Source organism: Lacerta agilis, chromosome 13, assembly GCF_009819535.1.
Source record: "Lacerta agilis isolate rLacAgi1 chromosome 13, rLacAgi1.pri, whole genome shotgun sequence".
NCBI lineage: Eukaryota > Metazoa > Chordata > Lepidosauria > Squamata > Lacertidae > Lacerta > Lacerta agilis.
The window spans coordinates 35,953,154-36,097,332 of record NC_046324.1 but is presented as its reverse complement, the minus strand read 5'-3'; the positions used below and the strand labels follow the sequence as shown (position 1 = coordinate 36,097,332).

Genomic DNA, 144,179 nt, shown 5'->3' with positions numbered 1-144,179 from the left:
GGTGGTGGTGGGGGGGAGCCCTGAGGTCACTGGTTCACAGGTGACAGGATCAAATGTTGCTGTGGCAAGGAGGCTGGGGCGGTGGGATCCTTTGCGGCCTCCCCGCACTTCTTTCTGTGTCCCAGGCTTCCAGCTTGACCCAGTTCGCCACTGGCCAGATTGCCTCCTGCTAATCATCACCCGACATAATTGAAAAGCTCCCGAGCCCTATCCAAGGGATGTCAACAATGGCAGCGAAGCAAAGGCTGCAGGTGTGTGTATGTGTGTGCGTGCGCACATGTGTGTGTGTGTATGGGGTGTGTGTGGAGAGACGAAGGAGGCAGCGGCACCCTTTCTGCTGTTCTTTTTTCCAGCCTGGCCTGATTGGGGGGGGGGCAGGGAGGCTTTTAACTGGCATAAGGTTACAGCCAGGCGGCCCAGCGATGCTAAGGATGCGAGGAATCTGCTCTCAACCTCAAAAGGATGCATTCTTTTTATCGTCTAATTAAAAAATGTAAAAATAAAAGGGGGTTGGGGGGAGGGCTTCGCCGGTGAATTGCTGCACACCTGCTCATCTGACAAGCTAGGCAGAGAGAGAAAGAGAGAGAGAGAGAGAGAGAGAGAGACAGGCTGGAAAGAAGCCAAAGAGGGAGGGTGACAAAGTGGAGGGGAAAGGGGTGAGGAAAGAAAAGTGAATGAGGGGTGAAGGTCAGAGAAGGCAGCCAGCGGCTTTTTTCTCATGACAGGGCACAAAGCACGTTTCAGAAACGAAAAGAAAGGTGGCAGAGAGGCGTCTCTGGATTTGGTTGCCCCGTCCATTAAGGCAGGCCGGTCTGATGGGTGGTTAGTGTTTTGGGGTGAAAGGCAGGGCTTGGGGGACCCTTTTCAGCCCCACATTCCTTTCTGGGGCAGCCTTCCAAGGGCTGCACACTAGTGATGGGCCAGAACCAGATCCGCTCACTGTGCCAGCCTGGAACTGGCGCAGGGAGCAGACCCAAATGCCATGCCCTTCAGACACTGTTGAAGTGAGTGGCCAGGCTGCACGTGCAGCAGCGGCTCCAAAGCTTTGCTGGTGGTGTTGTGGGGGACAGATTGCACCCTAAGAAGGGAGAGCAGGGATCTGGAAGTTGTCCATCAACAGTTAGTAGCACCAAGGCAGCAGAGTAGGCACACCTGGTCACAGCCTTCCCCAGAATGGAGAGATAAGAACAGAAGAAGAGCCCTGCTGGATCAGGCCAAAGGGGACCCATCTAGTCCAGCATCCTGTTCTCACAGTGGCCAAGCAGCTGTCCATACAAAACCCACAAGGAGAACCTTAGTATTTTCCCCTCCTATGGTTTCAAACAACTGGCTTTCAGAAGCATACAGTTCCAATAGTAGAGGTATTCTATGTCTCAGATTTATATTCAAATCAAAGCAATTATTTCTAAATTTGCATATATACAGACAAACAAGCACTTGCTAATGTCATGAAAAGCTGTGCTCTTCAATCTTAGTGTGTCTCCTTTCTTCATTTGAAGATGTTTGAGTGTTTGCATTAGCTATCGGTTGTGCAATCTGTTTCACTGTGTTGTGGCAACAGAATAGTGTTTTCTACGCCTCTTGCTATTATTATTGCAGTGTTGTTGTTTATTGTAGTTTGGACTGTGTGTTACTTCAAGAGCGTTTTTTTTTAATTGATTCTAACTTTTGGGGTTGTCTTTTGGCGGTGGAAAGCAGGCCTGAATTATTTCATACATAAACAGTTAAAAATATGTTGTGTTTGCATTGCATGCCCTGAGCATCCAAATCACTCCATACACATTCACTCATCAATCCTTACAACAACCGTGTAAGGTAGGACATAATTTTGATCTCCATATGTGCAGGGCCGGGTCTGAGCTGAGATTTGAACAAGGGTCTTCCCATATCTCACACTCCTTAACCACTATGGTACAAACAGTTGTTGTGACCACAGTGCCTAAACAGCCACCAAATGTTTCGATGCTTTGTCATTATAGCCTAACACAGCTGTTGTTCTGGATATGACCTTACAGTGGTTCTAAATGGGGACAGATGTACAGTGAACACACAACCAAAAACCTAGAGCTGCACATGTGTCAAAGCTTGGGAAAGCACCCAGTGTGCATTGAACGCATTATAGAGGCTCAACATATGTAACCCACAAGTGCCAGGGCTGTGGGACTACCGTATTTCCTTCAAAATAAGATACTGTCTTATATTTTTTTTCCCCTCAAGAAAACACACTATGGCTTATTTTCAGGGGATGTCTTATTTTAACCGCTCTGTGTTGGTACGCTGCATAGCCACTCCTATCCAGGCCATCTTAAGGGAGTCGCCGCATCACTATGTCTTATTTTTGGGATATGGCTTATATTGCTATGGCTTATTTTATGGGTATGTCTTATTTTCGGGGAAACACGGTAGCAATCGCTACACAGTGTGCATTTTCAAACACAAAAATTCAGAGCTTGGATAGTTTATTATTATGATTATGATTGTCGAAACAAAAATGTCTTCAATTCTTTCCAGAAAGTGCAGGTAGCAGGTTCCTGTTGTAGCTTGAAAAGAATGCCATCCCACAGAACAATGGCAGCCACACTGAAAGCCCTGCTGGGTGGGGCTGGTGGAAATTGTTGCTCAAAACACCTGGAGGGTGCCAGGTTGAGGAAAATGGTGCTATAGCAGTATGTAGGAAAGTTGGGGTGCCTGCGACACCATCGTCTCAGTGAGAGAAATCAGAGTGTAAGAGGATTTTTTTTTTAAAAAAAATTAAAATGTAGCATCAAGTTCTTTGGGAATTTCTTTGAGAGTTGGTTTTTGCCATGATGACTGAGAAATCTCCCCACATATGTGGTGTTGTTGCTAATGTTCTTTTATGGCTGATGTTCTTTTCTAACTCCAGCTAGTTTCATTGAGTGGATGAGGCCCAGTCACAGAAGGCAGCTCTCCAGGCCAGTTGATGTATGTAGTAGTGGATGTTTGGCAAAATAAATCAAACAAGATGCTAACATCTTAAAGGCTGTTGAGAAGCTACACTCAATACAGCACATTCTCTAGTATGATTATGAGGCTCCCGTTCAAGAGAGTATCTAAGGAACCTCAAGCATGCTGTGGTCTTGGACCAGAATCCACAAATGCTGCAATTGTTACTCAGACACAGTTGTGATGAAAATCCTTTCTCTGTTCTGAGCTGCCCCCACCTTACAAATGACTTCCTGCACACCTGTACCCACATCAACGGATAAACATACATTTAAGGAACTTGTTTGATGGTGCATCATACAGAATTGCCCAGAGAGATGCAGATTTGAAGCTCTGGTTCAAAATTATCTTTTGAAGGATATGCGTATCATTGGAGCCCCCATAGAAGTAGTTTTTATGGCAATGGTGGCTCTGTACCCCACAATAAGGAGATATTTTCTCATACCATGTAAACCAAGGCTCCATTGCTGGGGAAGAGGTATATACGAAGCAAAGGAGAGGAAACATTGATTTCTTTGTCTGTGGAGGTGCTTGAGTAGTACACATTGCCCCTCAAAAAGAGGGCAAGAGGGAACGCCAGTTTCTATAAAATTTGCAGGTGCCAATTGATATGTACAGGTGCAAATGTAGAAATGAGGACTACAGTTCAAATAGAAATGCAATGCATCTCACTACAGTGGAGATCAGAAGAGTGACCAGGTGACCTGTCTTTGCGTGTTCAGCTTGCTGCGCTGCTCACAGTGGATGGGCAACTCTGAGGCCCCTCCTGCTCTCTATTTCTGAAGGTTCTTTATCTTTAAACCAGGCTTCTAAATAGAAGATTGTCACCCATCAAGCGGGACATGTGACTAACCCAGAGTGGAGCTAGAGAAAAGGTCTCCTCCACCCACTTAAAGCACTAGTCGTGTGCTCAGTAAGTTGACCCCGCCACACACACCTGCCTAGGAGCTGGGACATAGTTAGCATTCTTGGCTGCTGGAACCCACTTCCTGCCTTCTCTCTCTCCCTCTCTCTCTCTCTCTCTCTCTCCCCCCCCCCCCCCCCGCTGGAAAGTGGTCCGTTGCTGCCCGGAGTTTGTTTTTTTAGAAGGTGGGCTGTGGGCTTGTGAAGCCGAACAATTTCCTGCCCTAAAAGAACATAGTCCCTTCCTCTCCTTTTTGGGGTGGGGGCAGTACTTTTCTCTGGGGGTACGCAGGGGTACGCATACTCCTAAACATTTTGTGAATCTAAGTTTGGCCTCATTGAGCAGCAGTATTTCAATATGAGTAGGAAAATGAGAATACCCCATAAACATTTTTTTAAAAGAAAAAATACACTGGGTGGGGGGTGCCTATCATTCACCCCCTTCAGCCCTGCTTACAATTTCACACTACATACCCCTTTTTCAGCACACAGCCTGTTTTTAGAGTAGCTGCCCAAGTTGGGGGTGGAGCTGTCAGATGGCAGGCTTTGCAGGGATGCTTAAAGGAAACATTTCTCTGGATCTGCTAAGTACACTGTCCAGTGTCCAGGGTCTCACTGTTGGTGGCCCCTCCTGGTCTCCCTTCTCAGGTTTTTTTTTTGGGGGGGGAATCTTTTTATCTTTAAATTGGACTTATCTTTATCTTTAAACTAGAAAGCCCTTCAACAGAGGACACCTTCAAATCGAGGACTATCCACTGACAGCTCTTCAAAGTGAGGACTTAAGCAGTGCGGGGATTCAGTGCTGGAGCTTCCCGTGCATGAGTTTAAGCCACCCACGCATGAGACACCAGTTGCCGGGGATAAGCGGCCAGCGTTCCGCGTGCGTATGGGCACGGGCGCCTGCCAAGCCTCAATATCTGAAGGTTCGTGAGTAAGACGGAAATGACTCCGAAGATGCGTGAGTAAGTGGATGCCTCGAAACTAAATGGATGCCTCGAAAATGAATGGATGCCTCGAATCTGAATGGATGCCTCGAAACTATACTTGGAACTACTTGTGACCTCCTGCACTATCACTTAAAGTAAAGGAAACTAAACCAAGGGCAAAGTTAAAGCATTAAATGAAAATCCCTATCGTTTTTTGACTAAAATTAAATCCAAACCTTTTCCCCAATAAAGACAGACACCGACGTTTCTTTTATGGCTTTGGCTGACCCGCATAGGCTTCCACACTTTGCTGTTCCTAGCCCTATGCTAAGTTTTCCCTAAACTCTCAGTCCCTACACCGCCAAATCTTCCGCAATGTTAAACTAAATAAAACTACACCGATAAATCTTCTGCGATCTAACCCTATACTAGATCTAAAGGCTATCTAACCTTTACCGATAAATCTTCCGCGAACTAAACCTAACTACCACCGGCACGCGCTTCCAACCCATCCAACCCAGCCAACCCTCAGCCCAAAGACCCTTAAACTAAACTTAACCCAACTGAAAGAACTAAAGAAGAACGTGCCTAAGCGGGGAGCCTCAGCCTTTTATTGAGAACCAGGTATGACATCACGATCAATATATTAACCAATAAAACCACTGTTGCTGCCCCTCAAAAAGGCGGGAAGCAGAATAAACGTCCATTGATAACTTTGAAAACCTCTGGAACTACAATTTTAGGCGGAGTAATCCCAGTGGCAAAATGCCTCCGCTCAAAAGTGAAAGTGAAAGCAAGAGTCAGTGGCAAAGTGCTCACTGACTCCAAAACGGAAGGATACGAAAAGTAGTGCATAATAACCATTAAAATAAACAAATAACCACGGATCTTTAACGGATCCACGAAGTGTATTCCCACAAAGCAGGACACATATCTACCGTAAATTTATATGTATGGATACAACTTACGAATAAGGCAAGGTGACTCAGTCTGTTGTCCAGCTCCTCACTGCTGATGGGCAACATCAAGGCCCCTCCATTAAGGCCATAAGAGACTAGATGGATTAGGCCAGCCAGCCAACCAACCAATGATTTACTATACAGTCACAGACTCCCTAAAAGGAAGCATACAAAGAATAAAAGCAGGAGCATTCAAATAAGTGGCTATTCTCTCTACAGCAGAACATATCGCCATGCTGCAGCAGAAGACACAAGAGGTAAAATCACAGCTTTCCTTGGCATAGGCCAGAATAATATTGTATCCAACTTGGATCATCACATTTCTGTAGGCCTTGAAATGCAAACATTAAATGGGGATGTTTCAGAGGAAAGTGACAGAAATGAGAAAGAGTTTGTATGGAAAGCATGAGGGAAGACAGGAGATGGAAAGAGCTATCCTTATTTAGCTTGGAGCAGAGATGGGCAGCTCCTATGCTCGGGGGAGGGGGGGATGTTCCCTGAATGTGGCGTCATTGCTGGGCTCAAAGTGCCAGGAAGGATGTAAGAGCTGGAAGTGCTTTGGTGGCAGACCAGCTCCTGTTGAGTTCAAGACAGGATGAATGCGTCCATAGCCAGCAGTGAGCACGAGCAGCAGTTGCTGGAAGTCTTTTCAAGTGTCAAGAAGTTCTACCTAACCTGTTCTGACAGGTTATTATATTAACTTAGAGGTATGCAAAGATTCCCCACCTCCACCCCATTTCAAAAGTTGATATGTTTCTCTTATTATGACCTCTTTGTTTACTTATTCACCCATTCATTTATTTTTTTGTTGAATGTATGTCCTGCCCTTTGTCAAATTCTTGATCTGACAATTGAGAAATGTGTTGCTGCACTCATGCAAATTGTTGAGAGGAGGATGGATGATGTTTGTCAGGGTTCCTTTGCATGGTAAGCCAACCCTTCACAAAGGTTGTGTGCGATTCATTCTGAGGTTCCTTCCCATTCTATAACCTGCCGTTGGAAATCATGAAGAAATGTGCCATGTGCAGAGGGGAAGGCGGTGGGCTGGAAATGCTGGCATTGCATTAGGTAGCCGATCTAAAAGCAGATCATTAATAGATGAGAAGGCAATGCTGAAGTACAAAATATGAGTCCAAACAAAGCTATCTGGGCTCCATTGCACATAACTAGGACTGTGCATTTTGCCTGTCGGCAATCATGTTTTATCTGATTCAGATATCAGTATGCTCGGCCACTTGACATTCTGCCAAAAACAAGCAATAAAGTTTCCAGTCCTCATGACTAACAAAGTTGTTGTCTGATGAAATCTAAGAACCTTGTGCAGGGCTTCCAGCTGTCAGTTTCTGGACATTGCTTAGACTTTCCAACCAGCTAGCAAAAGCAGACAAAATCATGTAAAAATAATAAGTAGATGTATGCAGATTTGATCTATCTGCATGTGCATTTCAAGCTGGTGCAGAATTTGGAACTTGTAGCTAAGAATATTACTTTCAACAAGGTGGTGGCCACCCCCTCACAATGCCTTGGACTACATCTTCCATCAGCCCCAGCCAACGATGGCTGTAAGAGTATCTATAGCCCTGGTCACCTTGTGCCCTGCACTTTGCTGACACATGCTTAGAGGCTATCACTTCTGACTTAAAACTTGGAAATGGCACTCCAGTCCTTCAAAGGAGCTAAACTGTTGACAGCTAGGAAGATGCCCCCCCCCACAAACAGTTGATTCCCTTCAGAGACCTGTTTGAAATCTGCGTTTCAGGGAACCTTGAGTGCACAGAGGAAAACCTTCTGAGGTGGGCCCCTCTCCCAGCCGCTCCAAATATTCTTCCCAACGCCCTTTTCCTTTCCCATAAGAAATCCTTAAAAATGACACGCCTATCAGGAAACCTCAAATCAGGGCCAATGTTTTTGAAAGACTTGGGGGGGGGGTTTGGAGAAAAAAGAAAAATACACATCTGCCAATATAATCTGACTTTTCCAAATAAATAAAACCGGCTCTCTCCAACTTTGATCCGGTGTTCTAGCCTTTTTTATTTACTTAATTGTCCCATCCAAGTTCTGAACGGGCTGGTTGCCCACAGCTGCTGAGCCTGCATTCCTCGGGGCTTATCACGGGCTGCCTCACCTGTTTATTATTACCCCAGCAGGCTCCGGCAACTGAGGTCTGTCTGAACATTGCACCCCTGCCTGAGCACTCACCACAGGGGTTCCACCTGCCTCGGCTTTTCACAGCACACTCCATATTTGTTACCTGCCGGCCTCGCTGCTGTGCAGAGGTGGCTGTTGCCTGTTGGAACTAGTGGGGCAGAAGGCAGGGAGGCCAGCATCAGATGGTGCCGGAGCCAATGATTGGCAGAGCCGGAGCCAATGACAAGCAGAGGCAAACAATTCTGGTTTTGTCCCTATCCTCCTCCCTGCTGAGTTCACGGAGACTAAGGAGAAGGAGAGTGACAGGTAATGACACCCCACCCACCCCATACTGGTTGCAAGCAGAAAGGGCAGAAAGTGGGGACTGGTTTGAGGTGATTGGGTAGAGCCCCCCTTGCCCCAATGGACCAGTCTCCACTGCTGCTCTGCCACAACCGATAGAAAGGGGTGTATTGCTGTAGGAGAATACAGACCCACCATGTATTGGGCACCTTGGCATCTCCAACTGGACAACAGCACATTGAGCACAAACTGGGCATAGGGCCAGGCAGGGGGAAGAAAGGTAAATTCTGAAAGAGAGGAAGCTGCCTTCCACCAGGTCAGTCCAGTCTTACCTACTATAACCAGCAGTACTTCTCTAGGATCTCAGGCAAAGAAGGTTCTCTCCCGTCACCTGCTATCCCAACCTTCACCAATGTGGAAGAAGAAGAAGAAGAGGAGGAGGAGGAGGAGGAGTTTGGATCTGATATCCCACTTTATCACTACCCTAAGGAGTCTCAAAGCGGCTAACATTCTCCTTTCCCTTCCTCTCACACAACAAACACTCTGTGAGGTGAGTGGGGCTGAGAGACTTCAGAGAAGTGTGGCTGCCCAGGGTCACCCAGCAGCTGCATGTGGAGGAGCGGGGAAGCGAACCCAGTTCACCAGATTACAAGTCCACCGCTCTTAACCAGTACACCACACTGGAAGTTTTGCCCATCAGCTCCAGCCACACATGGAAATGCACCAGAAAGTGTGGAATGAACCAAGGATGAATGGGAAGGCATAGAAAAAGCACAGCACTGCTACAGGTGCCATACAATGCTCATTCCGCATTTGTAAGAACTTGATTGATTCGTGTGGCAGCGTCTGCACTTTGGAACTCCCTGCCTATTGAGAAGAAGGGGGGTGCCTTCAATATACTCTTGGTACCAGTTTTCATAGAAAACTGGCATATAGGGAGAGACCTAGGCTTTTTCTTTTTTTCTGTTTGTAGGGTGTGTGTGTGTGTTTAATCCAAGGTATATTCATTTTGTATCCCACCATTCCACTCAAGGAGCTCAGGGCAGTATTTTAGCTTCATAACATAAGAACCTAAGAGCCTGCTGGATCAGGACAATGGCCAATGTCGTTCAGCATCCTGGGGAGTCCCCAGGCAGCACCTGAGTGCTCTCCCCACCTGTGACTCCCAGCATCGGGTAATTAGGGGTTCACTGCCTCCAACAGTTGAGGCAGAACATAGTCATTTTGTGGCTGGTAGTCAATGACATCTTTATCCTCCATGAATTTGTCTAATCCCCCTTTTAATCCATCCCCATTGGTGGCCATCACTACCTCTCGAGGAAGTGAATTCCATCATCTAGCTATGCATTGTGTGAATAAGTACTTTCTTTTGTCTGTCTTGAATCATCCCACATTCAGCTTCATTGGATGTCCAGCTTGACAAAATGGCTCCCGCCCTCCTCGAGGCACCTGACAATTTCAGGCCTACATCTGTATCAACTGACTTCAGAGAGATGAGGGGGGGGGAGGAGTTGCAGGGCTAATAATTCCTTTCCTGACAGAGTTTTCCTGGGCCTTGAAACCATAAAACAGCTGCTTTTCATTTCGGTTGGGATATTTTATATTCTTTTTAAACCGATTGCCTTCAGGATGAGGCGAGCTGCAGGGTTAAGTAAAGAAATAAAATAAAACAACAGGGAAACGGTCGACTGCTGCAGTTTTCCCCATCATGGAGCTGTCATGAGGAGAAAAATGGCACCTGTTGATCTCCTGGCTACTGCGCAGCCACAAAAAGGCGTAGAAGCTGATTTTGAGGCTGAGTTTTACTGCTCTTTGTCCAAGTAAATGCGTGACTTTACAGACAGGTTTCTCATTAAAGTCCCAAAAATATCAGAACTTTGCAGGAATGGTGGAGGAAGTCAATTTTGCTTGCATTTTAATGAGAAACTACCTAATTTTCACTTCTCAAACCAATATGTGAACCAAAACACACCTGTGTTTTGCACTGTGGTGGAGCTGTCCAACCAAACAATGTGTACAAATTCCTTGCAAAGATGTGTATCTTTGTCAAAGCGTCAAACAAAAATGAGTTCATTAGAAGAAATCTGCCCTAAAATGCCAGAAAATTTTCATGAATTTAAAACTGGAAAAACTAGAAACTTAGGAGAACTGCAATGGGCAGATTCTTTTAGCCTTAATCAGAGGTCCGCTCCATAGCAATTTGCAGCAGGGGTCTCACTGGGGCTACCCTGTTCTGTGGAACAACATCCCTGTTGAGCTATGGTAGGTGGCCACTGGTTGAACTTTCCAGAAACAACAGATGGCATTTTTGTTTTGACAAGCTTTCCGCAAACTTCACCTGGTGCAAAATTCAGTGGCCAGGTTGCTTACTGGGACTAGACAATCTGAACATATAACACCAATTCTGGTCCAACTGCACTGGCTGCCAATTAGTTTCCAGGACCAATTCAAAGGGCTGGTTTTGACCTATAAAGCCTTAAACAGCTCAGGACCACAATACCCCAAGGATGCCTCTCCCCACATGAACCGAGCCAGACCCTGCAATCACCATTTGATGCCCTTCTTCATGTGCCTCCTCCGTGAGAGGTCCAGAGGGCGGCAACATGAGAACAGGCCTTTTCTGTGGTGGCTCCTCGCTTGAGAAATGCTCTCCCCAGGGAAGCTCTCCTGGTGCCTTCGTTACATATATTTAGGTGCCAGGCGAGAACATTATTCTTCTCCCAGACCTTTGGCTAATAAAACAATCTATGGCCTTTTAAACTATACAAAGGATATTGTTTTTGTTTATTACTATGGTATGCACTTTTATATTGTAAACTGCCCTCTGCTCCTTGTATTGAAATTTAATAAATAAAATAATAATAAATCAAGTGTTCATTCTGTATCATTTAAAAATCTATCATTAGTTGTCTTTTTTGATACAGTGGTACCTTGGTTCTTGAACATCTCTGTTGACGAAAGCTTCGGTTTTCGAACACCTTAAACCTAGAAGCAAATGCTTCTGTTTCTGAACGTGCCTTGGAAGTCAAACGGCTTCCGCTGAGTGTATTTCTTATTTTTCTCAATTTTCTCTATTAAATTTTCAGGCGGCCCTTTGCAACTCGGTTTCCGAACGTTTTGGAACTCGAATGGTCTTCTGGAACAAACAGATTACGTTCGAAAACTGAGGTACCACTGTACTGTTTCCAAAGCTTTCTTTCAAGTTTTAAAGTGGCTGTAGGTCAGTAGTACACCGTCTGCTTTGCTTGCAAAAAGATTCCAGGTTCAATCCCTGGCATCTTCAGGTAGGGCTGGAAGAATGAGCCCCAGAGAGCTTCCGTCAGTCCATGTAGATAATACTGAGCTGGATAGACAGATCCCGGTCTGGCTTGGTATAAGGCAGCTTTCTACTTTCCTGTGTTCTAATTGTTTTTATGTAGTTCGCCTCGGGACTCACATGGAAGGCGATGCGTAAATGAATAAGTAATAAAATAATAAAGAGGCTGGCAGGTAACCGAAAAATTCTTTTGTTGTTGTTATATCAGCCTTAAAAAAAGAAATCCAGGACATTTTGCACATGTGTGTGTTTTATTGAAGAACATTGCTGGACGGTCCAGACAAGAATCAGGAGAGCTGGCACTGCTGAAAGGAAAGGAGGAAACAGCCAAGTCGAATTGGAGTTGCTGAGGGAGGCAAAGCATTTAGCAGGGCTGAAAGTCAGGTTCCCCGGGGATCCTGCTTTCTTGGAGGCTGCTGTTGTGTGCTTTGGATCTTCCTCATAAGAGATGGCTGCTCCTGCGGTTTTCCTGACTGGGATACAGCTGACGAAAGACACAGGTGAGGAAAATAAATGAATGGAACTAACCAAATAAATGGGAAGCAAATTGGCTGGGGCCTTACCTTTGGAAACAGCAACGGTGGCCACACCTAAAGACCCTTCCTCTCCTGTTTTCGAAGACTTGGGCATTGGATGTGCTGAGCTTAGAGGCACAGAAATCTGAAGAGTCGAAGGAACAGCCCGTGCTTATTATCCCCCCACCCCTCTTATAGGTAAAGCAGCAGTTCCTGTGACACACCACAGACAGTGTGATATTTCTCCCTCTTCAGGGTGACTCAGCAAATTGCCACTTACAATAATAGATGAATTGCTGATAAGATCTACACCAAAGTTTTGCAGTATTTTCCCACCTGCTAAGTGGAGTGGTCCAGTTCTGCAGAACGGTAGAGCTGACCCTGCAGAAGGTGGTGCAGTGAGTCAGTGCATCTGGCTGTTAACCAGAAGGTTGGTGGTTCAAGCCCACCCAGGGATGGCTGGGGGCAGGACTCCTGCATTGCAGGGGGTTAGGCTATTTGGCCCTTGGGATCCCTTCCAACTCTATGATTCTATGATTTCTATGACTTCTACTGTCTGACATTTCTGTTGGTCCTAATGAAGATATTAGTTTGACATTGCTTTTTTGTATCTCAAGCAAAGTCTTACAATGGGAGTGAAACTTCTGAACTGCTGGTAGAGCCCACCAGATCCTGGGAGCTTTAGGGCCACTTTGGACCATTTCTTTTATGGATGGATTCACAAATCTACTTGTGGAGCCCATTTATTACTCAAATTCAGTAGCACATATCTGCATGACACCACAATGGCAAATCTTTTAATTGCTGGAAGTGCAACAGCAGGGTTCATTCAGTTTGTAACTTAAGAGTTAATTCTATTAATGTTTAGTTAACTAGCCAAGAGGGGGATACGTGGAGGTGTGGCTTAGCAACAAGATAGAATGGCATAATGTTTGCTGAGGTAGCACATGCTCTGATTGGCTATATAGTTCCAAGGGAGCTTTTCCTCAGTATGTTTGGTTGACTATCTCCCTGCTATGTGAAAGGCCTGAAGTAAGAAAGACAAACTTCTCTGTTTACTTCTTTTCTAATTATATACTTTTTTTGTTCAATTTTCTGAGTAAAGTGTTATCAGGATTTCTTTTATCTCTGGACTCCATATGCATTATTGACTTTGCTAAGATTAATTGCTCTCTTATTGCATTCTTGCACAACTCCTTTTTATTTCAATAGAGCTTGCACCAGAGACTTCTGGATGAATTGTGCCTCTCTACCTGACTGCCTCACACTTCTTGCTCATTGCCTCACAAACACGAGGAGGTGATCCTTCTTTCTTAATGCAAAGCACATGTACCTATTTTTATCTGAGCAGCATTGGAGGCCATCCATTGGGTACAGATATTCATGTTTAGTTAATCCTTTCCTACTCTTGAAAATCTGAGCCTTCTTGCAGAGGAGGCAAAAAGAAATGCAATGGGTGAGGAAGGAGCATTTATTGCAGGATGATAAACAGATGCATCTCAGGGCATAACTACACATGATGTTAATTATGTGATTAGTGATCACACCATGTGTTTAAAAAAATTAAATACCAGGCATTGTTGGGAGATGTTATCAAGAAAGCAGCTTGCATGGAGGAAGAGTTTATGATGCCCCTCCCCAGTTGCAATGTCCATGAAATCTACTATTTCTGCAGTGCAGAAAACAGCATCGGGGGCAGCACTGGCACAAATGGGAGCTTTGTTTCAAAATGATAATTGTTGCCCATTGAGAGCCATGACTTTGATGGAGGTTATTGCTGGGGAAGGAAAGCTTCAAGAGCCCCTAACTACACAATACAATCTTGATTATAGTTCCCACCCACAACGCCTAGTATTTAATACACACTGAATTATTGCTGATCATGTCATCATTAATGGCACTTGAGGTTAGGGCCTCAGACATACATGTCTAATCTCTGGGCGTCCTGTTATTATTGTCCCCTTTTCATCTGCAACATATAGGCTGCATGCAGGTGTACAGGTATAAACATAGGGAAGCCTCCAGTACACATGCCCCAAAGGAAATCAGGAGCTCCACTCTCACTTTTCAACAGTTACTTGTTTAATCCAAACTGAGAGCTGAGGTTGGTGGTAATGATGGTTTAGGGAAACAAGCCAGCATCGTATACCATGGTTTGAAACTAAACCACAGTTAATGCTAACTACAGTTTGTCCAGGTTTGGATGTAATGAGAAACTGTGGTTAGTTGAAAGTCTTTTGATTTCCCTGCAGCTACACAGAAGAGCAGGGAAGATGGGGAGGCTAGAGCAGAGGCTCCCTCGCGTTTATTCCTATAACGCTAACCTCTGACCTTCTTGCAACAGTGCCAGTGGAGGGTAGCGGGAGGGCTAGTTCAGTGTTACGTACTGTCTAGGCTGCAGTTTCTCTTTTGTAGCTTCCTTCCTCCTTATCCACAATTACCCTCTGCAATCTATTTAACTGTCCCTTTGATGAACACTCCTATACTCACCTTTTTTAGTGGCTCATAATTTATCTGCACAGCACACTTATGTGTGAGGAGGGGTGGGTGGAGAGAGAGAGAGAGAGAGAGAGAGAGAGAGAGAACACCACACACTTCACTCACAGGCAGTTCTTGTGATGTTCCTGGGTGTGCCTATGCTAGATGATTGATGGGCACCATGTTGGGGGCAGATGGAGTGTGCCGGGGGTTCGCCAAGAGCGCTGAGCTGTCCAATATGCTGACGGATGAAGCGTGTCCAGACCATGAGGGATGACACCTCCAGCGGCCTAGCCTCCTTTTGCGTCTCTCCCGCCCCCCTCGGCTGCTGTCACGCTGGGGCGGTGAAGGTGATGGAGCGTGTCCGCTCTGCAAAGGACGTCATTGCCTGTGCTATGCAGGAGTTTTTGCTGATGGACCATCTTTCTTCCACTCCCAGCATCTTTTCCACTCTCTGGGCCAGATCCACAGTAAGATGTAAATCATCTTTGCACTCTCCGGTTGAAGGAAGTGAAGCTGCGCCAGTCTACAGGGACTTTGCAGTTTACCCCTGTGATTCTCTATTCCTGTCAAAATGTGATTCAGTGAAGCTGAGCTGCGCCATGATGTGTTATCTCAGAGATGCCAGCTGTGCTGGGAGAGTCACCCTGCAAGACAGGCAGCCTGATCTTGTTCATAAGCCTATGCTGAAGCGGGCCATTAAATGCTTTCTTTAGAGTGGGCATAAGGAAACTTGGGCCCCCCAGGTTTTGTTTGACTCCAACTCCCACCAGCCCCAGCCACTGTAGCCAGTGGCCAAGGATGATGGATGTTACAGTGTTCAATGTTCAGGGATGATGGGAAATACAGTCCAACAACATCTGGAGGACTGCGGGGTTGTAGGCAGTACTAGTCCTTTTCATGACTTAGGTCTAGTAATTTCAATGGGTACACTCTGAGTATAACTTTGCTGTTGTTGTTGTTTAGTCATTTAGTCGTGTCCGACTCTTTGTGACCCCATGGACCAGAGCATGCCAGTATAACTTAGTTAGATTCAACTCACAGATTTTGCACCTCTGCTGTAAACTCTGTTGAGGAGGGTTGAGGAATGAACAATCTTCCAGATGTTGCTGGACCTCAACTCCCATCATCCTTGATCATTGGTCATGTTGACTGGGGCTGATGGCAGCAACATCTGGAGGGTCACTGGTATAATGAATAATATAAGAGGACAGTCCTCTTCAAAGGCTTATAACCCTTTTTGAATGAATGAAATTACACACACACACCTCAACTTTGGAAGGAGCCAATCAAGTAGCCAAGACAGGTCAGGTAAAAAAAAAAAAAGGAATAAAAGTGGTGTGAATGGAATTCTACATTTTGACATGTTCACAAGCAGAAGGCCGTCTCCCAACATCTGGGCTGGGATATTGTGTGTTGCCTAAGAGCAACTCCAGATGTTCCAAAAGCCTTTTATTCATTGCCTTTTATTCATTACAATTTCTTCCTTTCCTCCTTTTCTCTGCCCGCCACTATTGGCTCACTAAATCAAGGGAGACAGGCTTTTTAAAGAAAAGCTGGCCAGGGGAAATAAATAAATAAATGGCCCAATGGCAAGATGAAATGAATTCTCTGGAACCAAATAAGCAGATGTGCCCTTTCCCCCCCGCCAAATGAGGTGAGAGAGGAATGGCGGGGTGCTTCTGAACCTTTGAGCAAGGTTGATTAGCCATGAGCTGAAAGGAACAAACCGCAATCCTGATACTCCCGAGAAGGGATGGAAAGGAAAGACTGGTGCTTGGGCAAGAGAGATGGAGAAAAAGATATTCGGAGAAGTGGCCAGCTGATGCCTGGCTGGCTTCAGTGCATATTCCCCACCTTGTCTGCTATTTCTTACCATCTCTAATTGGTTCAGAGGGGGGAATGTTAAAAAGAAGTAGGGGATTTTGCTTGTACATAGGACATTTCTAGGAAGGTGCGTGGGAGGCATTTCTTAAATTGATGCAAAAGGATTGTTGAGTTATCAGTTAAAAAGAATAATGCTGCCATGCTTTATTCCAGGGATCAGGAACCTCAGGCCCAGGGCTGAGTATGACCCTCCAGCCATGGTCGCTCATACTAGTGGTCCCTACACTCAGGCAGTGGCCAGAAAGGTGTCTCAGTAAGGTTCACAAGCAGAACGTGATGGTGAGTTTTAGTGCTCAGGAATGTTAAGGCTGAGCATCTCATAGTTGGAGACTGTGAGTACTCTGTGTTGGGGGGAAAAATAAAATGTTCCAAGTGGTTAACTGGAAATCCTGCTCAGCCCAATTCACAAGCTTCTGCAAATAGCAGGTCTAGAAATTTTAGTCACATCCGCACCATATATTTGAAACACATTTAATGCACATTTAGAACTCATGGCTTCCCCAAAGAATCTTGGGAACTGTCATTTGTTAAGGGTGCTTGGAACTGTGGCTCAGAGTGTCCTTAACGTACTTGAGGGTCAAGTTGTTTAGGGCTCTGTGCATCAACAAAAAGACCTTGAACCTCGCCTGGCAATTTGCGATTATTGGTGGTGCAGCAAATGCTCAGAAGCAGACCTTTTAAAATTATTATTATTATTATTATTATTATTATTATTATTATTATTATTATTTCCCAGCATATCCACAGCTGAGCCCTTGCATTGAAAAACCCAAGGCTCAGTCCTGGGGAACTATGGCACAAATGAAACACCAGATTTAATCCTGAGTCATCTACATCCAAAACCAACACATTATCATCCATGATCCCATGCTGACTGATGACACAAATCTTTCAGTTTGCTGTCATTGGGCAATTTGACAATCCTTGACATCCGAGTTCTTCAATGAGATCCAAGTCCTCTGCAAAAAATGCTGGACATGGAAAGACACAGGCCCACAAAGCAGGCAGGTGGAGGCTGGCTGAGAACAGACTCAAGTTGGTGGGGCAGAGCCCCATTTGCCCTAACAGATGAGTCCTTCACTGCAATTCTTGGGTATGGGGTTTTTCCGCTGTAAGCCTTTCCTGGCCAATTGCTTAGGGAACCTCTTTCTGGCCTCCTCTTAGCAATACACAGCAGTAAGGACAGCAGAAAGTAAAATTCACAACTATGTGACAACCTTTCGTAGAATTCTAGAAGACAAGATGTAATGTTAACATTAATTGCTTTGTCACAATTTAATATTAAATGCTTGTTACAGTGTTAAAAGGCAGACATTTTGATTAAATGAACATCTTTCTTAATTTGTACTGTTAATTTCAATTGTATTATTATGAAGTTGTACACAGGGTTCTCCTGTAAATTATATCTGTATCTATACACCCACTAAGTACTGCCACCCCTTGCTTGCTCTGTTTATCAACCCTGTCTACCCCTTTGTACTTCTCCCATACCTGACAGAAACTACCCCTTTTTAAACCTCACCCACCCTCGTACCCATCCCCACCACAGTTTGCCCCAACCCCTCCCCTTCAGCACCCCAGTGTGGGCAGGTCTATTAGGGTAAATAGGGCACAGCCTCACCAGTCTTGGTCCAATCCCAGCCAGCTCCCACCTGTCCTCTTACTTACACCCAGTCATTGGGCAGCACTGGCTTTCAGCTTCCTCCTCCTCCGTCTAAGTGTTGACCTTGTAGAACGTGATACTACAGAGGATGGAGACACAACTAGAATTAGGCCCCATCTGCAGTATAGATTTAAAGCAATATCATACGCTTTTAAGCAGCCATGGTTTCCCCACAAAGAATCCTAGGAACTGTGGTTTGTTAAGGGTGCTGGGAGTTGTTAGTTCCCCTCACAGAGCTACAATGCTCAGAATGGCTTGATGGTCCATCGCTCTTCCCAGGAAACTCTGTCAATGGTAGCTCTATGAGGGGAATAAGGGTGTCCTAAAAACTCTGAGCACCCTTAACAAACTACACTTCCCAGGATTTTTTTGCAAGAGGCTGTGAATTTTTAAAGTGATGTGATACTGCTTTAAATGTATAGTGCAGAGGGGGATTTATTTGGCTCTATGTCTGCCTATTTTTGATATTTCTGCATTTCCACTCTCAATGGGGACCAGATACAGCTGCTAAATAAATGTCATTCTGTCCAAGCAGCTAGAGCAAATCTTTGCTGATTTCAGAACCAGAGTAAAAAGCTGTTGTGACAAACAGTGGTGGAAAGAACCTGTTTCAAGACATAGTTTTCAATGGGCCATAAGCCATCCCTTGTTTGGCTCAGTCTAGCCCATCACTGTTTGCATTGGCCATTTGCAACATAGTCTGACTCAGCTCTGGGCAGAGCTTTCCAGAATCTTGTAGGTGTGGGCGGAAGGATGAACTTGTGGTCAAATCACATCATCATATTACTGGCATATCTGAAGAAAGTCTTTAAAGAAACAAGAAAAGGGCCGGATTTTCAACTGACTAGTTGTTGCAAAAGTGTTGTGCACGGCTATATTTTGGAAAAACCTGCCCCAGTTCTGTCTTTTGATCATTGGTTGTTTAAGGCTTGGGATATTGCATCACAAAGCTGAATTAAAGTACCTTCTCAAATCCGAGAGAATCCCAGGTTATTGGAACTGCAAACCTCCCCCCCCCCCCGGAATCAAGTTATCAGAAAATGAAGGCAAAATGTGTGCTATACCTGTATTAGTTTTCCAGAAGTGGCTTTTAGGTCATGTGAAAGCTCAAAATACAATTCAGACATGAAGAGTTAAGAAAATGTCCATGAAATGAAATAAACTGCCGAGTGAATGTAGCCCACAAGAATCCAAAACAAAAGTCAGAACAGCAGCATCAAACACCACCACAGAAGCAAAACTGATCAGAGGGAATTATTTCTGAATTGCAGGGGGTTGGACTAGATGGCCCCTGGGGTCTGTTCCAACTCTACAATTCTATGATTCTATGGAATAGACCACTAAGGTAAAGGTAAAGGGACCCCTGACCATTAGGTCCAGTCGTGTCTGACTGTGGGGTTGCGGCACTCATCTTGTGTTACTGGCCGAGGGAGCCAGCATACAGCTTCCGGGTCATGTGGCCAGCATGACTAAGCCGCTTCTGGTGAACCACTACCCTACATCTAAGAATCAATGGAAAAGCACCACCTTTTCCAAAAGACTAAAAACAAATAGGCAAAAAATAGAGACTGAGACCAGTGTTATCATCTGGACTGGCTGTAATTAAGGATGTTGCATGTAATTAACCTTGTTGGTGCCACAGGGGGCTGCTCAGTTGGTACAAGGCCTTTTTGGTGGTGGTTCTCCGGTTGTGGAATGCCTTCCCTAGTGAGGTGTGTCTCTCTCCATTGATCATGATTAACATTCGTGGGGAATTTGAAAACATGTCTGTTAACCCAGGCATTCGGTGGCTGAAAAGTACTACTACTGGCAACCTCTAGATCATTGGATTGAAGTGTGTTTTCAATTGTAATTGCTTTGAGGATGTCTTTTAACTGTAATTTTTAAAATTTTATTTCTATATCTGTTTTAAAATGTTTTTGCCCTGGGCTTCTTGGGAAATAAGAGCTGGGATATAAATTCAATATATACACATACATACATACATACATACATACATACAAACAAAGACAAGAAGGCAGGTGGGAGCAGACTGAGGCAGGTGGGGCAGTGCCCCATTTGCCTAATGGACCAGCTTCCAGGGTCTGATGTGCCAAGCAACTGACATTTTAATTTGTAACACTGCACAGGCTTCATCTTTCTCCTGATAAAAGCACCAGGAAGAGGAGTTTGGATTTGATATCCCGCTTTATCACTACCCAAAGGAGTCTCAAAGAGGCTAACATTCTCCTTTCCCTCCCTCCCCCACAACACTCTGTGAGGTGAGTAGGGCTGAGAACGACTTCAAAGAAGTGTGACTAGCCCAAGGTAACCCAGCAGCTGCATGTGAAGGAGCAGAGACACAAACCCGGTTCCCCAGATTACGAGCCTACCGCTCTTAACCACTACACCACACTGAGCAGGAAGCCTTCCCCGGACTGCTTCCTTTGGTTAAACAGAGCCCTGAATTTATCCCTATAATTCATAGAATCATAAAATTGTACAGTTGGAAAGGACCACGAGGATCATCTAGTCCAACTCCCTGCAATGCAGAAATCTTTTGCCGAATGTGTAGCTTGAACCCACAACCTTGAGATTAAGAGTCTTGTGCTCTACTGACTGAGCTATTGTGCCATCTCTTTGCTGCAATGGAGGGAGGTGCAGACCTAGGCACGGAAGACTGTGCCAAACTTTATTTACTTTTCCACTGGTCCTTTGCATCCTGCCTCCCCCAGAATTGATGGCTACATAAATCCCACCTCTTTGGAGACTGCTACATTCAGGTGTGTGTGTGTGTGTGTGTGTGTGTGTGTGTGTGTGTGTGTGTGTGTTTTCCTCTGGTTATATTTCAGAGAAAGAGCAGGATCTCGCCCACCCACCTCCTTTAAAAACAAAGATGACAAAGTATAAAAGGCATTTAGTGCACAGCTGGCTCAGTCTCCCTTCCCTGAGGTTCAAAATATATGATGCACAATCAGATCCTAATTTCAGGCTGCTCCTAAAATTCCAATTACATCACAGCCACCTATTTTAAATGCCGTTAAAACTGGCTCAGCTTCCCCCATGCATGTTCTGCATGTCGCCACATGCTTTTGAAAGCAATGGTCAATGTGCTTTATGGCACATTGGGATGTATCTCCCACCCCTCCCTGACCTGCTTTTCCAGATGGGAGTTTATGAGATCTCCTTGTCCAGAATATTAATAACGGGACTCGGAGGAAATGTACAGACAGAGTCACTGGGGTTTATAGCCAAAGAGGATGCCAGTGGAGATGTATGGGAAAAGGTGAGCACACCAGATGTTTATCTCTGGTAGCTGTTCTAAGCAAAAGGGAAGTCGAGGTCATGCAGGGCTGTAGCCCTAGGGCTGATGGGGTGACTTAAATGACTTGGGCGTCTCAGAAATGTAATGAATTCATTAATTTAGTTTAATTTACATCCTGTCCCTTCAGTTTTCAATAAAAATTTCAGGCTGCAGAATAAAATGGAATAACAGAAAATAAATGTGTTACCCTGTCTCACAACTGTTAGTTTTGTTGTTGTTTAAGTTTCTAGACCCTTTGCTTGTGAACATATAAGGCAGAAATGGACAGGAATATGCCACCCAATTGCTCCTTACAAAATAACCCATGGATATTGAACACAATCACTCCCTCCTTCTATTATTCTGGTCAATTATTGTCTGATTAATTGATTACATTTATATCTCATTCAAGGAACTCAAAGTGGGCATACAACCCCCAGTTTTATCCTGACAACCACCCTGTGAAATCCTATGATTGGCCCAACGCCACCCAGTGAACAACATGGCTGAGTGGGGATTTGAACCCTGGTCTCTCAGCTCCTGGTCTAACACTCTAACCACTACACCATGAATATCATCATCATCATCATCATCATGCCATTTATTTGTTGCTCACTATAGAACTTTTTCTCTCAAACAAACTTACAGATCCATAAAAGACACAGAAGCTTACAAACATTTAAACACACATACAAATGGATAAAGAAAATACAATAAAACATGGGTTGTGTGTGTGTGTGTGTGTGTGTGTGCATGTCTAAAACTGCTCACCCTACCATCCTATAAGAAGTACGAATCATACCCCACCATACTCAACGATGAGCAACATAAACAGGCTGGAAATCGTACTACAGAATGATCCCAAATCAACAATGAGGACAAGAGCATTATAATAACTGATAAGCAGTAGGTCCTTATTTTTATATCTTATAAAATTTAAATGTTATTAATATTGAATGCAATCAAATAATTTTATAGATATTAGTTATCTGTATTTCTGTTTTGCAATGATTTCTGCCTCCTTCCTTGGCAACTGGTCCTCCTTACTACAAAAAATTTGGCTACAGGCGTCTTGGCATATGCCTTCACTAAGACAATTTGTTTGTTTGAAGATGGCCTCCAAACACTTCAATAAGTAGACCGAGTAGGTGGCCAGTTACGCATTGCAAGGCGGGGGGCAGAGGATACATTTGTAAGTTCTAATTTATATGTACAGATGCAAATTGAGGAATAATTACTATAACATTTAATATGGCAGGAAGATGGCATAGTGGGGGTGAAGCTGTATCTGTCCTCCCGGAAGGAAAGTCTTTGCTTATTACTGAGAGAGGAAGGGGAGAGATAGCAGTGAGGTACAAATGCATCAGTGGAGCAACCCTCTTTGCTGTCTCTCCCATCTCTTCCCCTTGGAACTCTGCAGCAGCTCACTTGCCAGGAGGTCATAGAATCGTAGAGTTGGAAGGGACTTTGAGGACCATCTAGTCCAACCCCCGACAATTCAGGAATCTCAGCTAAAGCATCAATGACAGATGTTCATCCAACCTCGGCTTAAAAACCTCCAAGGAAGGAGAGTTCTCCACCTTCTGAGGGAGTCCCTTCCACTGTCAAATGGCTCTTCCTGTCACAAAGTTCTTCCTGATGTTTAGTAAAACAAACAACACCTCCTTTCTTGTAACTTGAAGTCTTTGGTTCAGGTCCTACCCTCTGGAGCAGGAGAAAACAAGCTTGTTCCATCTTCTATGTGACAGTCCTTTATATATTCGAGATGGCTACCATATTTCCTCTCAGTCTCTTCTTATCCATGCTAAACATAACCAGCTCCCTCAGCCATTCCTCATAAGGCTTGGTTTCTAAACTCTTGGTCATCTTGGTCACCCTCCTCTGCACATGCTCCAGCTTGTCAATATTCTTCTTAAATTGTGGTGCCCGGAACTGGACACTATACTTCTGTTGATGCAGCCTTGAATAGCATTAGCTTTTTTTTTTTTTTTTTTTTTTTTGCTGCTGCTGCTGCATCACACTGGACTCATGTTAAGACCGTGATCTACTCAGACACCTACAACCTTTTCACATGTACTACTAGCAAGTCAGGTGTCCCCCATCTTATATTTGTGCAGCTGATTCTTCCTGCCTAAGTGTAGAATCTCACATTTGTCCCTGTTGAAATTCATTTTGTTAGTTTTGTCCCAGTTCTCCAACCTGTTAAGGTCATCTTGAATCCCGATTCTGTGGTGTTAGCTACTCCTCCCAGTTGGGTGTTATCTGCAGATCTGAGGGGCATCCCCTCAGTGCCTTCATCCAAGTTGTTTATAAAGATGTTGAACAACAATGAGCCCTGTGGCACTCCACTTGTTGGGTAAGTGTCTCTGCTCCACCATGCCATCCCCTGCTAGTGACCTGTGCTAGTTGCTGATAACCAACTTCAAGGTCCTTGTTCTCCTTTCTTAGGGTTCTTTATCATTAAACTGGACAGGCTTCCATGCAAAACGGAAGTGGACTGAAAATAGATTGATCCTCTCATTTCTACACAAGAAGGCTACTGCTTTCAACCCTATTTATGGGCTTCCCAGAGTTAGCCAATGTTGGAACCAGGACGATGGCTTAGCGCAGAGGTGGGGAACCTTTGGGTCTCCAGGTGTTGCTGAACTGCAACTCCCATCAACCTCAGCTTGCATTATCAATGGCCAGGGATAGCGGGAGTTGTACCTCAGCGACCTATGGAGGGCAATATTTCCTTACTGCTAGATTAGATCTTTGGCTCTTCTTTCAATCTTCTTATGACTATCTTCCTCAAGATGTGATCTGCGGCACCCACTGAAGAACATGCAGCTTAGCGGACTGTGCTGTGACATTGAACAGAAAAGTCTTACTACAGTGGAGGTCCATGCCATTGTCTCAGGAAGAAATATTTGGCTGGGTTTGGCTCTGTTCTTTGGAAGAGTTTTCATTTTCAGTAATGAGATGAAATTGGCAACTGGGTTGTCTCTGAAAGCTGTGGCATTCAGGCATTCAAAATCATTAGCCATTTGGAGGGGGGAATTAGGTCATGGAATAAGAGTGGACAAGAAGGGCAAACACAATAATGAAGTGAATCCAATAAGCAAAGTGCTTCCATTTGTCTTGGACCCCACAATGCTTTATTACCATTAACTTTCCTCCCTACGTGCTGTGCATCTGGTAGGCCGAAGCCATTTATTTTGCACTGCGTGGGTTCTTAAAAGGGGTGGGGGAACAGGCTAGTGTTTATTTTGACAACAGAAAGCTCTGCTCCTTGGAGTTTCTGGATAATGTGATTTGTCCAAGATGAAGGAATAAATGGTTTATTTTAATCCCTTGTATACATGGGCTGTTGTATAAATACAGAATGTGCTCTTACAAAGGAATTGTGGTTTATTACACTATTAGAGGGGCCAGGTTTGCCAGTCCCAGTCAGGGGGTCTTCAAGGGAAGATGGAAAATTTCACACATTGAGAGGCGACTCACTGAATCCACCTTGTGGGACGATGTCAGGCTTGTCCCAAGCACCCGTAAATCCATGGTTTGTATCTTTCTCCAACTGCAGGAGAATCCAGGATTATACCTGAGATGCTGCTGAACTACAGCTCCCATTTCCCCTCACTATTTGCCCATGCTGGCTCAGGCTGATGTGAGTTAGGGGTCCAGAAACATTTTGAGGGGCACATTTTTAGGCCAGGGGTGGCTAAGCTTTCGACCTCCAAATGCTGCTGAACTACATCTCCCATAATCCTTGGCTATTGGCCATGCTGGCTCAGGCTGATGGGAAATACAGGTCCAGCAAAATCTGGTTAGGCCCCTTTGCCTCCGTTAGGCTGTCAGTGACACTTCAGTTTGGTGATGTGCAGACTCATGAGAGATCCGTCTCAAATCCAGATTTCTGTTGCTCCAGAGCACAAGAAGGGGAGAGAGGGGTAATGAAACCAGGGCCTGGAGCTGCAGGCCAGCTCTACCAATTAGAAGGGAAGGAGGAGCCCTGTTTTAATTGGACTGAAATTCACTGCACACAGAAATGCATTCTGTCACAGGGAACCAGCCCTGTAGGCTCTTGCTCCCACCTGTGTTGCCTCATCCACACCTTGTGAAATGTGGAACACTGTCAGCATCTCTTCTGTGTCCTCAAAAGCTCAACTGTCATATGTTCGCACAGATGCAGCTTCTTGTAAGCCTTGGTGCTCTTGAGGAAGTATGTAAGAGCAGGGAGAGGTCAACAGTGTGCAAGTTGAAGGACAGGGAAGCATAGCTGAGCCATGAGGTAGCGTCAACTGGGACAAGTTGAGGTCCTATAGCCTTGGTCCCTTTAACCTCATTCTCTCCATCTCCACAGCACTGGGAAAACACTCACAGAAGGAAGCCAGCAGGTTTTGCCAGATGGCTGACCGCGCTGACCCCAACCATTCCCCCACCTTTAACTCTTCCTTAAGAAAACAAGGAGCGGGCCAGCCAATCAGTTTATGGCTTCCTCTTGTTCAACCATGTTCTTTGGCTGTAAACTCCGTCTTGCTTGGCCAGCCTCCTCTATTTTGGCTGGACTGAGGGTAGAGTATTGCTTTTATAGGTGCCTATAAAACGGCCGGTAGAATTTGGATTATTCATGGAGATGGTGCAAAAAGAAAAATTATGAAAACAGGAAGAAGAAGAAGAAGAAGAAGAAGAAGAAGAAGAAGAAGAAGAAAAGAAAGAACCAAACTCTTTCCTTGACCCTACAGTTGTGGAGGTAAAGAAAATATGGTATGTGTGGAAACCTCAACAGGTGGCTGGTCCATGTAGAGCAACAGCCATAATCACCCTCAGTTTTGCCCATAATTAGTAAACAGAGAAACAGGAGAATATTCAGTAGTGCTGTCCTTCCTCAAAAGTTTTCTTCCCCCTACGAAAGAGGCCTCTGTTTTCTGCCTAAATGGCAGGGCACTTCAGAATTTCTTTCAAATTTTAGTAGGTTTGGGGTAAGAAATGGGCAACTCTCTCAATTTCTGTTTCTCTCAGTTCCTAATTTTTCCAGTCTTCAGTTCCATTCTCCATATTTCCACATCAGTTTGCATTTGTTTAAAAAAGCCCTAATGAAAATTCATCAGCATGTTAGTGCGATTTTTTTCCATTGCACACATTTTATATGCACTTTGTCCAACAAATGCATTTTTTGCAAAGCATTTTCCCCTAAAGCCACACCTTCCCTTAATGCCATGTTATTTCCACTAATATATACATCTTAATGCAATCTTTACCCTAGAATTTGTGTTTTTGTACACATTGCTTGGCTGGAGAATACTGTACACATTGCTGAATTCAGAGGAACTCAAATATTGAAGGATGGCTCTGTTTCAGTTTGCATATTGTTTCAGAAAGTGTGGATTAGGTTTGCCATTAAATGCAAACTAAAATACATGTTGCAAGCCTTGGATGTTTAATTATCTAAGTTACCAGTTAGTTGGAAGAAGGAAATTCAGTCAAGTCAAGTGAGGCTATTAACACCACAGAGCAGAATGTGGTTGGTTCACTGGTGCCTTCAGAGCAAGACCTTAGTATGGACACGCAAGGCCACAGTCAGCAGAATGACACTTAAGACTATAAAGTCTTACTGAGTTTCACTGGGGCCTGGTAATCAGGTCAGTCTACTATGTAGCTCCAAGGGCTACCCCATCCCCTTATGTTAGGGTATGTTCTCTCTCCCTCTCTCCATGTCTCAACTGGTTATTTTTTATTTAACAGGTATACATCATTGAGAAAAGGAGAAAACCCAAGGGGAAGAGAAAACACACTGCATGGACATGGTAAGTATATAGAAAAGGTGGCATGACTACAGATTTTACAATATTTTTGATATTGATGATCCATGGGATATTCTCTAATTAAACATGGGATATTTGATACAATTCTTAGTCCCCCTCAACACACCTTCTCTCTCTTACACATGCATACTCACACACATACACACTTTGCTGGAACAAATGTGTTATAGCGTACACTTACTAGGCTCTTATAAACTGATCACCTGGAAAAACCCATTATTATTATTACTTGCATTTCAGATTGAAACATGAAGGAGTTTTTATTTCAGTCATTTTAAAAAAACACCACATTTTTATTTATTTAATTCAAATAAACAAAGCAGGAGTTCTTTGCAAATGTACAATTACAAACCAGCACTCAACCTCATCTGTAAGCTAATAACATTAGCTTGCGCCCTGTTATTGGAAAGCACTGTTTTTCTCCATCTACTCATTTGCTGATGGTTCATTCAAATGATGAAATGGTTACTCCCACAGTAACTTGTCCCATAATTACTGTACTCTTGAAGTGTGTGACCTTGGATCTTGTGATAGAAGGATATATGTTTCCATGCAGAGAGAGGTGGCTTGCAAATGGTTGCATTAACAACCTTGGAAGGCATTCTCAAGAACACAGTGTCCTAGATGCTCTCAAACGCGGATTCCGTCTGCATGAACTGCTGGAGTAAACGCATCACTATAAATGTCCCAAGGCTGCTGCTCAAAATGTATTGTCTTTTCTGGAATGGATATTCAAGCACAAAAGTTCTGAAGGATGCATTCACGTTTCAAGTATGGCTCTTCTGTAGAACAGTGACTGTTTTAGTTGCAGTATAACCAGCAAAGGGTCTTGTAGCATCAGCTTTATTGTAGAATAAACTTTTCAGGGACTTAGATCCTACTTCATTGGATGCGTGAAGTGTTACCTGTGTGCATCAACTACACTTTTGAAAAAGCTTTAGGAGCAAAACAAGCTGTTACGATATGACCCATTACAAGGGTGGCCAACTCCCAAGAGACTGCAATCTACTCACAGAGTTAAAAATTGGCAGTGATCTACCCCCTTTTGGGGGGTTCAGGTCAGAGTTGTTGATTTTTTTTTAGGAAGGAAAGCCCTCTTTTGGGGGGTTCGGGTCAAATTTGTTAAGAGGAGGAAAGCCCTGTTTTGGGGGGGATGCAGGGCAACAATGTTGAGCTTTTTTAGGGGGGGCAAGGTTGTTGAACTTCTATGGGGGGAGGCAGTGATGTACCAGTGATCTACCACAGACGTCCAGTGATCTACCAGTAGATCCCGATCTACCTGTTGAACGTGCCTGCATTAGAACACCATGCACAAGCAGTGGCAGCTGGCGCCCATTGGGACTGGTGGGGCAGAATCCAGGCAGCCCGACACTAGGTGGAGCCAGAGCCAATGATAGGTGGGGCCAACTAATTCTAGATTTGCTCCCATCCTCCTTCCTGCTGAGTTCTTCAAGGACAACCATGTGACTAAGGAGGAGGAGGAAGCTGACAGGTACCACCGCCACCTGCTGGACTGGTTGTAAGAAGGCAGGCAGGTGGGGGCAGGCTGGGGGCAGATTGGCATTGGTGTAGCAGCGCCTCATGTGCCTTAATGGATCAGCCTAACAATATCATATATACTGAAAGCAAACATTCTGGCTGTGACATCTGGTATGCTGGAACCATAGGGTTTTGTAGATGATTTAGAGCCAACAAAGAAATAATCCTTGACAAAGAAGCTCCAATAATCTATTTCAAAAGATTTCAGTTTTGATGGCTGCCACCTCGTTGACTTGGAAAAATGTCCCTCTCAACAACCAACAAATCTGGAGGTATTTGAAGAGAGGGAAAACTTCTGGGCAGGGATGGAGGAATTTGTCTACTATTTTCAGTCCATGCCATTTCCACATGTGCCATTTCCACAAGGACTTTTGATCCTGTTATTTGCATTAATCTGCAATATATATAAGTAAATATACATAAGTAAATATTTACATTTTAAAATGCTTGTGGGACGGGAGCAGGATTTGAGCCAAGGACTGTGTGACAATATTTGGGGAAATGTAAAATCTGATGAGTACCTACATTCAAATCTTCACGTTTGATTGGGTGACTCCTTAGTTATCAGATTCCAAAAGCATCCATACTTCTGGATCTATAGGCTTAACACACTAAGGCTGTAATCCTATATACAATCTTACAAGAGTAAGATCCCTTGAACCCAATGGGACTTCCTTCTGAGTAGACAGGTTCAGGATTGCACTTTAACTTAATTTGAAAGCTGACATTTAATTATTTCCTTAAAGCAAAACAAAACAAAAAAAACACCTCTCATATAAGCCACTCTTCTTAGTAAGACTTTCACCATCCTCACTGTGTCCTTAAGACTGTCACCTTAGCATCCACTTCTCATTTGAAACCCTAGCTGGATTACCAAGGAAGGCTGAAACCAAAGCTTCGAAATAAATAACCTTACTATTTTATCTCTACTGGGCTACCCACTTCTTTGCCTTTAACAGTATGCTTCTTAGATCTACAGCCTATATGCAGCGCTGGATTTAGGGTGGTATGGGAGGTTGCCGAGCTGAGCGGATGCAAAGAAGAAATATTTAGGGGGCATGCCAAATTTTGTCCTAGCTCAGGGCACCATATTACCAAAGTCCACCCCTGCTGTATGCCACAGTCAATCTATTAGTCTTTGTGCCCTTTCTCATTGGCATGGTAAGAATACTCTTGCTGGATTCAACCACAATTTTAATCTTGTCTAGAGGTGGCTCTGCAGATATTTTGGACTACAACTCCCACCATTCCAGACCAGTGGCTAAGCTAGCTGGGGCTGATGGGAGTCCAGCATCATCCTAGACCTACTCCAACATTCTATTTACAACAGTGAGAAAGCCAATGTGTCTTGACATAAAGGAAATCCTCCTCCCTTAGTTGTTCATTCTGCTGAGTATTGAGTATTCATAGGTATATTGCTTCTGTACATTTAAAGTGAAGTAGGGTGAGCTATCCTTCTTGCTTTCATGCATTGGAAAGAGGAAATTGTGCCTGAAACACACATTATCATAAGCAAGTGAACATCAACAACATCTCATGAGGAGTAGCATTTATGGTTCCTCAAACAACGATGTTTTACGCATCATAAAAAAGTATCCAATCTGGCATTGGGGTGAGTAGCAGCAGCGTTTTTTTGGCTGTGTAGGGTGGGTGGGCTTTTAACCTCAGGAGGTTCTTTCAGAGCTGTGAAAGGAAATCCAAGCAGGGGAAGCTGGCTGGCTGAGCTACAAGTATGAGCAAGATGAAAATACGAAGGAGGATGTCATTGCAATTATTCCCACTAACCAGGGGACTTGGCAAAGGTGTGAGAAAGCTATGAACAATACCACCTTGGTGGAGAACCCATAGCTGTTCTGGTGTGGTGTCCGCCCATTGAACTTACCAGGGGACAGAAGGGGGGGGGGGATGCTCCACAGACAAGCTACAGCCATCTTAATTTCTCTAGAATGCCTCTGGACTGTATGTTGAGGCCCAGAGGCATTCTGGGAAAATTAAGCTGGTGGTATCTGCAGCTGCTTGGCTTGATGTTTCTTCAAAAATGTGTATGAGAGTGATTTTTTGAAAAATTCCCACAAACCGAAGGGAGGTGTTGGCATTTGGGCCCCTCTAAGATTTGGATGGTATCTCCCTGAACCTCCACTTGCCGCTGCAGCTGACAAAATGGTGGCCTCAGGTGCTTCAGTCAGTCCGTCCAGATGGGAAATGAGAACATATGCTCTTCAAGGAAACAGCATGGGCAGACCAGACATTTTTTTATGTTGCCTGGCTCCTATATGAAAGCATTCATGTACCCTGGCTGGACCTGCCTTGCAAGTCATGTGGGCAAAACAACAATGAAAGTGCTTAGACTATGCTGAAACGGCAGCCAGATGGCTTTTGAAACTGCTGCTAAAAAGAATTAACATTGGCACTGAGCCAAGGTGCTCATCATCTCATCATGCACTTGTTCAAGCTGATGAAATCATCATTCTTTGCACCAAACAGATGGCAGGATAACCTTGTGTACCTGTAAACCCTCTACAGTGATCTGTTGGTGACTTTAAATAGCAGCTGTTATTAAACCGAAGTACTAAAAACAATGATAAGGCTGGCTTTAAGAATTGAAAGGCATTGCTATACATGTGATACACTGTTCAGTTTAAGTGTCTCTGGGCTCCAGAGTTCATATGTCATTATTTTCCCCACTTTCCCTAAGCAGTTAAATGTTTGGTCCTAAGTGTGCAAACCCTCTGTGACATTGGAGCAACTGGGCCAATGGCAGCTGTGACACCCCAGGCAGTCCACTTTCTGTGATGTCAGAAAAGCTGGGCCAATGGCAACCAGTAGGCAGTCATGGCGACACTTCAGGAAAAACCTTCGGTGACATTAGAACCATTGAGCCAATGGAAGCCAGAAGGCAGATGTGACATTGTTCAAGCAAGCCAATGACAAGACATAATGCCTTAGACCTTCTTTGGGGCTCCTGATATCACAGACAGCTTGCAAGTATAGGACTGGCTGGCAATTTCTTAGTCACGGTAAGAAAAGCTTACTGTCTAATCAGAGCAGACGAGTTAAGCATCGAGTGAGATAGGAACAGAATTAAAAGATCCTTAGCTTGTTTGTGTGCATCTCTGTGTGTAGGTCTATCTTCTGTTCAGTATTTGGTGGGAATGAGCTGTGCAGCTTACATGTTTTTCAACCCATCCAAATTTATATGGCAGTCAGATACAAGATGTGGACATTCCTCAACAGCCAGAAGAGCTTAGAAAAAGAGGTTTTGTTGAGGCTGTCATGTTACCACCAATTGCAGGTGGGTAGCCATGCTGGTCTGCCATTGTCAAAACAAAATAGAAAATTCTTTCCAGTAGCACCTTAGAGACCAACTGAGTTTGTTCTTGGTATGAGCTTTCGTGTGCATGCACACTTCTTCAGATACACGTGTATCTGAAGAAGTGTGCATGCACACGAAAGCTCATACCAAGAACAAACTCAGTTGGTCTCTAAGGTGCTACTGGAAAGAATTTTCTATTTTATGTTACCACCAAGTGATTCCTCAACCAACAAGGCCAGCTCTACTATTAGGCAGAGCTTAGTCAAGTCATATTAGGTACTGAGTGCTGGGGGGAGGGGCAGGGAGTGGTGGCAAGGTGTTGAAGGACAAGCTGCCCTGTGTCCCCTAAGCCAGCCTACTCCCCTCAGGAAGACACTGTCCCACTGTCAGTGTCAAAATAAGGCTCAGCTGCTAGTTCAAACAGCTTCTGTATGTTAGAAAGGGGCCACCACCTTGTTGTTTGCTTCAGGTGGCAAATGTCTTGGGGTGGCGCTGACCACCAAGAAATGCAAACTTTGCAAGGGCAGGCAGCTCAGGTTCCCAGTAAAAGAACGTCATCTGGCAGTCCTGAAGGCCAGGAGGCAGCAAGGCGAGACTGGGAGATGAGCATCAGCCTACCTCACAATTTGCGTCTTAGGGTGGCCTCCAACTAAGTTCTACTCAGAGAGCCACTGAAATGAATGAGCCTAAGTTACCCGTGTCCACTGATTTCAATGGGTCTACTCTGATTAGGACTAGCAGTCAATGCAACCCTGAGCAAAAACCAGAGCACAAAAGCGGGAAGGAGTCTTGTTTCACTTTAAAGACTAGCAGACTTATTGTGGCTTTAAGTGTTTATGGACCAGAGACCAATACATCAGGTGGAAAATACAAGCACATACACAAGAGATACCCACACAGAGACACAGAGGTATAAGGGGTGGCAGTGGTGGTCAACAGTGAAGCCCAAAGTTGGTGGAAGGCAAAAGGTAGAGTCTCTGACACATTTGCCCCGTGTTTACAACCTATCTTCTCTGTTCTAACAGTAGATAGCAAAATTGGAGTAAGGTGCATTATGGGTATTGAGGGAAGGATCCAAAAAGGCACAAAATGCATATCTTCCCACAATGACTGTCACAGCTGCTCCCTGTGGGGATGTGGAGTGGGGTGAGCACTTGTACCCTTGCCCCTCCCAGCCTTCTCAAATTCAAACTGAAATTTCTCCATTGAGAACTCTGGGTTCGGCCTTAATCTTAGTCACCCAACAGCTTAAATCACCCTTCCATCAACCTACTGCTCTCTAGATTCTTCTTTGTTGTCTTCTTTACTTCTAGTCAACATAGTCACTGGTCTGGAATGATGAGAGCTGTAGTCCAGCCACATCTGCAGGCGACCAGGTAAGGCTGGGTTAGAGACATGAATCAACTGAAAATATGTTGCGCATCTGAAAAGGTGCCTATATCACTTGTAGAAACAAAGCTAAACCCTGCAGATAGAAAATGCTACCTTACATTTCTTCATGTGAGAACGAATGAGAAAGGACTGTTCTAATAAGGAAGCCCACTGTGACACATGGGCAACACCTGTATTCAATATTTCAGCTTCACTTTATTTTTAACTTTTAAGCCCCACCCACTTAGCCTCTGACCTCATCCATTTGGAGTCTTGGCCAGGTTTGAAGCCTGCCCTCAGGCTGAAAGAGGTTCCCCACCCCTGATCTATGAAGGAAGTTTATTTAGGACAATTGCTTTTCTCATCTGCAATTTTGTGCAGATTGAATTGATGGCTCAATTAAAACTTATCTGATTAATTAAGCAAGGGAACATTTATCAGTGTATGTGTGTCAGAGAGACAGAGAGAGCAATGAGGCAATACTTCTCAGCAGACCATCTTCATTTTTGCCTGTCCCTCCCAACAGAGGGCCATTCTTATTAAAATACTCTGTCGCTATTTCATGAGGGCCTCCACTCCCCCCACTGTCGCCCCAAACCAGAAAACCCTGGGACAATGAGACCATCCGGGGCATTATGTGGGGGTACCAGGATGCCATCACAGAAGTTCTGCTCTTGCTGCTTACAGAACAAAAGAAGGAACTGCCCCCAAAAAACTATTGGCGAATCCCGATCCCCCTGAGAATGTTTGAATAAACACCCCTTTTTCTGCCTCTGTGGAGCTTTTTTGAAAGCCATTCCAAACTGATGATAACACCTCAGGCACCTTTGAGTTCCTGCCACAATCCTAGCACAGATCTGTTTAAGGTGTCCCAAGGTGGGTTTTCTGTGGGGGTTGGGGGGGACATTAACACCATATCTTTAAAGCACTGTGATACAACTTTAAACCATTGTGTCTTCCCCCAAAGAATTATGGGAGCTGTAGTTTCTAAGGGTGCTGGGAGTTGTGAGGAGACCTCTAGTTCTCTCACAGAGCTACAATTCCAGAGTGGTTTAGCAGTCAATCCCTTTTCACAGGAAACTCGGGGAATTGCAGCTCTTGGCAGGGGAATAGAGGCCTCCTAATGATACTCAGCACCCGTAACAAACTACAGCTCCAAGATTTCTTGGGGGAAAGCCATGGCTGTTTAAAGTGGCATGGTGGTGCTTTAAATGCAAATTGTGAATGTGCCTGTGTATGCGTATGTGTGCATGTGTGTTAGAGAGAGAGAGAAAGAGATTACTGTTAACAGACTTAATATGACTACCTAGGAGTGATTAGTGGGAAGGTGCATCACTTTCCAGAAGTAGGAGGCATAACATGGCAGTAAGGTCAATGTTTTGTGCAGATGGGAACACCAGATTGGCTCTGTCGGTGTACATGTGCCGTCCTGACCTCCCCACCACCTCGCCCCTTCCCAGTAAGTGACAGCTCCTGTAGTTGCCCCTCTGGAATTTAGCAGAATCAGAGAAACACTGTCATTGTTTTGTTTTGTGTTTTTTTAAAAAAAAAGAAAAACAGGGTGGGAATTTTGCTTCTGCTCAGAGACATTCTGAGCTGTCTTCTTCCAAGTCTCTCCAGTTCACACCGGCCCCACCAGCCTTCTCCTTCACTTCGCTCCTTGTTAAAGGTTTGTCATTACTGTGTTACTCTTAATAAACTTTTTTTTTTTTTAAAAAAAGGACCCATGCACGCAACCCCCACCCCCAAGGAATCATTGCCAAAATATACACTATACACAGGCGAGTCCATCCATTCACATGATATGTATATGTACAAAGTCTCTAGGAACAGTCTGCTGGGTGCAGTGCACAGGGGATGAGAGAGAAGGGAGGCATGTATTAACAGACACAAGCCTAAACCAATCACGGTTTCAAGCACTTCCCCTTTTTCTCCCGCCTCTGCAGTTTCCTGAGCCGCCGAGTCCAGGCATCCCTCCACTGGATCACCAAGCTGTTCTTGTCAGCCATTAGTCCTGGCCGGTCAGTGGGGTTTTCGCTGATCCCCATGACCAAGTACTTCCTGCTGATTTGGATCTTGGGGCATTTGCACGCCAGGTCTTTCATGTGGATCCACAAGAAGTTGTCGCCCCTTTTCACCCGTTCGTCTCTGCACTTGTAGACCGAGAGGATGTTGACAGTGAACTTGGCCCAGTTGGCCACCGTCTCCATGTCTAAGACGTTGACTTGGACAACTGCAGGGCAAGAAAGGAGAGAAAGTGAGGCCACAGGTGGCAAGGAACTGATGCTGAATACGTGAAGCTATGTATTAGAATTAAACTTACAAAGAGTTGTTGAGCAATCATGAGATTTCATAGTCATGCCCCATGCATCAGTTTCTTATGCTGAAGTTGAAAGTCTTATTGTTGGTGCATAAATCCTTAATGGCCCAGGACCAGCTTGCCTGAAGGTTACCTGCATTGTCCCTTCTAATCTGGCCAGACGACTACAATAATTTGGAGAAGCCGTCCTGACTGTCTCACACTTATCTCTTTATTTGTTTAGTTTCTACACGAATCAAAGCTTTTAGCAGCATAGGGGTACAAGTAAAGATGCAACTCTGTTCCTACTGAAGTCAGACAGGTACACACAATCCAGATATCTCACTGCCCGCCAAAACCGCAATTGTTTTTAGAGAATTAGTTTGAATCAATTATTCTGGATTTTATGATTTTATAGTTTGTGGGTGGGACTCAGCTGGGTCCCATCAGCAGAAGATCTGAGTGAGAGGAAATGTCCACCTAGCCCACTTTCTTGTTCTCACAGTGACCAAGCAGATGCCCCAATGGGAAGCCCTACTGATGGCTCTTCAACTTTAAACAAGGTTTGCACTGACCAGCCCCTTAAAGCACTTCTTTAAACAGAGGTGGTCAACGATGCAATAGCATTAGCAACCTGCAATTTGCGGCAACTTGTTCTTACTCCATTCATAGTCATATCAGAGGCAAGCATTACAGGTTACTAAGATTTGCACTCTGAGTCAAGGAATGCAGCTTTGGGTGACCTTCTCAAGGTGGTAGATCATCTGTTATCATCTCCATGTCTCTACACCAAACCCTCCAAGTGTCCCTATTTTCCAGGGACAGTCACGGATTTACAGAAGCCACCCTGGAATGTCCCACTTTTCCTTAGGTCATCTCCATTTTCACTGGAGAAATGTTGGACGGTATGAAGTTATGCAACCCCTGAGCCAAGGAGATAAGGACTATACAACCTTTAGAAGACATCTGAAGGCAGTCCTGTATAGGGAAGTTTTTTAATGTTCAGTTTTTTATTCTGATCTTATACAGGTTGGAAGCTGCCCAGAGTGGCTGCAGCAACCCAGTCAGATGGGCGGGGTATAAATATGATTACTGTTGATATTATTATTACGGAATAGGATACCCCTATTTTCATTGGGAAAATGTTGGAGGGTATGCTACACTACTGTTGTTACTAGCTTTTCTGTGCCACAGCATTGGATTTTTTAAAAGTATGTTTGGTTTATATTGATGCCTTGTAGATCCTGATAGACCGAAATGTATTTAAATAAATGATCTCTGATCACAATTCTCTGCAGGGCTAACTGCCTTTGCAGAAGATATCGTTTAAAAGCCAAAACACTTCTCGGCTACCACCCTGTCTCACGTCCATCTTCCCGTTCCCTTCCACCTTGCCAAAAACATCTTTTCTGTCTGAGCCAAGGAGTTCCTGTGGGAGATCAATCACAAACCACAGCCTCTTTTAGGGATCCTCCCTCTGTTCCAAAGAGTGAATGTGCTTGTGTCGGGGTGATTTACAACCTGCCATCAGGATGTCCCGAGTCCAAACTTCACACACATCCCATCCCATTCAAACCCTCTCACCCCACACACCTTGCAAAACAAGGGGATTGAGAAGAAGAGAGGGTACTTTTTAACATATTTGGCAGACAGGGAGTGACTGTGGGTTTATGCAAGAAGGGGAGAGGGTCCAGCAAGTTTTCCTAGTTTGTTTTTGTGTGTGTGTGTGTGTGTGTGTGTGTGAGAGAGAGAGAGAGAGAGAGAGAGAGAGAGAGAGAATTTCAAAGTGGAGAAATAGGGTGAGATCGGCAGCCCCTGAAGCCAGGAGCGTATAACAAGCACAGGAAACATGGGGAAGCCATCCTGTACTAATTTTTTTTTTGTCATCTTTGACATGTCACACTCGTTTTGTCCATCCCTGTTTGGAATCTGATCACCTGGAATCAGCAAAGCAACTTCACTCATGTCATATTGCTTGTGTAACAAACAGCAGGGTAGGTTTGGATCCACTGAATTCAGTGCAGATCCCACTGGGAGGTGGCTAATTTCCAGGGCCCAATCCTCAGAGCCCTGGAGTTGCTGTAGCAACCATCCTTCCTCTGCCACGACTTTCCACCATAGTCAGCTTGAGCCAGTAGGGATATATGGGGAGGAGGGGAGAGAAATGGAAGAGCTGGGTGGCCTTTGATGTCAGCATTCTGAGCACCCAAAGGCCATATCTGAGCCTGAGATATAAGTCCGCATTTGCATGATACTTCCGAAACAGTCACATCACATTAAACAGTTATGGCTCCCCAAAAATAATTCTGAGAACTGTAGTTTGTTATGGGTGTTGTGAGCTGTGAGGATACCCCTAGTCCCCTCACGGAGGTACAGTTCCCAAAGTAGCTTAACAACCAATCTTCTCAGAGAATTTAGCTCTGTGTGGGGGAATAACACAACTCTCAGCACTCTTAACAAACTACAGTTTCCAGGGTTTTTGGGGGTGTGTGTGTGTCATGATTGCTTAAAGTGGTATAATACTGTTCTAAATGCAGATGGCGCCTAACACATCTAGTGAAAATGACCTCACAAAGCAAAACGTAGATTTGAGAGATCTGGTTATTAGTGCCCCCACCTCCATCACAGAGGTTTGATCAGCAGCTTGTTCAAAGACCTAAATCAGAAGCCAAATTAGTACTGTATATGATAATGTGGGCTCTTTCTGGCCTACTTAAGGCAGTAGAAGCCGGTCCATTATAGCCCAACCGCTATCTGCCTAAGCCACCCCCCACATGCCAGCCTGCCTTTCTGCTTAGAACCAGTCCATCAAATGGCACTGCCTATCATCTTCCTCCTCTTTAGTCTCACTGTTGCTGCTGTAGAACTCAGCAGGGAGGAGGATGGAGAGAAAACAAGAATTAGCTGGCTCTGCCTGCCTGCCATTGGCTCTGGCACCAACTACTGTCGACCTCCCTGCTTTCCATCCTCCCACTGCCAATGGACAAATTTTATTTAAAATTTTAATAGCAGCTGTAGGCCCACTGAATAGCATCAAGGACATGGAACCAGGCAATCTGTCTGTTTTGTCTGTGAGGTGTTGAGGGCAGGGGTTTGTTTGGGAAAACAGTGTTGTGCTGTGGCCCCAATCTGATCAATGGCCCTTTGCTGCTTCTATTATCTTTAGGTGAGAGAGATTGAGGTCCTGATCAGATTGAGGTCCTGATCTCATCTAAAGTGACCCTAACATGAATCAGGAGGACTTCTCAGAGGTGGAGCTAGCACCGCCCGTGGCGAGTGGTGAGCATCCGGGGGGGGGGGGCTGCCCGCAGTGAGCATCCGGGGGGCGGCACAGCGATGTCACCCCCCTCAGGGATGACACCTGGTGCGCGCCGCCCACACCACACCACACCTCCCTTCCTCCGCCACTGGGACTTCTGAGCCCAGAGGTCTTACAGTCTGCAGCTGGTGCTTCTTAAATACTTATTTGGAAACCACTGACCAGAAGGTAAGGCAAGTTCAGAAACAGGAAATTCCTGGTTTGACCTTTACATTCTGAGAAACCCTTTTGCATTAGAGAAAGGAGAGCTGCTCCTTACCGTAATCTTTCTTGCAGTACTTTTTCATGTTGATTTTGTAGTTGCCTTTGGCTGGTTTGCAGTAGGAGTCACAGTCTGCAGGAAAATACAAGGGGGGAATACAATTAGGATGACAACTAAGAAGTCAGCAGGGCGGCAGCAACATCATCATAGTGAGGGATGGACAAAATTATCAATTTCTGTTTCTCATTCTTTCTAGTCATTTCCACAGTTCTCTGTATTGCTGCATCAGTTGGCCTTAAAAAGAATGAAATCCTCATTAAATTTTGTCATCATCATTACCATCATTTTATTTGTATGCCGCCTTCCCATAGTTAAAAACAATGCTCAAGGCGGCCTACAACATGACAAGATTTACATAATTACAAACGTCATAAACAATAAATAAACTACACCCCAAAAATACATAACCAAATGGAAAACAATTTCCACATAAATCAAAATCTAAAACTAAGAATACAGCATTGATATCACAGTTTAAAATGACATAGGTAAAAAAAATAACAGCAATTTAAAACAAACAACCCCCCCCAAAAAAACATTGCCAACATTTTACTGCTAATTTTTCCTAACAGAAGCATTTTTTTCTATTTGCTCCCACTAGAGATAGTAATGGCTGTCAACTAGGTAAAGGTAAAGGGACCCCTGACCATTAGGTCCAGTCATGTCTGACTCTGGGGTTGCAGCGCTTATCTCGCGTTACTGGCTGAGGGAGCCAGCGTACAGCTCCCAGGTCATGTGGCCCAGCATGACAAAGCCGCTTCTGGCGAACCAGAGCAGCGCATGGAAACGCCGTTTACCTTCCCGCCAGAGTGGTATCTATTTATCTACTTGCACTTTGACGTGCTTTCGAACTGCTAGGTGGGCAGGAGCTGGGACCGAGCAATGGGAGCTCACCCCGTCGCGGGGATTCGAACTGCCGACCTTCTGATCAGCAAGCCCTAGGCCGCCAACTAGGATGGCTTTAAAACAGGATTAGACAAATTCATAGAGGATACAGCTTTCAATGGCTGTTACCTATGATGACTCACTGTGGGAGTCAATATGCTTCTGAATGCCAGTTGCTGGGAATCTCACATGGAGAGAACAGTGTTGCACTCAGGTTCTGCTTATGGGCTTCCCATAATGTCCATCTGGTTGGCCATTGTGAGAACAGGATGCTGGACTAGATGGGGCTTTGGCATGACCCAGCAAGGCTCTTCCTGTGTTCTTAGGTTTAAATGCCAATGTTCCTTGCCCACCAGCCCCCCACCCACTATTCATAGAATCATAGAATCATAGAGTTGGAAGAGACCACAAGGGCCATCCAGTCCAACCCCCTTCCAAGCAGGAAACACCATCAAAGCATTCCTGACAGATGGCTGTCAAGCCTCTGCTTAAAGACCTCCAAAGAAGTATTCCCCATTCCCTTAGCACCCATGGGGTTGGGAGTACAGTGGTACCTTGGTTTACAACCATAATCCATTCCGGAGGTCTGTTTGTAAACCAAAACAGGTTGTGTAACCCAAGGTGCGATTTCACCAATGGGGCGTCCAAAAAATTTTTTGTTCGTAAACTGTTGTGTCTTGGGTTCTGGGAGCAATAAGTCCAGCGACACTTCTTTGTGAACAGCTCTTTATTGTAAGGATAGGACAAGACTGGGGAATAGGGGGCAGGGGAAGCTCTATTTATAGACACACTGGTACGGAGAGGAAAGATACAATTAAGCGGGAACCAATAATATTCAAACTTTCCAGCGGGACCCAATCAGGCTGTGGATTGTGCTTGTACTCTTTAAATTGACCAATGACATTACTCCACCCGGCTGACAGAATATCTTAATTAATACACAACATAAACCAAAAAAGAAAGAAAAGAAAAGAAAAAAGGGTTGTAATCCAAAAAAAGGTTGCAAACCGGGACACACACTTCCGGGTTTGACATGTTTGTAATCCAAAACGTATGCAAACCAAGACGTATACAAACCAAGATACCACTGTAAAAGGAAATTTCTGCTTTGGACCCTACTCATGCTAGGTCAAATGCTCTTGCAGTTGAGACTACACAGTATTAACAAAACAAGCAAAAAAACAAACAAATGATATTTGAAAGAGACATTATTATTTAGAAGTTCAGCTTGTAAAACCCATTGAGCTTCAACAAAAGTTCTTCAGACCGCCGAAATGCAGCCTTTAGGGTGACGTTCAGCTAAGTTTTTCTTCAGAGTAGACCCAGTGAAACATGACTAAGTTTAGCTCCATTAATTTCAGTTGGTCTATTTATTTGAAAACCACCCTTAGTTTTTAGTTAGAAAAGCAAACAATCTTAAACTGCTGGCATGAAGTAAGAGCCAAAGAAAATGAAAGAAGTATCCAGCTTTTGCTTGATTTTTAATCATTCTCTTGACTTCCTGCACTAAACTTTCATTAAAAATAGTATAATTTGAAAGCCTCGCCATCAGCTCATTCCCTTGCCATAGCAAGGATAGTTCATCAGTTGCTCTGGTGTTTTGACAGACAACATCACCTCTGAATAAAGTTCCACAATGGCAGTCCATCACAATGCATATAGCTAAGTGCTTCTAAGCTGGAGCTCATCTGGGAAAACAAGCTTGTGGAACACTTTCCCGCCTCTCTGCCTTGACAACAGAAGAGCAAGGAAAATTTAGCATGCCGCTGCTTGCAGCAGCCTTCCTGATGTGGGCCCTGCTGCCTCACCCACAAGGAGGGAGTTAAGGAGGCGGTGGTTTCGGTCCCATCCTATGTTTGTCGCAACCAGTGCTGCTTCTGTTCTGCTGCAGTTCAGCTTCTGCTAAAACCTACATTACTCTATTCACTATCCACTATGGCCGAAATGAATTATGTCATTAACTTCAGTGCATTTCAGTGGAAGGAATGTATCAAAAGCAAAGTAGAAAATGATCTAATTATTTATGCAACATTTGCGGACTAAAAACTCCCACCACAACAGTGACTATTGCTTGTATTCACTTGCATGGTTTCTGTTTCTGTCCTTGGGTGAACATGTGAAATGTTGCATTCTCTGCTCCTGTTTCTGATGGAATTTAACAAAATCCCTACCCACAAACAGCACAGGCACCTGGCATTAAACAGCCTGTCCATGTCAGGATCCAAACTCTCCTCCTTTCTTGGCCAACCCCAAACCTCCCCTCCCTCCCTTCCCCCATAAACATTATTTTAGTAATAAAAAGCAGAGCGACAGAGACATTTCCTCCCCCTTATCCTCCCCCCACAATTCCCTGTCGCCTATCCTTTGAACGTCTCAATTTGCCTCTCTTCAAAGGTTCCGCTTTTTTGGCTGTGCTTCACCCCCCCCCAATCTTTTTTTCTAAACCCCATTTTTCTTCCTTCTTTTCTTCCTCTCTCCCGGGTTCCTTGGCCAGCTTGGCTGTGGCTGGCACCACCTCCTCTGGGACGGCTGGCACCACCTCCTCTGGGATGGGGCACACAGTCAATGAAGTTCCCTTTTGGGGTTTTCTTTCTTTTCTTTTTTTGGTGCTTGTGAATTGCCAGAGGCTTTAGAGAAAGAAAGTTTGCGGGGGAAGGCGGGGTGGGGGTGGAAAAAAAGAGAAAATACACTTATCTACATACCCACAACCTCTTGGGCATGCCAACTTTGTTGAGGAGAAAGGGCAAGGTCCCAGAAAGAAATGCGGACCCAGCTGGGCCTCAGCTGCTCTTGCCATTTCCACTTTGCTCCCTTTTTTCATCCCGGTTTTTATGCTGCCTGCTCCAAATTTGTCTTTGCTAAAAACCACTCAGCATGGAGCTAATTCTGCCCCAAAGCAGAGTGAGCAAAGCTATACAATCCAGACTGCCCCTTTCCCACCTCGGCCAAGCCTGCAATGGCCAGCCCTTTGTTTTTCACTCCCAGCTCCTGTTTTCATGGGGCAAAAGTGCCAAGCCAAATGCCAGTGAGCTGGATGATGGTAGCTGGATCAGTGCGCTGCCTTTTCTCCCTCCGTCGTTCTTTCATAGCAGTTTCCCCCTCTTGCCTCTTTTAAGGGCTGTAGCTGAGTGGCAGAGCAACTGCTTTGCATGCACAAGGTCCCAGGTTCAATTCCCAGCATCTCCTGGTAGGGCAGGGGAAAGACCCACATCAAAAATCCTGGAGAGCTGCTGCCATTCAGCATAGATGATGCTGAACTAGACGGTCCAAAAAGTTGACTGCCCCCTCCCCACGATCCACCCGTCACCAGCAAGATCTTTTGAAGTGGTGCTCAGAGATTTGGAAAGTCAGATTAAAAAATAGGGGGAGGGAGGTGGGGAGATAGAAAGATGAGGGGGAACAAAATGTTTTCTTTTAAAAGCTTTAATTGGGGCTGTCCAAAAGTCACAATCCTCCACTCACACACACTCATCCTCCCGTCACTCTCAAGACCGTTTGAAGAAGTGCTCAGAGATTTGGAAAATCTGATTGACAGAGAGATGGGGGAGTTGAGGCACAGAATCCTGTGAGGCTGACTATCTTTCAGCAGGACCACCTACAGTAGCTTCAAAGTGGTGCAAGCTTTCCAAGTTCTACAGAACTCTTTGTACAGCAAAGTGACAACTCAGGGCACAAGTTGTTGCCGTCTTTGAAACTCCTGGTTGGGACAATGAGCTATCAGCTCCTTGCTTCTGTTTCAGACTTTGGCTGTTTCCTTGAAAGAGTGGCTCAGTTCCAGTTCCTGTTGTCCTACTCCAAGAGATTCTCACAGTCCCTGAATAGACCTGATTACTGCTGCTTACTCAGCCACTATGCCAAACCCCTTGTTCCAGCCCAGCCACTGCATGTAGTGCTCCTTTGTTATGGTCAGTCTTAGCTGGAGTGAAAAAACGCTTTGCGATGACCCAACAAGGAGGGCCTCATGACCCACCTGTGGGTCCCAACTCACTGGTTGAAGACCTATGTTCTGGAGAAGCTCACAGGTCATTGTCAGGCCTGTTAAAACCAACAATAATATCATTTCCTCTTTTGATTTAAAAACTTAGTGCTGTTGCCTACATAGGGAGTCCCCCAAGAATCTAGAAACCACTTGGTCGTTTAAATGGCCTTGAAGCAGAGATTGCCTTTTGAATTAGAGGACTTCTTCATATAAGAGGACTGCCCTCCATAATGTAAGTGGGCCTGCCCACACTGCCCTACAACAAAATGTCCTTCTGACAGGGGGTAGGAGAAAGAGACGGTTTATGGAAGACAGTAAATGCAGCTTCAGAGTCATTTTGTCGGGAAGAAGTTAACCTCGCCACAGAAAGGATCCACGTTATCACAAATGAGAATACGCCTTTTCATATCCACCAAGTCATTGATAAATGAGTTGATACATTCGTGGCGCCCTTGAGCTGTGGGCTGCTACAGCATGATCAGGACAGGGGAACGTGTCTAGCATAAATAAAGCCTAAGTGAAGACCATAAGAAAGGAGCTGTAGGCACTGCAAAGGCGAGGTTATGTTTTGTTGAGTCTCCATTTGCTATGACTAAAATTTTTCTTCCGAACGGCTGACTATATTTGGAGTTACAAAGATAGTTGCTTAGTCTAGTTTTGCAGGGAGAGGGAGAGGTTCCGAGCCAAAGACGCCCAGATAGAGAAACCATTTTTCATCGTTTTTATTTTGCATGTCTCTGAAGCGGCAGAAGATGTGGGTGTCATCAACCAGATTTCAGAGCCCACAGCAGCAGTGGGGTGGGGGGGCACCTTTTGAAGCCTGAGGGCGCCCCTCCCTTCTGGGCAAACTCCAGGGGTGACACATGCCAGAGGCAGAAGTAGGCAGAGCAACAGGTTTACTCTCACAACCCTCTCTGTCCACACAAGCAAGAAGCATCACCAGAGTTCAAGGACACATTATGGCCCAGGAGAAACACACCAGTTGCTCTCCATAAAGAGATATCTCATAAACTAAAAAGTATCTATAAAGCACGGATTTTACTTCTTGCATGAATATTGAGGCACATGGTCAGTACCACCTGTATATGCAAAAATGGGACTCACTGAATACCTTATGGAAGTTTTATTCTCAATAAATATGGAATTCCCAGGTGAATAAGGTAAAGGTAAAAGACCCCTGGACGGTTATGTCCAGTCAAAGGCGACTATGGGGTTGCGGCACTCACCTTGCTTTCAGGCTGAGGGAGCCGGAGTTTGTCCACAGACAGCTTTCTGGGTCATATGACCAGCATGACTAAACCGCTTCTGGTGCAACGGAACACCGTGACGGAAGCCAGAGTGCATGGAAATGCCGTTTACCTTCCCACTGCAGTGGTACCTATTTATCTACTTGCACTGGTGTGCTTTCGAACTGCTAGGTTGGCAGGAGCTGGGACAGAGCAATGGGAGCTCACCCTGTTGTGGGAATTCAAACCACCGACCTTCTGATTGGCAAGCCCAAGAGGCTCAGTGGTTTAGACACAGTGCCACCTGAGTCCCTAGTGAATAATATTTATTTCTATAGATCTTTATTCTTTGTAAAGACAATATTTGTATGAGTTAATATTTTATTATACCTTTGAAGCTGCACTGTATCTCCGTACTTTTGTCTTTCCAGGCTGTGATGCTTTGTGGTTTATATTTCTGGATCTTTGTTTTATTTCTTTTTGTTACGTTTTCACTTTTTAAACACACACACACACAAATGAGTAAAGTATTAAATATATTAAAAAGACACAAGGAGGGTGCAAAGCAGGGCTGGTGTTTGGTGTTGGCTTGGGGCTTGGGGAGAGTCCCAAAAGCCAGACAAAAAGGACTGGAGGGCCACATCTAGCCTCCATACCTGAGGTTCTCCATCTCAGCTGTAGTAGAGTATTTGTCCAGATGGAGACAATAGCATACAGCAGCTTCCTAGGACCACAGTAAACTGTGACCTAAATCGCCCTCCTTTTGGATTTGCCAAAGCTGGAAAGTGTGCACAGGTACTGTCAGAACTCCCTGCTTGACGGAAGATGTGCAGAAGGTTAGAAAGAGGGAGCAGGAAAAAGACAGACCTGGCAGTTGAAATGGTTCTTTCAGAAACCAAAAGACCAAGCCAAACTGAGTTGCCAGCAATCCAAATTGAAGAGATGCTGCCAGAACTCTTTGCGACCATAAATCTTTGTCCCTGTTTTGTATAAATTTTTTTGAGTGCCACAAGATGTAAACTAATCTGCTTAGTTAGAAAAACATGTGTGTGTGTGTGTGTGTGTGTGTGTGTATGAATGATTGGGGCAATCTTTGGCAAAGGGTTTCAGTAGGGGGGGGGGAGTTCTTAAAAGGACTGGAAATTATTACGATGATTATTTATAAAAGCTATAAAAATCCCCCCGTGAGTTTAAAGTCTGCACCGCCCCCTCCTCTCCCCCAATCCAGAGCTCTGCATTGCCTTCCTATTCATACCCTCTCACCAGAAATGAGTAAGTCTTCCCAACAGACAGTAGGAACGTGGCAGCGAGGAACACAGATGGTCCTGACAAGAAGGATGATGACAATCGCAAGGACAGCTGAGGCAGTGGGGATCAGTATGGGTGAATTACTTTCACCTGCTACAAGAGAACCGGGGCTTCACTTGAGCCTACCAGCACCAAGGTAGGCTCTCCAAACCGGCTTTCAATATGAGGCCTTTGCCCCTGACCTTCTCGTGTCAGTTTTTCGCATAGTTCAGGAATAGCTCTCAAGTTATCTGTTGGACTCCAACTCCCATCAGCTCCAGTCTGCATGACAGATGGTCAGAGATGGTGGCACTTGTAGTCCAGCAACATTTGGAAGCACCATGTTGGCTGTCCCTGATGCATTTCTATCCAACTCTCCTGCAGAAGAAGACTGTACAACTGAATACAAAAGCAGAAGCAGGCAAGTCTCCCGTGCACCTGTCAGATGCCTTCTGTGCCACCATTCAATAAAGATAATGGTGGAACATAGAGCCCCTGTGGATGTTGTGGGACTACAGCACCTATCAGCTCTAGCCAGCAAGGCCAATGGTCAGGGATGGCAGGAGTTAAACTCCAGTGGTATCTGGAGGAGCACAGGTCCTGCATCCCAGCAATATACCAAGCTCCAGCGGCAAAGGTCACGACTGAGTGGGGTTTGTGATTCTACAACTGTACTGTGCAGCCACAGAATTTGGTAACTGGTGCTATATAGCATATAGTCAAAGGCCCATACATAAACTATCAAGCACTGCAATATACATTGAGAGTTCCTTGTGAAGAAGGATTGTCTCCCTAGGTACTAACTTTGGAAGGTCAACTTCAGGTATCTTGACAGACAAGAGACAAGCCACACCATCAAATTTCTTTTGTAGACTGCCTCTTTCTGTGACGCTTGCTCGTTTGATGCTTTGGGGTGACCTTTGGCTATGGGGTTGGGAAATTTCTGAAGTATTAAAAAGTTGTTACACACTTTTGTTCTGGGTCATCACTCTGTTGCAACAGAAAATAAAGACTAGCCTTGTATTCTTCAATTGGTTCCTGCCTCTACTCATTCTTCTCCGACTGATAATGAACTTTGGGGATACTGGGCTGTAAAGGCCAACTCCATTTCCCCCCCTCTTATATCAGTATCAATCCTTGGCTCTCAGGTTCTGTATTCTAAGAATGCAAGAGCCCTGCTGGGTGAGGCCAAAAGACTCATCTAGTCCAGCATCCTGTTCTCAGTGTTGTTCAGCAACTAGTATTCAATATCATACCTTTACTTCCTTCATTTAAGTGCTAAAAAGCAGCTCCGGGTGTGTATGTATGTTTGTGTGCAGTGGGGGGGGCAATAGAGACCAGGAAAATCACATGGGGGAGTAAGGGTTAACCCCCCTTCCCTAGTTGCAAAGTTCTAGATGGGTGGCGCCGGCGCCGGTTTCATTTACTATTAAAAACAATGACCCATGGATCTCTTAATGTCATCTCATGTGGGTTTAGTCCCAAGGCCCTCCTTTTTAGGAAGAGCTTTTTTTGAGCAGCTTACTAGAGCTGGCTACGTCTTATAATGATACTTCAAGCTGTTGTTTTATTTGTCTTTGGTGGCTGATCCATTTCTCTGTTTATAAAGTTTGTATGTATTTTATCTTAGTGGACTGTAACAAGCCTTTGGCTGGGAATCAGGATCTAAAAATGAACAGGATCTAAAAATGAATAATAAAATATAAATTAAAGATACGGGAGCCCTGCTCTCTCCCCATCTACCTCTCTCCCTCTGTGTGGGCCTATGTTGACATGTAGACTAACCATAGAAGACCATCTTCCAAACTGGGTTGCTTGCAAACTGACTTGATTTGTTTTAAGATAAAATGTGTGCCAAAATAATGTGAGCTTTGTGTGTATTTTTAAAAAAGGCATATTGCTGTGGAATTGGGATGGAAAGGACTCATGAATCAACAGAGATGGTATGTTTCTGAATACCAGTTGCTGGGGGTCACAAGTGGGGTAGATGCAGGGCTTTTTTTTCAGCTGCTGCTCAGTTTTGGCACCTCTCAGGTGAGTGCCATCACCAGTGCTTTTTTTCCTTAAAAAATGTTTAGGGCTACTCTCATTTTCCTACTCATATTGAAATACTGCCCCTCTAGTCTTATAATGAGTAGAGGCCAAACTTAGATTCACAAAATGTTTAGGGGTATGTGTACCCCTGCATGCCCCCAGAAAAAAGCATTGGCCATTACCATTCTAAGAGAACAAGAGAGGAGTTTATGGTGACGTTTTTTTTTCTTGAAAAACAGAACAGGGTAGAAGGTTGTTGCATTCAGGTTCTGCTTGCAGATTTCCCATTAGGGCATCTGGCTGGCCACTGTGAAAACATGATGCTGGACTCTCTCTCTTTTTGTGCTCCAGAGCTTTCCCTGTGAAAACCTGCTCTTTACCACTGAATCGGAGCAAATGGGAATCCGTGGAAACCACAAGCTGCCATTTGTTCCAACTAAGCAGTAAAGAGCGGGTTTTCATGGGGAAATCACCAGAGCAAAAAGAAAGAGTGCTTGGACACGGAGCTTCAAAGGTTGAAACTGAAGAAGAGTTTGGATTTGATATCCCGCTTTATCACTACCCAAAGGAGTCTCAAAGTGGCTAACATTCTCCTTTCCCTTCCTCCCCCACAACAAACACTCTGTGAGGTGAGTGGGGCTGAGAGACTTCAGAGAAGTGTGACTAGCCCAAGGTCACCCAGCAGCTGCATGTGGAGGAGCGGAGACACGAACACGGTTCACCAGATTACGAGTCTACCGCTCTTAACCACCACACCAAACTGTGCCTGGAAAGCATGGGGCAAAATGTAAGTGTGAATAACCCCTGCCTCTCGCATGCCTGGAAGGAGGGCGGAGATGTATGGTGTGTTCAGAAACCTCTGCTTTTTGCATGACTGGAATGCAACCCACTGTACAAAGGTGAAGGTTACAGCCATTGGCTCTGTGCATTCTTGATTCTGGCTCCACCCACCACTGGGATGCGGCCCCCAGAAATTTGTCCATGAGGAAATGTTCCCCACTTTTGTGTTGTAGAGATGAGAGCTAGGAAGGAAGGAGAAGGATGAGAGAGGGAGGGAGAAATGGTCTGGGATTTGGAAAGGAGGAAGAAAGAAAAGGGGGAATGGAAAAATGGAAAGAATGTGATCAAAGGGGAAGGAAAGAAGGAAGGAATTCAATCCAGGATTTGGAAAGGAAGGATGTTGAAAAGGAAGGAAAGAAGACTATGAGAGCAAAAGAAGGGGGGAGGAAAGAAAGAAAGAAAGGAACAGGCCTAATGATTTTCAAAACTAAGTTAATAAAAATATGCCTATGAAAGGCAGGAAATAGTTTGGGGAATTAGTAACGTAAGGAACTTTTTTTTTTTTAAGAAGGCTCAGTTTTGTGCAGCGTACCCTTCTCAGACTGTAAAATTAATTTCACTCCACATTTCTGTGAAGTGCAGAAAGAGAAAACGGAAAAAGAGCAAACAAAATTCATCTGATGTGGCCGGAGGTTGAGGGTAGTAATAGTTTTCCATGCAAGACAGTATGAGGCTGGTGTGTTCACATGTATTCCAAGTATTCCAAGTTCCAAGTATTATATGGAATCCCTTGATCCTTGGGTATTTGAAAATACTTGCTCAACCATGCATATGAAAAATGCTCCCTGAATTGTTTTGGGGATGAATCCAGGGTGGGATGGGTTAATTGCTCTGTTTCAGGGGCCACATTTCAAGGCAATGGGATCCCCACAGAATGCTGTGCTTTGCCAGGGAGATTCAGGATTTTAAGTTTTCTCTGGCTTTACACACTTTTATTCAGACTTCTATAATTTCTATTTTATTATATTATGAGATTTTATTTCATTTTAGTCACTCTAATATTTGTTAAGAGCCATAACCCCTCCCTCTTAAGGGGCAAGGTGTGATTTGCCCAGGAAACTCAGCTTTCTATGTTTGTTCATTTTGTAGTTTTTCTGGCGCCCTCCCTGTGGAACGCACTCCCATCAGATGTCATAGAGATATAAAGAACTATGCAACTTTTAGAAGACATCTGAAGGCTGCTCTGTATTGGGCAGTTTTTTTATCATGCTTTTAGACATGTTGGAAGCTGCTCAGATTGGCTGGGGCAACCGAGCCAGATGGGCGTGGTATAAATAATAAAATTATTATATTTATTTCTGCTACCTTGTCCCACTGTTATATTGTTAAACTCTGTGTTGCAGTGCTCTAAGGACTAGAAACAAAGGAATCTGAATGTCTCTCTTACAAGTCAATTCTGAAAGAAGGAGAAGGACCTGCCATTGTGTAAACCAGGGATGTGGAACCTCTGGCCCTCCAGATGTGGTTGGGCTTCCACTCCCATCAGCTTTAGCCAGCATGGCCAATAGTTAGCAAGTGGGCAGGGTCGGATTAACCATTAAGCAAAATAAGCATGTGCTTAAGGTATCAAGGGAAGGGGGGCACCACAGAATTTTTCAATTGCCGGATTTTTAACATTGGTGGTCATGAATTGCTCAGTTGAACATTCATTTTCTCAGCAGAATTATATAAAAAAAACCCAACAGAACAACTATGCAACAAGGTTGGCTGGATGCCTTATCTCTACTGAGTATAGAAGCAGATGGGTTATGTAAGCTTAGTTTTGAGGATCTGATCAAAGACGAATTCGTATGGTTTCATTTCAAAAAATAAAATTTTATTTTATGGTTTATTGTTGTTTATATTTTGAATTAGATATGATATGGGGGCACCATTTTTTTTAAGTGCTTAGGGCCTCTAAAGGTCTTAATCCAGCACAGGGGTAGCCAACATGGTGCCTTCTGGGAAGTTGTTCAGACTAGAGCTTCCATCATCCTTGATCATTGGCCATGCTGGCTGGGGCTCATGAGAGTTAACAATGTCCAATGACACCTGAAGGGCACAACATTGACGACTCTTCTCTTAACATATGCACACGCGGCTCTGTTTACAAGCTGCTTTGCTGCTTTCAGGTATGATTTACTGACTCACCTCTGTGTACCACTAGCTTACTGGGTTGCCAACCTAATCAAACAGCTTGCTAACTACAGAGAGGATTTGTTCCTTTCATTCCTCTGGCAATTTCACTTTGGCCATCTTGGAGGGCATCAAAGGTGCTGCTGCTGTAAGAACTATACCCGAAGCATTGCAGGAACACCAAGCCCAGGGAATGGAGATGGGGATGAGTTCTCCTGCTGCCTTGTCTAGGTGCAGCAGTAGACAGATGTCCGCCTCTGTGCTAAATGAGGCAGAAAGTTGTTGTTGTTTTTTTGCACCAGCATGGTAGGCCTAAGACTGCTTGAATGTGAAGGGAAAGGAGGAGAGCAAGAGTCTATAAATTAAAAGCAGAGTCCATAAATGAGCTAAAGGGGCAATGTGATGAGATTGCAAAGAGAAAGCTCAAATCAAACAGATTTCCAAATGCAGAAAGCTGAGTATCAGCTCACTCACGCTAGCGTATCTATCATGAGGTACAACCCTATAAAAGTGTCAAATGGAGTTGGACGGGCATCAGAGAAGCTGTTTCGTAAGCACCACGATCCCTTGCCAGCTGCTGGTCTGGCAAATTTCCCCTCCCTGCCCCCATCCACGATTCTTTCAAACTTTAAGAAAACCATGCCATTGCTTCAATTCTACAGATTCTATCCTGCCCATTTGCTGCAATTCCAATGCACTGGTTGCCCGACTGGAACATTAAGAAAACTGATTCATTCATTCAAGGTGATCTGATATTGGGCTCGTCCACACTTCCACTTGTCCTGATGCTTTCCCCCAGGGAAAACCCCCCTTTACCACGGAATTGGAGGAAATGTCAAGCTGGGTTTTTCATGGTTTGACATTTGCTCCAATTCAGCGGTAAAGAGTGGATTTTCCTGATGAAAGCAGCGTAGCAAACAGAAAACCACTCAGACTTGTGCCTAGAAAACACAAGACAAACAGAAAACCTCTTGGACCCATGCTTTCTAGGACAAGCAGAAGTGTGGACAAGCTCATTGTTGGCTAATTTAAAGTTGTCTTCTTGATTCCAAAGGATAACATAGCATTGTGGGCATCACCTTCATGTGTTATGGCCTGGCTATCTGAAGCATCAACAACTTCTGTAGGGTCCTTTTTGAAGACTCCGATCATTAACTGAGTCCCTGCTCAGATCCCGTGCCTTAGGAACATAGAAAGCTGCCTTATACTGAGTCAGACCCTTGGTCCATCTAGCTCAGTACTCCCCACACTGACCAGCAGTGACTCTCGGGGATGTCAACCATGGTTCACTCCCAGTCCTACCCAGAGATGCCAGGGATTGAACCTGGGACCTTCTGCATGCAAGGCAGATGTTTTAAAACTGAGCTATGTTTCTTCCCCAACCTTGCGAGACAAAGCAAGTGTTAACTAGGCTTTTGCGGAATGCCCTGCCAAGCAAGGTGGATTTCAGGCACTTGGTGAAGACATGACTCTTTAATAAGGGTGATTAAACAACATTTATGCTGCTGTAGGTTGTGTTTGCTTTAATGACTGCTCAATATGTTAATCTGTGTTTTATTGAGGTGCCTTTTCTGTATACAGCAACTAACAAATGTAATAAGTGTTAATCATGATGATGAATCTGTCAATTTTGCTTTCACAAGTTTCTCATTTTTCCTAATCTTAAATCCAGTTTGCCCTATTTCTGCTCGTGCATATATTTGCACTAGCTTTTAAAAAAAGTTTGCATAAAATTATTGTTTCTGCCTATTTACATGCATTTTTGCAAGCAATTTCCCCTTAACTGTATCCATTTTTAAATGTTATTTCTGTTAATACACACATTTTTTGCAAGCACTTTCCATCAATATACACATTTCTGTGCCCACTCTTTGGTGAGAGAACTGCATTGCAAATTTCAGAGAAGTGTGGGTTTCGAAAGAGAGCTGTGTTTTGGCCTGTGAATGGCTTTGCAAAGTAGCACTGGGGACAACATGCCGTCAGATTATATTCTGGGCTCCTATATAATTCTTCGTACGTTCAAGGTGCCCTGTTCATTTTTTCCTCTTCAGGGAGGGGGGGGGAACCCAGCACATACCAGAGAGGTTGTATTGGGGGGTGGGAGGCGGGGGGGAGCTCTTTAACATTTGCTAAGTCTGTGCTGCTCACCTGTATTGTAACATAAAAGCTTTATTGGAGCAGAAGGGGAAAATAAGATTAGAAACAGACGTCAATAAAACGGCTGCCCTCCCCCACCTCACCTCACCCCACCGCCCCAACTCTTTCCTCCGTGAACCTACTGCCAAAGCAAGCCTCTCCCAAATTGCTTTTTTCTCTCTTAAAAAACCATGCCCTCCACATCTGTGTCTCTCCCCCGCAACCTGCCTAGCACCTTTATTTCATAGCACCCAAACTCCTTTTTCCACTTAAGCAAGTCTCAGTGGCCCAGCTAGGCACCTTCACCGCCACCAGAAGAATGATATGAATGCAGCACTGCGCTTGGCGGGGGGGGGGGACCATTTTGTGGCACGCATCGAGGAGGGCACTGAAAGGAAATAGGTGCCATTTGGTGTCAGGGTGTATGAGCAAAGAAGAGACACCGGAAGAAGACTGGTGTGTGTGTGTGTGTGTGTACACTTTCTTTCTTTCTTTTTCATACATAAGGCCTGTGTGAGTGTGCAAGCCGGTGTTGAAGAAGAAGAAGAAGAAGAAGAAGAAGAAGAAGAGAAGAAGAAGAAGAGTTTGGATTTGATATCCTACTTTAATCACTACCCGAAGGAGTCTCAAGGCGTCTAACCTTCTCCTTTCCCTTCCTCCCCCACAACAAACACTCTGTGAGGTGAGTGGGGCTGAGAGACTTCAAAGAAGTGTGACTAGCCCAAGGTCACCCAGCAGCTGCATGTGGAGGAGCGGAGACGTGAACCCGGTTCCCCAGATTACGAGTCTACCACACTTAACCACTACACCACACTGGCTCTCAGAAGGACATGGTGTGCGAGATTGGGTGCAAGAGAGAGAAACTGTGTACAACCCTTTTTTTTTTAGGGGGGTGTCCTGCAGATTTTAAACGTGTCTTTATTGTGTGTTTGTGTGCAAGCCGCTCAACAAGGTAGAATGAGGTGGCAGACTGAGGTGGCAATTGCAGCCACAGCCTCTAGTAATTTCTGGAGCTTGGTTTGCAGGGGACTTTCTCAAGACTTTTGAAAAATTCAGATGCCTAAGCAAGCCTTCCTCTGTGGGAAAAGTGTGTACCAGCTCAACAATCGGCAATCTAGTAGCATGCCCAAGTGAGCGTACATGCAGGTGGGGCAGATTGAAAAGGTGAGAGGTGGAGAGGCCTAGCATGTGTATATCAGCGGCAGCTGAGTAAGTGTGGATGTGAAAGAGAAAGTGGAAGAGATCCATAGTTGGCATAACACGAGGGCTGCTGGGCTCCACTTCCATTAACTTTCATGAAATGTTTTTCACTCTTTGAACTTGGCACCGGCTCTCTATGTGTGTCTCTCCTCTGCTTGTATAATATGAAAGAAGAAAGTCCGAGTGAGTTTGCACATCTGGTTTATTTCTCCTGCCTTTTTTCTTTTAAAGGAATATTTTGTTTTAAAAAGAGATGTAACTTAATTAGGTGTTATGGCTACAAATCTTTTTACTGCTGAATTCCTTCTAGAGCCATACACGGTAGAATTGTGGGCATAACAAAGCATTGAGGAGTGTGTGTGTGTGTGTGTGTGTGTGATCCCCATCTGAAATCCTGGAGAGCTGCTGCCCTTCAGTGTAGACACTACTGAGCTAGACAGAGCCAATGATCTGACTCAGTAACTGGTAGAGCACGAGACACTTAATCTCAGAGCCGTGGGTTCAAGCCCCACATTGGGCAAAAGATTCCTACATTGCAGGGGGCTGAATCCAGATGATCCTTCCAACTCTACAATTCTATGATTCTAAGACAGCTTCCTATGTTTCTATAAAATGTGCCCCTGGTCATCCAATCTGGGCTGATGCAGATAGTTCATGCAAATTTTACTCCCTGTTTAACAACATCAACTTCTTCTTTCTGTTGTTGTTGTTGTTGTTGTTGTTGTTGTTGTTGCTGTTGCTGCTGCTGCTGCTGCTGCTGCTGCTGTTGTTACAATATTCAGTTTCTCAGTTGCCTTATAAGGGAAGTCTCTAAGTGACTTTATACCTACTTGCCCTTGTGAAATGGGAGTTCTTCTATTTGTGCTTTATATTAGACAGAAATGTCAGGAATCAATGAGAGAAAGAGACAAAGCTGGAGAATGCAATGGAGGATGGTCCATTAGGGTGAAAAGGGGCACTGCCCCACCAATCTCAGGTTGCCTTCTTGCTTTCAACCAGTCATGTCAGCTTCCTCTTCCTTGGTCTAAGTACTGCCCTTGCAGAACTCAGCAGGGAGAAGTATGGTGATAAAACTAAAATTAATTGTCTCCACCTGTCATTGGTTCCTGCGCCATTTACTGTTGGCTCCCTGCCCTCCACCCTACGAGTCCCAAAGGGCACCAGCTGCCAACGCTGGAGATTGGAGGTGGGGATATATTGTTGGACCCCAATTCCCAACAACCCCATCAACGTTTAGAGGTCCACAAATTCCCCAACCCAGATGTAGATGAATACAGGAGATGGGATAGGAGAGTGACAGATGGCGGTGGAAATGGATAAAATAAACTGCAGCAGCAATAAGGTAACAGCAATTAAGTGGGAGTGGGAGGAAAGGTCATCTACCTCTAGAAGATAAAACAGTTTTGAGTTGGCATGGGCAGAGCCATCTAAATCCCTGGCTGGCAGCAGCAGGCTTTAATGAAACAGCATAGCCACATCTGCATCCACAGTTCTGGCTAGAGTGGAAGTCAGGGGGCAGTTAGAAGCTGCAATTCCACTGTGCCAGTTCCCAACCGGACACAGTGAGGAGGCCTGGATGGGGCTGGTGGCTGTCATGTGAGGGCAGTGGGCTCAGATGAGAATCCAGGGGATCCCTTGCCGGCCCAGCTCTGCCCCTCCCCACTGTGAAAGACTCACCAGCAGTGGTTTGTGCACACTATATGGGCAGGCACACTGAGGCACCTTTTGGCAGCAGAGCTTGCTGTAGTGGCAGAGGTGGTGGATGCAGGCAGGGCTGGGTGGAGGGACCCTCCGGCCTCATCTGCATTCTTTCTAGCCTGCCAGACTAGAGGTTTGAGTTACAGCCTAAGAGACAAAAGGGCACTTTCCTTAACTAATCCCAGAATTGCAGAGCCACCACACAAAAGGTCATGTCCTGGCTCTCAACCTGCTTAACATCTGATGGGGGACACAGATGGTGACCAGACAGAAGAGGTTCCTATGCAAGACGATGGTTAGGCATGACCATCCCTCTGTTCACTGTGAAAGGTGCACAATCTTCTGTGTGCCCTATGTGCTAGAGTTTACAAAGGATTCCTCCTCTGTACACACTGCTCACTAGTGTTCAAAGTGACCCTGCCACTGCCTCCTACAAAGGCCTCAGAAGCATTATCTGGGGCAGGCAGCATAGACACCCCCAACTCCTCAGGGGAGCATTCTTCCACACCAGGGAGGAGACAGGGACTTCATAAGCTAGGAAGGACATAGCTCAGTGGCAGAGCATCAGCCTTGCCTGCAGAAAGTCCAAGGTTCAATCTCTAGCATCTCCAGCTACGGCTGGGAGAGACCCTTGCCTGAATCCTTGGAGGGCTGCTGCCAGTCAGTTTAGACCAGGGGTCCCCAAACTAAGGCCTGGGGGCCGGATGTGGCCCAATCGCCTTCTCAATCCGGCCCTCAGACGGTCCGGGAATCAGCGTGTTTTTACATGAGTAGAATGTGTCCTTTTATTTAAAATGAAACTCTGGGTTATTTGTGGGGCATAGGAATTCGTTCATTTTTTTTTTCAAAATATAGTCCAGCCCCCCACAAGGTCTGAGGGACAGTGGACCGGCCCCCTGCTGAAAAAATTTGCTGATCCCTGGTTTAGATAATACAGAGCTAGGTGGACCAATGACCCGACTTGTTATAAGGCACCTTCCTATGTTCCTAAGCCCCAGCATTGCTGGTGGGGAAATGATGCTCTTGTCATCATTTTCCACTGGGGAGAAGGCCCTCCATTTTCTCTAACTGAGGGACAGCCACCGTGGTGCCTCACTCTTAATGTCGGGGACTACAACTCCACCATCCATTGGCCATGCTGGCTGGGGCAGTCCAAAACATCTGGAGAGGGCACAGTTGCCAGCCTTGCCCTGTAACTTGACGTTTACAGAGCAGGAACTAGACGTGCAGCTTCCATTTTCAGCCATAAACATTTATAGTCAGATGGGGCCTGAGCCTGAATAGAAGCCAAGGTGGGTGGTGTTGGTGTTGGGAGCCCAAAATCATTCCTCTTCATCCGTGCAGCCCTTTCCCCTTATTAAAAACCAAAAAAAAAAAAAACCACAACTCAGTTATTTCATCTCTAAAGGCTTTCTAAACATACAGCAGGTGTGTCAGATTCTTTGAGGTGTCTGGTAACAGTGCTCTATTTGTTTCAGTCCCCTTGCCTTTCAGGTGTTCAACTCTCCCCCCTCCCACTCCCTTTACTAGCCCCACACTCCACATAGACCAGCCCAAGCAACAGCTTTCTCCCTCCCCCTCTCCTTATGTTGAGAGAGAAAGAAAGAGAGAAAGAAAGATCCTAAGTTCAGATGACTCTTGCTTGTCATTTTGTTGTTGGTTGTTCCATTCACTCTCTCTCCAGATTTAGGCCACATTCACACCACACTCTAAAGCACTATGATATCACTTTAAAAATAAATAAATAAATTTGTTAAGGGTGCTGAGAGTTCTTAGGAGACCCCCTATTCCTCTTCCAGGGCTACAGTTCCTACAGTAGTTGCTAACAGTCAATCCCTCATCAGAAGGAAGCCAGCTGATTTGCGCAACCCCTTCCCCAAAATATTGCGTCCTGCAATCTGGTGTGAGTCAGCTGACTAGTGCCAGAGCAAAAAAAACTGGACATTCCAGGCTCTAATCAGAAGCAGGGATGGCTTCTGTAATTCCGGGATGTCCTGCTTAAAATACTGCGGGTTATGGCCAATATTAATCTGCCTCAGAGTAGACCTGTTGCAACTAACCGACAGGCCTAACTTAGGTTCTTTCATTTCCCTGTATATAGCTTTTCATTTCTGTATATAGCTCAGGATACAACCCTGTATTTTTATTTATAATTATTATCTCCAAATAGGAGTATGAATCAGCAGCATATGGAAATCTTGCAGAGCCAAGTTTACAAACAGACTTTTAAAGGATTATGTTTTGGTTGGTGTTATGTACTGAGTTGAATAGGATCCAAACTGCAGCAGTCTGATTGGTCCTAGAACAATAGGATTGAGATTGCAGCAGTCTGATTGGTCCCAGAACAATAGGATTGAGATTGCAGCAGTCTGATTGGTCCCAGAACAATAGGATTGAGATTGCAGCAGTCTGATTGGTCTGCAGGAGCCACCCAATCCAGCTCCAGGTGGAAGTGAATCCACACTCTGATTGGCATACAGGAGTATCCCGGAATTAGCCAATCACGTGGGGCCCATTGTGTAAATAGTGTATATAAAGCAAACGTTTTGGGGGAACTACATTCCTCACTACTATGAGCTGAATAAAGAGCATGAAAGTCACACTGGACTCCGAGTATCTTTCAGTTGGATTTTTATTTTATTTTTTTTAAAAAATGATACGGATTCTATTGTCAACACTTGTATTCTGGTTTGTCAGATCCTGCAAATGCTTGGTAAATAAACGATTCCCAGTTTGAGCCTGAGGGAAAGGAGCACGGAAGTGGAAACGGTCCAGCCTTAATATCTAGCTGATCTCAGGCCTCAAAGAAAGGGCCCAAATATGATGATGAAACTCAGCATCAAAGAGGCTCCCCAAGTCACCTAGAGAAATTCCACCTCCATCTTTGGGAAATGAGTATCATACTCTCAGGATTCTGTTCGTATTAGATGTTTTGGCACTAATTCAGCACAGCAGAGGCAAGGCAATGATCTTGGGGGGTTGGCCTAGACCTTAGGGTCCCTTTCAACTCAACAGTTCTATGATTCAACTCTGCTGCTTCCTCCAAGGACCTCAAGATGGTATATACATAGACTAAAACTGAGTGACTGCCCCAAATCTACCCAGTGATTTTCATGGCTGAGTGGGGATTTGACCCCTGTTCTCCCAGATCGTAGCCCAACAATCTAAACTCTGCAGCTCCGTTATCAACAATCTTATTAAGTACACTGCTTAGATAGTTTTGTGATTAAGTGGTCTCTAAACCTTTCTAAAAATAAACAAATGACAGCACACATACACACAGCTTCCCAGGATAGAGTGAGGCTCCAACCCACTTACTTGCAAGTAAGCCCCACTGGATCCAATAGGTCTTACTTCTGCATAGACATGGTTAGGAATGCAGTGTTAACTCAGCTACTGCATATCTCAGGAGAGTGGGCACTCAGTGCCTTTTCTGAAAGGGACCTTGCTTAAAATTTATTCAAGAAGCAGCCCCCGTACCCCTGCCTTGGTTTTCCTGTTCCAAGTACCCAGGTACTCCCAGGGTGGACCCGGAATATGGCTCTTCAAAGTATATTCTTGGGAACAGCAACATACTCTGCACATATTTGAACTATAAACAGGCGTTTATAAAAAGAAAACCACAGATAATTCTATGGACCACTTAAGCAGACTTCCTCTGCTGAAAAGTAAAAATAAAGAGCCGAGGTTTTTCTTCAAGTTCCTTTTATATTTTTCCAACTAAAACTTTTCATAAGAGCCCTCAATATATTTTAAACAAAATCTGAATCTTTCCTTCCCAAATGTATCTTGGAATGAAGATATACAGAAACTCGGTCCATACCTCCACCCCCTTTCCTGAAGTGTCCCTTCTTTGATGTGCCTAATTAAGAGGCCTAACAGCCAAAAAGTAGTGGGCGTGGGAAGGAGGGAGGAGTTTCATTTTGAAGGAAAGTAGGGAGTTGCCATGATTTTATTCCCCAGATTTTATTCTCTCAGGGCATAGGACATGCAATGCAAATGGGGGGGGGGGGAATGTAGTCAAGACTGAAGGCAACCACAACCGGATCAATTTGCTTTCTGAACATAGGACGAATATGCAGACAATAGCAATTTTTGCCCCCCTGGCCATTTTCATTGGAATTCTCTGACATTTCTGTTCAGGGGTCACAACGAACTCCCTACCCTTGTATCAAGCTGGGAGGGGCGGGCAGGAAGAGCAGAAGAGAATGGCAAAGGGAAAGTTTTTGCAAGCAATTCAGCAAGAAGTCCACGTAATGGGACAAAGCGAAAGAGCATTCCCACTGAATTCCTGGCACAAAAGAGCAATTGTTCTAAAGGGTTGGAGAGAAGGGGTGGAGGATAAGGAGAGATTGCTAAACTCAAGTGGTGGTTTTGGTTTGTTTGGCTGTTGTTGTTGTTCTAGGTAGGATGCGGGGCTGTATGTGTGCCCAGATTGGACAAATGGGGCATGAGAAGGTGGCCTAATTCAGAAGGACTGCAGGTCTTTTAGAGCTCTGCGACCCCCGCTTCTCACCGAGTCTCACCCACCCCACTGTTCCAGCTGCACCCTCCACCTGCAGTTTCTACACACAGGTCTGATTACATGTCCAAAGTCCCAGACAAAGAGGCCCCCATGGTGCATCATTCTGCTCTGTGGCTGGGGGGGGGAGGGGCTGAGGGAGATGTCTGATTCAGTTCACACGTGAAAGCCAATCGACCTAATTCACACTTTCTGAAAACAATATACAAACTGAAACATAGCTATCCTATGAAATTCACACTTCTCTGAAATTTTTGCAGTACAGTTCTCCGTTTGATTAACAGGCACAAAAATGCACATGGTAAGGTAAAGCATGCCTTAATAATAATCATTAAAAATGATTGTATTAGAGAAAATAGCATAGAAAAATGCATGATGTGTTTTCACAAACGTATAGTTTGCAGCAGTCCGCCTGACAGGGCCATCTTAAAGGGATCAGCCGCCATGGTGCGACGATCCCTCGGCGCCCCCGGCGTGCCGCCTCTCCGCCCACCTCCCTCCCGCGCTGGCCGCCCCTCGGGAGGGGGGGGTGGGCGAGTGGGGGATGAGGGACGTGGTGCTGCAAGCCGCCCGCCCTCTGGAGCCCCAGCTGGAGCGCTGGGAAGGGTGCGCAAAGCCCCGCACCGCTCCAGCACCACGCCCCTCATCCCCCAAGGGGCGGCCAGTGCGGGAGGGAGGTGGGCGAGCGGGGGATGAGGGGCATGGCGCTGGAGCGGCATGGGGCTTTGCGCACCCTTCCCAGCGCTCCAGCTGGGGCTCCTTGGGGAGGGGGTGCCTGGTATGCCGGCGGGCTTGTGGGGGCGCCCCTGGGGGGCCCGGTGCCCTGGCGGCCGTGCCTCCCAGCCCCTATGACGAGACGGCCCTGCCGCCTGATAGGAGCCGAACAGCATAAAATTTAACTTGAAAACTTGGAGGCACAGAACAGAGAAACAAATATCCAGCCATCCCTAGTAGCAGCAGAATTTTGAGACAAAATATTTTCCCACAGGTAACTAATGATACAGCCAAAAACAAAGAGGAGAAATCTCTTGTGCCTGGGAAGAAGCAACGGGGGTGATGGATAACACTTGATCCCCAGAAACGCAGCAGGAGGCAGTGGGTTTAGAACCACATTTGCACATATGGCCTGTGATTTAGTTGGTGGAAACCTGGTCACTTTTGCCCTCGAGCAAACTCTGCGGCCAGGAGTAGTTTTGGCATCAAAATTCCAGCTGACAACATGAGAAAGGGACACAGAGCCTGTGGCTCTCCAATACTTTTGGTCTCCAACTCCCATTAGCCCCAACCAGCCTGACCTACATAGGAAGTGGCCCTATGCTGAGTCTGACCATTGTTCCATCTAGCTCAATAGTGTCTAAAAATGCAATAAATAAATCGTTTACTTGGAGGCGGTGATGGAAAGATACAAAGGGAGCAAAGGAACAAATGAAGTGAATGGCTGTAGTTGCATGGAAGATCATCTGCCTTGCATGCAGAAGGTCCCAGGCTCAATCCTGGGCATGGGAATGTACCGTCTGAAATCTGGGAGAGCTGCTGCCAGTCAGTGCAGGCTATGCTGAGCTAGATGGACCAATGTGTCTGACTCCATATAAAGCAGGTTGCTTCCTACGTTCCATAACTGAAAGCTATAGGAAATTCTGGACACACATTTGGAGAGAGAAAATGATGGAAGAGTTCCAAGTGCATCAGTTCCACTTCAGGAACAAACCCAGGTTGTTCAAATCTCCAAAATCTGGCCAGACATTCATGCAAGCATAATTCTTTTTTGAAGCATGGGACAGTCTTCCCATTTTTGCGTATCAACAGAATAAACACTCACCTGCTGGTTCTTCTGTGCTAGTGACCACAGAGGTGGGGTTGACGGCAGGAATCTCTGGAAAAGAAAAGGTGAAATTTCTTAGTTGGCTTGAGCAATGTGTGTGCTCTCCTGGCCACCATCCCTTCCCACTTCCAGCAGACAGGTTTGAGAACTACATCAGCAGAATCTAGAGGAGTGTGGATCTTGAAGGGTAGCTGTGTTCCAGTTTGCAAATTGGCACATTAGCTGTGAGCTGATCCAAATTTCTCCTGTATCTCTAGGAAATGCACAGTCCCCGAGGCAGACTCCAAACCTCAGGATGAAGGGGACCTGTGCAAAGGAAATGTGAAAACAAAAACAAGCCAAAAGGCAGTTGATACAGCCACCACCTTGTTGAAGCTAAGCAGATGTACGTCTGGTCAGTGCTGAGATGGAAGGCTGTCTGAGGACCTTTTTTTTTTGCTTTGTTGCTACTGTGGGTAAGGGGTGGGAGTTTCTTGTTGTGGGTGCTTGTAGCAAGTTAGGTCCCTCAGAGTGAGAGTCTGGGTGGTTTGGAGGGTGGGAGTGAACAGAGTGAGAGTCTGTTGGCATAGAGTGGGGGCCTCTCTGTCTCTCACACAAAGAGCACCTCACTCTAGTGGACTCCCATAAGTGAAAAATGGGTTGGATATGGTTGTTAAGATCACTGGTTGTTTAGCTGTTTCTGTATGTTTGAATTTTTCATTTGTTTTTGCCTAGGTATTTGGTTCAATTGGACTTATTAATTTTTGTTGCTGCAGTGTTGCATGTTTACCTTACGATGAAGTTGTTTACTGGACGTGTTTATATGATTTTGTAATTTTAGTAGATTGCTTTTCACTGTTTATTTTTATTACTTTGTTCCTTGCTCGGGGATTGGAAACATTCATTGAAGAGTGGGCATTAAATATAAATTATAATAAAATAAATGTATGCCACCTTGAGTTCCATGGTAGAAGAAAGGTGGGCTATAAACATCTGAAATAAATAACTCTAAAATGTCACTTTCTGGTTGAATGCTTATCCTCAGTAACATTAAATAAAGTTCTAGTCATTAAATGCACCAAGAAAAACACACACCAAGAACTCTGGCCAATATAAGTATCAATAGTGGGAGTAGTCCCTACTCGCAAATCAATAGTAAATTCAAATACATATATTCAGAGAGAGATTACAAACTCAAACAGAGACTACAAACTCAAACTCACAGGGATATGTACAACACAATAGTCCATTACAGTATTGGAAATGAGAGTCTTTGAATAGAGACAAGTTCATGTTAATCCATGGTCAGTAACAACCTGTCAGTCTCTATTACATTCTTCTGGCATTCATTGACTGCCAATTAGCTAACAGGCTATGTTCAAGATGCTGGTACAGTCATACCTTGGAAGTCGAACGGAATCCGTTCCGGAAGTCCGTTTGACTTCCAAAACATTCAAAAACCAAAGTGCGGCTTCTGATTGGCTGCAGGAAGCTCTTGCAGCTAATCGGAAGTCGTGGAAGCCCCATCGGACGTTCAGCTTCCAAAAATAGTTTGCAAATCGGAACAGTCACTTCCGGGTTTGTGGCGTTCGGGAAACAAAACATTCAAGAACTAAACTGTTCGAAAACCAAGGTACGACTGTATTGGTGTACAAACTACACAGTGATATAGAGCTTCGGACTTGGCTACCTAAAATATCACCTCATCCCTTACATACCCAACCAATCACTTCATTCTACAGGAAAGGGCATCCTGCAGAATCTATCCTATCAGAAGGCTCATGCCACACAATGTTGGAATCAGGCTTTAAGCATTGCAACACCTGCCTTCTCATGCTTTCTCCCATTACACATTCACCTTCTATTGTTTTTTCAACACCTGCTAAAGTCTTTCCTTCAACAAGCTTTCTAAAAACTTTATCCCAGTTAGTATCTGTCTTGGATTTTAACTGATTTTATATATGCCCTGTTGCTTTAAACCATATAATAGGCAACCATTTCAACTGTTTTATAGATGTAGCTTATTATATACACATGCTATTACAGTGTAAATCACATCAGCATAACGGATGGAATGTGATTCTTAAACAAAATAAATAATGGCGATGCTAATTATCATCCTTTTAATGTGGGTTTTTTAAAAATGCTTTTAAAACGTTTTTAACTTTTACATTTTATTTTTAATTGTATTGTTTTATCACCAATGGGTGGGATAGGCATCCAATTGATTAATTTGTCGTCATCGTCCGAGCTGCAGAAGCTGTCATTGTCATCAGAGAAGCCCATGACAAAAAAGCACGAGAAGTTTGGCAGCGGTACTCACTGATGCATGGTGCCACTGGTGACCGGCTCTGTTGGTAACCTTTGGCACAGCGGTTGCAGGTCAACCCCGTCACGCCATCTTTGCATGGGCATTGTCCAGTGGTCTGGTTGCAAGTTTTTCCAGCTGCGCCAACAGGGTGGCAGTCGCAGGCTAAGAAGGTGGAGGAGGGGGATGAGAGGAGGAGAGCAGAGAGAAAGAGGAGAAAAGGTTAAAAGTTGCAAGCTGCAAACACACAAATACATTTCATAATACGACATGCCAGGGGAAGCAGAACTATGCATGGGCAAAATGGCAATTCAAAACACATGCAACAGTGAGCAAAAACTCTTCCAGATTCTCCAGACCTAGCTCAAACTGCTGTGGCACAACAGGGCAGTTGTATGCTACGGGGCAAGAGTTATGATCCCAGCCCATCAGGGATCTCACATAATACCACATAGCCGATCATCTGAGGACAGACACAGCCTATTCCAATTGATAACAGGGCTTCCTGAATAAAAAATCCTGAATAAGCAATCCCTGAAAAAATTGCTAAAAGGAGATGTATCTTTCAAATAGTTTGCAAAATCATTCCCCCTCCTCACTTTCAGCTCAGTCCTAAACATGAATACAATGCAAGGGCTAAATATCTGCTTGTGGATCAAATGTAAAATACTAAATTATTACCATGGCACTGAATAGACTTCAGAACCAAATGGGAGACAATAGCTTTTTGTAATAAAGGAAGCTGCTCTAATCCTGCAAAATACAGTTAGATTTATTTGCAAGCTCCAACTCTGCACCCTCTTTCTCCAAAAGCTTTGTCTTTTCTCCCTCTTTCTTTTCCTATATAATTGCACTATCACACATAATTTGGCTTAATACTCAACTCTGCAAACTTGTGTTTTTGTGACCCAGTTTTAGTCACACACAGTAATTTGCAATATTTGCATCTACCAGAGTTTAATACTGCATTTTATGGATGCCTTTAATAATGCAGTGTTGAGTATATTAACTTCATAAAGTTTTGTTTCTGTCTCTTCTGAACATAGTTTAATGTGGGAGCTCAGAATTATTTAAGAAGGATCATTCGCCCAGGAGTAGCCAACATGGCACTCTCCAGAAGTGGTCAGGCTAGAACTCCCATCATCACTGACCATGGGTGTAGCTAGGAGTTTTGTTAAGGGGGCAGAACCGACGTGATTGGTCAGTTAGTTAAGTATTTCTATTGTTTTATTTGATCTAAGGGGAAGCAGCTGCCCCACCCCCACCCCCTGGCTATGCCCATGTCTCTGATCATTGGCCATGTTTGCATGGGGCTGGAGGTCAACACCATCTGGAGTGCTTCAAGCTGCAAAAGTCTGCATAGACTAAGCTGAGACAGATGGACAGGTTCATATAACTGTATTTAAGACAAAGGTGGAGCCATAGTATAAGGCTTGAGTTTGGAGAATGGTCCTTCTTGGAAGCTTAGAAGTTCCAGCTTGGGTACTAATCATGCACAGTGGACATAACCTCTAGTCGTTTATGAGATAGCTGTCCTATTTCAGTCCTTTTGCCTTGAGGGGGGAAGGCAGAGACAACTTTTTAACTTCTAAGCATTCAAGAGCATCAGCAAAACTTGGTAGCAAGCCATAAACAAATTTCACTCAAAGCACCCAAGTCAGACTTAGTGGGTAATCCAATCCTGAGTTCTGCCAGGATGAGCAGAGTTTGCAAAAGGCAGCTTATGTCACTCATCCCAGTTCATCTGCAGCTGGCTCTAACAGGCCAGGGTAAGTCCCCCCAAAGGAGCGCATGGTGAGGTTTGGGGAAGACTGGCCCCTATTCTAAACTCCTTGCATCTCATATAGGTGACCAGCAATCCAGTGGAACTTACACTGGCTATGCTATGCTAACATCATTCTCGTTGTCTTCAATGGGTCTTCCGGTCTGCTCAGGCTATTTCTTGTATCTGTTAAACTTCACTGTCGCTTGTGAGACTCTTGCAGAAGCTGGCCCGTAAGGAATCACCTAACTATAGACTAACACACAGCTGTTCCTTGGGAATGTAAATCTGCCATAATGTGACAATACAAACCATGGGAACCTCTTTTTACTTCCTCTTCCCCTTTCAGTCACAAACTAACCTTGATGTTTGGGTTCCCCACCCCCCCTTCCCTTGCTGGCTTTCAAAAAGCTTGGCAAATCCTGCAGGAGGATTGCATGCAGCCTATCTGTGATATGTTTTCAGATACGCAATTTACATCTGACTCTGCCCTCTTTGAAAGCAGGAGAATAATGGATAATACATGGCAAAGAGTAAACTGATGAATAACAAACAGGAGCAGGCGGGGGAGGGGTTGAGGAGGAGGGGGGGAATAAGAACAGCCACCCTCTGAGTTGAAACACTCAAGTGCACATAGAAGCCTGTTTGTGCAAATGAGGACTTCTGTGGGACTTGCAAGTGGGCTGCAGCAGGAGCCAGCGTAACAGCATGAAGGAGCAAGCAGCTTCTCCTTATATGTTGCCACTTTGGGCAGCACTTATAGCAGCCGTGGTTGGTGCCCATCGAGATCGGTGGGGTGGAAGGCAGGGAGCCCAACAGTGGGTGGCACCAGAGCCAATGACAGGTGGAACCAATTAATACTAGACCTGTCCCCATCCTTTCTCCCTGCTGAGTTCTACAAGGGGCAGCACTGAGACTATGCAGGAGGAGGAGGAAGCTGACAGGCAGGGCCACCCATGGGATGGGTTGTAGGTCAGGCAGGCAGGTAGGTAGGAGGGCTGGCTGACAGCACACTGGAGTTGGTGGGGCACTGCCGCATTGGCCCAAGTGTATTGGCAAGCCATTGGCAGTTTTATCACATGCGGGTGTGTTGGCACAGCCATGCATCACAGTTGGTACAAGCCTTTTTCACTATCACTGGGATATGAGGAGGTTGCTGCCATGGGGCAAGGGTGTGCGAAGATGAGGTCTGGCACAAGCGCCCAGCAGTCCTGGGCATCTGCTTAGGGCAAATTGGAGGAACCCTGGGTGTTTTGCAGTGGGCCTCGGGCCCCATTTCCACCATACACTTAAAGCTGCATTATACCACTTAAAACAGAGTGGTTTAACAGGGAACTCTGAAAATTGTAGCTCAGTTAGGAGAATAGGGATCACACCACCGTTAACAAATTAGAGTTCCCAGGATTCATTGGGGAAACCCAAGGCTGTTTAGAGTTGTATGATACTGCTTTAAATATATGGTTTATATGAGGCCTCAGATGTCCTGCCTCTTCCCCCACTTAAAAAATCCCCTATATTATTTTTAGTTTATATTTATTCACACTCACACTTTGCCCTGCCCGAGCCTCAGCTCCTTGGGTTAAGCTCCTGGAGATCAGACTGTTTGAAACCAGCACACACAGCTGCCTTCCAGCATTAAGCTCTGGACACCCAGAAACAGCCAACTTTCCTTTCTGCCACCCCAGGGCTAAGTAAGCTGCATCAGGGGGACAGTCTGTCTCCTACGGAAACTGGAAGGAATTTCCACACTGCTCTCAGAGGTCTGCCGATCATGAGCAAGTGACAGGGCAGAGTGGAAGGGAAAGTGTGTTAAGGCTCATTAAAGGTAACGAATTGCAACCTTGAGAGAGACAGAGAGGGAGAGGGAGGTAATCCAGAAAGAACTACAGAGTGTAGCTTCCAGTGGGGATTCTTTAAATTTGGAAAAAATGTGTAGTGAAGGAGATCTGGTTTATGTCAGGGGGGGAAGGGGCTAAATTTATTTACAATGCTTTGCTCATTTTTATTGTCAGAAAAGCAAACAGTGAGGGTGGTTTGCACAACCAAGTCGCTGGGGCCAATTAACTAATCTTGACGGTCCTTGGCCCGAAAGGAATCAAGAGCCTTGGCTTCTTCCCACCATGAAAAATTGCGCATTAAATAAGATTCATGTTAACCATGTAACTGCAGATTAATGAAATAGAGAAATATTATTAAGACCACATTTATTACACTGCAATTGTGGTGGATATTTCTGTCAGCCTCATAAATATATAATCTGCAGTTTGCAACCACCAGGGGCTCTTAATGCGGAACGGTCAAAATTTGGTCAAAATGCGATGGAGGCATGTCCTCTGTCTGGGCCATTGATGGATGAACACACAGTGACCACTGGGCTCTGGGAAGGAGAAAGGAAGAGCAAGGGATGAATGGAGGTGCAGGGTAGCTGTGGCCATCATGATTTGAGCCTGCTCTATGAAGTGGAACGAGATGGTAGGAAGACGATGGGGCAGAGTGGACAGTCAGGGGATACCATTTCTGAAAGCTAATGTGAAGGAAATAAGGATTTCAGCTGTTTTGTGCTGGGACTTTGGTTGTGACACTAGGCTTGTAATTTTTTTTCCTTTAAAGGCTCTAACATACAGGAAAGTCTAATGTGCACAAGAAGGTGAAGTGTTTAAGAAGGCAAGTTTTGCTCAGGAAGTTTTCTCAAAGGTTCATTCGAGAAACCTGGCGGTGAAGGGGAAATAGAAAAGTACTCAAGACTGTGCCCTTCTCCTGACTGGCAAAAAAGTTGGAAGAGTGTGTGTGAAAATATTGAATATGTTAAGCTAGAAACTAAGATAGGTGGTCAAAAGTTGGAAACCTGACGAATTAGAAAAAGGGCTGAAACACTTAAGAGAGCATAGTGGGGATCACAGTTGGGCACTTTAGGAGGAACGCACCAGAAGAGGACCACGAAGGGACCACAAATCTAAAGTGAGGGATGTAAACTGATAAGTATTTGCATGATTAGGGAAGCAGTCTTGAAAAGGTATAGCTAGATGGGGTTGTCTCTGTTTATTTATTTGCTCTTGTGGGTTAACTACTCAAAGGACAAAATTACTTGGTTTCTAAAACAATTTTCTCAAACACTTCCTTACCAAAGCCTTAAGTAAAAGCATATTTTGTTTTGGAAAACTTTGGTCTGGGGCCTTTTTATTTACCCCACATGTAATTGTCATACTACTCTACCCAGCTTGGGGAGTGGGTTGGGTCAGTTAAAGTTCAGGCGGTTAAGGGGCTGCTTAGAGGAGGTGGGTGGAGAAACATAAAGCTATCCCCTTGGAGGTAATGGCTTGGCTTGGCTGGTTTTCTCACCAAACGTTCCTCTTGCAGTGTAGGGTACAGCTCATGATATGCAAGAATTTCCCATAAGTAGAAAACGGGTGCATCTAGGACAGGTATTCTAGCTAGGGTGGCCACTCAGGAACCATCACTAAAAAATGCATCATATTGTACAAACATTATTCTAGCCCTTATGCTATAGCACAACAGCCCTTGTGCCGGCAGTCTGAGAACACTGAATCTGAGTCTTTATCTTGGACCTGGATGAGCCATCCCTTCAGATAGAGTACAAATTGAGGAATGTCATTTGCAAAGTTGGGTGCATGTCTGCTCTAATTCTAGCCCAGCTTGCCACGCCACTTGCTTCCTGATGCCAGGGATTAAATCTTGCACCTTTGGTATGCATAGCAGGTACATGTGCTCATTCAACTATGGTGACATTATACTAGGTCAGTCTGCCTACCTTGTCCAGTGCTGTCTACTCTGAGTGTTAGCTGCTCTTCTGGTTCACAGACAGAGATATCTTGCTTCCTTATTCTTTTAAGTTAGCAAAGTTAACCTTCTGCATGCCCAGCATATACTCTACCACTAAGCTAAGGCCCTTGCTCCCCTCCTCTCCTTTGGCCACACGAGAAGATGAGGCCAAAGAGAGCAGGACGGGCTTCATCTCTCCCTACTACTGGGATCCTTGCTATGCCCACAAACATGTTCAGGATCCCCCCAGAGAATGAATAAAATGGCTAGCAGATCCACAGGGTACCATTACTTTTGGCATCAGTTTTGGGTGGATGAAAGGAGGGAGAGAAGTAGCGAAGCGTGATGAGTGTTCCACCAGCGAGTCTTGGACAAGGGCCTGCTTAAAAGATGGGGGGAAAGTATCATGGTTTCCATCAGTGCAACAGTCAAACATGACTCCAATGCCAAACAAAAACACACATATGCGCACATCCCCCCCAAAAGAGATGTTATCGTTTCCCTAATTTTCACCAGATGGGATCCTGCCAGTGCGCCATGTCCCAGTGCAACAGGCCCTCTCCAACTCAGCAAGAAGCAAGCACACAGCACCTAATGTGGAACAGATGCAATGGGCCTTATCAGATCCTAGCCGGGATTGGAAACGGACGTGTTTCTGATGAGGGTATTTGAGGGGCTCAGCTGTGATAACACATGGCAGCGGGTGGCGGAGTCCTCAGATGATGTTGAGCCTTCCCTCAGTCACAACATGCTTTGATGCTGGGAAGCTGCGCGTAACACTTCTCGGAGCGAGCTGGGCTGCTCTCTTCCTCATGCAGCAGCGTTAACAGGGTCACAAAAAGCAAACCAAAAATCCCACCCTTCAGAGGTCCCAGCAGTCAGTCTGCATGATAACACCAACAAGGATGACAAGGTAGCCACCAGCCAATTCTAGGTGGTGCCACAGCCAGTGATGGGCAGAAGGACCAAAAGTGTTTGGAGATGTCCCTTTCCATCCTTCTGTCACTTCTCTCCCCCCCCCCCCCCGTTCTACCCCTTTTCTCCCTCCTTCTCAGTCTTTCTCCCTGCCCTATGGACTGCTGAGGGAGGTCCTTTCTCTCTCCCCGTCTCCCACTTCTTTAAATATTAATGATTTCCCGAAGTTTACATTTCAGGTTGGTTTTATTGCTGGTGGTTTACCAAGTTTATCGCCAACTGTTTGCCCCTTCCTGTTTAGTGCTGATCTTATCTGCTATATCTGATAGTTTTAATTTTAAGACACACACACACACACACACACACACACACACTTTAAACAAATATCAGCAATCTGAACATTGAACTATAACAAATATAAACAGCGGGTAGAAACATGAGAAATATACACCACGTGACTAGGCTGCAATAGATCTAGATCTAAATCATAACAATGGCTTAAGGACCGGCAATTTGATACAAGACTTTCCCTCTGCCCCCTCTTATGCTTCAATCCTTATTGAACTCAGGTGGACTTCTGAGTAGACCTGTATAGGGACCGCAGTGTTAACCAGTGTTAGAAACTGATATATGAAAGCTAGGAGCTAAATGGCCCCTTAAACCTAGGTTATGGGCACAACAATGGAATGTCTAGGCACACTTTTTATAACAAGAATACAAAACTGAAAATGAATGAACAGCAGTTAAAATATTATGTTCATTTCTCACATCTAGTCCTTCCCCTGCCCACCCCTCTAATATTCTTCAGAGGGTCTCTCCTCCAGTCTTCACAGAGTAGCTGGAAGTGGGGAAGCAGAAAAAGGTCCTCCTTTCCTTCCACTCTGCAGTTTCAATCTGAAATTTTAGGCGCAGTACTGCGCCCAGTGCTCAGAAACTGCTTGCGCTAATGAAATCCCCTGCTGCAAAATGCGCCTAGAACAATGGGAGTTTCGGACATTGCTGTTAACTGCAATAATTATTTGCAATACTTCTGCAATTTCCCATCCTTCCCCATCCATAGATGGAACCTTAAAATATGTGTTTGGGAGGAGCAGGGAGATGCGATCACATTTTAGTGGTTATTTTATCTTGTGAGTCACCTTGCTGAGTGGTGGTTTTAAGCAGCTGAGTTAGACTGTTGGTTTAGTTTTATCATTCTGGGAAATGGGGCACGGCCCCACCAACCCCAGTGTGCCACCATTTGCCTTCCTTCCGATTTACAACCAGTCCAGAGGGTGGGTAGAGCTGCCTGCCAGCTTCCTCTTCCCTGGTCTTATTGTTGCCCTTATGGAATTAAGCAGGGAAGAGGGTGAGGACAAAACAAGAGTTAGCTGGCTCTGGCTCTCATTGCCTCTAGCGCCACCTACTGTTGGTCTCCCTGTCTCCCACCCTACTGCTCTCACTGTGCACCAGCCTCCACTGGGCCAGGTGAACAGGCAGGCCAGAGTGCCAGAACAGGTGTTGGCATTGGTGGGCTCTGCCGAAGTGTTTGGGACACAGCAGCTCCCCAAGGGTTCCAGGTTCTGACACCAGCCCTGGGTATGAACTATAATGCTGTCAAGAGTCAACCAGCCCCCTGAAAGCCAACTGTATTCAAAGAACTGATGTGGGTTCTCTGGAGGGAAAAAAACGAATCAGGAATTTTCCTGGTGCCTTAAAGCTAGCATGTTAATTTTATATGCTATATAAATATCTCAAATATTTTTTCCAATCGTCAAAAGTAGTTGAACTATTTCATTTGGAATTAAAAATTCAATTAAATATAATTAATGTGGTGTAAAATCTTATGTTTCAAAGCTTTACTTGGGAATTATTTTTATTGGAATACTTGTAAATAACTTTTAAGACATGACAATCTAATAGCATGTACTATTTTCAAGGGAGAAGGAAGGAAGTTTCAAGGGAGAAGGGGCAATGAAAACACACACATACACCGAAATCTCACACATACTTTCTACGGATAGTAGCCTGAAAATAATTAATTACATCTTTGAAACTGCTCAATTTGTCTGATAGTACACTATGATCCATTTATTATGTTACCAATTTGTTTTTGTGAACAAATATATTTTTAGATGTTGAAAAATTTCCATGGAAAAAGCGGGTAGTGGAAAATTCTCTGGAATATTATTTTGTTGCAGGAAATTTTGCAACCCACATCCCTGTACAAAGGCATTTCAAAAAGACAGCAACTTCTGACACTCAAAAGTTTGGCACGTGGATGCTTAGGCAGGAATTCAAGCAAGCTGGTAAAGTATCATCAAAAGGACAGATGTTGAAGCATTGCTCTGATGGTGTGGGGTGTGTGTGTGTGTCAAGCTTTCTCAAGTGCTCAAATCTAACCCTCACAATGAAAGGTTGAAGGGTGTTTGCTACAAACACTGCCAATTTAATCACACAGCAAATTATGGGATGTGCTAAGAAGTGGCTTCCCAGACTGGACAAAGCTGCTACACTAGTGTAAGGTCCGTGGGGTGGTTGCTCATGCGTAACCAGGGAAGACTCCGACCTGTCTTTTAACAGGTTTATTGTGCATACTATTTACAGTGCAGAGCTACAAGTACATGTCTGTATCACTCGCAGAATCCGGGAGTGGCCCCTTCCGGCTGGGACCCCAACATAAGAATTTTGGAATCCCAAATCTCCGCCCCCCCCTTCTCTATGTTTCATCCCTCTACGCATTTGGGGTGCCGGAACTGGCGTGTCTCCCTCCCTGCCCGCTGAGTGAGGGGAGTGCAGGGTCTCTCCAGCATCCCCAGAGCCTCTGCTCCGAAGGCACGGAACTGCCTGCCCCTCCCTGCTGGAGACGTTGCTGTTTCCCCTGCTAGAGGAAGAAGTGCTGCTGGTCAGGTGGGGTCAAGGATCTCTGTAACATCCCGAGAGCCCTTCCACCACCCTGTCTTGCGCCGGGGAGAGTGAGGACAGTTCCCTGACAACTAGCTTTGTGGCAAGTGGGTCACTGTTGCTTAGTGGGATGGGAAGGTCTGGCTCTGCCAGTGCATTTGCACCGTACTGACTTGCTTGTTCTCACCCTTCTCCCTCCCAGTAAGGAATGCCAACTCACCTGCTGGAAAGCCGGTGTAGTGGATCTACTGGATTTGCTACAATGCATGTGGTGACGGATGCTGAATTGGGTTCTTTTAAAGAAGAATTAGACAAATTTGTGGAGGAAAAGGCTATCATGACCATGCACTACCATAACAGGCGGTGTGTCTCTGAAGGTCAATAGAATGGAAATCAAGCAAGCAAATACAATCAGTATGTGTTGCTTTTGTTTTCAGTCCACAATCAATATATAACTGATTATGTCCCCACCACATTTGCATTGTGTTTCCTTTGCAGTGAAATGAATGGGGTGGAATAAGTAATGGCAACACAGAATCACAGAATTATAGAGTTGGAAGGGACGCCAAGGGTTATCTAGTGTAACCCCCTATAATATATAATTAATTACATAAGCTACTTAATTTTGCCATACAGGAACAGAGGGACAAAGATTGTCAGTTTTGGCAGAAGATGAACTGCAGCAGAATGGAAACAGGGCTGCATGCAGCAAACAGTGAGTGTAACTGAAAACGATGCCATCTTACATCTCTAGTGGAGACCCAACCTAGGTTAGAGCTCTCCATGCATGTGGATCATAGGAACACAGGTCTAGACTGGGTAAACAGCTCTGCCTCTGGACATGCCCCATAACAGCAATACCTTGGATGAAGCCATTCAGTTGCCAGCACAGACCTTAAATCATCACGTTTCATTTGCCAAAGAGCCTGCCCTTGCCCCTCGAAGGGAGGATATTTTTACTTCTAAGAGCTTAGCTGCTGCTGCTTCCCTGGCTTTCATTGGGTACTGTGCACTTTTTATGGCTTTGCTTAAATTATGGGGATTAATATTGAGACGTGCCTTAGTTGGCTTTTCAGTTACAACCGTTCAATTAACCCACCCTGAGCATTTCTCCTGTGTTTTCCATATGCCCTGCTTTTCCATATTATCAAGTTCACTTCATACTTTATCCGCTGGCAGAGGGATCATTAGAGGCATTAGCCTGTCAACTTTAATATGGCCTTTGCCTCCCAGAAATCCTTGGGATGCTGTACAAGTGCTGAATGGGATGCTGCCTGCGCTTTGGGTGTGTGATTATAGAAAGCTTGTAGAAAAGAACATTTTGGAACTATCTTCAGAGTAGATTGAGCTCCTGGCTCTAGCACAGAAAATGCATTAGAGCTACCATTTGAGAAAGACATTAATGGCATTAAGAACAAATCAAAACACAAGCCCTGGTGCCTTCTTGCCCATACAAATCCAGTTGCCCCCCTTTATTTGCACAACTATTTACATTTATGTAAATTGGAAAGAGCCTTTGGTTCCTTTAATAGTTGCTCAACATCAAGAAATTTCAGCTAGTATGGCTTCTCTGATCTTCGCCTAACAAACTGAACCTGCAAGGATCGGACAAGGATTAAAATATACTCAGTATCCTGGGAGCCATTTGGTTGATGAGCAGTTTATGCAAATGTATAAAACAGGCAACCATTTTTCTCCCCCTTTACTCCTACAAAACACCATCTGAGGTGAAGCAGGGGATCACTACGACCCCATCTGCAGCAGTAGCATGGACCATAAGAAGACAATGGAAGCGGTCCTCAAAGCACTTTACATAGACCTGGCAAGCATCCTAGTTAGATAACTTGCACCTAAATATTAGTAAGACAAAGGAGATGGTGTTGGACTTCCAGAGGAAGAGAGGGGAACTTGCCCCGTTGTATATTGGGGGTGGGGTGGGGTCGGCTGTGTGAAGAGAGTCTCCTCCTTTAAATTCCTGGGAGTTTACCTTAGTGAGGACCTCACTTGGAAAATCAACATAACTCAGGTGGTCAGAAAGGCCCAACTCCATTTCCTCAGGGTCTTGCGAAAGAATAATGTTAAACAACAATTGATGAACTCCTTTTACTGGTCCACAACAGAAAGTGTCCTTCCATAGTGTGGTATGCTGGCCTGACAACCACGGACAGAAAGTTTCTACAGAGGGTGATGAATACAGCACATGATATCATGAGCTGTCCCTTGAGTCCGCTAGATGACATCGCAAGGGATCGTTGCCTTAGGAGAGTGAGAAAAAAACTCAGGGATGACTCACACCCCAGCCATCGCCTCTTTAATCTTCTACCCTTGGGCAGGAGATATAGAAGTATGTATCAGCTGTACCAACAGGCTAAAAAACATTGCTTCTATCCGTGGGCTGTTAGGCTGTTAAATGGAAAATAACATAGCAAAATTGACTTATGAGGTGGTGTGTTGTTCGATGAGAGATTGAGTGTTTGGGGGAGGAGGGAGGCTCGTTTAATTTCATTGTACATAGTTGTACAATGACAATAAAGGTATTATTATTATTATTATTATTATTATTATTATTATTATTATTATTTACCAAGTCAGGGTGGGGATGGGGATGTCCATTTTCTCCAGGTTTAGGGCAGTATATAAATTGAATAAATAATAATAATAATAATTCTCTGGCAGCAATATTGCCCCTTTGCTATCAGACTTGAATCTTTCTTGTTTGGCCAAGAGTGAAAGACCCGTTTATGAGATCCACTTTTGATTTAGCCCCATTTGTCACCACTAGTGTTTATTAGATTTTGATTTCAAGTTTCCATCAAGGTAGCTTCACACGTGCTTTTCCACCTCCCCTTTTTACCCTCACAACAACTCAAGCTCATTGGGTTGGGCTGCCAGACAGTGACTGGTTCAAGGTCGCCCAATGAGCTTCATAACTGAGTGGGAATTTGAACCCTGGTCTCCTGGGTCTTGGTCCAACACTCTAACCACTACACCACACTGGCTCCTGACCATTCTGCCTCCAAGGGAATAACTTGATCTTTAAGGTTACTCTCTCAGATTGGTCACTAGAATACAGTCAAGCAGATCCCATTTTACAGTTTACAGTCAAAAGACAGTTAGGGATTAACAGCATGACAAAGAAACTAGGATGTGTGTTATCGCACAATCACACTTGTATGAATTTTTGAATGCTAGTGTGGTTGGTAGAGAGGTTTAATCTCCAAATAATGCATGCTGATGGCGCGGAACTTTGCCACATTGATGATGATTTCATTGGTGGAGTCTGACAAAAGGAAGGAAGTGTAAAAATTATCTAGTGCGCCTGGGAATTTGATTAAAATAGGTGTGACGAATAAGGAACAAATGTCCTTATACTATAAGCAGTATGGTAAAATATGTTCAACACTTTCAATGCTATATCGACAGAAGAAGACCTGTTGGTTGTATGGAATTCCTTTCAGTAAAGCCGGTGGTCTAATAGGATATGGGTCTCAAATCCCAAAAGGTTGCTCATCCTTGCTCTTGAGGGATCCCCATTGAGGCTCCTCTGAACCTCCCAATCTTTCTTGCGGGGACAATGCAGCCTTCTGGGCAGCAAGACTGACAGCACCACCTATGTGCTGTGTTTACAGATTCTAATCACTTCTTCACCTTCAGGTCTCTATTGAGGCTTCCACAAAATAGCGAGCAGCACCGTTGCCAGCACCCAGGGGCTCATGAAGAGCAATGCTGGAGATCCACAGAGAAAAGAGCTAAACAGGGCAGGGGGCACCAACATCTTTCTCTGGTTCTGTAGGCAGGTGACGAGCGGTCACCCAGGGCTACAGGATTGGCTTATCCTGGTAGAGAAACAGTGGCAACCGAAACACCACTCTCCCGCCTTGGTTTGTGGTTTGGCCATCCATCACAGTCGTATCACCTCTTAATTGAGATGCTTCGTAACTTCCTAATGCTCTGCATTTACATTCTGGGAAGATCTCAAAGGAAGGACTTGCCTCGACAGACGCCTGGCTGCTGCTTCAGCGATAGAGATTAGAGAGTTCGAAACCAGAATATATTTTCATCTGAGGAAGGGAGGGTGGGGGGAGCGTCTCTTGGTGCTCTCCTTGCAAAGGAAAGAAGACTGAACGGCTGCCAGAGTCGGGCTGGGGGAGTGAGTGGGTGGGTGGGAATGTGCCCAGTCTCCTTCCCTTTGACTATATTCCTGCACAGACAGCCCTGAAGTCTCCCTGACTGGATTCCTTGACACCGCCACCCCTCCCCACAAACAGCAGCTTGCGTGTGCGTGTGTGGCATAGGATAAAGAGGATCTCTCTTAGGAAGACTCCTAAATCCCGAGCAAAGAACATAAGCTAAGAGACAAGAGCTTCTGTTTCCACTGCGCCTGGCTACAGTGGTGCCAAAAAGATGGGGGGTGGGAAGGTAAATAACTGATTCAGAAAACTGCTGGGACCAGAATGTATCTGACTAACCCACATCCAGGAAGAACGCAATAAGAGCTCTGCTGGGTAAAGCCAATGAGATACCCAGCCCAGCATCTTATATCTAGTCACTTGTAGCCATTGGTAGCATTGTCCTCAAGGAATTTGTCTAATCGTCTTTCCCCTGCCCCTATTTTTATTGTTTTATTGTGCTACAAATCACCAAAAAAGTGAAGCAAACCAAATCACCCCACCCGCTTTCCAGTAGATGAGATTACAGATTATTGTGAAGTCAGCACTACCAGAACAACACAATTCCAGTCACTTACTCAAATGAATGAACACATTGCAGCTTAAAAGTACACTAGCCATAAAGGAGTAAAGGAGGTTCTGCTGCATCCCCCTTTAGCCGTACGCATAATAAAGGTATACCAATCCACTGCAAATGTGCCCTTTCGTTTCAAACTTTTCAGAAACTTAAGTCAATTTGTTAGTCAATTTTTTTCTACCAAAGCTAATTGCCATACTTTCTTCACTCCCTGCTTTGGAAGTCAATTCCATGGTTTAACTTCGTGCTGCATGAGGCAATCGTAGATGGCCTAAGCCAGGTAGGGGACCTGGGGCCTTCTATATGTTGTTGGACTCCAACTCCCATTATCACCGACCATTGGCTGTTCGTTGGGTGGGGCTGATGGGTGCTTGGAGTCCAGCAACATCTGGAGGGCCACAGGCTTTAAACGGGACTTTAAGCAATATCTCTACATGTTGTTGACTTGCTCCATAATTAAAATACTGGAGCACAATCGTCTCCATGCATTTTGAAGCCCAGGAAAAAACAATCATGTAAGGCCGTATATGAGAACTTCTCTAGCCTCCTGGTAAAAAGAACAGTTAAAAAGAAGACATGGGGCTGTCTCCACCTCCACCAGCATCTATCATTTGCTGCGATGCTGTTATATCCGCCTTCTAAAAGCTTAGAAGGCAAAATGTTAAACCGTGCCAAGGGAAAAGACTGCCTATATTTGAGAACAGATAGCCAATATAGATAAGACATCCCATTGCTGGAGTCGAAATGTGGCAGACTCAATAACCGGGGGGGATGCTTGATAATAACTTTGGCCTGCTCCCAAATTATCAATAGCAGATAAGAAAGAGATAGCTTGTTTGAACTAATTCCTTGCAGATTGCCCGGTTGTCTCTCCAGAACCTCAGGCAGACTTGGAACCACCAAGGCAGACACCCAGGAAGCCTGGGAGCCGCAGTACTAGGGTCTTGATCTGCCAGAAGGCAGAGGACCATTCTCTGTTTGAAGGGCTGTCTGGGTCAAATCTGGTTTAAAGATAAAGAATCCTAAGAAGTGAGAGCTGCAGGTACCTTGAAGCTGCCCATCCATCATGAGTACCTGGACAGCTGACTGAGCAGGCAGACACAGGTGCCTGGTCACAGTCATGTTCTCCAATATGGTAGAATGCATTGCATTTCTGTTCAATCATAGCAATGATTTCTACACATATAAATAAGCACATGTACATTTTATGCAAATCTACACTCGCCTTTGTCCTGTTTTTTTTGGGGGGGGAGGCAGGGTTAACATGTCAGTGGCCATCCTAACCAGGTACCACTACTCTGACTTCTGTGTCTCTCAAGTTGACACTTTGCTGCCTGCAACCCAATTCCATTCCCTTCCCGCTTCCAGGGATCAGGCTGAAATTAGAAGTACCTAATCTGCACTTCCTGAAACAACACACAAACTGGGATGCAGCTATCTTTTAAAAAATGGACACTTTTCTGAACTTTGAGTAGAAAAATGTGCATATTAGATGAAGGTTTATAGAAGAATGTGTACAATAGAGGAATGCAAATATTAGTGCAAGCAACAGACAAAAATGCATTACATTAGGGGAAGTTCATTGAAAAATATTTGGCAAAATTGCATTAAGCAATGAGGGCAAACATACACTAAAATAGTTAGGAGTTTTCACTAGTACACACAAAAAATTCAAACAGATGCAGAAATGGAGTGAACTGGGAAAATGAGAATTTGAGTGAAACCAAAATTGACTGATTTATCCATCCATATCCACTATTTACCTGCGGGTAAACCAAGTACGTAAAAGCAGCAGTGGTTGGCATCCATTAAGACTGGTGGGGTGAAAGGCAGGGAGCCCAACAGTAGGTGGAGCCAGAGACAAAGGCAGGCAAAGACAACTAGTTCTACTTTTCTCCACATTGTGAAGTTGTACAAGGGCAACACTGAGACGGAGAAGGAAGCTGATAGAGATAGGCAGTGCCACCCACTAGACTTGTTGCAAGGAGGCAGGCAGGTGGGGACTAAGAGCATAAGAAAAGCCTGTTGGATCAGGCCAATGGCCCACCTAGTCCAGAATCCTGTTCTTGCAGTGGCCAACCAGGTACCTGTGGGAAACCTGCAAGCACACCCAAGATCACTCCTCCGTCCTGTGGCTCCCAGAAGCATTACTGCTTCCAACCATGAAGGCAGAGCATAGCCATCATGGTAGCCTTATGATCCATGAATTTGTCCAATCCTCTTTTAAAGCCATCCAAGTTGGTGGCCCTCACTGTTTCCTTTGGGTGTGAGTTCCATAGTATAACTGGGTGCTGCACTGCCCCATTTGCTCTAATAGGACCAGCCTCCAGTACACAAAAGCAGCGGATGGGAGGGGTTGGTGAATGAAGTGGGAAGCTACTACTACTACTACTACTACTTTATTTATACCCCACCCATCTGGCTGGGTTTCCCCAGGCACTGTGGGAGGCTTACAGCATATCTAAAAACGTAATAAAAACATCAAACATTAAAAACCTCCCAATACAGGACTGCCTTCAGATGTCTTCTAAAAGTTGTGTAGTTCTTTATCTCCTTGACATCTGAAGGGATGGCGTTCCACAGGGAGGGTGCCATGACTGAAAATGCCTTCTGCCTGGTTCCCTGTAACTTTACTTCTTGCAGTGAGGGAACCAGCAGAAGACCCTTGGAGGAGGAGCTCAGTGTCCAGCTTGAGCGATGGGGGTGGAGATGCTCCTTCAGGTATACAGGACCGAGGTCATTTAGGGTTTTAAAGGTCAGCACCAACACTTTGAATTGTGCTCGGAAACATACTAGGAGCCAAGGTCATTTCGGACCAGTGTTATATGGTCCCATCAGCCACTCCCAGTCACCAGTCTAGCTGCCACATTCTGGATTAATTGTAGTTTCCGGGTCATCTTCAAAGGTAGCCCCACGTAGAGCACATTGCAGTAGTCCAAGCGGGAGACAACTAGAACATGCACCACTCTGGCATGTTCTCCGTAACAGGTGGAGCTGGTAGACAGCTGCCCTGGACACGGAATTGACCTGCGCCTCCATGGACAGCTGTGAGTCCAAAATGACTCTCGGTCTGCGCACCTGGTCCTTCAGGGGCACGGTGACCCCATTCAGGACCAGGGACTCCCTCACAACAACCCACCCGCTGTCCCCCAAAGACAGTACTTTTGTCTTGTCAGGATTCAGTCTCAGTTAGCCACCGTCCATCTGCCAACCACTCACACTGCCTTCACTGGTTCCGATTTGAAGGAAAGGTAGAGCTGGGTATCATCCCCATACTGCTGAACACTTAGCCCAAACCCCCTGGTGATCTCTCCCAGTGGCTTCATGTAGATGGTAAAAAGCACTGGGGAGAGGACTGAGCCTCTGAAAGGTGTGTGTGAGAGAGGGGGGTGGGGAGAGAGAAAGTGCAAGCAGAGGAAGGGAAAGAGGGAAGGGGAAATTTCACAGCCGCCGTGGTTCCAGGCTTCCAGCAACTCCCTTCCCAGCCCCACAGAGGAAATGACTCAGGGTTTTTTCGAGAAACCGCAAGCTGACAAGTTCACCGCCTGCCCTGCCACTTTTGTGCTGGGTTGCAAGATTCAGGGCACATGTCTCCCTCCCAGCTGCTCTCCAGGAAACACGGCGGGTTGAAGGAAGGGGGATCAGCACAGCAGGCTGGGCTTCGCAATGGTTGGTCCGGGTGCCTGCGGATAGTAGGAAGATGCCCGGCGTAACTGCCCAGCTGAGATTAGACCTCAATGATGAAGAAAGTGGGAATGAAAAACTAGGTTGAAAGCACAATGGCTATGGCAGCATTGCCCAAGCAGTCAGGGAAAATGGAGGAGTCAGGGGAGGGGGCGAAAAATCCTCTTTGCAAGTAGATAGCTATGCATCTCCCTCTTTCTCTCCTAAGTAGGGTGGGTTCAAAGGGGTGGGTGGGTGAGAGGAAGTAGGAATGAGCAATTCTGTGAGTTCCACTTTCTCTGTTTCTCATTCTCCCAATCTTAAATTCAATTCCTCACATCAGTTTGTGCGTTTCGGGTTTTTTTGTTTTTTGTTTAGTCCTCATGAAAATTCATCAGCATTTCCATGCAAATCTCTCTAAACATACAGATTTTGTACTCAATTTTGCCCAATATACTCATATTTGCAGAGTACCTTCCCCATACAGTGCATTTTTGTATGTTATGTTCATGAATATATGCATTTTTATGCACCTAGCATATGGGTTTTTTGTACACATTACTTGGCTGGAGAGCTGCATTGCAAAATTTGAAGAAGGGCGACTCTCAAAGGGTGTCTTTGTTTCGGTTTGCAAATTGTTTGGAGAATGCAAATTAGGAGGGTTCACTTTCAGGGGCGGAGGAAGCCTCTTGGCCACCCAGGGCAGCAAACGCTGTGCGGAGGCACCCCCCTGGGGGGCGGGGGTGTCCTGACGTGTGTGTCCTGACGCCACGACACATGTCAGGACGGACTGCACATGCGCGGAAATGCATGCGCAGTCCATTCGCACCGGCGCTGCTGCTCCCGCGGCGACGGAGCGAGCCGCCGAGTGAGCGGCAGCTTGTGGGGCTGCCCTGTCCATGCTGCTTTATAGACGGCCAGGGCAGCCCCACGAGCCACCGCTTACTGGGGCTGCTGCTCCCGCGGTGACCAAGGGAGCCACCGGGTGAGCAGTGGCTTGTGGGGCTGCCCTAGGCGTCCGTAAAGCAGCACGGACAGGGTGCTGGGCGGTGGGGCTCGGCTTGGGGAGTGGCGGGAGGGACCGCCGAGTGCCACTCCCCTCCCCTGGAACCCGGGGTGTCCAGCCCCATCGCCCCTCCCTTGCTACGCCACTGTTCACTTTTAAATGAGAACCAAATTGAATTTCTTCTTCATCCTTGAGAGGAGGCATCATGTCCAAAGACTTCTCTTCATCTTCGCTCAGAATGGGCTTACTTCCTCCAGGTTTGTTCCGAGAAGTCTCAGCAGGGAGAGGTAAACCTGGGTTTCTTTTCTTAAGAGTTCTCTGAAATCTCAGGAAAATCTGTTTCATCCCAAATTAACTAACTAATCAATTAATGATAATTTATTAGTTTATATAGTGCTTGTTTGCCAAAATGGCTTCTCAGTAGTTTACCTAATTAAAATAACCAATAAAAAAATCCATTTGGGCAATAAAATATCCTTAATTAATTAAAAGTATGAGAATTAAAATGGTTAAGAAACACTGACAACATTGATGGGGCTTCTCATCTTTCATCAGGGAGGCCATTCCACAACATTGGCACCACCAGTGAAAAACCTGAATCCTTGTTACCATAAGTTGAAAGGCCGTGGCAAAACCAAATGGAGAAAGGACACATTTCCATGGTAGAGCATATGCCTTTGTTACAAAAGGTTCCTGCATTAGCCACCGCCTCCAGGTAGGGCTGAGAAGGACCACCTGCTTAACCCCTCCTGCAGTTGGGATCAGACACTGGATTCACCTGGTAGGCCATAGCCAAAACTCTCCCCACCTGTCCCAGGCAGGTCAAGCGCATGATGTCAGTTGAATCAACTTCAAAGGAATTATCAGGAGCTCACTCTGAGCCAGGGCTTGAACTGTAGGCGGAGTGCAAGCAGGGGTGGCATGTCCCATTTCACCTCATTCTGCCCTGCCCGTACGGCCTGCGCCATCTCCGCCAGCATCAGCACTGATTTTCTGGGTGAGATTGCCCCGATTTCTAGTGATAGCTCACCAAAATTGTGCAAGGTCTCTCCTGCGATTTCAGGGAGATCTTGCTAGAAATTGGCACAAATCGGCACCAGCTTCTCTGCTAGCAATAGAGGTGATGGGGGCAGGTGGGGTGCCAATGGGGGTGCCACATCAAAAAAGTTTGCAGACTGATGCAGAAATGCAGAGAACCAAGACTAGAAAAAGGAGAATCTGGAATCAGCAGATTTGACCATCTGTACTCAAGCAGCTCATGTGTTGGACTGCCATATTCCACCCTTCCCTGTGGCAATTTCCTGCTGGAGACTCAGCTTCCTGGAGACATCACCCACCCTGCTTTTCATAACCCATCACCCAATATTCCAGGCAGCTCCTGGAATGTCAAAACCTGCTTGTTTCCAACGCAGCTGCCATGGTGAGGCTACAAAAAGCACACGGTTGCTTTGGGGAAAGAGTGTGAACTCTTCAGGCTATGGGGAGACGGGACAGTGTAGAAGCAAGGCACACATGAATGGGACGCCTTGCCAACTCAGCTGCTTGGGTGATTAAAAATGATTAGCTCCCTATTTCCTAATGACCTGGCTGGGAGGCTTGGCTCGCTCCCCTGGCTGTGCCAGACCCCTGCTACATGCCGTCTGCCAGCTCTGCCTTCAGCTTTATGAGGCGCTTGTTAAAACTGTGAAGTTTCTCCTTGCTGCATCATCCACGTTCCATCTAAACCCCGAGGGCAGGTCAGGATTTTTCTAGGTAATGCAATCAGGCAGAGAGGGAAAGGGGTTTCCAGTGCAGCCAGCGCAAGGCACTTCTTCAAAGAGAAAGTGTGCGGCTCCTTTTGGCCCAGGGTGCGTCTCAGCTACAGACTGTTATGACCTGCCAGAGAATTTCTTCCAGGTGCAAAACATCCATAAACTAAAATATATTTGGTTACTGCAAAAATAACGCCGCCGCACCACCCACCCCAATCCTACAAAAACCAACTTAAGGGTCCATGCTTATACACTAAGAGCATTTAAAAACAACAGCCTATGACTGAAATGCTCTTTTGCATACAGTCGTGCTTTGAATGTTGAAAATTCACGTTTTGACTTGGGAGACAAGAAAAAATGCAGAGTGCGAGACTGAAAATGCAAACAGAAAACGTGAGCATCAGCCATCATTGCTCCCTCCCTATGCATGCTGAGAGCAAACAAAACAAAACAAAAAACCCTCTAACCGCTCACTTGCTTCACTGCTGTTCCCCCAATTTTTTAAAAATGCTTTATTCATATGGAACTTTTTGTGGACTGCAACAGGTTGAAGAGGGAAAATTTAATACACATACCTTGCAGCCATCATCCTGATGAAAACTGGCCACTTCCTCCAGGGCATTAACTGGCATTAATGGAAGTGTCCCTCTGGGTGCAAATAGCAGCTTCAGGGAGGAAGGATTTCTGGGGGCAGGGGGAGAATTAATGCTTCTTTCCCACCTGCTGGAGGTTTGATACTAGTCAGGGTCCTTCCAGCAATGCAAGAGAGCTTGTTCATATGCAGAGCAGAGCTTATGGGTGACTAACCTGTGGCCCTCCAGATGTTGGGCACCACTTTGGCCATTCATAGTAAACATAAACACTGAAAGAGAGACATGGACTAACAAGCTGTGGAATCTCAGCCACCTCATTGTGACAGTGAAGAGAGGAAACTGTCTCGCCGGAAACACTCTTGGCTCATATAAGGACTTTTGAGTTGGAGAACACGTGCCCCAAGTCTGCTTCCTGGTCCAGCTGCACATGGCCCGGCTCTGACAGCAGTGATGTGGGTTGGAAAATTGTTGTCAGAACCATTGCACTCTTTTTCCATGGAATTTCCCCCCCCCCCTCTATTTTTAGAAATGTGACGCTCATATAATTAATTAGTAACATAATGAATGAACACAAGACAAGTCAAGTTGGTCATCTGGGATGGGTGCAATGGCAGTCAAATCTCTGAATCAAAATTGTAATTATGTTAAATGAGGAGGTTAACCATCTTCAGTGCTTTTATGTTGTCTAAGTTTCAATAACGCTAACGGAGTGCAGGCTATTGATATGGTATTACAAGTATTTTAATAAAAAAATAGTTCTGTGTAAAGTTTTGAACTTGTTTTAATAGGTATGCACATCATTGCACTATATGGTTGGAATCCTAACATACTTCCTAAGGAGCAAGTCCCACTGAAAGAGTAAATATCCACAGGATTACACCAATAGAGTGCTTTACTGAATTTCCTCCCTCACCCCACCCTGCCCCTAAATTAAATATTTCAGTTCCCCTTCTTATTGGTGCTGGGAAACTTTTGATATTTTTTAAGAGGACATAATATTAGCTTTTCAGTTTATTAAATATTATTTAATTATATTGCTATACCACCCATTAACACAATCCTCTGGCAGTTTATAAAGTCATTAAAAATACAAAACAATATATAATAAAAAATGAAAACAATTGAAAAAGCTATAAACAATGCAAATTGACACATAAAAGTCAGTGCAACCACAACAGCATAAAATCAATTTAAAAGCAGAATAATAACAGCAAGGGGGAAATAAATTGGTGCTAGAGTTTTAAAATGCCAAAATTCCTGTTGTAAATTAGAAGGCCTGGAAGTGTACAAAGATCTCCGCCTCACCCCTAAAAGCCCATAGAGTGGGCACCAGGCCAGCATCTCTGTGGATGGCATTCCACAAATAGGGAGACAGCACCAGAAAGTCGCCCCCTTCACCACACTGGTGCCCAGTGGGACTGGTAGGGAAGTTGGCAGGGAGACCAACAGTAGGTGGAGTCAGAGCCAATGAGAGGCAGAGTGGAAGAGCCAAATAATTCTAGTGTTGACCCCATCTGCCTCCTCCTTACTGAGTTCTAGAAGGCCAATACTGAGACTAAGGAGGAGGAAGTTGATACAGCCTGTGCCACCCCCTGGACTGGTTGAGAAAGAAGGCAGGCAAGTGGGGGCTGGCAGAGGCCAGAATGAGGCTGGTGGGGCAGTGCCTCGTTCATTCCAATGGGCCAGCTTCCACTGTATTTACCAATCCCCATGAACCAGTTGAGCTTTCAAGTCCATTTTCAAAGGAACCTCATGTATAACCCATGCAATAATACTACCAGGTGCTTGCTAGATCGTGCATAACTGTTGCATGGAGAGGTTGTAGTTCGTAGATCTACCTATCGGCTGAGCCTGATAAAAAATCATCTGAGCCACCAAGGCCACCTGAGCCTCAAACCAATCATGATAGAAGATTCCAAACCGTGAGCCTGCTGGTTTTGGGAGAATGCAAGCTCCTTTCAGAGCAAGCTGAACATTGCCTAACTGGGCAGATGAACCATCCATTAATAATACCTGTCCTGCTTGGACTGAGTCCCAGTTTATTGGTCCTCATCCAGTCCTTTACTGTGCCAAGGGCCTCACCTAAGTGAGATGAAAGGGAGATGTAGATCTGGGTGTCATCTGTGTATTGGTGACACCTCAGGCTACACCTCTGAAGAACCTCTGCCAGTGGTTTCATGTAGATATTCAATAGTGTGGGAGCCAAAACAGAGCTCCGAGGAACCCTGTACAGTGGTACCTCAGTTTAAGAACAGTCTGGTTTAAGAACAATTTGGTTTACAAACTCCACAAAACCAGAAATAGTGTCTTGGTTTGAGAACTTTACCTCAGTCTAAGAACGGAATAAGAACGGTGGGTGTGCACCAGCAGCAGGAGGCCTCATTAGGGAAAGCGTGCCTCGGTTTAAGAACGGTTTTGGTTTAAGAACGGACTTCCAGAACGGATTAAATTCATAAACCGAGGTACCACTGTAGTGTAAATTGCAAGGTGCTGAGAAACATTCATCCATCCGAGTATAGACAGAAGCTAGCACAATGCAGGACCCACACCTCCCGTGCTAGGCACAAGGAGGGCATGGCTGATGGTATCAAAAGGCCACTGGGATGTCCAAGAGGAGCAATGGGGCTGCAGTCCCCAATCTCTCTTTCAGCAGGGGGTGACTGTGGCAATTTCTGTTCCAAAACCAGGTCTAAAGCCCGAATGAGAGTCCTATAAACATGTTCAATCACATCTCAATGCATTTAGGGCAACAGAAAAGAGTACTCCTCTTTATCACATTGCAATAATACGATAACTTCAGATGAAGGGTAGCTAATCATCATCATCATCATCATCATCATCATCTGTGGACAGCCTAGTATAAACCCACCACTAATGCACTATAATTGTCCCAACTGCATGCTGCAGAATACACCTGCCAGTCCGGAAGATCCCAGAGTGCAAAACCATCCTTGAGAGCCAGTGTAGTGTAGTGGTTAGAGTGCACCTTTCAGCTGTTCTAACAAGCATTCCATAAATATATATATTTTGAAAGAGGATGCTGAGAAGCCTGAATGAAGAAAAGAAATGCTAATTGCGGTGGATACACATTAACCCAGGGATAAGCTATACTGTGGGTTAAAAGCTGGTGATGCATGGAAGAAGCCTGCTTCTCATTTAAACCCAGACTCCAGATTAGTATAAATAAACCATGACGGGGGGAAGGAATTATTCAGTGCTGACAGAGCCATGTTTTCTTGCCTGAGAGAAGCACCAAACTAGGAAGTGCGTCTCCTTCACCTTTGGCTAGGAACTCAAACGTCCATTCTGAAAATAATTAAACTGGATTGTAAAGCAGAGATTGTCGGGTTTGGTTGAGGCACTCGCTTGTTTGCACTGGGGTCACTACTTCACTCTTTGGGGTGTGTTTCTCAATGTAATTTGACCTTCACATCTATCATTAACAACAGTACATTTTTATTTCCCATTAGGGCAAATTCCCCCCCAACCTCAGTCTTATCCCAGCTAGCCCTCACTTAGCTGCCTTCTTACACCTGGTCCAGGGATGGACCAGTCAGTCAGCTTCCTCCTCCTGAGCCTCAGTGTGGTCCTTGTAGAACTCAGCAGGGAGGCAGAGGACAAAACTAGGTGAGCTGACTCGGCCTGTCATTGTCCCTGATGCCACATGTCCTGTCTAGGCTCGCTGACTTCAGCCGTACCAGTCCTAATGGTTGCCAGCCATGACTTAGTAAACTGGCAAACTCCTAAGGGACTTAACCTCGTCCTTTCTCACAAGGAAGGTTGGGAGATGTTCTTGTTCCTTACCTTTGCAGGCTTTTCTGTCAGTGATGGATTTGCTCATGTCTCGGTAGAAGCCCTCTTTGCAGTAATGGCAGTGTCGCCCAGCAGTGTTGTGGCGACAATTCAGGCAGACACCCCCACTCTTCCGTCCTGAGAGTTTGTAGAGCTCCATGTTGAAACGGCAGCGACGGGCATGAAGATTGCAGTTGCAGGCTGTGCAAAGAAGAGATGGGGCAGGTCAAAGGAAGATCTGAAAGACCCACTCACTCTCCTCTTCTCTGTCGTACAAGTCAACTCCTCAATTTGCTGTTATGTCCCAACTGAGCAAATTATGGCTTCTGTGGCCCACCATTTGCCTCCAGCCCAGTCTTGGCATCCTGGTGAAGGCCGTGGTTCCCAATAAGTCAGTGTGGTGTAGTGGTTAGGGTGCTGGATTAGGACCTGGGAGACCAGGGTTCAAATCCCCACTTAGTCATGAAGCTCACTGGGCGATTTTGAGCCAGTCACATTCTCTCAGTCTAACCTAACTCACAGGGTTGTTGTGAGGATAAAATGGGGGAAGAGAACCACGTATGCCACATTAAGCTCATTGAAGGAAAAGTTGGATATACACGTAATAATAAATAAATAAATCTACCATTTGTAGTAACCATGATTTGCTCTATTTTGACACCACAGTAAACTATAGTTATCGCCAACCAGAAAGTAAGGGAGGGAACTACAGAGTGTGAGAGGAAGGGAAGAAAGGGGTGCAGAACTCCAAGGCACAAGTGCCCGATGTCTTAATGCATTGTTGGGATGGGGCATCTGAACCGAGTCTTTCTGTTAAAAAGAAAAAAAAATCATTAAATTTATTACATTGATTAAAACTATCCTTATCCTAACCCATTCCAGGCCACCCAAAATTCACTGATAGAAAACACTCAAGGTTGTACTTAAGTTCTACTCAGATTACATCCACTGAAATTCATGGGCCCAGGTTAGTTATATCCATTGATTTCAATGGGTCTACTCTGAGTAGGATTAACAATGCAAACAACTTTTAGAAGGGGAAAAGCTCCTCACTTATACACTTCCTCAGCACCGGCCTTCATTTTATACATCTCTATCTTGACCCATCCCTCTTCCCACCCCCAAAAATAAAATGGGGAGAAAATGGTCACTCCACTCATCTTGGCTCCTGCATCTCCCCCACCCCCATGCAAACCTGTTCCATCCAACGCCCCTGCCTAGTGCCCGTGAGAAGACCACCCACCTTGAACCGGGCCGGGGGGCGGCAGGGACATTCTCTCTGCTACTCACTGCCAGAGCTATTAAGGAGCACGGACTGTACCAGCTGCGACCAGGTTATGAAATGGAGGTGGGGGGTGCAGTGCGCGGAAAGAGGTAGCAGTAGCAGCAGCAACAACAGAAAAAGCTGCTAAACTCATTTTGCTCCTTCCCCCTCCTTCTGCACCCCTGGTCCCTCTTCCCATTAACCACAGAAACCAAAGTTTGGGGGGGGGGACAGGATTCTTCTGTGCAAACTTTCTTCTTCTTTTAAAGGGTAAACATACTGCCAGCTCCTGTTTAACATAATCACAAAAAGATAATGGGAACAAGGTCCCCTCTGGCTATATCCCGCCACCGTCCACTGCCCTTGCGGCCCCTGCCCTTATTTCTCCCTTCCCCGAACGAATCTTGGCCAGGGTGAGAGTTTTTCCAGGCGTGCTGTGAAATTCATTAATGTGTCAGCCCAAGATTTAACTGCTGGGCCTGCTTATCATTTGCGTGAAATTTCCTCTCGGCTAAGTCACTGCCCCCCCTCCACCCGGCATCCTGGCATGCTTTGCAGATCTCGCTGTTTCTCTTTGTAACAGAAGAAAGTGGGGAGGGCTGGGGATGGGGAACCCCTTGAAGATCAAACAGCTCCGAAGCACATGGGGGAAGACTCCGGGAGCTCAAATAGTTTCATGCTGGCTAAGAGCAGCGTTCCCCGTATCCCTTCCCAATTGCCTTTCCTAACTACAGAGCAAGATTTGCCTGGACAATAACAATAAACATATTTTCATAGTGCATCCACCCACCTGCCCGTATATATTAAACAAACACCTCTGTAAAACCCATGAAGCAAATCAGAAAGAACATGACAATAAATTCTCCTAAATGCCAGGCTCCAATTGGTGCACTAAGACCCACAAGGGGATTCAGTCCTGAGCTGGCAGCAGCAACCAGAATCTTCAGGTTGTGGCCAGGGCTTGCCAACACTCTGCTCCTGGTGATGCCTGCCCTGGGTCATCCTTTTCAGGGACTTCACTGAGAACCGGGGGATGCTGGAGCCACCATTTAAATCCCCCATGTGACTCCCCTGGGGCATTGTGGGAAACTGATTGAGGCCGCCATTTTCCTTTCCCAAAATGCCTCAGACCAACACATTGCAAGGCATTAGAAGGGCAGCTCCTAAATTAGACCAAGCAAAAGTTATGGGGCAGTGTGAAGGAGAGGATGTAAAACAGGGTCCCCTAGAGTTGACCCTGATCTCAAACCATTAAGGCATGTTGCAGCCACTAACACATGTCCAAGAAGGAGGACAAAGCAACACATCGCCCATCTACAGGGAGCGCAACCTGGACAACAGAGTGAGCAGGCACATACTGTAGGTCACCGTCTTCCCCACTATGGTAAGCTGAATTGTATTTCTATTTGACTTACAGAAAGCAGGTTATATCCTGTGTTATTCCTACTCAGGGTAGAACCACTGAAATTAATGGGCATGACTAACATGGCTCTATTAATTTTAAGGGGTTTACTCTTAGAAGGGCTTAGTTGGTTCCAACTCAGTAGTTCTCAGTTTGCAACTATAAACTTCAATTAGCATGTGCATTTTTTTGCAAATCTGTGTCTTCTTTTGTCCTGTTTTCCTTCTGGCGATGCATTTTTGGGTGATGCGTAAGTGGCCACTCTAGCTCTGGCTTGGGAGAGGCTCCATGCCTACCTTTTAATGGTTTGTTTTTTTTTAAAGGGAGAGCTTGATTGGGAAGAGATAACAGTACCACTCACAGATACTTGGCTCATTTCAGATTTTTAATGCGGACCCACCTAATCAGACTTCCCAAGACGATACATGAACTGAAATGCAACTACCCTCTGAAATTTGTACTTCTCTGAATTTTGCGCTGCTATTCTCCACCCCAAAAATGTTTATAAGCCACACGTATTAGGGGAAGGTGCGCATAAGAATGTATACATTCGTAAGAACAGCATACAAACATGCATTGTATTATGTGAAAATTGCTTGTAGAAATGAACTTCAGGAAAATTGCATTCTAAAATGTGTTTATTAGGAAAAATGTGCACTAAAATGCTGGTGAATTTTCACGAGAACTGAAAAAAAATAGCAAGCTGATGCAGAAATGTGGCAAACAGAACTTGAGGCTGGAAAAATGAGAAGCTGACAAAAACCAAAATAGACAAATGTGTCCATTCCCACTGGCACTTCTGGCTCACCACTGATTTATTACTGGGCAAACATGGTTCTTTCCTTTCCCTATTTTATCTTCACAAGAACCCCGTGAAGTAGGTTAGGCTGAGAGGCACTGACTGGCTCATGGTCAGAGAGCTTCATGGCTCAGTGGGGATTTGAACCCTTGTCTCCCAGGTCCAAGTCTGACTCTCTAACCACTACACCAGGCTGGCTCTACTGGTGGCTTGCTTCTTGCTTGGGGAGTGGCAGCTGGCACATCCCTCCTCCTGACCTGAAGTTCCCATGTACAGGACGTTCCGCATTCTGCTCCCTTTGTTAGGGAAGCCCTCAAGGACTATTCATCAGAGGTGAAGAGGTGAGATGGGAAGGAAGCATGGGTAAATAATTGCCCAGGCTTGTCTCATTGCCTCTGACTTCATCAGTAACAGTTTAGCTTAGCAAGGCCAGAGGCCAAAGAGGGGCTTAAAACTACTCACAGCAGCACCTAAGCAACAGGAGCACCATTGCAGTTGCACCAACACTGGAAGGTGCTGCCACATACCAGGTAAGGCCATTTGTCCATATAGCTCAGTATTGTCTACTCTGATTGACAAAAACTCTCCAGGGTCACAGACAGAGGTCTTCCAGTCATCCCATATAACCTGATCCTTTTAACTGGAGAGACAAGGCATTGAACTTGGGGTCATCTGCATGCAAGAGAGGTGCCCTGACACCACTGAGCCATGGTTCTTTCTGTAAAGGATACTTAGCTTCCTCCCAGACCAAAGGAGTATCTAGCCTGAGATTCTGTTCCCCCAAAGTCCCAATGAAGAGACCACATCGCAATCACATAAACCTTTGCAGGAACAATATATTTCTACATCGTCAAGTAAGTAATTCTTAAACTTTGGAGTCACTATTGACAAGTCCCTGCACTTCCTAGACTTATCATCTGCTAGAAAAGAAAGACAACCACTTTACGAGGACAGTCCTCTGCTTGGAGGTGTCCACTACATGAATTGTTGTCCAAGTCCAGTTTAAAGATAAATAGTTGGAGGGACCTTGAAGTCACCTATCAACAGGGAGCAACACCAGGACAGCAAACTAAGCAGGCACACACAGGTCCCCTAATCAAAGTCCTCTTTACTAAATTTGCATGTACCCATAAAAGAGAATAACATTTAGGCAAGCTTCCATCCTCTTGTTCAGTGGTGCATTCCCTCCTTTTTCTCACATGTTGATGGCTACTCTTTGAACAGGTGGAACCATGTAAACGAGGGTGAATATGGAAGCAACTGGACTGTGCTAGAATCCACAACTTTTATATATCAATATAATAACCTATATTAACAGCCAGGATGTGGCCATCTACTGAATCAAACCATTGGTACATCTAGATCAGGATTGTCCAGGAAGTGGGTCTCCAGGGTGTCAGGTGGGCATTTGTTCTCAGTCTTAGCTGCAGGTGCTGGGGACTGGACCTGGAGCCATCTGTGTACAAATCAGACACTCTACTGCTCATCTAAGGCCTCCCCGCTCCATGTTAATGATCACAGATCAGATAAAGTAAACGAGTGCATCTGATTCTTGAAGACAGATTATATATATATCTGCCTGGAACAGAAATAAAGCCAGAAATAAAGATATCCAATTTACTTTCTGGATCCACTCCGTCTGGACAGCTACAAGTATTTAGAGCTAACTAGAGCTCCCGCTGTTTCAGTTTGCACTGGCAACCTTTGCATGTAACCTGTGCAGGAGATATTTTCCATTTTGGCTGCTACTCTCTCCCAGAGGGGAAAGAAACTGTTCCAGAAAATTACTAAAGCTTCTGCATATGGCCTATTCTGCTCACCCCTTCTTGTTTTCAGATGACAGTAGCCAGGGACGAAATTCTGAGTCCCTCAAAGGAACCACAGTACCATCAATGGAAGTTGCAGAGGCCAGTTCTCATGAATGGCTATCAATGGGAGTCTTACTCAAGCATTCCTCAGGCCTTAATTGAATATCCAAGAAAGGGAGAGCATGCATGAGGATGCAAGCTCCATCCCCATCCCTAGTGCCCTCTGTGTGTTTAAGGGAGACTGTCTAAGGCAGGGAATCCTCCTTTACTTGTGGAGGTTCCGGGTTCCAAAATGTGTGGGAGCCCGTAAGTACAGGCAGTGGTGGCAGGTGCCCACTGGAACTAGTAGGGATGATGGTGGGTTTCCAGGTAGATGTAGGTTGGCTGAGGGCAGACTGAGGTTGGTGGAGTAATGCAACCATTAGCCCTAAATGGAAACAGAAGTGGAAATTGCCAATGTTCCCTTATTGGTCCAATGTCTAGAAGGGAAATCAATCCACTGAATGGCAATTGGTATTTGTTGTTGTTGTTGTTGTTGTTGTTTTTCAGTCCACAAATATGTGATAGTTAAACCCCCCACTTCCAGTTTAAACACTTCCAGTTTAAATTGTGTTTGCATTTAAATGAATGGCATGGGAATAATTAAATCATTAATTATGCTAAATCTGTAACTTACGTAAATAATTCTGAATTTATGTTAACAGCAGACAGTGAGAGATTAATACTGCGATATTTGGCAGAAACTGAACTGTGGTGGAACAGAAACAATCCCGATTGTGCCAAAGAGACAGATCTATATGGAAATGGCTGCTTTTGGACATTCCTTCCCCCGCCCACCTGTGTGTCCTGAATAAGATGAAGGTGAAGAGTTGAAAATGGCCTGATTGTAATGTAGGGAGGTGAAACTAGGAAGGAGTGGGAAAGACGAGTCTTTCTTGGTATGTACATGTTCATTACTGCTTATTGTATAAGAAGAGAGAGGGGTATGTGTAAAAATCAAGTCTAGTCTACAAAGGTAAAAATTGCACATATCACTCTGCTCACTTTTGACTCTGGCTCCTTCCACCAGAATGTGGCCCTCAGAAAGTTGCCCAGAAGGGAATGTGGCCCTCAAACTGGAAAAGGTGCTGCAACCCCTGGACTGGATGGACCTTTGGTTTAATCCAGCAGAGATGTTTCCATGCATCATATTGGTCATTAACCACTGTGTTGTTCTCTCAACAATTGCTATCATTAAACAGTAGATTCCCCCCTTCCCCACTTTTAAATCCATGAATTTTGATGGAAAAAAATAAGAATTTAGTCCACATCATGCATGTGGTCACACTGGCAGTTAAAAGGTTGCCACTGCTAAACCACATATACAATTGATAACACCTGGAGAGCAACACTGTGGCGGCTAGCAGTGTTGAAGCCAAAGTATTTAAGATATCTAGTAAATGCCAAACAATGTGGGAGGCATTGTTCAAAAGAAGCACAAAGCAGCCAGATTCTGCCATCAGTGAAGTCAAAGGCTTTTTGTTCGGCTGTTTGTTTTTTGAAAGATCACTCCCAAGGTTGGGGTAAAGCCAGTAGCTGAAAAATAACTTTCCTGCTATCTGTGCACATGCTAGAGCAGGAAAGTTATTTTTCTGCTACTGGCTTTACCCCAACCTTCGCCTAGGAAATTTTTGGAAATCAAGGCCTAATGAGACCCTGGAGAGCATGTAACGTACACATGTATCCTTTAAAGAATTCAGCTGGTGCATAGTAGCTGTCTTAATACAAAGAAATTTCAGAAATAGACTGGAAAGAGAAGTGGCTGAATTGCAACTAATCACCAAACTTAAAACCATGGAGAAACCTGGTCTGAACAAAGACATTGGATTCTTATCTCATTATACATAACAAAGCTATATTTTGCCATCTCACCCCTTGCCTTTCCCTGCAAGACTAATTGCAGCTGTTAAGAGTCGTCAACAGGTTTTCCACACCTATCAGCTGATCACCCATTCCCACCACCCTTCTGAGTAATACCCCTCCCCACTCCCTCACTATATTTAAGGATCTGGTGACTTCTGTTTCAGTGTATCTGAAGAAGTGTGCATGCACATGAAAGCTCATACCAAGAACAAACTCAGTTGGTCTCTAATGTGCTACTGGAAAGAATTTTCTATTTTGTTAGGAGATGGATGGTTTTGCAAAGACCAGCTACAATTGCAAATGATATGGGATAAAAACCTTAACAAATAAAAATGAAGGGCAGAATTAGGTTGGCCATGTCTCCTTTACAGACCACAGTTCTCTGTTTCAAAGGTGGAAAACCTGCACTCAGCAGATGCTGCTGATCTTTGAGCATCCCTGACTGTTGGTGGTACGGTGGGAGTTGATGGGAGTCGTAAGCAAGCCGCGGGAGCCAACTCCTAGGGGCTGAGGGGTCTTCAGCCACCCCGATAAAATATTTGAGGGGGCAGGGCCCCCAAAAGTTGATGGGCATTGCCATTCAAATGGTGTGTGTGCACTGCATCATGTGATAAGATTGTGTGGGGTGTGACTTACCTGTTCCCTCCCCTCAATAGTTTATTCAAGTTGGCATCCCTTGGCCCTGCCCACCACTGGCATGTGTGAGTGACCCTCATGAACTTTTCCCAGTAGGCAGTATGGCCCTTGTGTCTGAAAAAGGTCCCCTGTACCTGCTCTAGACCACCAGACCCGACTGTCAGCATCCAAGAGCAAATTAAATCCCAAGGGAGATTGCAGAAGAAAACAAGCAGCCTACGCGGGAGGGTTGGCATGTCTCCCTCTGATCCTTTCCTCAACATGACTGCGCTTGATCTTCCACCACGAAGCATGTCGTTTGCATATTCTTCCCTTTCCCTCCCAAGTCGAGGGGAGGAATAGCAGCTAAAAACTTGTGCTGCAACCACGAGCCAGTTTTTGTTACAGCTCAATCTCTCCCTGTCTCATGTTAATCACTAATTAAAGGCCTGAATGGTCCCTGCTGTTTGAGGGTATTAATAAGAATTTAATTGCATAGTTTCAGGCTAATTATATAGGAGCTCGCTTCCTTCCTCACACAAGGGCAGCCAATTTCTCTCCCCCGCCCCACCCCACCCCGCCTTTCAAAAATCACATGACCAATTAAACAATCACAGGTTCAATTAATTTGTAAATAATGGGCCAATTACATAACGCTGCAATTCTCCGCTCAGTTTCTAAAGGCTACCGACATCCGCCACCCTCCTCCCACAGGAATCCGTAACCTGCCGTCTTCCTCCAAGCATTACCGAGCATTAAGCACACTTACTGTCTGCGAACTGGCTGGGAGCAATTAGTCAATGGAACAGTCTCCATGAAATTCTAGAGCAGACGTCAATGCCAAAGCCACAACAGATCGGAGCTACACCCCATGCCTTCACTGGAGAAGTGCCTGGCTGCAATGCCTGCAGGGCAGGGTTGCTACTTCCGCCGTGTAGGAGGGCAATCCAGGTCCTGAAAATGCCACCACTCCCTCAACCACCCAAAACCATCTTAATGAAACCATTCAGTAATAAGCAGGTTCGGAGCTGCACACCATGTTTAGCTTGGCCCCTTTACCAGGGGCTGCCTTGATCGCACCAGTGGGCGCAGTCATTTCAGGGGGTGGCGTCGAAGTGAGGAGAGGCCACATTCACACCATACATTTAAAAGTGCCATGATACTATTTTGAAAGGCCACGGCTTCCCCTGAAGAATTCTGTAGTTCACTAAGGGTGCTGAAAGTTGTTAGGAACCCCTCCTATTCCTCCTACAAAGCTACCATTCCCAGGATGCTTTAACAGTTAACCCCTCTTCCCGAGGAACTCTGGGACCTGCAGCTCTGTCAGGGAAATAGGAGCCTTCTAATAGCTCTCAGCACCCTGAACAAACTACAGGATTGGCAAGCTGTTCTGTTTGCTTGATTTTTGTTTGAACCTATCAAGAATGTAGACGCAGTTGCAAAGCATGGAACCGTGGTTGGAATGGGAGGGAAATGTTGCGTGCCTCCCCATGCCCATGGTTTTCTATAAAGGAGACACTCATAAGAACATTAAGTCCAGGGTCTAAAATAATCTAGTTGCAGATTATTTTATGGTGGTCCATTTACCAATGCAGTTTCCTGTTTCCTATAGTGCTCAATCAGATGCCTCCAGGACCCCAAAAGAAACACCCCTCGTTCATTCATTGCCCCCAGCTGATGGTAGTCAGAGTAGCACAGCCTCTGACCAAAGGAACATAGGAAGCTGCCTTATACTAGGTCAGACCATTGCTCCAACTGGCTCAGTATTTTCTACACCGACTGGCAGTTGCTGTCTAGGATGTCAACCACGGTTCTCTCGCAGCCCATCCGGAAGGTGCCAGGGGTTGGACTTGGGACCTTCTGCATGCAAGACACTGAACACGAAGGTTGCAATTAACTGCTTACCTTTACTTCCATACACACACTATGACTATGAGCAGGGCAGCAGTGGCATGGAACATGGGGCAGAAATAGCTGTTTCTGACTTTTTTTATACTAGTTACAGGTAGGTAGCCATGTCGGTCTGCTGTAATTGAAACAACAAAATAAAAAATTCCTTCCAGTAGCACCTTAGAGACCAACTAAGTTTGTTCTTGGTATGAGCTTTTGTGTGCATGCACACTTCTAAGTGTGCATGCACACGAAAGCTCATACCAAGAACAAACTAAGTTGGTCTCTAAGGTGCTACTGGAAGGAATTTTTTATTTTTTATACTGTAAACCAGGGGCCAGCAAACATTTTCAGCAGGGGGCCAGTCCACTGTCCCTCAGACTTTGTGGGGGAGGGGATGAACAAATCCCTATGCTCCACAAATAACCCAGAGATGCATTTTAAATAAAAGCACACATTCTACTCATGTAAAAACACCAGGCATGCCCCACAAATAACCCAGAGATGCATTTTAAATAAAAGCACACATTCTACTCATGTAAAAACATGCTGATTCCTGGACCGTCCGTGGGCCAGATTTAGAAGGCGATTGAGCCAGATCTGGCCCCCGGGACTTAGTTTTGCCTACCCACGCTGTAAACCATGAAGGATGAAGGATGGTATATACAGGATGATGATGAAGATGAAGATGAAGATGATGGTTCAGGAGCCCTGTCCAGTTTCACACTTGACCATTCTAAAAACTGGGCTAAAGAAACCAACACTTGTTGCTCTGTATAAGGATGCTTTTTATGTCCACATGATTCTCCACAAAGCAAGTGCATGAGCAACTAAATCAACAGACCTGCCAAACTGAAAGTGAGGGAGATTTAGGTTCTGTCCCTGACATGAATGTTTTCACTATATGGTCAACCTGCTCCTAAGGTACGGCCAAGAAAATTGCAGTGTTTTAACATTTGTATTTTGATGATATTTCTTGATAACTGCTAGGCACAAAACAGGCTTCATCTTGCCCTATGTCAATGTTGATTAATAGATTAAATCTTTATGACTTTATTCTGTAAACTTTGAGCTACCCATTTCCAGCAACCTTTGCTTGCAAAACAATACATGTGAGCTATCTAGCAGCTCAGATTTAACAACGGCTGCCATAATCATCTGCAAAGTATCCCAAATCTTGCCAAGCACTCTGGTTAAGCACTTCTGGCTCTGGAAACCTCACGGCTGTTTTGGTCCAGAAGTATGAGCATGAAAAGACACCTGGTGCAGGCTGAGTTTGGACTTTGCGGCGGAACGCATTCTGAATGGCTCTCAAAGAGTGATGTTGCAAAGTGCTTTGCTTTGATTCAGCAAGCTCAGCACCCCAAATAGTTTAACTGCCAATTTAGAAATATTAATGAATATCAGGATGACACCGACCAGAATTAAAATAAAGTTGAGGGATCAGATATCAAAGCAGGAGGCAGATCATACCTAAATATAGTTGTCTGACTAGAGCGAACAGTCCTGACTTAGTAAATTCATTCTAAATTATTTTTAACCCTCTAGCACAGCCCAAGTTGCATTCTGGAACTATGGGTGAGATTGGGCTGTGTGTATGTGTGTAATAATTTCTCTGGCTAGCTCTGTGCTGTATCCCATTCCTTCTGAATTCTGTTTGAAGTGGAAAGATTCCTTAAATTAATTTTTAAAGCAGATCATGAAAAATTTGCCACAGCTTCATTTGCATTTTTTTAAAAAAATAATTTCTTGTATTACATTTGTTACTTGTGTTGTTTTGCTTTTGCAGTTTAATAATGCCTATACTGAAAAATGATCCTTTGAACTTTACTGGAAACTCCAGGGGTATCTCTATCTTACCTCTATGTTCTGTGCATCTTGACTCTAGTGAATACACAAGCCCATAAAGGCTGAAACCTTATCCACACTTATATGGAGGTAAACCCCCTTTGAATTTAGCTGGGCTTACTTCTGAGTAAAGCTGCAGAGGACTTGTGTTACAAGGTGAGTGGACTTTTGGACAAGAGAGCCAGAGGTGTGCTAAAGAAGAATAATGAGATTGCAGAGAATCTGAATGAATTATTTGCATCTGTCTTCATAGCAGAAGATGTGGGACAGAACCTGAACTAACCTGTGCCTGAACTAACTTTCTCATTAGGTAAGACTGAGAAATTGAGACAAATTGTGGTGGTGAAATTTGAAGTTCTAGGCATTATCAACAAATCACTGCATTCAAATGGGATCCACGTGAGAGTTCTAAAATAACTCAAATGTGAAATTGCTAATCTGCTAAGAAAAGAAAGCAATTTGTGCCTAAGATCAACCTTCACACCTGAGGACTCAAAAGTGTCCGATGTAACATCAATTTTTTTAAAGGATCCAGGAAATTACAGGCAGAGTAACTTAACACCTGTTTCAGGAAAATTGGTAGAAAGCACTGTTAAAGATACAATTACCAAGATCAGAGAAGAACAAGTCTTGCTGAAGCAAGATGGCTTCTGGAAGGATAAGTCCTGTTTCACTAACCTCTTATGAGTTATTTAAAAGTGTCAACAAGCATATAGATAAGGGTGGTCCAGTCAGCATTATATAGTTAAGACTTTCATAAAAACTTTCAATAAAGTCCCTCATCAAAAGCTCCAGAGTAGCTTAGCACTCCTCTCATACATGAGTAACTTTATTATGGAACAGGAATCAGAAAGCAGGAGAAAACAGACAGTTCTCCCGATGGAGGAATATAGAAATCAGATTCTCCCAAGTATTGCTATTGGGTCTGGTGGCTTTTTTTAGTTTTTTCAAAAATGATCTGGAGGTGGGGATGAGCAGTGAGGTAGACAAGTTTATTGATGAGTCCCAATTGATCAGGGTGGTTAAAAGAAGAAGAAATTGTGGAGAGCTCCCAAAAGATCCCTCCAAACTCGGTGAATGGGCATTGAAATGGTCAGTGTGATTCAATATAAACAAGGGTAAAGTGATGCCCACTGAAACACAAAATCCTATCATAGGATAGAATTCAACTACCTTTTACTTAGAGTAGACCCACTGAAATTAATGGACCTAAGTTAGTAATGTCCATTAATTTCAATGGGACTAGCAGGTGATTCCCTCCACAAATTCACTAACTAGCAGTGACTGGCAAGGAACAGAAAACCTTGGCATCATGGTAGGTAGCATAACAAGGAAGCAGCTTAGCCTGGGAGCCTATGAAGGTGCTGTACAGCCCATCCTGGTTCTCATTCAGGCCCTGATCCATGCAGGTGTTTCAATGCACTTCTCTCTTCTCTTGACTACACAAAATAGTCGAGCACTTGTGTGAACCTCTTTTTTTGTGTGGCTGGAATGTAGCCTGCAGTTATAAAGAGTTGTGTATGTTGCCCTGCCTACCTTTTGTCTCTGGCTCCCCCTGCCCCACTATGTGGCACCCAGAATGCTGTCCATGGGGTGCTTCAGGAGGGAAAAGGATGGATCAGGGCTACCTTTTCTTCAATTGTTGCTTCCATATATTCATTGACTCCATTTTCCCCGGCGAAGGTGGCGGTGACCTTCCCAATGGCGACCATTTCCCCACACCACCCGACCTGAATTCCGACTAGAATAACATTATATAATCATGGGCTAACATTATGTGATTATATAATACATGGCCTTGCTCACAGAGGATGAGAATGGGAAACACCCATCTTTGCCACCAGCAAACGAACCAGCGGAAATGAGGTGACCCGGGTTATAAATGTCTCCATTTTCATCTGTGAAATGTCTGAAGGTATAATAGCTGTGTTTGTTTTTAATTTTACAGCCCCATCTACAAGCCCTTGTTCCACAGAAAACAGGGAGCATCAAACCGCAGTGGAAAAGGCTGTTTTTCTTGATGCATATCTGGCTCATGCCATAAGTGTGGAGGAGGAAAGCGTGTTCTTACAAGACTTAGAGGTATATTATTAGGTGGCAAACGAATGCTGCATTAGGGGAGGTGTGTTATTGTTCAGTCCCTGCCTCTCCAGTAGACCCTAGTTTCTGTTGTCCCTGTTAAATTCTGCCTTTGTTCAGAATGTCAGCCTCCATACATACTCACACAAAAACACCCATCTCTTCCCCAAGCAAGGATCAGAGTCCAAGGGCCCATTCCAACCAGGCAAAAGCACTCAAGGAGGGCATGAAGCAGAGCCAAGGAGAAGTTGTGGCCTGGAGAGAGTTCTGAGGCTCAGACACAGAGGCCGAGGGTGGTGGGCACATTCATCCCCTAGGTCTGAGGCTCCCCACTCACATAAAGGCCCCCTTCTCAGGTAAAAATTGGTCACTCAGCCAGCCTCAGATTCGAGGCTGAACTGGTTGAATGTCCTCTGTTGGTGGGCCCTTGTGGACCTACCTGGTGGTGGCAGTGAAGCAACCACTCTGTGAAGTGCTCTGAGCAGTACCAGAAAAACTGGCTCTGAACTGCCATTTTAATTTCCTCTCAGTTTCCTTGACATATCACTCCAGGATATTGTAGCCTCAGAGAGATGCTGGATCCAGCTCTCTGGTGCCGGTGGTGGAGCTTCATGCTCTGGCACCGGGGGGCGGAGAGCATGTGGGGGGAGTGGCTGGCGTGCATCCCGGCAGCATGGCATGCTGCCTGCAGGGACATAGCAAGCGTCCTGGGGGCGTGGTGCCCAGCGCGGGCGGTGAGCTGCCGCGATGGTGCACCACCGGGATCACGCTGCCGGGGGCGGGGCGCTACCCCGCACCCCTCTTCCTCCGCCAGTGTCTGGTGCTGCTCAGAGAGGCAGGCTATATATATATACAGTGTATATATAGGGGTGGGGTGAGGTTCCAGTGCAGACATCCTAGGGCCCTGGTGCCCCAGCATCTGCCCAAAGATGCCAGCTGCTGACACCTGCCCTGTAGCTGTATCATCTCTCTTCTCTGTCTGCATTCATCTCCTTGTGGCAGAAAGTGTCTCCACCATATTTTTGGAGCAAATCCCATCTGAACTTAGCACTCTTCATCAATAAATATTACCTTCTATTATAATGATCTGAGCTGACCAAAATATTCAGAACAAAAGAAATTGCATCTCTTTAAAAAGACATATTCCATTGGAACATCTTTGTAAATGATTTGGAGGGAAGGGAAAGAGATTTCTAAAAAAGATTCTGGCAGAAATAATTCAGGCATCCTGACACGAAGGGACAATATGATCACCTAGACTATCCCTTGCACTGGCAAGTTTCCTTAGCCCTAAACGTTCCCAGCTGAACAGCTCATCCGGTCTTCCTTTTTTTCAATATTATAATAATAATAATAAAAGAAAATTAAGCTGCAGACAACCAAAGGTTTGTGCCAAACACACTAAACCCACAACTTGGAAATGTGCCCAAACCACAAATGTACTGAATCCTGAAAACTGTTCAGATCCAAGTTGTGTTTTTTGTTTCAGTAACCAGACACATTTTCGTTTTAGGAAAACATGCACACAAAATTTCATTCATGCCACCCACCAATCTTTGATTAAATTGGTACGGTCTCTCTTCGACACAGAGTTTGCCATGCTGTCCCAGAAGAAAATACCGGTAATGAATTCTCGTTCTCTCTCTCTCTCTCTCTCTCAGAAGCCTCACACAAACACCATCCCAAAGACCTGGGAATGTTAAATAATCACAGCTTGCTGTCCTATGACTGGCTGTAAGGGCTGGTCGCGTTAATGTCCTGTCATGAGCCACAGTGTTCCACTGATGCACTGAATGCTGTGAGAATGGAATGCTGGACTACATGGGCTTTTGGTTTGATCCAGCAGGGTCCTCCTTGTGTTATTTTTTTTTTAATGTATACACCACTTGATTGTTAAAAAACAAGCATAAAGTCATTTACAAAAATCTAAAAAAATAAAATGGGGGGGGGAGAATCACCACCAAATAAATACTAAAACAGATTAAAGTTACTTCAGTTATGTTCTTTTGTGAAGAAACACAGGAACACAGACAGCAGCAACCTCATACCAAGTCCAATCATTGGTCCATCTAGTTCAGTATGGTCTACACTGGCTGGCAGCAACTCCCTAAGACTTTAGACAGCGGTTTACTTGCAACTAGGGATGGATTGGTCTGTAGATTTCAGTTTTCTCAATTTCTATTTTTTCTAATCTTAAATTCGGTTCTCCATATTTTTGCAGTAATTTGCAATAAAGAAATGAATTTAATCTTCATGAAAAAAACCCAGCATTTTAGTGTTAATTCCTCCTGATACACACGTTTGTATGCAATCTTGCCTATTATACACATTTTTGCAGAGCAATTTGCCACAATATAATGGATTTTTATTAATATACACATTTTTATGCAGACTTTACCCTCTGTGTGCATTTTTTTATACATTACTTGGCTGCAGAACTGCACTGCAAATCTGAAGGAAGGTGAATTTTAAGGATGTCTGCGTTTTCGTTGGCACGTTGTTTTGGAAAGTGTGAATTTGGTAGGTTCACCTTTAAATCAAATTTATCAAATCAAATTTATAATCAAATTTATCCCCCATCTTTTCTCTTGATCCTACCTGGAGATGCTGGGGATTGAACATGGGGCCTTTTGCATGCTAAACAGATGCTCTACCACGGAGTATCTTTCTTTTGGAGAGACAGAGAGAAAGAAGTTGCACAGGTCCAGCAACTCAGGATTTTGCAACTGTACTGACACATTTATACCAAGTCAAATGCAGACAGAGAGGGTGTGTATGACAAAGGCAGGATAGGGGAGTGCTGAGACTATCCATGTCAACAATCCTAACTGTGTTGACAGGATACCTCAACCTCTGTGCCCAGCCTTAACACCTTTCTTTATAAAGTGTCTCAGTTGTCTAGGTGCTGCATAAGGAATAAGGAAATGCAAGTGTCTCTGTCTGCAGGTTTATGATTGAAAAGGAAAAGAGGACAGAGAAGGAAATGGCAGACAAGCAAATTCACCCTTGCACCAGTAGCAACCCTAAAATATAAATATAAACCACAGAACATGAGTGCCAGATGTCAAGGGGCAGTGTTGTGGCAAGGGGCAGTATTGTGGCAAGCAGAAATCAAGCACACACACAGAGCATTGCAACTAATGCTGCTCCTCTTGATGTCCACTCCAGAATGGGGAGGCTGTGACTCTCCATTCCTGATGAGGAATGGTTGGGGGAATTGGGTATGTTTAGCCTGGAAAAGAGGAGCCAGAGAGTAGATATGATAGCAATTCTCAAATATCTAAAGGGCTGCCACATGGAAGATGGAGCAAGCTTGTATTCTCCTGCTCCAGAGTGTAGGACCCAAACCAATGGATTCAAGTTACACAGAGATTCCGACTGAACATCAAGAAGTAATTTCTGATGGTAAGAGCTGTTCAACAGTGGAACAGACTCCCATTGGAGGTGTTGGACTCTCTTTCCTTGGAGGTTTTTAAGCAGAGGTTGGAGGGCCACCTGTTATATATGATCTAGTTGAGATTCCTGCATTGCAGGGAGTCGGGCTAGATCACACTTGGGGTCCCTTCCAACTCTACAATGACACGATTCTATGAATCTGCTTCCTTCCAACCAAGCAAGAAACTATGGTTGTTCTTGTTTTTTAGAAGTTGGAATTCATTTCACGCTAGCTGTGATCTGTGAAGGTCTCTCTCCTCCAATTTTTTAAATTGAATTTATGATTATGCACGTTACATGAGATAATAGTTGGAAGCATCCACCTCAGCCTTGAGAGTGAAAAGCAAGCATCAGTGACAACAAACAAACAAACTCCAACGATTAAATATGGAACACACCAGTCAGAAATTAAATTATGATGGAATCTACTAATCAGTGTGGTTGAGGGAAAAGGAAAGTTTTAGACATTCTCATTGCTGTGGAAGATGCAGCTCCTCCAGAATGAAAGCTGGGTGATCGTGGCGCAGTTGTTCTAACAGTTCCAGGTAGGGTTGGAGAAGACTCGCCCTCTGAAAACCAGGAGAACAACTGCCGGTCAGTGTAGACAATACTGAGCTTGATGGACTGATGGTCTGCCCAAGTATAAGGCAGCTTCCTATGTTCTCTACCCCTGACCCCACTCGACATATGTCAAGAAACTGAGGTAGAAACACCTAGCAAGGCAGAAGGTTCTAGACTTGGAATCACTGGTGAGGGGGAAGGGCTGTGGAAGGGGATCAGTGGAAGAGGATCCGCCTTGCACACAGAATGTCCCAGGCTCAATCCTCAGCATCTACAGTTAGGGCTCAGAGAGACACCTGCCTGAAACCCTTGAGAACCACTGCCTGTCTGCCTAGATTGTTCAGTAGTCTGACTGCATGAGGCAGCTTCCCTACAGTAGACTCAGCTTCCAGGTGCTGCTCAGAGAGGCAGGCCACAAACTTTTTTTAAAAAAGGTTGGGGATCTACAACAAGCACCAGCACTGTGGCAGTGGGGCCCCAGCAGCCGCCTGAGGGTGTTAGACGCTGGCGACAGCCCTGCAGCCACATCATCTCTGCAGCAGTCACATCTGCAGAGCCACACAGATCTTTGTGGCAGAAGTGTCTCTGCCGCACCACATTTGTAGAGCAATCCCCATCAGTTTGCCTCCCTTGGCTAATTAAAAGGTCTGGCTAATATATTCTGGAACCCAGAAGGCAGCTCTCAGAATGTCCTGCAAGGTTATGACACAAATTCCCTCGGTCTGTACAGTGTGTGGCACAGGGTAGCCTGGGCTAGCTGTAGAACAGTGTTGTGGGGTGGGGTGGGGTGGGGTGCGGGGACTTCCCAGGCGGGCCCTCTCCCTTTAATTGGTGCTAATTGCTGCATCTGTTCCTGCTGGCCGGGGAGATGTCATGGTTGAAAGGCACAGAGGGGAACGCTGGAGGAGCTAATCCGGCTTTCAGCCGCTAAGCCCCCTTTCGGAGGCGTGTGATAGAGGGTCTCTTTCACAGAAGGCACAAAGCCTGCAGGAGGAAAGGGAGAAATAGGAGATGGAGCCGACAGGAAAAACTTTCACACGGCAGCTCCGCTAAGCCGCCTTTGTGCCGCCGGACCCGTCAGGGGTGTCTTAAAGGGACACTGCTTCTCTCCTCCCCAAAGCCCTACGCCTGCATTCCTTTTTTCACCTCTTGTTTGCCTTTTCAGTCCCATCTGCCAAAGGGTTGACACCGACAGGGATGCTGAAGGGGGAAATCTCCCCAAAGTGTTTGTTGAACTAGCTAGGAGGGGCATTAGAGGGAAGCACCAATGACTTTGAGAGACTTTGGGCCAGGTCTCTGCTGAAATTTATCACACTCCTCGGCCTTCCCTGCATTGAGGTTGAGTTTCCTGCAGTTTCCTGAGCTGCTTTCTGCTGAACCCCTTTATTGATTTGTACAAACAGGGTCATTTGAGAGCTGACAGAGGTGCAGGCAATACTTAGTACAGTTTCATGCCACCAGAGTTTTCTGCTGTTGATTCTGCAGTTCAGTCCTCCTTAGTACTTAGCAGTCTGGACAGAGGTTCAGTGACATCAGAATATGTAAGACTCAGCTGGGCAACCTGGGGTCCAAGGGCCTGATTCCCATGCAGATCCTGGTCTAATTTCATTCAGGTGGCAAGGAAGGTAAATGGAGTGTCAGCACTGCCCTGTCACTTACCCACCCACCCACCTACCTACCTACTGCCTGCCCTGCTGCTCTCCAGCCCCCAGGGCACTGTATTGAACTTTGATTGCTGCCATTTGGTCAATGCTGCCATTTTGGTTTCCCTCCACAATGAACCAGAGGCTGCAACCATTCTAAACCAGATAGCAATGTACAGCACCAGGTCATAGGAGGCGATGGGACACAGAAAGATAGGAAATTCTCTTACCTAGGCACTCGTTAGCCTCCCTGGCAGTGGCCCTTTGCCACGGACGGTCGTAATGGAATGGTTTGCAGCGGTCGCACTCAGGGCCCTCCGTGTTGTGCTTGCAGTCACACACCAGCTTGCCTTCTTTGTCCTTCATGCAGCGTGAGGCATGCCCATTGCACTTGCAGCGCCCCCCGACCTGAAACTCGCCCACGGCATAGTAGTACGAAGAAGAGCTAGCCCCGCCATCCTCGTCCTCGTGGTCCCGGCCCCCTAGTTCCCGGAACAAATGGGGGCGGCTGAAAATGACCCGGATGTCAGTGGCCGTCACCCAGTCCTGAAGGACGGGGCTGTTGTCAAAATCTTGGGCTGACGGGCGCCCATCCAGAGTGCTGAAGGCAATGAGCCCTCCTGTCAAGGGGTAGAGGTCTGTGTGCCCATCGGTGCACAGAGCCTCCTGCTCGTTTTGTTTGGTGACGGTGGCTTTGTTGGGCTTGCCGTAGATCTTCCGGCACTGCGAAGAGTAGTACTGATAAGGCACCCATGTTTTGCCGTAATCCATGGACTTGAAAACAGCAGCTGACTCTGGACGGGGAGAGCAGAACTGCAGACTCACGTAGATCACCTCAAACTTCTTGCCCAGGGAGAGGGTGAGGGTGATGTTCTGGGGCGAATGGTGCAAGGTCTCTGAGCGCCAGCAGGTCATATTTGCAGCAGTGTTGAGGTCTGTGAGGTAGGATGCTGGGTGAGCTTTCCGGGGGTCTGAAGAGTCACAGTGGCGGGTCGCTGGCTTCCCGCATGTGCTGGATGCATGGACCTCCTTCCCAAAGGCGGCGTTGACAAACTCTGGGATGCAGCGGCGGGGTGCCCCTTTTTCGTCATAGCAAGGGTCAGGCGGGATCTGTTGCACCGCAAAGGGGTTCACAGCGTGAGACAGGTCTAGCCCGCAGGCAGTCAAGAGCAACCACAACATAGACAAGGGGTCCATCCTCCCAGTGAGAGATCTTCAAAAGTCACAGAAACCAGCTTCTCTCTAAATGAAAAGCAAATGTTGCGTTAAAATGGTTCCAGTTGTTCACTTGGGATGGGGACAGGAGCTCAGGCTGCAATATGTCTCTGGTCTAGAGGAGGGAAACACTAGAGAGGAAGGAAGCCAGGCAAGCTTGCAAATATTTCCAGCTAATGTCAAAGATTTGGAGGAGTAGCTCCAAATCTTCTGCTGCTTAGGATAGGACAGGAAGCAATGGGTTCAGAATAGTGGAAGGTTGAACATTAAAAAAAATGCTATGAACCTGCAAGGGCAATTCAGCAACATCACAAAGAGCTCAGGGAGATTGTAGAACCCCCTTCTTTTGATGGTTTTTTTCCCCCCTTGGGGTGTTGCAGAACAAAAAGGATATCCTTTTTTGAGTTTCTCTGCATAAGCTGTGGGAAAAGAGTCTTTGCATTCCTGCTGTGAGCTACAGTGGGAATGGAAGAAATTTGTGAAGAGACTATTTGCATCTTGCTTATCTGTTTAACTGAGGCCAGGATTGTCTCTTAGCCAGTTATTTATCAGAGCCAGTTTGGAGTGATTAGGGTGATGGGCTGAGGAGAACTGCGTTCAAGTACCCATTATGCCACAAAGTCCAATTGAGACAGTCACCTTCTCCCAGCCTGGCCTACCTCAAAGGGTTGCTGTGAGGACAACATGAGTATGGGGGGGGGAATGAACCATGTACACTGCTCCAAGCTCCTTGGAAGAAGAGCAAAACAAATACTAATAAAAATAAATAAAATACTATAAACTAACTTTGCTTTTGCCAAAAGATGTAGGCTGTGCACAGCCGAACAAGAATGTCTACATAGGCACAAGGTGAAGCTGGGTATAATGTGGATTGTGGAGATAAGATTTGTAATCATTTAATTCATCATCATCATCATCATCAGACTTTATTTGTGTAGCCAACAGGCCCTTGCAACTAAAAATACAGATAAAACACTAAAGAAAAACCAGTCAGGTACACAAGTGTATGAATATACTAGTAGATCATATGGAACCCCCTAGGCTAAATGGCCATTCTAATAGTGACCTCGTACTCAAAGAGTCAAACGGTTTTCTCTGTTATCATTTCTGTTTCTACTAAAATAAGGTAAGGCAATGAGGCCCTAATTTGGCGGCCTAAAATGGTCAGTAGAGATGGTAAGATTCTCTCATTCCTCATGGCTATATAGATATGCCGATAGAGACAAATATAGGCCTCGGGTGCATGGGCTAGTCATATATACCAAATTGTCTTTCAAATTGTGGCCCTTAGTCTCATTGCCAAGACTCAAAACTCACATTTCCAAGTGTGGAAGTAGAGGCATGCCTTAAAATGAACCACTGCTACCGTACCACTATCCTCACTCTCTCATTCTGGATAGTAGCACAGTTTGGGGAGGGGGAAAGAAAGAGCGAGAGACAGAGAGAGATGGCAGTGATAAGGTGACCCATCTCAAGGCATCCTGCCCTCCTGCCCCTCCTGCTGCAGTTGTGGGTGCTGCACATCAGAGCACATTTGATCCTGTAAAAAGGTCCCTGCAATTAAGTTCCTCGGTCCCAAGGTCCAACTGCAAGCCAAAGTGGATGGTCCCCCAGTCAATCGTAGCTGGAAATGTTGGGGTAATGGGGGCCAATAAGAATCATGAACAGGTGAGGGAAAGAATTGGTACAAAACAATAAGAACCCACATACAGGCATGTAGATATGCATGGAATTCATTGCGTATGACCCTTACAGAAGCCCCTAATGTGGTTCAAGGCTGTGCCTCTGACCGCAACCTCAAATAACTGGAAGAGGCATAGCTTGATAGTCTGACTCTGTATAAGGCGGCTTCTTTTGTTCCTGCATTGTCAGTGCTGGAGAGCTGCTGCCAGTCAGTGCAAACAGTGCTGAGCTAGATGGGCTGGTTCAGTAAAAAGTTCCAACCTTTTACTGAACCAATCAATCTGCATCTGGCTCGCTCCTTGCACAAGGCTCTAGTTAAGTGCCTCCCCCCCCTTCCCCTCCCTGCACATTCCTCTCCTCGCTTTGCTTCTTTTTAACTCTCCCGCCCTCCTCAGTTCCTCCAGGTGCCCTCCTCCTCTCCAGAGGACAGTGTGTTCCTGCCACATGCCGGGTGAAAATTCAAAGGTTTAATTAGCTCCTAATGCCCCCAGTAGGGAAGCCAGCCAGCTTCCAAAACCCAGCATCCCACATCAAAGGCCGAGGGGGAAGGTGTGAGCCCAGCGGGGCTGATCCAACCCCACTGGGCAGCTATTCTCTGGAAGGAGCGATGCTTGTTCCCACCCACTGCAAAGCCAGGGCAAGAGTTTACTCTCTGAATGGGATGCTAATCAGGCAATTTCCCGCCCGCCTTCATCCTGCTTCGGGTTCCCTTTGAGCGGCTTGTCCCTTAGATTATGGAGCAATGACAGTTACTAATAGAGGAAGCTGGGTTGGGTGGGGAGATCCCAGGCTTCCTAGCAGCAGTTAAGACGGCTTCTGATACATTGTCTTCAACCTGAAGTTAAGAAGCAGGCTGTGGTTCCTGCCTTGGGCTCAAAAAATAAGCAAAAAGGAAGGAGTTACAAAGCAAGACGTCTGCAGACCAGCCAATACCCTCCAAGTCTGATGGGTTTTTCCAAAGGCGGCTATATAAATTCAGGGGGGAATAAGGCTACTCAGTTGGCTTCTAGCTGCTGTATGTACTACTTCTAATATCGCGAGTGGGAGAGTCCAGTTGCTCTCGTGTCCTGCATGCAGGTTCCCAATAGACAACTATATGGCCACTGGGGGAATAAGACAGTGGACTAGATGGGCTTTTGGCATGATCCAGCGGGGCTCTTCTTGTGTCCTGAGTAACAGTCAGAGAGGGCTCTTGCATTCCTTCCTTGCCTGTGTGCTTCCAGGAGGGATCTAACTGGCCACTGTGAAAACAGGATGCTAGACTAGATGGGCCTATGGTCTGATCCAGCAGGACTCTTCTCCTATGTGGAGGAGGAGTATTGCATCCACATTTGATTTCAAGCATAGTGGGCTGGTCCACTGAGCAGGGCCAGGGAAGCAGAGTGAAGGATGAGCAGGGGGTAGAACCACACTGGATCATCAGACAAACAGTCTACCAAAACAAAATTAAAAAATTCCTTCCAGTAGCACCTTAGAGACCACCTAAGTTTGTTATTGGTATGAGCTACCAAGTAATGGGTGGGTCCCAACTGGTCTAGGAAAGGGCCATCAGTAGCAAAATACATTTGCCAAAGTCCTACAGTCTTTTCAACCCCTGATGCATGTTACTTCCAGAACGCAGTTTCAGCAAACTAGTACTGTACAGGAGGGACTGATTGTTAAGCCACCCTGGAAATGGTAGCTCTCAGGTTGGGGGGGGGAGAAGGGTCTCTCAGCACCTGTAACCAACCACAGCTCCCAGAATTCTTTGGGGGAAGTCGTGACTGTTTAAAGTGACACCATAGTGCTTTAAATGTACGGTGTGAATGTGGCCCTAGTTAGATACAACTTATTTTCACTTTGGGGCACTGTGGGTGATTAAAAATCACAGCTTGTAGCCACCAGGCAGGCACCCACCACAGGGACCCTGGCGGCAGGTGTTGGCTAGCCTGTGGACCCTTCCGAGGTGCTGGCAGGTACCTGAGAGTGTGTGAGGTGCTGATGCCAGGTTTGGGCCAGCCACTCTGTCTAGCCTAACCTACCTTGCAAATTTGTTGTAAGGGGAGAATATTGGATTTCCACAGTCTACGCCCTGAGCTGAGACAGTAATCTGATAGATAAATAAAGAAAAATGAATTGCACAACCTAACGCAACCTGAGGCATGCTGCCTGCCTGGATTAGGAAGGAAGGAAGGAAGGAAGGCGGACAGCCAGTTGAAAAAAAAAATTGTCTGCATTTTTTTTTTCATTTGCAAAAGAGAATTGTTGTTGTAATTTGGGTACAGGTTTGCTCTCTTCTCCATGCCAAAACCACTAATGGCCTTGGAAACTCCTCCCTTACTAGACCAAGATATGGCAGGCATTTGGGCTGGCTGCTTTGGATCACACCTGATCATAACTGAGAGTGTGGTTGTGGGTGGAGAACAAGGACCCAGGAAGTGACTAGGCTGTCCTATCAACCACTGTCCAGTTTGCTTCATTCAGCAGGAACAAAAGAAGATGCCTAACATTGAGTCAGATTCTTGGTCTGTCTGGTTGTTCTGTCTATCTAGTTGTTTTTGGGACACCCCAAAACCACCAAAATTGTTGAGTTTTGCAGTTGACTTGCCTAAGATCCAGGACAAAGCGCCGCCTTTCGGAAATCCCCCCTGGACATCAATTCTGCCTTTGAAATCCTGGTAATGTCCGGGAAAGTCCGGACATATGGCAGCCCTATGCTGACTGGCAGCAGCTGTCCAGGATTTTTGGCAGGACACATGCTTCCATTCCTACCTGGAGATGCTGGGTATTGAACCCTGGATCTTCTGCATGCAAGGCAGATGCTCTACCACTAAGTTACGGCCTTTCCCCAAATGCAGTCTGTAACTAAATCTTGCAATGAAGAGCTCTTGGATTCCGGAACCCAAGTGCTCCATTCCATCGCAATCCAGTTCTATGTCCTGTACATCAATCAGTGAGCATTTGGTTTAGAGGTTCTTGCCTCCCTCAGAGTCACCCTCTTCCTAAAGTTTTGCTGCCCTTCTGCAAACCTAATCAGGCTGATCTCTCCCTCTTGTGATTCGAAGGTGCCATTTTGGCTGCAGAAGCACCAACACTTGGAAAATCTCAGTTGATCTTGGTATATATGTTCAGAACATGCATTCATTTGTGAAAAATCTGTATCCCACCCACTTTCCAAGAAATTCAAAGGGATGCATCAAACCCTAATCAGAGTTGACCCACTGAGAGCTACAATTCCCAAAGCTCCCTGGGAAGAGGGAATTGATTGTTAAACCACCCTGAGAACTGCAGCTCTCTGGAGGGAATAGGGGTCTCCTAAGAACTCTCAGCAGCCTTAACAAACTACAGTTCCCAGGATTCTTTGGGGGAAGCTATGACTGTTTAAAGTGGTATGACTGTGCTTCAAATGCAGAGTGCATGTGGGGCCACAATTGAACTAGATGGACCAATGATCTGTCGGTATAAGGCAGCTTCTTGAATTCCCATCGAGTCACATCTCTCTCACACAGAGAGAGACACATTAGTCTGGCAAATTATTCAGCAAATCTCTGTGCAGTTGGTGCAGAATGTCATAACACATAAGGAAATCAGCCACAGCTTTGTTGGCTGAAATAACAACCAGCAACGGGTCTACAACTGTCGCTCCAGTACCAAAGCGGGTGGTGAGGGAGAATGGGGGAAGCTACATCCAGCCCTCCTATTTTATAGTTTGGGTCTAGGCAAATGTCTCTCCCTGGCGCCCGGGATGATGTGCATTCTTGGCCAAAAGATGCCCTAAACTCTGGATGTGCCAGATTGCTTTGCGCGGTGCTGAATCAATTCCAACTATTTGAAGGGGGGAAATAGATACACTTGTTTTATATTAAAGGAACAAGGGGTCCTTAGTAGAGAAGTGAGCCAGCCAAGTAAGCAAGCCACTGAACTGGGTTCTGTGCCCAGCTCCGCCAGAAAAGCATTTTTGAAATATTAATTTCAAAATATACATTTCCCCCTTTTAAGCCAAGAAAGTGTGAGGGATTTCTTTCCATTTAGCTGTCACAAATGTGTGCATTCTTATGGCCATGCAATCTCTCTCACTCCCAAAGATGAATGGTGCAGAGCTTAAAAAGTCAATACCGGCTAACAAAGTTAGGCGACATCCAATTCCCCCCACATGGGCTAGCTCAATAGGTATGGGAGAAGGTAGAGCCCCTTTCAGGCACCCTTTATAGTGTGCATTGATGATGAGTTGTTTTCACTATGGTATCGAGGCAGTTATGCTGAGATTCCACTTTAAATACTGTGTTATTCCTCTCATAGAGCTACAGTTCCCAGAATTCCCTGGGAAGAGGGACTGGATGTCAAAGCACCCTGGGAACTGTTGCTGTGTGGGGAGAATAGGGGTTTCCTAACTACTCCCAGGCCTCATGAAGACTTCCAACTGTGCCACGATTTGCAGGCACAGGTCTGAGCATGTGCTTTTTTCCCCTTTTGTCCCACCAGGAAAACCTACTCTTTACTGCTGAATCAGAACAAACATCAACCAGCTTTTCCATGATGCTTTGGAGGAAGCCATGAAAATGGTATCGTAATGTTTTGTGGTGCAGGTGTGGCCCTTGAATTGCCTTGATCTGACAGCAATGTGAAGCAGGAAAGGAAGGAAGGAAGGAAGGAAGGAAGGAAGGAAGGAAGGAAGGAAGACTAAGCACCAGCCCCACTGAATTCAAGCACCAAGCGGACACCAAACTATAAATTCCCCAGTGCCAGATGTAGAACCATGTAGTCAGACCCCTGGGGGCAGAAGCAGCAAAAGAAAACTAATCTGAAAGTGACTTTGTGGGTTTTTGTTTCCAAAGGCTTTCCAGGAAACAATGACTGAGGTGGTTCTACACATACCAGTGAGAAAGTTAGTGCGTGCCTGCAATCGGGGCTGTGTACACACTCCTGTTGACCCTGCATTTAATGCGCTCCCACCACTCATTTGTAGGACTAACTATCCACATCTATCCTATAGTTCCTTGAGAAACATTGGAGAAGAGCAGATAGTTTGTCAGGCTCTGCATTACTATACTGCAGCAGCGGCTAGATTGTGTGTAAAGAGATTTTGATCGCGTTTGCCCAGGTCCAGCAACAGAGCTTCAACCTGGCTATATAGCATTATTTCACCACTGGTTTTTTTTTTTTTTTTTAGTTACCAGGCAGCAGATGGTGTCTGCGCTTGGGTCTCAGAGAGAGCAGCAAGTGAATGGCAGAGCATGGAGTTCTTGTCTTTCCTCCTCCTTCAAAACTGCTCCAAAGTGGGTGTGATGCTGTCTCTGTGCTTTCCGCCCCATGTTCCCTGGGAACTGTCCAGCAAAAGAGCACACGAGAGCAGTGCTGAATCCCAACCCCAGGACACTGTGGAAGGGTCTGCCAGCTGATACTCCTCTCTCACCAAGGTGGACAGGAGCAGCTTAGCCCTCCAATGGCAGAGGTTTCATGGGAACCACAGCTGACTTGCGAAAAGCTTGAAGTGTGCACTCAAACTGTTACAGGGCCCCTCCAGACATCCTTTTTATTCTGCATTCATGCTGATTTGTGCTCAGGATAGTATTGGGGCAGTTATACGTAGTCCCACTTTCCAATTCTGTTGGCACCCGCAAAGCTTTCCATGCAAAGCTACTGCTTCGTTTCCAATCAGCGCATGTCCCAAAACTCCCTGCTGAAATCCTGCAACATGTTATACTACAAATGCTCCCCCAGACATTTCTGCCCTGCATACAGTATGTTGTGCTATAGCACCAGAGCGTCCCTCCCAATAGCAATGATGCTGTAACATTGGAGAAGCATCGCAGAACAACTAACAAAGTAGAATTATGTCTAGCCAGTCCAGGCAAAATCCATCAGTAATGCACTATTATTGCAACAAGGACAAGTTGCAGAATACTGCACACAAACCCTGTGCGTGCGTGCATGTGTGTGCACGTGCACACATGCATGCACACAACCCCCCTTCTTTAGGAGGATCCTAAAGAAATAATTTGATTTACCTATGCTTGTCCTACACCCCTTCCCTCTGGTTTACATAGACACAGAGAGATACAATGTCATCCACAACCTGATGAAAAATGAGTAGATGAGCCTCTTACTTTGCACCAGGCTAGGAAATACATGAAAACAACAAAATTTGCCATTTCTGAATATTTTTCCAGCCCAGTGTGTGATCAGAGGAAACTGGGGCAGAGTGGGGAAGAGAGCAGATCAGGGTGATGACCACAAACAACGTCTGGCTGCTAAGGACAGACAATATTTTTAGACCCCAGAATGCTGAAAATATCCAATGCACACATAGACCAGAGGCTCAAAGCCTAGAGCGGAGATGGGGTAGCTGCGGTCCTCCAGATGTTGTTCATCTACAACAGGGCTGGGGAACCTTGTGGTCAGGGATGGTGGGAGATGGAGTCCAGCAACATCTGGAGGGCCACCACTTTCCCATCTCTGCTATAAATGATGTGGCTCCAGCATTGCTAGAGCTATGAAGGGGCACTCTTCATTGACTACTTTAACCACTATGCTAGGCTGCCTCCAGTGCAGCAAGATCTCAGGTTACAACTAAGCATACTTTTACTGAAAGTGATGACATCCAGCTTTGGCTAGGTCATGCCCTTGGTATGAACCTGCTATTCAATCACCATCCCAGTCCATTGGTTATGCTGGGTGGGGCTGATGGAGTTTCATACCATATGTGCCCATTTTATATGAGATCTGCGTATGTGCCCAGTCTATATGGGGTGGGTGGGCTTGAGGGCCACCAGAAGTCATTGGACTTGAATCTCCATCAGCCTCAGTCAGCATAACCAAGGGGCAGTGGTGGTGATGGGAGCTGTAGACCAGCCACTTATGGAAAGAAACAGGTTTATAAAATTAGGTGTGGCAGACATCCAATGAAGCTGAATATTGGAAGATGCAGGACACATTACAGGAAGTACTTCTTTATGCAGTACATAGGTAAACTATGATACTCGCTCCCCTAAGAGGCAGCAAAGGCCACCAACTTGGATGCCTTTAAAAGAGGACTGGACAAATTAATGGAGGAGAGGGTCCCTGATGGCTACTAGCCATGATGGCAATGCTCTGTCTCCATAGTCGGAGACAGCAATGCTTCTGAATACCAGATGCTAGAAACCATGGGAGAGCAGAGAGGGTTCTTGTGCTCAGGTCCTGCCTGCAGGACTGCTGCAAGCATCTGGTTGGCCACTGTGAGAACAGGATGCTGGACTAGATGTGTCACTGGCCTAATCCAGCAGGCCTCTTCTTATGTTCTCTACCTCTATTATATGAGGAGAGGCACTCAGTTTATAAGCGAGGAAAAGGCCAGCATTTCTCTAGGGGTATTAATGTCAGAATCTGAAGCAGAGGTTCTGGCCTTTATCATTGGGGCAGCTGAGTGACCCTCAAGGAGCCCAGTGCTTCTTCCTTCCTTCTCTCTCCTGTTGTATCTCTCTTTCTCTTTTAGTTGAGTCATGTTATGTCAATATTTTCTCTGTTAACAAAGAAGTGGCTTTTAAAAAAAATAATAAAAAAAATCCCTCTGTAGCGGGATGATGAATCAGCAACAGACTTCGAGCCCTTGGGGCCCAAAAATTCCTGCTGTTTTGATTCCCTGCTTCTGTTTTTATTACCCAGGTCTTGGCCAATGAGCCAACAGATGGGGACCAAAATATCAGGGCTGCCAATGCTCTACATAAGCACAAATCATTGCTGGGCATATCTTCCTGGGGTGGAGCTTTTGAACGGGGGTCAGATATGCATCCAAGGGCCTAAGTAAACATTGATGTGAAATAAAATCCCTGTGGCATTTTTTATTTTTATTTTTTTGGCGGTGGTATTCTAAGAGGAAAGCTGCTTTGGGAGGGAGGGATTTGGAAAGAGAAGCAACGCTGTAGGTATTTAACTCTTTCCTCCTGCCACTTCTCCATTCCATTCTGCCTTCCCCCAGCCAAACACCCCAACTAAGGTACTAAATATGTTTACTCTCATGGGTACATGGCTAGATTCCTGCAGGGGCAAAGGGTGGTGAGTTAGAACAGATAAATGCCACTTGGAGAAAGGATTCAACACACCTAAGATCATAAGAACATATGAAGAGCCACTGGATCAGGTCAAAGGCCCATCTAGTCCAGCATCCTGTTTTCACAGTGGCCAACCAGATGTCTATGGGAAACATGCAAGCAGGATGAGAGCACAAGAGCCCTCTCCTCTCCTGTAGTTTCCAGGAACTGGTATTCAGAAGCCTCCAACTGTGAAGAAAGAGCATAGCCAATGTGACTAGCTCATAGCCTTATCCTTCATGAATTAGTCCAACCTTCTTTTAAAGCCAAACAGGATTGGTGGGATAGATCAGTCAGTAGAGCAAGAGACTCTTAATCTCAGGGTCATGGGTCTGAGCCCCATATTGGGCAAAGTTTCCTGCATTGCAGGGGGTTGGACTAGATAACCCTTATGCAGTGTTTGAAATTAGCCAGGTGCCAGGCACATTTTGCTATCGGCCACTTGTGACCAAGTGAAGATACCTAGGCTCCAGGATGGCGTCTGACATCTCCACCATCTGGAGGTGCATGCCTGGGGGTCTTGGGATCTGCATTGTTTTCACACACTAATTCCACATGCTGTAGGAAAATGTCAATAAGTATGTGGACTGTCCCTGGATAAAGTGACTTTTCTTCTTTTAGGTTCTCAAAGTTCTTAACCTAGCTCAAAATTGTCGTCTGAACTAGCCAGATGTTTAACTGATAGTCAATCACAGTCAGTCCACCATTCGAAAAATAAGACTATGATTCTATGAGGGTACATGTCATCACTGCCTCCTATGAAAATAAATGCCATTTCCCCTGTGTTAAAAAAATCTTTTCTTTTATCTGTCCTGAATCTTCAACTCATGTCCACAAGTTCTATTGTTATGGGGGGGGGGGCTTTACTCTCTCCATGCCATGCATTGTTTTATAGACTTCTGTAACCTTACCTCTTGCTCTTTAAAAAAAAATGAAAATGTCTCAAATGCTACAAATGCACACACACCAGTAAGGTACATCACCACAGGGATGAGTCTGTAATAATTGTGATCCTGGGTAATTAACAAAAAACAAAAAACCAATACTTGAAGCAGACTGGGTATGACTGAGCTGTACACCAATATAGTGATTCTATTGAGCGGAAGAGATCTGGCTACCTCAAGTACCACACACACACACACACACACACACCTCAAATACCAATGTCTTGCTTGTATGTAGCAGTGAGCTCAGGGTAGGACTTTGGGGCTACAAGTTCAGGGCCCAACACAGCAGAATGCCCATGAAAGGTTCCACACTCAGCAGAACTGGCTTATCACATTCCAAAGACAGTCAAATAACAGGCATTACCATCTTAAGCAGGTCTCCACTTAAGACTGTTATGAGTCTACAATTACCTAATTACCTCACTGCGTCTGGCTTATCTTTTGAGGTTAGGCAGGTGGTACCTGGCGGAAGGTCCTTTTCCTATACCACAGTGGAATTTGAGACAGGATGCTTGGAAGGGAAAAAAACGCATCCCTCTCCTTGCACCTTGAACGTTATTTCGTAATTGGAAGGATGCAGAAAGAGAGGAGAAAAGCTTGCCCTGTGGCTCCTTGGCTCCTTGCAACAATAATCTTATAATTATACAAAAATAATAATTAAGGATGCATTTCAATGATCAATGTAGACCTCCATGTGTTGCCTTTCTAGATCTACTATTTTCTGCTCACATATATGGGCAAGTGACTGGGGATGCTCCAACTCAACTTCTTTCAGAGTGACGTAAGTTGTATTTTCCTTGAAGTTCAATTGTATGTAACAGAACTTGCATACCATTCTCCTAAAACTAGAGCACCATGTGTTTTCAGTATCGCTAAATGCTTAGCACTGGAGCATACAGAACAACTCCTCCTTGGTGTCCTTCCCAAATGCCTTCTCCAGAGTGACCCTAGGAGCCACTCCTCAGCAGCTGACTCACCACCTTTCACTCTGGTGGAAGAAGCCACATCAGTCAGAAACATTTGGGCCCCGGGTCCAGAACTGAGGATTGCATCCAGCTAAGTCCTGCTCAGAGCAAACCTACTGGAATTAACGGACCACCATTAGTCACATTCATTAGTTTCAGTGGGTCTACAGTGAACAGGACTAGCATTGGATACAGTCCAGAGGTTTCAGTATTATTTTTAATAAGTTGGGAATGGAAGTTAGAAATAAGGGCCTGGGTCAAGGAGCAGCCTACCTGGAACAAAGTGGCTTCCCCTTCCCTTTTGTGTTACCCTCCTATCTCTTTGAGCCAACTTTATAAAAGTTAACTACGGATTTCATTGCATTGTTCAGCAGTGAGACACAAGGATACCGGTAAGTCCTTCAACCACCACCCAAGCCAGGTCTGAGCCAGAAAGTCCTTGTTGCAACTACGTTCTACTTTATGTTTTGCAAGAGCAAAGGGAAAGTGAGTCAGATCGTTGGCTCCATCTAGCTCTGATGGAAAGTGACTTTCCAGGTTTCCGGCAGGGTTCTCTCCCAGCTCTACATGAAGATGATGGGGTTTGAACCTGGGACCTTGAGGGGATTGGTTGAATCAAGTCTATTTAAGAGACCATCAAAAAGCTGTGAGTCAGAGCCCTGAAGGAAGGAAGGAGTTGTTCAAGATGTTACCGTCAGAGACCCAAGTCGTCATTAGTTTTCCAGACAAGCAGACATTGTAACTATGGTTTATTGAAATCATTGTATTTTAATATTCTGCTGGAAGCCGCCCAGAGTGGCTGGGGAAACCCACCCAGATGGGTGGGGTATAAATACAGTATATTATTATTATTATTATTATTATTATTATGAAATAAGTCAGGTTCGTTAACAATGGTATGGATTGTTTCAACAAACCATAGTTAACCCCAATGCAGTCTGTCCACATTAACAACGAACTGTGATTAGCTGGAGATTATGTGGATTAGCAAACACTTGCAATTTCTTCATGGCCACGCCAGAGAGGGAACATGAGCACAGGAACCTGAGGCTCATGCACAACATAAAACTAAGCTATTATTGTCATTGGCACATGTGCCTTCACTATTTTATTTATTTATTTATTCAATTTATATCTTGCACCTTCTTCCAAACGGAGCCCAGGGTGACAAACATGTCAAATACTAAAGCAATACAATTAAAAATTCTAAAAAAAACCAGACCCACCCCCAAAATCCTCCAATATTTGAGGGAAGAAAAATAGTGCACTTGTTGATATTTTAAGTGAATAAAGTTCACTTCAGTTTCCACATGATCTGGGGTGGCACTCCTTGCTTTAACAAGTGTTTTTTTTAATGTTTTGGCAATACATTAACTCCAAAAATATACATTTCCTTGAAATCCACCCTGCGTCTACAATCTGGCATCACAGATGTTTGTATTTGCATTGCTCCGCAGTTCTTCACAGCTGAAATACTTACTTAAAAAAAACAAAACACCAATGTTGCAAAGTGCCAAACGTGTTCCAAGCAAGGCAGATTGTACAAAAGGTACACTTGGCAAGCAAATTCCAGTGCTGAGTACAGATTCTTCAGACACCAGCAAAAAGCTGGGAGCGGTAGCTAATACCTCAGAAGACTGGCTCAGGATTCAAGATGACATTAAAAGATTGGAGGACTAGGCCCAAACTAACAAAATGACTTTCAGTAGGTTGGGCAGGAATACAGTGGTGCCCTGCTAGACGAAAATAATTCGTTCTACGAGTGTCTTCGTAGAGCGAATTTTTCGTCTAGCGAAGTGGCAATGCAGAGTGGAGGTTTTCGCGACGAATTTTTTTTTTCTTTTTGTTTTGCGAGGCAGCCCCATTGACATTTTCGTCTTGCGGGGCAGCCTTCCACTAGCGAATGGCGTTCGTCTAGCAAGTTTTTCGTCTAGCGAGGCATTCGTCTAGCGGGGCACCACTGTAATTAGGTGCACAAATATAGGATGAAAGACATCTGGTTTGACAGCAATACATGTTAAAAGGATCTAGGGGGTCTTAGTGGACCATAAGTTTAATATGAGTCAACAGTGTGATCCAGCAGCATAATACCTAAAGCAATTCCGGGCTGCATCAACAGATCAGGGGAAGAAACAGTACCACTCCATTGTGCCTTGGTCAGACGACATCTGGAGTACCGTGTTCAGTTCTGGGCACCACAGTTTAAGGATACAGTGGTACCTCTGGTTGCGAACGGGATCCGTTCCGGAGGCCCGTTCGCAACCTGAAAAGCCCACAACCTGAAGTGCCATATCTGCGCAGGTGTGCGGCGCGCTTTGGCGCTTGTGCGCACTTGCAAAGCGCGATTTAGCGCTGCTGCGCATGCGTGAAGCGCGGTTTAGCGTTACTGCGCATGCGCAAACGGTGGAACCCAGAAGTAACCCTTTCCGGTACTTCTGGGTCGCCGTGGGACGCAATCTGAAAAAACATAACATGAAGCAAACGTAACATGAGGTATGACTGTATTGACAAGCTGGAATGTGTGCAGAGGAGGGCAACCAAGGGTCTAGGAACAAAGCCTTATGGGGAACGGTTGAGGGAGTTGGGTATGTTTAGCCTGCAGAAAAGAACACTGAGAGGTAATATGAGAGGTAATATCTTCAATATCTGTAATGTTGTCACACAGATGATGAAGCAAGCTTGTTTTCTGCTGATCCAGAGGGTAGGACTTGAACTACCGGTAACAGATTCAAATCACAGGAAAGGAGATTCTGACTAAACATTAGGAAGAACTTTCTGGCAGGAAGACAGTGGACCAGACTGTCTCAGAAGGTGTTGGACTCTCCTTCATTGGGGTTTTTTTTAAACAGAGGTTGGATGGTTACTTGTCAGGGATTCTTTAGTTATAAAACCCTCCATTGCAGGGGGTTGGACTGTAGCTTCCAATGCTACAGTTCTTTGATTCTATAAGCAATCCGGACCTGTGGTGAGAAAATAGCTATTCTTCGAACAGGTACTGCTGCTAAGAGGCCGGACGAATTTTCAATCAACCAGCATTATTTTTTCCAAAAAAAGGGGGGGGGGTTATCCCAAGCTGTAGAAAAGAGTTTGTGGCTGATTATTAATAAAAGATGACAACCCGGACAATAACAGAACTGTTAAGTGATACCAGCCTAGAGAGATTCCAGATGGAGAAGGCCACTGGGTGACCTCTATGCATCCCAAGTGGGTCAGAATTATGCCCTACAACATCATTTCTAATGCTCTCCGAGTGCGATAGCCACGGCCATCCCCTTTCCTTCCTAGTCAGCTGGGGAGGAAAGTTCAGTTTCCTGTATATTTTCACATCTACCTCTCCCTCCCTGTGTCTCTCTTGGGAGACTCTTTGCCTTATTTGGAAATGATAGAGAAGAAGGAAAAAAAATGTGGTATCTCCTCTGGCAATGCACCCCTGCTCATCTCTCTCTCCTCCCCCCAGCCCCCTCACAAGTGCAACAGATTAGTTTCCAAGAAACATTGCTCGATAGATGCTAACTTGCTCTGCATGGTGGCAGAATTAAATTTACAAAGAGAACTAAAACATGGCACTGCATAGCTGGAAGCCAACCCCTGTCTATCCCAACGGACTCAACCATTGCCAGAGATGCACTTAACCATCGTTTCAAATGCTCTGCTGGGGCAGCAAACATGAGAATTGAAGAGCAGCTGGGCGATAGATGATGAGAAGAGCCTGAGGTCTGTAATGGAGAATTAAGAGATGCCTTTGTGTGTATTATGAAGTCTGGGGGGCATGGCGTAATCGTATACATTACACAGAGTGACCTGGGGATGCTCTTTCCTCCAACTACCCCCCGGGCTCTTTACACACCATACATCTAAAGCACATCTCCCCAACGCCAAAGAACTGGGAACTGTAGTTTACGCCCTCACAGAGCTGCAATTCCCAACACCCTTAACAAATTATTTTGTTACAGGTAGGTAGCCGTGTTGGTCTGTCATAGTCGAAATGAAAAAAAAATTCCTTCCAGTAGCACCTTAGAGACCACCTAAGTTTGTTATTGGTATGAGCTTTCGTGTGCATGCACACTTCTTTGTGCATGCACACGAAAGCTCATACCAATAACAAACTTAGGTGATCTCTAAGGTGCTAATGGAAGGAAATTATTTTGTCTAGTTCTCTTTTGAAGTGATCCAATTTGGCAGCCAAATGCTCTCTTGTTGGATAACAAGAGCAAAACGAAGAGCAGCAATGCTAGAAGCAGACTCTGTGCAGGGCAGAGAAGATGCACAGATTCCACCTTCCCCTCTATACCAGATCCAGGGGCAGATTTAGAGACAAGTAAATTTGATGCTTGGGGTGGAACACTTAGAGAGGGTGTATCTACTGTCACAGGATATCTATTCAACTATTTGCCTGTTTATTCCTTCTGTTTATCAGTTGCTCAATAACAACCATGCTCTTGGGGGGGAGGGGGGAGAGAATGCTAAAAGACGTTTTTAAGAACACAAAATTCACAAAAAGTTCTAAAGAGCAGCACTTTCACTAAAAAAAGAAAGAAAAAAGAATCCTTATAAATCACAGCAGTCAAAAAATCATGGCAAGCAGCAATTAATACCAGACCTGGCAAGTTCCACAGGATTAAGCAATTTCATTAAAACACAGCAGTCATACAAGAGAATAAACACATCGAGTTTAAGATGCTTGTGTGAAAATTAAAAAGTGTCATGGCTGGTGCTGAAAATATATTCATGTAGGCACCCAGAAAGTATCTCTCAGGGGGGAGGGGGCAGTTGACAATGGAGGGGCTGCTATTAACAAGTCCCTGTCTCTTGAGGCCACCTGCCGAATCTCAGCTGGAAAAGGCACTCAGAGAAAGGCCTGCATTTATAACCTCTGGATCTAGGAATTATCCATCTCAGGGGCTGTGAACCTTTTTCAGCCACAAAACTTTCTGGACAACTTTCTGGGGGCCACCTGTCAGTAGTGGGTGGGGGCAAATGCAAAAGTGGCAAGAGCAGCGGATATGAAGTTTACCTTTGTACAGTTGGCAAGTTTCTGCACACATTCCACACACATACAACTCTCAATCTTCCAAGCAAGAAGCACCGTCAGTTTTCCAGCCAGGCAAAAACAGTCGGGTTACAAAGTGGGGATAGTGGTAGATGTGGCCTGGCGAGTGTTTTGAGGGGCCACATCCATCCCCTAAGCCTGAGGTCACACCCCCTCCCACGCACCTGATCTATCTGCTCAACAGCCAAAGCAAACAGTACTAATGGTTTGTTTTCACTTGCAAAATAGACGGCGTACTTTCCCTTTTAATATGTGGGGAAATTATTTACATAATCAGCACCCACCTTGCAAACAGTGTGCATGCAACTGACCTCTATTGTAATGAGATTTATACATACAAATTTCTCCTCTAATTTAACAGGAATAGATCATGCATTCAAGTCACACCGCAAAGCCAGGGAATGAGCTGAATAGGTAATCAGAAGGCAAGGTGTTCAAAAACTGAACTAATGGAGATCTTCTTCCCCTAAAGCACCATTTGGTTCCTGTCCTAGGTAAACCAGTGCCCTTTAGTCTGCCTTTGGGAGCAATTTTCAAGATGTCTTTTGAAACAAATTTAGAGCATGAGCATGCACTCCTCTCCCCCCTTTCTTCTATAACCATAAATGTCATGGAATGCATTTGATTTGCAGCTATTCTATAGCAGAGGCAACCAGGTCCATGGTGAAATTAAACATTATAGTAAACATTCTTGAGTTTTAAAAGCCCGAATCTGCAAATGGAATACTTACAAGGAAGCCAGCGGCCCTGAACACAGCGGGACTTACTTCTAAGCAAGCATGCATAGGATTGCACTGTTAAATCCCTAGAGAGCTGAACAGTGCAAGTATAAATATAGTTACTGCAAGGAAGATATACACTCAAACTCTTAAAATAGTCGCCACCATTCCATGAGGCTATTTCAGAGTTGGGACTGCAGGGCTTCTCCATCAGCTCTGCGGAAACATCCCCTCCCTCAGGTACTTCCCCCCAGAGATGCCACCAGGCCCATAGCAGAGGGAGAGGTGGGGCAGGAGAGACTCTCCATTGGCTCAGCTGAGAAACCAGCACCTCTTTGGCTCCTCCTCTCTTTGAATTCTCTCTGTTCCAGATGCACTCTGTAACTAAGATCTAGGTACTGGAGGTGGGGTTCCTTCTCCCTGCCAATCCTTCTTTCCTTTTGTTCTATGATTTCAGATGGTAAGCCTGATAGCAAGGAGGGACAGTCCTATTAGTGATATCAGTAAGCCGCTCTGAGGGTCTTTCTGATCTCTCCCCACACTCCAAGTCTGAAGAGTGGAGAAAAATACCTTTAAATAAATGAACAAACAAAATTTACATATTTTAAAGAGGTTAACCCTCATTGTTTCAGGGCAGAACTTTAACTATCACTCAGTTGTTGGGCGCCTGCAGCTGTGCCTTGGTGACTCCAGCCAGGCCTAGGTACTGGTGTGCATCTAGCATACTGGACTCCACATATAGCTGGCTACACTAGAAAGGACATTATTATTATTATTATTATTATTATGCAAATATATATCCTCCCCTTTCTCCCAAAAGAGCCCATGGCAGCAAACACACAAATTCTAAAGGAATTAAAGCATCTAAAAACAATTCCAATACAGATGCAGACTGAAAAATATCTCTTTGTCTCTCCTAGCACAAGGTTCCAGCTCACTGCAACACCAAAAACCTTCTTGTTTCCTCTGCTGGAACCGTAGTTCAATTGTGTGCATGAGGACTGGGGAATGCTGCAGCCCTCCAGATGTTGCTGAACTACAGCTCCCAATATTAGGCTGTACTGGCTGAGGCAGATGGGAACATCTGAGACAACCCAAGGTTCACGTGTCCTGCTTTACATTTTGATCCCGGCACCAGCTGGGGAATGTTTCTACCGTCATCTAACAATTTGCCAAGACAAAAAATAAAATAAAAAATCAGCTGTGGACATGGATAAATCATTCCATGTGTCGCTGGGGGGAAAGAAAAGAAAAAGCACACACACAACATGGACAAACAGCTAAAAGCAAACTGTGTGTTAGAGAGGGGGACTCACACGGCAAGACATAGAAATGTGTCTAAAGAGGGCACTACTCGGTATGCAGAAGGCCCCAGTTTCAGGTCCCTGGAACTGGCGCAGAAATGCAACTCAGAAAGTCAGGAAATATCCCTGCCTGAGACCATGGAGAGCTACTGCCAATCAGGCTAGATATATAAGGCAACTTCACCTGTTGTGTGACAGCAATGCAGGAAACACATAACACACATACACCAAAGACTCAAAGACCAGAGCGGAGATAGGGAGCCCTCCAGTTGCCAGACTCCAACTCCCAGTAGCCTCAGCAGCATGGCCAATCTTTAGGGATGGTTGGGGGTCCAGCAATATCTCCCTCCCTAGCCTAGAGGAGAAAGCTAAGCAGAAATGTGGGTATGAGAATGAGCCGGGTCAAAACAGACACGCAGCACCCATGGTTCTTAAGCCACAACACAGTCAGGCAACTTTACAGCCATTGATTCCCAGTTAGATATAACGGATTGTGCATCTTTTAAAAATTCAATCCAGTGTTCTAACCACTGCACTATGCTGCCTGTCAAGCCCTTGTTCTGGGGCAGAACTGTAGCTGTTGCCCGACTGCCCTGGGGGAAGCCGCATGGAGCTGACTCAAGGCCATACAACGACCCAAATGCTTGCAACGCTGATTAGTTTTTTCTAATAAGGACAGGGCAGGTGCGCCCTGTGCGACTTGCCACAGAATCTTTGCTTGTAACACTTTGGCTAAAGCAGGAGCCTTGAAAATCTGCCTATTGTATTGATGTAACTTCAACACAGAGCCTGACCCTATTGTCTTAGAACCTGACTTAAATTAACATCATCCTCCGCCCACCCTCAGTGGGGAGAGAAATTAGCATCTTCTGAAAAAGAGGCCAGATTTCTTGACTTACAAAACACAATGGAAAGAAATCAGAATCAGCACAAAGGCATTGGGGTGGGGGTGGGGAAGCTGCATCAGAAAGGGCTGTCAATGCTCAGTCCACTTGCCATTATGTGCTTTATCTTGGAAGGAGCAACTTTTTCTCCCTTAAAGCCACAATTCAGCTGCAGCTCCCATTCATTCAGCAGGGTTCAAGCCTTTAGAGCTGCGTGCTTCTGTAACAGCAGCAACACAAGCAGGCACAAACCCACAGCACTCATCTGCTGCAAACCACAATAGCTGTCATGAATCCGGGGCCTACTGACTCAAGTTTTGCTCACCAGAATGGAAGGCAAAAACACCTCCATATATGGTGCGGTGTGATATGATTTATCTGCCCTTAATGCTTATGGGGACCCACCACTGCGCTGCTGAAACTATTTGACTTTTGACGCCCCGTTTATTGCGTATGCTCCTTTGGGCACAATCCTTGTTTACTCAGGTCACCCAATCCACAATCCAGTTTTTCTGCTGGAGAGTTTAGGAATGAAGGTGGATCGTTAAAGCTGGAAAAGGAGATGAGTGTTGGTATTTGGCTAGTCAAAGAAGAAAGAAGGACACTCTTGGTCAATTAAGAGCATAATAACAGCCCTGCTGGATCAGGCCAATGCCCAGTCGAGTCTAGCATCTTGTTCTCACAGCAGCTAGCCAGGTGAGCCTGTGGGAAACTTGCAAGCAGCAGCCAAACACAAGTGCCCCCCCCTTCCTGCGGTTTCTAGCAACTCGTACTCAGAAGCCTCTGATTGTGGAGGCAGAGAACAGCCTCCACCATGGCTAGTAGCCATTGATAGACTTATTCTTCAGGAATTCATCTAATCCTATTTCTAAGCCATTCCAGTTGGTGACAATCACTGCCACCCGAAGGGGTGAGAGCACTGGTCAAATCCTGTCCAATGGCATACCCTCCAAACTTTTACATAGGAAAATAGGGAGATGGATGCAGCATTCGTCTCCTATCACACACACACACCATATGCTTAACCTACTCTTGTACCACTTTCACAGTCATGGTGTCCCCCCCCAAAAAAAAAATTAATCCTGGGAAGTGTAGTTTGTTAAGGGTGCTGGGAATTGTAGTTCTGCAATCCCTCTCTGCACCCTTAACAAAACACAGGTGCCAGGATTCTTTGGGGGAGAAGCCATGACTGTTAAAGTGGTGTAAGAGTGCTTTAAATGTATGGCGTGGATGGGGTCTTCTTCTCATGCCAAGAATCACTTCCCAATCCCCATCCCCTCCAGAATTAGCCTACACATTACTCTGCGGCATTTACACTGCAAACATAAAAGTCAAAAAGCTGTTAGTTCTTTTGGGGTAAAGGTGTGCTTCTGCAAGAGGTGTGGGGAACTCCAGATGTTGCTCAGCTAAGCATGGGCAATGGCCATGGCTGATGGGAATTCTAGTTCAGCAACATCAGGAGGTCCAAGGGATCCCTGTACTGTCCTACAATAGGCACCAACAACTAGGGTGACGGGACCTTTCTTCTGGCTACTAGGGCTCAATTCTCATGGGGGGAATCTGTTGGGAATCCGTTGGGGTTCATGGGGCCAAAGGCAAAAGCTTAGTAGCCCTCCTTCTCCTCCTCTCTCTGCCTTCCACCCCCCCCCCCAGCGCATCACTCTCCTTTTTCTTTCTGATCATTTCCAAAAGTCCTGTTTATTGAGCATTTAGCTTGATTTGTTTGCACAAATATCACATTCACCCAATACATTCAAAGCACATGCCTTCCCCCAAGGAATCCTGGGAGCTTCCGGATTCTTAAGGGCTCTTGGAACTGTGTGTCTGTGAGGGCAAACTACAGTTCCCAGCAGTCCTTTTGGGAAGCCATGTATTTTTAAATGTGCTTTAAGCATATGGTTATGTATGGTATGGATGTGACCTTTGTGCAAACAAATTAGGGGGAGGTTAAACGGCGTCAGCCATTTACAGAGCATCCATTATGATCTAGTTTGTGGGGAGGTTGTATGACATTGCATCAAAAAATTATTAGCCCATACTTTCCAGTGCATTTTCCTATCACTTTGCTTATCACAAAAAGGGCAAGTATGGTAGCAAGGTAGGGGGGAGGGTTGTGCAAGAGCACCAAATCAGCTTCAATTACATGAAAAGAATTTGCTGGTATAGGAAGAAGAGAAGAAGAGTTTGGATTTGATATCCTGCTTTATCACTACCTGAAGGAGTCTCAAAGCTGCTGATATTCTCCTTTCCCTTCCTCCCCCACAACAAACACTCTGTGAGGTGAGTGGGGCTGAGAGACTTCAGAGAAGTGTGACTAGCCCAGGGTCACCCAGCAGCTGCATGTGGAAGAGCGGAGACGCGAACCCGGTTCCCCAGATTACAAGTCTACCGCTTTTAACCACTACTGAATCCCACCTGAAATTAGCAGCAGTCTGAAAGCACCCTCTTCCTCTTTCAGCTGCCCACTTTCCCACCATTTCCTCTCTCCTTGCCACCCACAGAAAATTAAATCAAGGGCTGCTTGAAATTAGGCTGTGGGTTCATTGAGCTTAGTATGTGTGTCCCACCACAAACAGAACAGATGAGGCAGTAGTTCTGGCTCCTAGATGCTTTTGGTTACCATTGTTATTCACCCCCAATACACACACACACACACACACACACACACACTGATACTGGCTTATGTAGAATTTGAGACCCAGTATCTAAATTTAGTAAAACTTGTTAGTAACATCTAGGGACTGTATTTCATGTCCTGCAGCTAAGCTACATTTATGCAGAGTCAGTGATTTGGGGTAGAAAATTTTCCAAGGAAGCTTGTCAAGAAATGGAAAACTTTTTCACTAGGGAATTTCCCCAATTTGAGAAGTGCATTATTTCCTAAGATTAGTTAGCAACCTAATGAAGGATTACAAGTCAAAATGGGCAACGGGAATAGAAACCATACCAGTCAAATAAAAAATCAAAGTTGTAATTGGTTTTCACGTGGTTTTTTTCACGTGGTCATTCCGAAGGGAAACATTTATTTATAGGCTTCACCCTTCAGGCATGCTAAAAATTAGTATGTTTAACAGTTGTCACTGGATTCAATTTATTTCTTAAATTCCAAATAACTGTGAGGGAAGCCTGTGCTATTGAGTTGTCACATCTCAAAATATTTAAAAAGATTCCAAGAAAAACAATTTACAACTGAAGTCTGAATTTGTTTGAATATAATGTTTAAAATCACAGTCACCCACTCTTCCATTCTGAAGAGAGTAAGCGAATGCAACAGTTGCTGGTGTAGGTGCCATTTTCCCATGGATTGGTTGAGAGGAGTGCACTCACCATACTGTTTTGTGGTCCTCTCTTTTTTCTGCCATTTTTGTTGTGGCAGCCATTTTGTCTTACATCACACCCCGTGGCAGCCATTTTGAGACTGGTGCCCACGGAACTCTCTCAACATTCCAAATGTGCCCACTGGCCCAGAAAGGTTGGCAACCCCTGGTATGGAACATTGAAATGACACAGTTCCTACCAAAATGATGGACATTCTTGCTGTAACTCCACATGGCAATATGAAGGGGGGGGCAGTTCCATATATTGTAAATGTATGCCGCCTCCCTAAACCTGTGTGCTCTCTGTTTTAAAAATGCATAAATAGTCACCATATCCTGCAGGAAGCAAGCCAAGGGAGGTCTTGCAGGAAGTGAGTTCCACAATCTGTAACGTGGAACAGAGAAGGTTCTACGCCAAGTACAAGAAGACCCACCCACAGGAGGAATATGGAACAGGACCCCTCCCAAATATGACTGCACACAGGCAGGTTTATATGGGAGCCCTTCAGATATCCATTCCCCAAACTATTTAGGACTCCTCCAGATGACCTGTTTTCATTGCGCATCCATCCCAATTTCCTTGCACAAAGTTTCTGCAGAGGTTTGACTGTGTCGGCCTTTACTGAGTGTTCAATAAGCTTCATCCTGATTTGTTTGCAGGATGTTTACATGCCTTCTCAATAATCATTTATTCGAGTCACATTTCTCAGTGCATTTCTACATCACTTTCCAAACCACAAAAGTCGACTTTTTAAAAGTGGATTTGTTGAGCTAGGGCAATATATTTCACAGAAAAGCCTTTGGCCCTCCAGATGTTGCTGAACGACAAAGCCCATCATCCCTGACCAGGCTTGCTGGAGCTGATGGGAGTTGTAGTTCAGAAACAACTGGAGGACCAAAAGTTCCACACACCTTTAACTGTGCAAACATTTCAGGCAGCCGTTGCACAGGTGCAGATGACAGGCTTAGTGCAGAGAAACAAATCAGGCAATGGCCATTGAGTGAAGACATGCCCACCTCTTCTCTGGTGTGTATGGCAATGTAAGAAAGCAGCTTGAAATGCAGAGCAGGTGGGGAGAAACAACTTTGCTGTGTTTCAAGCCACGAATGCAGCTGTACCCTCAGACAGCAAGCAAGGAGGCTTTCCTTTCCCTTGATCATCTGCATTAGCCTAGAAATGATGAAGGGAGCAATGCAGGATGTGGCTTTTCAAAAGAGGATGTTTTTCAGATCTAAGACCTGCTGCAGTTTGCGGACCGAGGTGCTTAGCAGTCCAACGGCAGCCCACCGAGACACTTGGCGATTAGGTACATTTAAGAAACCTGGTCTGGAATGGCACATCCACCTCAGCCGTAAGCCCTTTATTAACGTTTAATAGAATCCAACTTGTTGCTTTACAGGACCTTAATCCCTGCCTAGGCATCCTAAACCCCTTCACACATTCCTGTTGCATTGTCTGGCTGCCTCACGTGTTCTGGGGAATAGCACTTGGTATGCAAAGAGCTTTATTACCACTGATCTGATTCCACATGGCGTGGCTGCATGTGCAGTTTGAAGTGGGGGAGAGTGTCTTGTTTTAAACACAGCCCTACAGAACTCCTGTAGTGGTTTGCCCTGCCGTCCCAATCTTGGAACAAAGCAATCTGCTTTATAACAAAGTCCCTAGTGATGTTTTGTAAATCGTGGGGATGGGGTTTTTTGTTTGTTTTGAAGAGGAACAGGATTAATGTTTTGCAAGTTTTGAAAAGGGCATGCAGCAAACTTTATTTGCAGAACACAGCAGCACTGAGCTGGTAGACAGAGACAAATGCTCCTATGATGCAGTCCAGTTCTTGGCAATGGATATCATTTAAACTATACTGCTAAGCTTTATGTTGTGTCTGAATGCCAGCCAAGACTGTAATATCCAGAATATATTTCACAGAGAAATCATGCACTTTTTTTTACAAAAAAACCCCCAACTTTGGCAGAGAGATTTGTTAAGTGCTGCAGAATCTGGGAATGGTCCCTTATCTGCAAAATTCTATACAGTTTTAGAAGGGGGGAGCAAAGGACAAAGTATCTCTGAGCACATACAGAGTCCCTTCCTCCCACACCATGCAACTAGCAGCCACCCCCTCAGGCATTTTAATAGCAGAGATGGGGAAACCTCTGGTCCTCCACATGTTACAGGACTCCAGCTCTCATTGGCTGGGGCTAATGGGAGCTAGAGTTTTTAATTTTAGTTTATGATTTCTGTAAAATTTATCAACATGTTGATTTTTTTTAAAAAGGAAGCTGCTCTGAAGTCCTCCCTGATGAATAGCAGGATCCCAAAACACCAAATGAACAAATAAAGACTATCTGGTGCGCCATAGGTTCTACATTTGCTGATTCACCAAACCTGTGATTCTCCAGATGTTGGTGAACTGCAACACCCATCATTACTGCCCATTGACCGTGTTGGCTGTTCAGCCATATCTGGAAGGACACAGGTTAGCCATTGGGCTTCCAGGTATGACTGTGAAATTCCCTAATGGAACTGTCCCCTCTTTGTGCCCCCCCATCCCACCTAGCAAGTCTATTGACTTTAAGTCTAATCTTAAAGTCTGTTGACTCCTTCTGCTCTATGAAAGCAGCACTACAGGAAAACCTCAAATCCCAAATCTGCCTACAAACCTACTTGAACAACCTGCTTAACAGGTGTAGTCCCTGGGTGGACCTCTGCGTGTCCACCAACATCACACCTGACACATACCTGAGCAGCCCTATTATCTGGGGATGCCAGGGACACAATGTGGCTTTCTGTGTTTAAAGGGCTGTCACATGGAAGATGGAGCAAGCTTGTTTTCTGCCACTCCAGAGGCTATGAAGGCACTTTCCTCACATACATACATACATACATACATACATAATTTTATTTTTATCCAACCTTTCCACAGCTCAAACCATGCTGAAGGTGGCTTGCAACATGAAAAACACACATAACTGCAACATAACAAAAGTACTGTAGTCATAAACTATAAATAAAACATTGTAAAAAAGCAGCACTGAACTAAACAATATCCTCAAAAATCACAACATCTAAAATAAAGAGACAAAAAACCCCCAGCAGCAATAACCCCCCAAGAAAAACCTAAGAGCTTGTTCAGCAGCCTCGATTTTTGTAGCTGGAGTCAGTCAGGGCCCCAGCCAAGGATGCATATGTCTCATGGACTTTGCATCTGCTAACAGTTCTGAAACAGACTGCTTGAGTTAGAGTCCCACTTGACTAGCAGCGCCTGCATATCACTGTCATCATGACATCCTCAGGTCTCCTCACTCTCCACCAGCTTTGCTTAGTAACTCACCTGCCCCCATTCAGCTATTTCCATGTGCAAAACATCACCCCTGTGCCCTGAGCTTTATTAATTACAAGATTCAGTCCTTTCCAAGTAGGGATGAGAAAGTCTGTCAGTTTCGGTTTCTTGGTTTTCTACTCTCCAAGTCCATTCTCTGCATTTCCACACCAGTTTGCGATATATTTTTTTTAAGTCTTCGTGAAAATTAATCAGCGTTGCAATACAAATTTCTCCTAGTGCCCTTAGATTCCTATGCAATTTTACCTAATATACGCACTTTTTTTGCAAAGCAGTTTCTCCATTGCAAGGCATTATGGTGCGTTCTTTTTCCAATAGAATGCATTTTTATGCACACTTGACCCTATACATGGATTTTTGTGCCCATTATTTGGCTGGAGAATGGCATTGCAAGGTTTGGAGAAGTACGAATTTTGAAGGATGGCTGTGGTTCAGTTCACATAATGTTTCGGAATGTGCTGGTTAAGTAGGTTCGCCTTTCAATGTGAACTAAACCAGATTTATCCGCCATCCCTAACCCCCACCCCACTGGATCCAGTTCCTGAAGTATCTCTGAGCACCAACAGAGTGTTTTTAGCCTAACACCGTGCAATTACAACCAGCCTGCGATTCCCCACTGATTAGAGGCTTCTAGAACAGATGTGTGGTTCTCAATTTAACTCAAACCCCTTCACCTCCCCCCCCCCTCAAGTCACACTGCTGATACTCATAAAGCCCATTGGCTCCCTCTGTTTTAAGAAAGACATATTGCAGGGAAATAGCCAATCTCAAATCAGCCAGTGAACTGACTACCTGTTTAGCAGGTGCAATGCACGGTGTCCACAAAAATTGCACCAAACAATGTCTGCAGGCTGTACACAACTGCATCCTTATACTGAGTCAAGCCATTGGTCCATCTAGCTCAGTAGTGTCTACACTGACTGGCAGTGGCTTTTTCCAGGGCTTTAAGCAAGAAGAGTCTTTTCCCAACCTAACTCAGAGATGCCCGGAATTGAGTCTGGGACCATCTGCATGCGAAGCATGTGCTCTACCCCTGAGCTACAGCCCTTTCCCCTAAGTGCTTATCTTTGTCAGATGGATCAGCACCTGGATTAGTGCCAGGGGGGCCTTTTCCATCCACTTATCTCGCTTCCAGATGCAAAGACAACTGCAACAGATGCTAGCTCAGGTGGTGGATGCATCGCCAAGGGCTCGCTTGCCTCTCTCAGGGACAAAGTAGATATTACTTTAATTGCATAGCTGACAGCTACATCTGGGTTTTGTTTTTGTTTTTTAAACCCAGATGTGTTACTAAAAGGTGTTGGTACTATATAAAGCCCTTAATAGCATGGGACCAGTTTACTTGCAGGATTGCCTTGCCCCATATGCGGACGCTCAACCACTTCAATCTGCAGAGCTGGCACTGTTACAAGTTCCACACAATCCTCGTTCTGTACTTGCAAGAAGTCAATCTTTTAGTATTGGTAGAACCCACACTTTGGAACTCCTTGCCTATTGGCATCAGACAGCCACCTTTGCTGCACTCTTCTCAGCACCTGTTTAGGCAACCCTATCCTGAGATCCGGAATTTGACATGTGTTTTTAGCTTTCTGTTAATTTAAATGATCTTTTGAATGTTTTAAAATACAGACAACTCCCCGTTTGTGCGGGGTTTGCGTTCCAGGTCATTGCACATGTCAGTGGTCACGTGTGAGCCAATTCTGATCTGTCCCCTTCCAGAGCCACAAAGGCCACGCATGTCAGCGGTTGCACATCGATGGGACACAGGCAGAATTGTCACCGCCTGCACCTGTTTTAACTGTGTTTTATTGAACTCTCTCTCTCACACACATAGAGGTTTCATTGCAACCATGCAGTATATTAATTTTGTTAAATAAAATAAAATGCATATTTCTTTTTTCTTTTTTATTAAATAGTACTAGGTACAAAATCTTCCCCAGGACAACAGATCATGGGGAAGGAAGTTGGAGTCCAACACCATCTGAAGGACCGCAGATTTCTCACCCTGGCTGCAAAATGTCCACCTTAAAATTTTAATGTGTGAAGATTTTGCTCTCTATTTCAATAACTATCGTTGTTCACACAATAGTTAGGAAGAGGACAGCTCTCTGCCCCTGAACATCCCCAGTTCTAACTGGAGATTGTGCTTGGTAGCTCTTCCACGGTACGACAGCCCTTCCCAAAAGGGGAACCCAGAGGGTCCATTTTCTCATTTCAGAGCACCCCCTTTTGCATCTCACAACATCTCCTGCTCTCCAAACTGTTAACACATTTCAGAACTGGGGAGAGAGTTCAGCACTCCCTGGCAAATCCGAGAGCATCACTTCTCAAATGAGGCAAATGGGTTGTGATGAGCCTTCCCAATAAAGTGTTTGGGAATAAGCAATTAAATCAGTCTGCAATAATAAATATGAGAATCACATGGTAAGAAGAGGGATGATTATATTCAACTGGTACTTACTGCCAGCAGGCACACAAAACAAGTTATCCCAAAAGGTGGCACTAGCAGTATCAGAAGCTGGAACTCAACTTCAATCTGCTTTAGCAGGAACCCTGAGAACCTAACAAGAGCCAAAGGCCCATCTAAGCCATAGGAAACACAGGAAGCTGCCTAATACCAAGTCAGAACACTGGTCCATCTCGCTCAGTGTCATCTACACTGACTGGCAGCAGCTCTCCAGGGTTTCAAGCAGGGATCTCTCATCTCCCAGCCCAACCCAGAGATGGTGGGGATTGAACCCGTAGCCTTGTGCTTGGAAAAAAGGATGTGCTACCATTGAGCTATGGCCCTATCCCTTCTCACAGTGGCCAACCAGACTGGAGAAGCTCCAGCTGAAGGGACCTTGTAAAGGGACTGCTATTTTGGGCAGGTGGAGTTGAGGCTTCCTAGGATGCCATCTGCTCTCATCTAGACAACCTGCCCCTAAGCCCACATGCGCTTGAGGATAGGTTTCCTGTTTGTGGGAGAAATGCACTCTGCACATGTTCAGTTACTACATGGGTAGCCCCAGAGCTGAACCCTGGCTTACATTAAACCTTGCTGACTGCATTTTGAGGCAGACAGGGACAATCTCCAGTCTCCAAAGCAGCACGAGCTCATTTAGCGATGTCTAGCGAAGGAATGGAGAACGTTTTGACTAGCAAAATGATGAGTCTGAATTCAGCGGAGTCAGGTCTAAAATTCTTCCCTGCCACAAGGACACATGCGGCGGAGCAATGTACTAGCTCCTTTGTGTTGTTGTGCACCAGCACACCTCCACTGCAAGCTGTAGCATTTTCTCATCCAAGCACAAGTTTCCAGGAACTCTGCAAGACTTCCTTCCTTTGCTCTGCCTGCAGAACATATGGGTTTCCTCTTCCCATAATAAAGGCAAAACACAACCCAGGTGGGTTTTGTTTTTGTTTTGTTTTTTGTTTTAGGGGCAGGGTTTGTGCCTTTGTCTTCTTCTCTTTGGCTGAGCCAAATCTGTTAACATCTGGCTATCTTTGTACTTTGATAAGCACAATAAGTTTTGATTTTCATCTGCTGAATGCTGGCGGATGGATGGGTGTGAATTCATAAAGAAAGATGGGGGTAACAGGGAGGAACATGTGCAGAGACGATCTTCATTAATGATCCATCCTTTGCAGTTCCGAAAAATGCACCAGGGCTTCTTTTTTAAAAAAGAGGCCTGTGAGGGGTGTGACCTGGGGAAAGAGGGTGTGGCCTGGGGGAGTAGGCCTACCAAGGGCCAGGCAGACGGACTGGAGGGCTGCACTTGGCTCCCATTCCTGACCTAGCCGCACCATGCTTCACCTCTTCCTCCATGGTTTAGATTTAGAAGTTAGAGCTCAGAAGTGGGCAACTCATATCCTGTGCATGTGAATGCAAATACATGCACAATCATGAACATTAAGATACCACATATCTTGGGTTGTGGCCAACTAACTTTTACTCAGAATAGACCCACTGAAAATAACAGCCATGGCTAAGTTAGGGCTATTAATTTCAGTGGATCTACTCTGAGTAAGTTAGTTAAATGCAAGCCCATTTCATTTCAAATGCTGGAGAACCTGATTTTCAAACATTGAGGAACAGTCTGTAGGATTTTCCCCCCTTCTTCTTCTAATATCTCTTTGACCTAAAAAAAACACCCCTTCTTGTCTTTTGAAACCACACAGGACAGGCTACTGAGTGAATAAGGACAGGAAGACTGCTAGTCTACCTTTCAGGGATGTTGTGAGGGCAAACACAACAATGCTTGTATAGCACTTGTTCCAATTAATAGCAGCATCTTGGGGATGGAGGGAGAAAATCATTGGAAAGAGCATTCACCTTGCTGAGGGGTTCATTACTCTAAAGAATGATACTCAACATGAAATGCAAAATAATAAATAAAGTGAATGCAGCTGCATTGGTCCAGAAGGGAAAAAAGACCAAAACCAACAATTGAGTAATAGGCTACCTTTAATCAGACCAACCAAAATGTCATGAAATAGCAAACACATGCTCTCCAGAATTCTCCATAAGGTTTTCACCCCAGACACAATCTCAGAATAACATATGAATCCGAGTGCACTACAATCACAGAGAGAGAAAATAGAGCCTCTACACAAAACGCTTCATTTATAGAATTCACCACCACAAAACATTGTGGCAGCAATTGACTTAGAGTGCTTTGGAAGGCAACAAATTCATGGTCCACCCAAAAAACAAAACTATTAGCCATGATGACTATATGGAACCTCCATTATCAGAGGTAGTCTCTCTGTGAATACCAGATGCTGGGATGGTGAGAAACAAGGGAGGGACAGCTTTTTGATGTCCTTCTTAGTAACTTCTCAGAGTCCTCTGAGTGGACACTGTGGCCAATCCGATGCTGAATGGGATGAATTCTTGGTCTAGCCCAGGAGGGCTCTCCTTGTGTTCCTTAATCAAAGAATGGCAGTAATTTATTTATTTTTAAGTCTTACATGCAGGCTTCATATGCCATAACAGCAGATACTCTATTTGGGATGGGGGCGGGGACGGTGCACATAGCTTCAGATGATGCCTTAACTCTTAAAAAGAAAAGAACAAATTCTGCCAACTTTCTGGTGCCAAAACACACATGCTAGCAGTTGCTTATTAAATCAGCACTTCACTTCATCTGGGAACAGTTTTAGAGAGGAGAAACCTCTAAAGCGTTAAGCAGCAGAGGGAAGTGGGTGAGTGGGTGGGTGGGGGGCAACAAATCCAGTAGCCACTGGCAAAAAAACACAACTCCCTCCCTCCCACACATACTTTGAGACGCACACCCCAAACATTGGGATCTGAATGCGGAGGGTGAGACGGACTTCCCTTAAAGGGCTGCTTGAACCACCTGCTTCAGGTTGAACTGGAGTTCACCCAGTCGATACAGAAGAAAGCTGGGAAGTAGACAGTCTCTGCAGAGCTCTGGATAACGAAATTACAGCTGAAGCACCAGAATGCCAGGAAGCCCCCCCCCCCCCCCCGCAAAGCTCCAAAGTGACTATTTTCTGGGAAATATATGGGATGGGTATTGTTCAGACCAAAAGGGTACCTCTTAGGCACAATGTTCCAACTGTCTCCAGGAGAAATTGATGGACAAAAAAATCCACAAGCCCTCTCACCCAAGCCTTTATCCCTGATGTGTGATGTCAGGGATGGGCTTTTCAAAAGACATCTGGCAACCCTGCGCAAATCCCACTTTGCAAACACAAAGTCAACATTGTCATGTGCATGCACAGCAGCATAGATTTTGAAGGTACCTCAGAGGTCATTTAGGCTGACCCCCTGCCTGTGCAGGAAAGTTGATGCTACAACAACCGTGATAGGCAGCTATCCAATCTCTGCTTTAAAAGAAAAACTTCTAAGGAAAGAGTCTGCCACCTTCTTATACACAATCTTGCAACACATCTGACCCAGGATTCTGTCTCTAATGTCCATGTAAAATTATGCCCTGCTCAGTCTCAAGGTCTAAACAACTCCTGTGCCCTCTTGCAGCTGTTGAAAGCCAGAACACGCATTCTCTTCCCACCTGCCTTCCTGGACCCATTATTCTGAACACACCCACCTCTTCTTGCCGCTTCTCTCCCTCATCTCCTGAAATTCATTCCAGAATGAACCAGCCAATCTTCCTACAACCATGTTTAAGGACCCCCTGGCTCTCCCTTATATAAAAACTGCCCATCAAACTGAGCAGCGGGACAGTTATTTTAGTTGACAAATTGCTTAAAGGTGCCAATTTGTTATATAATACTAACTTTCTCACACACGCCATAGGGACCAAGAGTTAGTGCAGGATTTATCAAATGGAAAGGGTTTTAAAAGTTCTGTCCCTCAATTGAAATTCCAAGAAGAATCTCTAGAAGGATTAAACAGGAAATAAAAGGGAAAGGTGGAGGGAGGAGAGAGAGAGAAAAAATAGATGGAAAGAAAAATAAAAAGTCGCATTAAATACTATTTACCTTGGACAGGGCTGAATTAGCAGAGGGTGTGTGTAAAAGTGGATTCTTAATCTATTCAGTAAGCAAAAATGGAAAGAGAGATTTTCTCCCCAATTTCCAGATACAAATAGGCCAGAAAGAAAGAAAGAAAGAACATATTTTATTGGCTTCTAAAAAATAATAAACATTTAGCACTGCAGAGCGGGTGGGGAGGGAGGACAACTTACTGCGACAAGAACAGGTAGAAAGTTCCACTCCAACGCCCAGCCGAGAGATGTCAACGGAGTGTAAATTCCAGACACCCAAATCGTCTTGGCTAAGAAAAGGAAAATAAAGAGTTTGGAACTCTGGAGAGAGAAATTCTGCTGGTGCAGCTGGTTGCAACAGCAGCACACGCACACACAAAAAGGTGGTGGAGGGGGTAGGATCAACAAAGCCAGCCCCCACCCACCCCAAAGTCAGCGTGGTTGCTGCTGCTTCAGCGGCTCAGGGCGACTCTGCGTTCTTCGCCCTCTGCCACCCGGCGGCTGCTGCTGCGTCTCCCTCTCGCTCGCTCGCTCTGAACTACCCAATGAAGGGCTGCTTCGCTGGGAGGGACCGAAAGAGCGGCGAGGGGGTGGGAAGAGAGCGGGGTGGGAGAAATGCAACAGTGGAGAAACTGAGCCTCAGCGTCGGGCTGCCTAAATGGGAGTTTAAAAAAAAAAAGGTTTCAATAAATCCAAGGGTTGGGGGGGGGGGGGGGGAGAGAGGGAGAGAAGGAAAAAGTCAACTCCCCGAGGAAATCAGAAGCAGATTTCAAGACATTTAATCACATACAGAGGTGTGTGTGTGCGTGCATGTGAGTGCGAGAGAGAAAGTTATGCCCTGCCTTCCTGGGTTTG

At 45.2% G+C, this 144,179-nt stretch overlaps 1 protein-coding gene across 2 annotated transcripts; it reads right to left on the bottom strand.

Moving 5' to 3' along the window:
• Positions 1-34,896: 34,896 nt before the first annotated feature.
• On the bottom strand, positions 34,897-143,968 carry NTN3 (netrin 3). 2 transcript variants are annotated; one of them, XM_033166876.1, is made up of 8 exons: positions 143,750-143,968; positions 143,526-143,614; positions 109,630-110,641; positions 90,166-90,354; positions 65,278-65,427; positions 62,973-63,026; positions 39,229-39,303; positions 34,897-35,584 (listed from the first exon to the last, which is right to left on the bottom strand). In XM_033166876.1, the coding sequence occupies exons 3-8, from the start codon at positions 110,594-110,596 to the stop codon at positions 35,256-35,258; spliced, it is 1,764 nt and encodes a 587-aa protein (XP_033022767.1). In that variant the 5' UTR covers positions 110,597-110,641; positions 143,526-143,614; positions 143,750-143,968; the 3' UTR covers positions 34,897-35,255. The 2 variants fall into 2 exon arrangements, with proteins under 2 accessions (XP_033022767.1, XP_033022766.1); XM_033166875.1 differs by having other exon boundaries at positions 143,526-143,828.
• Positions 143,969-144,179: the final 211 nt, after the last annotated feature.

Excerpts from the sequence above, each read along its gene's own strand:
- NTN3 (XM_033166876.1), bottom strand. The coding sequence starts at position 110,596 with ATGGACCCCTTGTCTATGTTGTGGTTGCTCTTGACTGCCTGCGGGCTA. Across the intron at positions 63,027-65,277 it reads ACCAGTGGCACCATGCATCA|AGATTCCTGCCGTCAACCCC; the intron begins GTGAGTACCGCT and ends TTTCTTTTCCAG. Across the intron at positions 39,304-62,972 it reads TAGCACAGAAGAACCAGCAG|ACTGTGACTCCTACTGCAAA; the intron begins GTGAGTGTTTAT and ends ATTTTCCTGCAG.